Source organism: Schistocerca americana, chromosome 1, assembly GCF_021461395.2.
Source record: "Schistocerca americana isolate TAMUIC-IGC-003095 chromosome 1, iqSchAmer2.1, whole genome shotgun sequence".
NCBI classification, from domain to species: domain Eukaryota; kingdom Metazoa; phylum Arthropoda; class Insecta; order Orthoptera; family Acrididae; genus Schistocerca; species Schistocerca americana.
In genome coordinates, this window is record NC_060119.1 from 760,979,592 (window position 1) to 761,123,770 (window position 144,179).

At 42.7% G+C, this 144,179-nt stretch overlaps 1 long non-coding RNA gene across 1 annotated transcript; it reads right to left on the bottom strand.

The window, feature by feature from the left end:
* Nucleotides 1-7,710: 7,710 nt before the first annotated feature.
* On the bottom strand, nt 7,711-8,196 carry LOC124619914. The gene is made up of 2 exons (XR_006980164.1): nt 8,138-8,196; nt 7,711-8,026 (listed from the first exon to the last, which is right to left on the bottom strand). It is a non-coding gene; the product is annotated as an uncharacterized LOC124619914 (long non-coding RNA).
* Between the last annotated feature and the right edge of the window lie 135,983 nt (nt 8,197-144,179).

Sequence of the window (144,179 nt, forward strand, 5' to 3'; positions counted from 1 at the left end):
TGACATACAAGGACAACACACAGTGCTTGCATGGGTCACTGAGGCAGCCATTCTGCTTCAAACCATTTCGCAGACAGCGAAGTGGTGTCCTCAGCATTGTGGGACCCAGTGACGCAGACTGAGGGGAATACGGCACTGTAGTTGGAAACAGTAAATCACTTGGAAAGCTTGGGCGAGTCTTAATAAGGTGCCTTCTACCTCTTCCCGCTATATTTGGTCATCCTGATACATACTGTGGCAGAAGCTGGCACTACAATATAAATACAACCTGGCATACAGGCATGTTGAGCTTTGTCCTTGATGAGCATTGTCCTTTGCGTACTGTCCCTGTATTAGACGATAGGTTATCGAATATTTCATTTTACGATAGGAACAAGCGTGCCACCCCACTCGTCATCACAAGGATACTTAGTTATGAATAAAGAATGTTGGAAGTGAAAACATGCTGATACTTAGCTATATTTCATTGCAACAATTAATACCGTTGTCCACGAAAAGTACACTGGGCAACATTTATGATGGACAAAAATACTATTAAATTATACAAGGGGGGGGGCAAATAAAAGTACCCCAGATATTTTGAAACGATTTGTGGCAGCATTAACGGAGGAGGAAAAGACCTACAGTTACTTCCAACAGTTAGTTGAAAGTTGGGGCACGTTTAAACAATCTTCACGCCTGACAGAGTTGTTGACAAAGATCAATCCGATGGCGGCCCTTGCTGGCCACCCAGGCCACCTGATCTATCAGTGTGCAATTACTTTCTGTGAGGAGTCCTCAAGTCCAAGGTGTATCGCAACAACCCTCATTGTCTTCAAGAACTGCAGCAGAACATTTCTGATGAGATTACAGCAGTTCCAGCAGTCCAGCTCCGATCCGCCTTCAGCAGCTTCCTTACCAGAACCCAAAAGTGCCAAGAGATGAAAGGTACTCACTTTCAGCATCTCCTGTAGCCAAGTTAGTGCTGTATTTCCTTCCCTCTGCCTTGTACCCTGGAACTCTCTTCTCCGGGCCATTTCTATTTGCCCCATCCTGTATTTAGTTCTTAAAACACACTCTTTTCCAGGATCTGTTACATCTGCCAAACTTATATGATCAGTGTTCCTGACGTTAGATTGTTGCCACCACCCAGAGCGCTGTAACGCATAGACTGTCTCTCTATGATCCACTTTGGGAGCATCAGTGGCTCAAAGCTGTGTTTATCGATCAGAGTGGTAGCAGATGTCTGCGAGTCCCGATCAGGAGAGAAGCAACAGCTTGGGTGTTATCAGTCAGTGGCTTACAGGAATTATTCTGAATATCAAGGTAAGGGAGAGGAGTCATAACCTACAATGATCGTATATGCATAGTGTTGCAAAGTTAGCATTTGTAAGGATACGCTGGTCGACGTATTATATGTGCAGGGTATTATGGTGCTGACTTAAGTAGTTGTTCCTGCAACGTAATGAAGGGCTGCTTCTCCAGATCACAATGCCTTTGTACATAATGAGCACTTATGGACTCTCCTAGTCGGAAATGTTACCGAAAGTGCCCCTTAATGAGCATGTTGCTGTTACTGTGCTACGCAGGTGAAATACTTGTTTTATGAAGCTCTGCATGCTTCAGTATCCATACAAGCCTCTTCATCTCCGCATAACCACTGCAACCTATGTCTTTCAGAAACTGTTTACTATATTTGAGCCTTCGTCTCCCTCTACAGTTTACACCCCTCCTCCCTCTCCCTCCCCACACACAGTAGTAAGGGGACTGTAGGGTTTGAGACTCGCCGATTTTTGATCCTTATGCAAAAAAACACCACCTGTTACTTTCTGGGACACCCCTCACCCCAACCCTCCCCTTTTTCCTCTCTTATCCAGCATTTACATCTGACACTTATAGAAACTAACAGTTAATTTATACTCTCATTCAGTATTTATGTATGCACATATCCTGTTGATGCTAGCTCGTGGTGAAGAAAGAGGTCTTTCCAAACAAATATCTGGATTCGATGAAGAACTCAACAAAACCACTTTGCCAATCACAACCTCAATTTCAAATAATATTATAGGCAATGCGTAAGGCTGTTGCGTGTGAGTATACAGTATTTGTTTGGGAGGAATTCAACATCCCTAATTTAGGGGAGTATCTAAGACTTCTTTTTAAGGACATGGACATACGCTTGCTTGAAGATATTTTCGAGAAATTCCAAACTGTATGCAAGAAAGCATACAAGCTGGATCTTGCCTCCTATTAACAGTGCCTAGGATTTTTTTGGGACGCATTGTTGAAAAGTACGTTTCCACATCGAACTTTGATCGATATCGCCAGGTTCTTTTTGTTTTTCTTTCAGTGTGAGATTCGTAGGTGGCTTTGTCCTTGTGTCCATAGGCACACCGAGGAAATAATCCGCGAATGGCTGATGAGTTCAGTGCATCCAGTGATCTGAATTACATCATGTACACGCATACAAACAACTTATATGAGCAAACTATGCAACTGTCTTCGCCAGTCGGTGGCTTTTAGTGGTTGCCAAGTAATAAAATCGCTATACTCGGTGAAGTCAGATATGTGGCAGCGGATTCTGGTGTTGTATTTGTCGTGAGGTGGACTTGATATATCCTGATAGTTTTCATGAGCAATTATTGATTATCTGATCTTGAGGTAAAAGGCCAGTTTAAAAATTCAGGAAATCAGAGTTAAAAGAGGGACAGACTGAGTAAGTAACAGCTATCTGGTGGAATATAAAATTTATATCTCCTATTTTTTCAGGAGTAGTGTCGAACAGAACAACATGCTAACCAGCCTAAGATCATAAACCATAGCCTCGACAGTTTAAGGTAAGACAGTTCTTCGTTATACTAACAGCGTCTGAGAAACAACTGGCCATAGGTGAAACAGTGAAACAAGTCCTTGGAGAGTATGAAAAGATTAAACGAATTTGGTGCGATGTAGATACAGCAGAGGTGACTGAAAGGAGAAAAGAACCTATTTGACGTTACTAAATGTGAATGACAGTCGAATGAGAGATGAATGTAGGACGCTAAGTAGAGAAGTAAGATGATAAGTTGAAGGACTCTCACTCTGTTTATTGTCGTTATTTTGTGCTGTGCAGTTGCTGTCTCTCGAAGTTCAGCAGAGGTCAGTGAAATCTGCCTGCCACACTGGCGAACTCAAAGCACAGTTAAATTGATCAGCAAATTCACACGTAATAACCTAAATAGTGGAACGTTTGAGACGCTCGGGATTCAGCAGTAATTAGTGCAACCTGCCTGCCACGCATAACAAGACTAATTCGACCAGCAAATTAGTTACCTTCAGAAATTATCACACCACGAATGATACTAAAAAAGCGGAAAAGTCTGTCTGCTTCGTGCAGAAGCAGGAGATTTTCGGTTCATCAATAAGAAAAATTAATAAAAATGTTTATATAAACTGGAAGTGAAGCAATTATATTCCCATAATTAATCAGTAACGTTTCAGGTGGTGGCACCCGTTTAACTCTGGAACGCTGACACAGTGAGCACATTGTTCAGAGAGATCAGACAACTTGATGATACTTGTTGTAAATGAAGGACTGGAAACCTCATCGAAGCAGTTGTAGGACAGCTCAGATGAAAATAATCATTAAAATGAACGTAAATTTATTGACTTAAGTTAATTTAATTCTCAAATGAAGTGTTGGCAAGTACCAGACTTTCCTCAACCAATTAAAATCATGGAGCTGTGATGAATACTAATTCTTCAGGAAAATTAATTAAAAGCTGGCTTAAGAATTAGTAGTTGAAAGCAGAGGGCACCTGAGTGCTGTTTGGAAGGCTGTTAGCTTCTTGACTAAACTACTTATGAAAACCTGGGCAGCTCACACATGCAGCAATGGTGACGAATCTGGGAACACGATGGCAAAATCACCTGCTGCAGAAATCACTCACAAGTTGAGAGCTCCGCAGACTTCAAGGAGTGCAAATGCTATCCACGACACTTACTCATAACAGCAACAAGAAGCGCCAAGCTAGACTGGACACCATTTGTAACCTCTGCAGAAAACACACCGCTCTGCGGTGCCGGACAGGACCGCCCAGCAACCTCCCTACTCCTTGCCTCCTCTCCCACTCACTTTTCTCTGCTCACACAGAAAGAGACACAATTCCTGGAATTTGCACCATGACAAGCATGAATTTCTCTTTCGACACCACTTCACAGGGAAGGCCTGCCTAAATTTGTCAGTTCGCACCTGTTGTATTTCTGTAGACGAACCAGAAGTTTGCAACAGGCGATGCTCTCTTTCCTTATTTTCTGCACATTTACCATCCGAAAAGTAGCTCGTTTTCCATACTGTATGCAAAATAGGGCCGGAGCTTCCCCTCTGCTACGCTTCCAGAAAATGCCTAAATGTATTACGCAAGGTCTTCAGCAGACACTCAAAGAACAACCCAGCACGCAGCAGACAGTTGGCTAGGGATACCTTCGGCCACAGAATAGCTCTCTCGGCGGGCTGTCTCAAGCGGCTTAGTCCGCAGATGCGAAAAATTCTGGGAACATCTGAGACACCGCTATTCGATCACAGGAAGCCTCAAGCGTGCCGGTGGGCACGCGCCTCTCATCCCTCTAGCAGGAAATTTTAGCGAATACCGAGTTTCGGCCGCATCTGTCCTATCCTTATCCCAGAAAGGGGATAAGAAAATAATGCAATTATTAAACGTCGCATACCGACATGTGACAGATCAATATCTTCATAAAGTGTTAAAAAGGAAAAACAAGGCGTGTGAAGAAAGATTTGTATATGTAGAGTGAATGATTGGTGGGGCTCGTAGTGCTGAGGCATGCAGAAGAAGCAAATCAATGTGAGTGTTAACTAGTGACAAGTTACATCTTAACAGTATTTGTAATGGTCAATGAACAACGTACTTGAAGGATTTATTCCAGGAAGATCGGCCTGAATTTTCACGTTGATGTGAGGTGAGGATACAACATGATGAGTAGTGGCGTTTAGATATAAAAGTTCTTCAGCATTCTGTGACGAGCTGTAAGATGAAGAGAAGGCACCAGGATATGGATCAATATCTCAAGAGCTGGTGAAGTTCGTTCCATCGAAAGAGTTGGATATACTATGCGGGTGGTCTGGTAGAGGATTAAATGGAGAAGATGTTCCACCAGAATTGAAAATTTCCTACATAAGACTGGTACATAAAAAGGACCACATAATGACCCATATAATTACAGGGTATTGGCAGTAATCCCTTCCCTTAAAAGATTGTATTCGATGGTATTGAAACAGCTGGTGGAGGAAGAAACATGTCTCAAGCAGCTAGAAGACCCTGCAGGATTCCGATCAGGAACGGCGGTAATGGTCAACATCTTCACATGAAAGTAATATGTGAGAAACGCGCGAAGACTGGATTGGAGACACATATTGCAATAATGTACCGATTAACAAAGTCTGGGAAAAGTTGTAAGAGACAGAGGTAGATCAAAGATTGTTAAAGGCTGTTACGATGTAGTATGAAAATAACACAGCGAGAGTAAGGACTGGAAATAGTTGGACAGAAGACTTCGAGGTGAATGAGGCTCTGTGGCAGCGATGTGAGCTGCCACCGACCTTCTTTAAGCTGTATCTAGAAGCAATCCTGCAGTGGAAAATGTCATGTTATGGAAGTGACAACAGAGGACAGCAAAATATACGGCCTATAATTGCCGATGATCAGATTTTATTAGCAGAAGATGAAGATGATCTGAACTATATGATAAGAAAGCTTAAAGAGGAACACAATAAGGCTAGCCTGACGATAAACAATAAGATAGGTGAATACTTGGCCTTTGTAACAGGTAAAGTAAGTAATTTGGTAGTAGATGGAGAAGTAATTTTAGATGTGGAAAAGGCAAAATATCTTGGAGTATTATTTAGTAAAAAAGTCACAAGAAACTGGGCCCAGTTATGCAATATGGAACCAACTCCATAGTTTTGAGCTACATCATGTTTTGCAAAACATTAAAAATAAAATTATATAAGTACAATATCGACAAAGTGAGAATGTTATTACAGTGTACATTTTACATATCAACGTTTAAGATCAAAAAAGATGTAAAATATGTATTTCCCTAGGTGGAAAGGGCCTAAATGGGAGTTGATTTCTTATTGCTCAACTCAATAAGTTAAAATGGGACTTGGATCTTTTGTGATGTATTTTAAGGAACTGGGTAGTGTGCATCAGGACCGTCGAAAATCTGGCAATAGTGATGTTTGCATATATAATATATTTAACTTCAATTATTTGCCAAACAATATGAAAGTAATACAACGCAATGGCAAGAGAAATAATACATCTTGCACAATGAATCCGATGTTATTCCAAGGTGAAGTCCAGCTTCCCATCAACCCCTTCATTATCATCCACAATACCACAATCTACCGAAAGATTACTGTAAAACGTGATAGCATCACTGGAATGAGATGCATGAAGGATGTGATGTCATCCAACTTTGGCTGTGATATAGGCTTTCCATTAGTCTACAAAGGTAACAGGAGCGATGAGAAGTTTACTGCAGACGTTGGGCAACCAGGTCTTCTTTTCTTGACATCACCTTCAACAAAATTCATAAATACAGGAAAGGGTTTGCTCTTTAAGATCTAATCTGACGGAGTTGTAGCCAGCTTACTTTGTTCTGATGTATGTCTTGTTTCCTTAATAAGTTGTGCGGTTCCTTTAAAATCATATTACTGCAGCCTATGGATCTGCAGGAGATTCTTTTTCCTCGCCCTCTGCATTAGGCGGATATAGTGTTCTGGCGTATAGAATCTATCCTGCATCGTCAGAGCGCGCTCTATATTGCCAAAGTCATTATCGATAGGCGGTGAAAGAATGGCCTGAGATAAAATATTTCAATGTAATTGTCTCCAAAGAACTATACTTTTCTAGAGATGCTTTTAACGTTAAAACTATTTTTGTATTACGGTTTGTCCCCCACGTGAATCCGACTACAAAACCAATTCCTTCACTCCATTACTTACATTGTTCAATATGTGGCGTCGAAGACATGAGCCAACTTCTTGAGCCCCAAGGCCAGCAGTGCCTTCAACCCAGATATAGCAGTCCGCTTTATTATTTTACCAGTATGTGTTCCACAGTGGTACATCTACAATTGTCTTTTGTAAAAGATGATATTTGTCGGTATCGGTGGTAATAGCAATCTTTTTTTTCTAGATCATGAGTGATTTCAATACGATTTTCCTCCTGTGCTATAATCATATCTACTTTCAGCATTTCCTGAGCTTGTTCGGCTCTATATATGTGTTTGGCATGTTGGTCTTGGAGCGTTGCCTTTGCTTATCGTTAAATCAAGTGTAATGTGTTTTGCATCTGACTTGTTTCTACTATAGTGACACACATTTTGGGAATTTACTAATATGGTGCACAATTTCCCGTTTTTGCTGATCTGTAATCTTATTATGACCTCGTCTATATCCCCTTTTATCTAATAATGCATTGTTATCTTTGGATCTGCTCTTCTCCATTGCTGTATTCACCCTCTTAACTGAAAAACATAATGTCTAACTGAAGAAATCCCTGCAAACTGTAATATCATTAATTGTGTAAATCCTACTGTAAGTACGTTTATTATTGGCTCTATTTCCTCTGTGATGGCAGACTTCATTTTGCCTAACCATTCTACCGGACACTGCGGTTTGTATATTATAATCTCCACTTTTCGAAAAATTATTAAAGCACAGTTTCCTCTCCTGTATGCTTATTTTGTCACTACATGTTCTTGAACAGTTACAGATGTAATCTCTAGACATTTTTGGCTCCTCTGATTTCTTTGCAGCGTTAACATATTTTTTGTTACTATTTATTAGGGTCATCCGCTGCTCTGTTGACAAACCTCCAAATTTTCTCTTCCTCCCCTTCTGTTTACTTGCAGCACTGCTTCTGTTGTCACCACTGTAGCTGTCTCCTGCGTCATGTTCTGTAACTGAATTTTCTATGTAAATAGATCCATTAATATCCATGACAGCTTGTCTTAACCAATATATGATATTTCTATCTCCTTCCTGTAATACACAAAAAATAGGCCCTTGTTAGTATGCAGTACCATAAATATATCATCCAGTTCAATATCAATGACAGTCATAAAAATAAGTGAGTTAAAAATTTATACTAACTTCATTTTCTCTTCATTCATTTTGGGTCTGTGAAAATTGTTCTGTAACATTCTCTTCCTGCAACAATAATAGGGAAGGCCTTGTAAGTAATATCATCTACAAAATACTATGTTTCAGATGTGCACAAAGTATGAAAAATATTATTTATTCCACTAACCTGCAAACTCACATCGTCATGTAAACAAAAAGAGACCGGGTATTTTCCTCTATATGACTTGTTCACTGTCATTGGTTTCTTCTAAGAGAGTGTTTTACTATTATATATGTGAATAACATAAACCAAAAACACAGTAGTTTGTTCAGTTTAGTCGCAACGAAAACACTTGCACATAGACGGCTCATGAAGACATGACGTGATTCCGTATTGCAAATCGCTGCACCTTTGATTCTAGTGCTGGCAATTGGTTCTGAGCTATTTATATGGCAGCAAATTACAGAAAGGAGTTCGTTCTATTTGGCATCACATGGTACACACCTTCAAGCATATTTTGCAATATAAATCCAAAAATTCAGAAAATGATGGTTGGACCCTTACTGCATTTCTAGGTCCAATTATGAAATCATTAGTAGAATTAATTGAAGGTGATCTGTAACAAGGGCAATGAACTCTACTCTGTGGAACAAAACGGTACGAGGCACAATGCTGGAGAGAACGTATAAGACTGTGGTTTTGTACGTGGCAGTAGCCTGAGATATTAGCATAAAAAAAGATTTCTTGCTAGTGTAATAGATGACTTAAGGAGAAGCCCAAGTTGCTCTAGACGTAATCCAGCAAAGGATAAAAAGGGATACTGATATTTGTGAGGATATCCAATAAAAACAGCTGATGTAGTAAATGGGTGTCAGAGTGTGTCTGAGTCGATTCCACAATATATGTGTGTGCTGTACGTGTGCCTGAGTAGATTGGACTCCAAGTGTGCGTATTATAATGTATCTACATCTGAATTGGTTGCATGTTGTGTGTGTGCGTGTGTGTGTGTGTGTGTGTGTGTGTGTGCGTGTGTGTGTGTGTGTGTGTGTGTGTGTGTTTTACATGATATTTCCACCTGCTGCTAGCTATCCCAGCCATTGTTAGTGATGTCAAGTGTTTATCAGGGATGTAAAACAAGAGAGTCTCACCAATATTGAAACAGTGGTGTCATAGGAAATGCAAGATTGTAACTGCTGTTATATAAGGAATGAAATGTGTCTGTACAACTCTATACAAAAATGAATGAAAGCGTTAAAGTTTGATAGCGCCACTGTAAATCTGCTGTAGCATTCCAAGAAATAAACTTTTCGAAAAATAATGTTAGATTGTTGTTTCGTGTACATACACACAACAAAACAAGTTTTGCATCACCCCAGTTCCCAGAACTGCTGAAGACAGACGTTGACTGTAGACACTGTATTACAGGCACAGCCCCTTGACTGTTCAGAAATGTTACTAAAGCCGCCCAAAGATGTAAACAACCGCGCATGAGGAGCGCCTATTACAAGGAGAGCGTACAACAGCCGATCGGTTTCAGTCATTCCACCAGGAAGGAGGTAAGCGGCTCGTGTTGTCTGTAGTTCAACCATGCCTAGCCGGTCAATACCGCGGTTCGATCGCGTCCGTATTGTTACTTCGTGCCAGGAAGGGCTCTCAACAAGGGAAGTGTCCAGACATCTCGGAGTGAACCAAAGCGATGCTGTTCGGACATGGAGGAGATACAGAGAGAGAGAAACTGTCAATGACATGCATCGCTCAGGCCGCCCACGGGCCACTACTGCAGTGGATGAATAATGGTTTTCGTGCAGCCACAGGAATTCGTGTTACAACTCAAACTGTGCGCAATAGGCTGCATGATGCGCAACTTAACTCCCGACGTCCATCGCGAGGTCAATCTTAGCAACTATGACACAATGCAGCGCGGTACAGATGGGCCCAACAACATACCGAAGGGACGGCTCAGGATTGGCATCACGCTCTCTTCACCAATGAGTGTCGCACATGCCTAAACCAGACAATGGTTGGAGACGTGTTTGGAGGCAACCCGGTCAGGCTGAATGCCTTAGACACGCTGTCCAGCAAGTGTAGCAAGGTTCCCTGCTGCTTTGGCGTGCAATTATGTGTTGCCGATGTACGCCGCTGGTGGTCATGGAAGGCGCCGAACCGGCTATACGACACGTCAGTGCCATCCTCCGACCGATAGTGCAACCACATCGGCAGCATATTGGTGAAGCATTCGTCTCCATGGACGACATTTCACGCCCCATCGAGCACATCTTGATGACTTTCTTCAGGATAATGACGTCGCTCGACTAGAGTGGCCAGCATGTTCTCCAGACATGAGCCCTATCGAACATGCCTGGCATAGATTCTAAAGGGCTGTTATGGACGACGTGACCCACCAACCACTCTGAGGGATCTACGCCGAATCTCAGTTGAGGAGTGGGACAATCTCGACCAACAGTGCCTTGATTAAATTATGGATAGTATGCCACGACGAATACAGGCATGCATCAATGGAAGAGGATGTGCTAATGGGTATCAGAGGTACTGCTGCGTACAGCAATGTGGACCCTCCATGTCACAAGGGCTCACAGTATAGTGGTACAAAATGCAATGTGTTGTTTTCATGAACAATAAAAGGACGGAAATGATGTTTATATTGGTCTCTATTCCAATTTTCTGTACAGGTTCCGGAAGTCTCGGAGCCGAGGTGGTGCAAAACTTTTTTTGATGTGTGTTTGGTATCTAGTCATTATTGTGGCTCTCAGCACTATGGGACTTAACTTCTGAGGTCATTAGTACCCTATGACTTAGAACTACTTAAACCTAACTAACCTAAGGACACCAGATACATCCATGCCCGAGACAGGATTTGAACCTGCGACCGTAGCGGTCGCGTGGTTCCAGACTGTAGCGCCAAGAATCGCTCGGCCACTCCGGCCGGCAGTCATTATTGACATTAATGTAAAAAATAATCTGTCATTATTACTGTAGCATCTCTGAAAATACTGCATGAAATTTGTTACCAAGGAAAAAATGTTAATAATAAACAAAAACATTTTGTTACCATATTGCATATATCAGTGACAGTCAAATGAACAAACACAATGGGACAAGGAACAGATCCATTGAAAAGTAATTACCACATAAATTACGACATTTATCCCACTGGGAGGTGGGATGATCAATCCCTGTTTCACAGAACTCACTCGGGTGCTGAGGGATCCACAATAGCACCACTCTGGCACTTCCTCATCTGAATGAAACCAACGACCATGGATGTCTTTCTCCAGGCCACAAAAGATGTGAAAATCATACAGTGAAAGATCTTGGCTGTACGGAGGATATTACAATGTTTCTCAACCAAATCACCGAAGTGTAGCATTCATCGCATTAGCAGTATGGGGCAGACATTATCGTCTAACATGATGATTCTGTCCAGAAGTATTCCTCGATGTTGTGACTTTACGTCACATCGCAGTTTCTGAAAAGTGTCTTCACAGTGCTGCTCATTTATTGTGGTTCCACGGTTGAAGAACTCTATGAGCAGAGCATCCTTGCAGTCGAAGAAGAAGGTCATCTTGACCTTACTGGCACTCGTGTGAACAGGCCTGGATTTCTTTGGCAGGGATTATGTGGGATGTTTCCACTGTTGGCTTTGCGATTTGCCCTAGGGCTCCAAATGGTGGAATCACGCTTTGACCTCTGTGAAAAAAAGGGGCAGAGTCGAATGCCCTTCCTCGTGATTCTACAGTAGATGACTCAAGTTTGGCGATATTCTGTCCCTCTTTTGTCGCTCTATCAGGTGCACGCAAGTTTTGTGGTAATGCAAGTGGTCTTCACTGATGGCATGCAAAGAGCTATTGCTAATGCCGATCTAAACACAAATTTCATCCTCTGTGGCTAAGCATTCTCCCCGTATAAGTCCATCAGCCCATCCCATCACGTGAGGTGTAATGGCTCATTGTGCCTGTACTGAGTGGGTATCATCTTGCAGTAATGTTTAGCCTTCCCAGAATCTCCTCTGTCGCCTGTGAATGCACATGAGGGACATGCAGTGTTCACTGTACACAGGTGACAACGAATTTCGCATACACCGGCATCGTCAGCCGCCAGAAAATAAATCACACCTCTCTGCCCTTCTTTGCTCGACCTCATGTCAGTAGTTGGGACAAACACGCCATTCAAGTCTACCAACAACCATAGAAATAACCCAACTGCATGCATCTTTGATGTCACTCTATGCTGTTCTTCTAACACAGTGGTGACAGTATTGAAATACAACAACAGGCAAACTTATCATGGTGACTGTGTTTTATGGTAGGTGTTTGGGTTCCATATGACTGCCCCTTATAACATGAGTAATGAAGAAAATTTGTTATTACCCTACATCCCCCGATTTTTTGCTAAAGAAATTTAATTCTCAAGTTTAATCATATATTCCGAGCTGATACCAGCCCATATGAAAGGAGCAACAGACATGAGTACAGAGAAGAAAAAGAGCAATTTGTAGTTGAGAAGCGTGACTCAGTTCATGAAATAATTACACGAGAGCTTGCTTACAGTGCCACATGTATTCTTGCATTGTTCTACAGTAGCAGGTGACACATGATCGGTGCAAGTTCCATACAGATATAGAACACATGGGTTCAATTACATCCTCAGTAATGGATGAGCACTACAGACAGTGTACTTGAGAAAAAATGCATACTTACTATTCATAAATTTCTTCTTACTGTATATAAATCCTTACCTATGCGTGGAGAAGTTGTAGTAGAGTAGCTTGTTGGTGGACAAACTGGATCTTGCTTACTCAGTACACGAGGGGAAGCAAGAGGAGGATTGGTGATAAAATTGAGACCAGCCAGTCGAGATAACCTCGTAACCCGAAAACTGGTAAACTAAATGAACTTATTCTGTAATTATAAACTATATTGTGCTTTTCATTAGTTATTATGTTGTTCTACCAAGAAGTGATCAAAGAATCAGTGGACTCTGTTCACTGATTTTTCCATTACTCATGGACTATGTTCATGAGGAGCTTGCTCAAACTTGTCAGTAGACGAGTGTGAGAAAGTTTCACGTTGAAACCGACCAGTCCTGAAGGATGTGGTTGTTTAGACCTTGTTTTTTTAATATCATGTACTTGTCACCACAATTAAAGATAATTTTACGTTACTTGCAGCGAACATAACACTATGTTCTTCTTATTCACCATACGTCTACTTGAGCCGCCAGAGAGATGGACAACTGTATGATTCCTGGATCTGAATTGCAGAATGTTTGTGAATATTGTGCATCCACAAAGCCTTCTCACAGTCTTTGACATAACGACAGTATATGTGTGGTCAAAAATTTTAACCAGTGTCAGCATGTCATCATAAGCCATCACAGGCTCGTCCTAGCGTATTCCATTGGAAATTACACATTAACTACAATGCAGTTGTTTGAGCCATGGCACACACCACATTTCTGAACGGTGGAGAATGATGTGATAACGCATATGGCATTTGTGGAAGTAAGGAACGCAATATCATTAAATACTAACTGTTGACATTCATTGTAGAAGCCTAGAATGTCTATAATGGTCTTCACACTTGGATGTGTTGTTCTGAAATGTTTTATATGTTATGAGGCACCTGTTAATTTAACAACTTGCTGCATTTATTCGAGTGAGAGGTGAATACTTAATGACAAGGTCATGTAGTACTGATGTGTACACAGCAGATTCTTTGGGTAAATCTTCTGACTAAAATTCGATACACACATCGCTCTGCTTTAAGAAATCTGTCATGATAATGGGTGATAATTGCTTAAATTTCGTGGGCTGAGTATTCATCACTCTCACAGAGAAATTTTGTATACATGTAAAACAATGGACCATAGACATTACTAGCCTACTGCAGTCCAGCTGTAAATTATCATGCAGGTGAAACTCTTAGTTAAGGTAAACTTTAGAATTGGTTGGTTTACAATTGTCGAATATATTCATATTCTTTTTCAGACTCCCCTTCATGTTGGTTTGTAGTGTCAGTATGATGAATCGAGGCATCTCTAACTGAATAACTGTTGTGATGGCCTACGTGTGCCTGGATGTAGTCGGTAGAAATGGATATTCAGCAGTTCCCTTATATGGAAAGTTTAAGGAAGCTGAAAGTAACTTTACAAATTTCAAATGCTCGTTATCTGTCACATAAATATGAGGCATATTCCATACTAATTTCTCCAGCCTAATTTTATTCTCTTCAGGTTCAGTGTCCCCCTGAATGTATGAGGTATGAGCACATCATATCAAAATTACTTCTTCCTTCACATGCATAATGACATGTCTTCAAAGTATTCCACAAGGATCTTGAGAGGTATAAACACGCAAAAGCAATTGTGTTCAGTTGTCAGTCCATCCACAGACGTCCTGCATTTTCTTAACTGTTCAAGTCAGTAGCTGATATGGAAACATGTTTTGAGATTTGATGCAATTCTAAGTTTTCTTGATCGATGAATCTCAGTGCCACTTCTTGACACATAAAGGCGAACGCATTACGTGTAAGCAGCAACGTCGATCTAGGGTTACCATCATTCTTCATAAATTTTCATCTTGTGTACAGGAAATTGTTGCTCGGAATTGTTAATGTATTCTGGCACTGAATGAGAATCCTAATCTCATTGTTATTATTAAATTACATTGAAGTAAAAGGCTTCTGGGACAAATATTTCGGGTGGATGATTCGTTCATCGTACTGAACTAGACCTCCTATATCAAGCCATGTCATTGTGGGTTTAAAGTCTATTGACCTAAAAAAAATTGTAGGTCTCCCGTGTTATCACATTGTGATGCTGCTGCCAAGTAGCATACCTGTGGCTGTGTGCATCAGTTTTATACCTTACATACACGCTGCTGTTGCTGTTTCAAGTGTTGACATATCAAGATTTCTTCACGTCAGAGGTTGACTACATGCCTGTTCCGATCCACAATATTCAACTGGAGATAGCCTAATTTATGGACAACTGCTGTAAGGTATATAGTGTTGGCAGGTACTTCAGTGTCTTTTTTATATCCCGGGCCAACTGCAGGGAGGAATCTGTAGAATGTATCAATCCTTCACTGAGATACAAATTAGTTGCTGTTACACTCCACATGAATCATGCTAACTCATGGTTTATACATAGGTCATACTGACTCCTAAATTCTCCTCCAATTTTTAACTTCTTGGAAACCGAGCATACCGAAGACAACTGCAGAACCGGAAGGTTTCAGATTGATTATATTATGGTGAAACAGAGATTTCTGTACCAGATTATGAACTATGAGACATTTCCAGGGACAGATGTGAACTGTGACTATAATTTATTGGTTTTGATCTGTGAATTAAAACTGAAAAAATTGTAAAATATAGAACGTTAAAAAGATGGGACTCAGATGAGTTGAAAGACCAAGAGATTTTTTAGAGATCCAAAGGAAGCATTAGGTAACAGTAGGCTGAAATTAGGGAAGATACTTCAGTAGAAGACAAACGCGTAGTTCTGAGAGTTGTTGAAGGTAGGTGAAAGGACAAGGCCTAGTAGAAATCTTTGGATATAAGACGAGGTATTCAATTTAACTGATGAAAGGATAAAATATAAAAAAAAGGAGCAAATGAAGCAGGTGAAAAGGAATATAGAGATTTAAGAGGAGACTGAAAGAAAGTGCCAAAGTGGCTACGCAAGAGTGGCTAGATGACGAATGGAAGCCTGTAGAAGTACATATAATTAGCTGAAAGATTGGTACTGCCTACAAGTAAATTGAAAAGGACTCTGAAGGAAAGAGAAGTATCTGTATGAATATCAAGATCTCAGATGGAAAAACCAGCCCTAAAAAGAAAGTAGATTATATAGAGGGGCTATAGAAGGGAAATGAACTTGGAGACAATATTATAGAAACGGAGGAGAAAAGAGATGAAGATAAGATGGAGACACATTACTGTGAGAAGAATTTGATGGAGCACTGAAAGACCTAAGCCGAAACAAGCCCTTTAGTGAACAACATTCCCTCAGCACTGCTGACGTACTTGAGAATGCCAATCATGACAAAACTATTTCACCTAGTGTGAAATATAGATTAACAAGGGCAAATACCCTTAGACTTCTAGAAGTATGCAGTAATTTCAATTCCAAAGAAAGCAGGTGCTGACATGTGTGAATATTGCCGAACAGTATGTTTGCCAAATATTGACAGGAATTATTAACAGGAGGTAGAAAAAACTGGTAGAAGCAAATCTCGCGTAAGATCAATTTGGATTCCAGTAAATGTAGGAAAACGTAAGGCAATACTGACCCTAAGAGTAATCTTAGAAAATTGATTAAGGAAAGACAAGCCTACATTTATAGCGTTTGTAGATTTGGAGGAAGCTTTGATATTGTCGACTGGAATACAGCCGTGGCAAAATACAAGGAGTGAAAGGTTATTTACAAATTGTACAGAAACCAGACAGAAGTTATAAGAGTCAAAGAGAACAAAAAGGAAGCAATGGTTGAGAAGAGAGCAAGACTGTAACTCTCCCCGATGTTATTCAATCAGTCCTTATACTGAGGGAGCAGTGAAGGAAAGCAAGAAGAAATTTTGAAAAGGAATTAGAGTTGAGGGAGAAGAAGTAAGAATTCTGCGATACGCTGATGTCAGTGTTATTCTGGTGGAGACAGGAAAGGACTTGAGAGTGCAGGTGAGCGGAATGGACAACGTCCTGTAGGAGCTTGTAGGTTAAACATCAAAACAAGGATACTGGAAACTAGTCGAATAAAATCAGATGTTGCTGATGGAATTAGACAACGAGACGAGACTCCAAAGGTAGTAGAAGAGTTTTGCCATTTGGGCAGTAAAGTAACATATAATGGCTGAAGCAGAGCCAATATAAAATGTAGAATGACAACGACAAAAAAATAGTGCCTCAAGAAGAGGAATTTGTTAACATCTAATGTAGAGTTAAGTGTCTGGAAGTCTCTTATGAGGGCATTTATCTGGAACAGAGCTGTACCGGGGCGATCCTGCGCAGTTGCTAGACTACCAAGGGTAGCCAAACCCCCTCCTCCCCCTACGTCAGCCCCGCCCCTCCAACAACACTAAATCAATGATCGGTAACTTTCTCTCCGGTTCTAGAGTATTTCAAACTCTGTAATTTTATAATTAGGTTTAATGAAAACGGAGCATTATTGAAAATTTATTGGCATCAGCTGCCATTCACAACGATCTCGCGTTTTAGTTGTGCTTGAAGAAATTACCCGGCTGCTTCCTGTAAGTCGTTTGAACATTAGATAGAGAAGTAACCTAAGTTTCATACCAAAATTACTGGCTGGCTAGTGAACTACAGACACCCTCTGCCTTTCCTTCTTGCCTGTAACTCCAGTCATCAGTCGGCACAAATGGAAAAATCGGAAGCCTTCCGAAAAATAGCAGACACGCTTCGGCACCTATACGACGACCTTTCAAAATCAAAAATGCCGTAGCGAAGCAGCAGCAAGAACTCCACTGTTGAACCTGAGCGGGATTTGCAGGCGCCATCTGTGTGTACCAGCAGCGCTATTGCCGTTTAAATCGCGTTAGCAATAGACATCTGTTGCTTAGTGGTCATTTCTTGATGCTACTACTTCGGTGAAGTGACATTGTGGAGGTGATAGTACGGTAAAAGCGTGCGGTTTCAGTAAGCAAAAGGTGATAAAAAGATGTAGTCTGACGTATCTCTCCGGTTACCCCTTCCTATATTGGAATTTTTCACTCAGTTTTGAGCTCCGACTTCGCCTGCACCCTTGGTGGGACTCAGTCTCGCCCACTACACTACATCAATACTCCACAAGTCACGTGACGATGTGGGACTGGGGGTACTTAGGGTACCACTAACTGATCACCCCTTCCATCTTCCACTCGCGAATGTCGCGTGGGGACAACGATTGCCGGTAAGCCTCTGTACCAGCTCTAATTTCTCGAATTTTCTCGTTGTGATCATTTCGTGGACATATGTGAAAGAAAGTCATTTGTTGTCCCGCTCTCTCCAGAAAGTACTCTCTCGAAATTTCGGTAGTAAACGTGTCTGTGATGCGCAACGTCTCTCTTTTAGTGCCTACCACTGGAATTTGTTGAGCAACTTGGTAACGCTCTCGTACGGACTAAACGATCCCATGACGAAACGCGCCACTCTTCGTTCGACGTTCTCTGCCTCTTCTAGCAGTCGTAACTGGTAAGGTTCCCAGACTGATAGATGATACTCAAGAATCGCTCGAACAAGCACCTTGTAAGGTACTTCTTTAGTGGATGAACTGCATTTCCTTAAGATGCTTCATAAGAATCTTCGTCTGGGATTTGTTTTTCCTGCTATGCGTTTTATGTGGTCATCTAACTTAAGGTGGCTTCGGATAGATACTCATAGATATTTTACAGTAGTTATTCTTCCAACAAATGTTCAGCAATAGTGTATCTGTAGAGCGATGGATTTCATTTGCTAAGTGTATGCAATATGCTGCGTTTATTGACGTTCAGAGCAACTGCCAGAGCCTGCACCAGCCGTCAATCCTGAGTATGTCCTTCTGCAAATCGTTACTGTCTTCTGGCGTTGCTACCTTCTTATAGACAACAGCATCATCTACTAACAGCCTTAAAGAGCTCCCGACACTATCTACTAGATCATTTATTACAAACAACAACTGTATTAGAATGAAATTTTTACGCTGCAGCTGAGTGTGCGCTGATTTGAAACTTCCTGGCGGATTAAAACTGTGTGCCGGACCGAGACTCGAACTCGGACATTTGACTATCGCGGGCAAGGGCTCGAGTTCTTTCGCAGTCTGGTAGAGCACTTTCCTGTGAACGGCAAAGGTCCCGAGTTCGAGCCTCGGTCCGGCACACAGTTTTAATCTTTCAGGAAGTTTCAACAACTGTACTACCACACTTCCTTGGAGCATCCCCGAAATTACCCTTCCATATGTCGATTTTGTACCGTGTTGAATCCCGTCATAAATCTGGTCCGACACTTGATAATTTACTTATTTATTTATTGTTCCGTGGGACGAAATTAAGGAGAAGTCTCCATGGTCATGGAACGAGTCAATACATGAAATTATAACACGATATTAGAAACAGATAAAATGAAATATAAAAAAAAAATATTCATGCTTCAAGTCGTAAGTTTAAATAAAGAAAATCAAGAATGTAACACTGGAATTTGCTTAATTTTTTAGCTCTTCCAGGAGCTCCTCGACAGAATAGAAGGAGTGAGCCACGAGGAAACTCTTCAGTTTAGAGTTGAAAGAGTTTGGGCTACTGCTAAGATTTTTGAGTTCTTGTGGTAGCTTATTGAAAGTGGATGCAGCAGAATACTGCACTCCTTTCTGCACAAGAGTCAAGGAAGTGCATTCCACATGCAGATTTGATTTCTGCCTAGTATTAACTGAGTGAAAGCTACTAACTCTTGGGAATTAAAGAAAATATATACTGTGAGGGCAATGTCGGAATTCCCAGACTATTGAATAGGGGTCGACAAGAGGTTCTCGAACTTACACCACATATAGCTCGAACAGCCCGTTTTTGAGCCAAAAATACCCTTTTTGAATCAGAAGAATTACCCAAAAAAATAATACCATACGACATAAGCGTGTGAAAATATGCGAAATAGACTACTTTTCGTGTTGAAGTGTCACTTATTTCAGATACTGTTCTAATGGTAAATAAAGCAGCATTTAGTTTCTGAATAAGATCCTGGACATGGGCTTTCCACAACAGCTTACTATCCATCAGAACGCCTAGGAACTTGAACTGTTCCGTCTCGCTAATAATATGCCCATTCTGTCTGATCAAAATATCGGTTCTTGTTGAGTTGTGAGTCAGAAACTGTAAAAACTGAGTCTTACTGTGATTTAGCATCAAATTATTTTCCACAAGCCACGTACTTATTTCATGAACTACATTATTTGACACTGTTTCAATATTACACACAAGATCCTTCACTACCGAGCTGGTGTCATCAGCAAACAGAAATATTTTTTAATCACCTGTAATACTAGAAGGCATATCATTTATATTAATAAGAAACAGCAGTGGCCCCAGCACCGACCCTTGGGGAACGCCCCCCTTAACAGTGCCCCATTGGGACTGAACATCCCTACCACTCTCAGTATTGCGGAGAATTACCTTCTGCTTTCTGTTCTTAAAGTAAGAGGCGAACCAATTGTAAGCTACTCCCCTTACTCCATAATGGTCCAACTTCTGCAGTAATATTTTGTGGTCAACACAGTCAAAAGCCTTCGTTAAATCAAAGAAAACACCTAGCGTTCGCAACCTTTTATTTAATCCGTCCAAAACCTCACAGAGAAAATTGAATATAGCATTTTCAATTGTTAAACCATTTCTAAAACCAAACTGAACATTTGACAGCAAATTATGTGAATTTAAATGCTCCAGTAACCTTGTATATACAACCTTCTCGATAACTTCAGCAAACACCGATGACATAGAAATAGGTCTAAAATTGTCAACATTATCAATGTCTCCCTTTTTATAAAGTGGCTTCACTACCGAGTACTTTAATCGGTCAGCAGACCGACCACTCCTAAAGGAAAAGTTACAGATATGGCTAAGTACTGGGCTAACATACATAGAACAATACTTCAGTATTCTGCTAGATACCCCGTCATATCCATGAGAGTTCTTGGTCTTTAGTGATTTAATTATTAACTCAATCTCCCTCTTGTCAGTATCATGGAGCAGCATTTCAGGTAACAGTCTCGGAACACTTTTTTCTAAGAGCGCTATATGATTCCCTGTTGGGACTAGGTTTCTATTTAGTTCACCTGCTATATTCAGAAAGTGATTATTAAATACTGTACATATATGCGACTTATCAGTAACACGGACATTCCCGCTACGCACTGATTCTATATCCTCAACCTGTCTCTGCAGACCAGCCACTTCATTTACGAGTGACCATATGGTTTTAATTTTATCCTGAGACTTAGCTATTCTATCTGCATACCACTTCATTTACGAGTGAACATCTGGTTTCAATTTTATCCTGAGACTTCTATCTACATACCACATACTTTTTGCCTTCCTAATAACGTTTTCAAGCACCTTACAATACTGTTTGTAATGGGCTGCTGCATTTATATTTTGATTGTTTCTAACGTTTTGATATAACTGCCACTTTGTTCTACAAGATATTCTTATCCCTCTAGTCAGCCACCCAGGCTGCCAGTTTGTGCTAGTACCCTGTTTTGAACGTTCTAACGGAAAGCAACTTTCAAAGAGCACGAGAAAAGTCTTGAGAAAAGCATTTTATTTATCGTCTACTCTATCAGCGCTATAAACATCTTGCCTCTCTTGTTCCTTGATAAGGTTTACAAAGGTCTCTACAGCAACTGGATCAGCTTTCCTAAACAGCTGATGACTATATTTAACACGTGTTGCAGCACAAATATCTTTTAGAGTTAAAATTTGTGCATCATGATCTGAAAGGCCATTCACCTTCTTGCTATCAGAATGCCCTTCTAGTAATGAGGAATGAACAAAAATGTTGTCTATGGTTGTTCTACTGTTCCCTTGCACTCTCGTTGGAAAGAATACGGTTTGCATAAGGTTATATGAATTAAGGGGTCTACCAGCATCCTCTTCCTTGCACAATCAATTATACAATTAATATTGAAGTCACCACATATAACTAACTTTTTGTATTTCCTATAAAGTGAACCAAGAACCTCCTCTAGCTTTAGCAAAAATGTTGTGAAATCGGAGTCTGGGGATCTATAAATAACAACAGTTAGAAGTTTAGCTCCATTAAATTTAACCACACCTGCACAACATTCAAACACCTTTTCAGTGCAGTACTTTGAAACATCAATTGACTCAAATGGGATGCCGTTTTTCACATACATGGCTACTCCCCTACACCGCAAAGAGCTCCTCGAAAAGCTGCCAGCCAACCTGTATCCTGGTATAGGAAGCCCTTGAGTTATCTCCTTATTTAAGAAGTGTTCAGATATACCAATAATTTCAGAGTCAACATCTATAAGCAGTTGACTAACTTTATCTCTAATACCTTGTATATTTTGATGAAATATACTAATTCCCTCATTACTCGGATACCTAAGCTTTGTCAAAAGTGGTTCCTTTGTTAGAGAGACTTCCCTTAAGCAGGAATACATATCAGCTGACTTCAATCTAAAAAAGGTGCAGCTCTAACAGCCACTACTGCAGGAATTTTCCCATGAGTGATCCCACCAACCCCACCTATGCTGTCACCTATAAGCTTTGCCAACCTCCCCTTCCCATACCTGTTGAGATTCAAGCCATGTCTAGTGAAACCCGTCCTGCTGATAGACTCCACCGACACCACTGAAATGTGGCCCATGCTTTCTGTCATCAGCGCACCCCCAAGTCTCATGTTATTACGCCTGACAGCTGTATGAAGATGAGGCCGATCGTGACGCTGAAACAGTTCCACGAAATGCACATTCGTGTTGCCAGTCTGAGTGGCTATCTTTTCCAGGTCACCATCTATGTCATACACCCCATCCCTATCAATACTATTACCAACCCCACCCACAATCACTACCTGATCCTCTTTAGTAAAATCCCTACATAACCCCCCTATGTTAACAGCCACCTGAGCCAACCCTGCATTAGGCTTCACAATGCTGGTGACCTGGTACTCACTCCCCAGCACTTCCTGCAACTGCTGGCCTACACCTCTGCCATGAGAACTACCCAACAGCAGAACCTTCTTCTTCCTCTTCGACTTTGCAACTATTCTAGCCAACGCAACTACTGAGGTCTGCTGCATACTTCCTGCATCTACAGCTACTAGAGATTCATCTCCACTTGACTCTGACAGTTGGTCATATCTATTGTAAACACCAATAGTAAAACTATCTGAAAATCTTCTTCTCCTAGCAGATCTCTTGCCCACAGCCAGCTCTTATTCGCCAACCCCCTTCTACCTCCTCACCCTATCTAGCTCCCCCAGTGCGTTTTTCAACAGCACCTGAAGGGCACAGATCTTACGCTCCTGCTCCTCTATCAACTTACTCTTGCTACACAACCTGCAGTTCCAGGAGATGATCTCACCAGAATGCCCACTGGCTTCCCCACTGCATTCCCCCCAGTGAAAATACTTCGAACAAGTCTCACACCGCAATCCACTACTCACGAACCTACGGCAAAGCCCACACTTCTCACTCTAGGTAAAATTTTACTTTTTCTAAGTTCCGCTACTACAATAAGAATATGTTAAAAACCTGACTACAATAATCACAAATATACTCTACAAGGGAAGTAACTACTATTATTAACAGTATTAATAAACAACAAATGTGAATATAACAAAAGACTAATACAGAAAGAAAATCAAACGTCTAATGACACAGTAACGAAGCTAAAAAAGTTCCCAAAAGTTTCTTCTGAAATTATTTCACCAGTAAACACAAAAAACACCGGTTGAAGACTACTAAACTTCCTAAATAAACCACTATACACAAACAATTAATTAGTACTTAGCCCGCATCTCGTGGTCGTGCGGTAGCGTTCTCGCTTCCCACGCCCGGGTTCCCGGGTTCGATTCCCGGCGGGGTCAGGGATTTTCTCTGCCTCGTGATGGCTGGGTGTTGTGTGCTGTCCTTAGGTTAGTTAGGTTGAAGTAGTTCTGAGTTCTAGGGGACTGATGACCATAGATGTTAAGTCCCATAGTGCTCGGAGCCATTTGAACCATTTTTGAATTAGTACTTAGCTTTCGATGCGCCGCTACATCTGCAACTGGTTAGCGCGGAATGTAAACGCAGGAAAGAGGTTACGTTGCTCGATACGAAACACTCACAAATATCAGGTCACAACACAAGAAAGGCAGGGGTGAATGAAGAAACCACTAATAAGTCATTATATAGTAAATATTATCACAAAAACCGTTAAAATATGTATCTGAAACCTAAAAATATATAAAAACTTAGAGAGCGATCTCACACACAGTCACTCGCTTATCAAATATAAATGTAATATCGTGCTTTTTTAACTAAACGGGAGTGCGGCACGGTATCAAATGCCTTTCCGAAGTCGACGAACATGACATCGACCTGAGAGAAGATGTCTACAATTCTTGGGATCCTATGGAGGAGCAGAGCGAGCTGACATTCGCACAGTCTCTGTTTGGGGAATCCTCGCTGAGTTTTATAGAGTGAGAGGTTCCGCGCCCTCTTTTGCATGTCGCCTCTCATTTTCATCAATTTTATTAATGATTTATGTCATTGCACATTGGTAACAGGCCGAATAAGGTTATTGTAATGAGAGTATTTGTACTGAAAGCTCAAGATACTTTTCACTTGATTCCTACGCATGCTCGGTTACTTCCCTGGGGTCTACGTGAGGCGACCGCCGGAGGACGCAGCACACTGCATTTCCGGTTGGGGACTACACTTCTGTGAATACTGGGAGGGTCATACATCAATTGGCTTAAGCGCCTGGCTGAATGACTGACGTCAGTCGAGTTTCACCTATTGTATGCGGTAAGAAATGACCTGCGAGACGTCTGAGTGTCGCCGCAGTTTATGTGTTCACCGTTTCGGCGCATCGGAAAGAAGACTGCTGGCACCGACTGACTGTATTGTCCTCATGGTTCTGAGAATACTTGTGGACCATGCCCTACTGGGCGCGGCTGTCTGACGCCAGATGGCCGGTGGTACGGGCATGTTATTTTCATAGCCGGTCAAACGGCAGGTTCAGTGCCCTCAGCTGAATAGCAGAGGCATGAATGGTTAACTTAAACTGAGGCTAGCTGACGTCATAAGGCCCTGATCGAAATTGGAGGGAACGGTAGCTAATGGAGCAATTGATGTTCTGAGACAGTGTGGGGGAATTTTGGAATCAGCACTGAATACTGATTCACGGTTTTCGAGCATAGTAGGCAGTTGAGCACTGTTGGCTTCGCTCTTACGATGCGCGGGCGCTGGCATTCGGAATCTGACCTTCGTCGGAGTCGGACGGTCTTGCGACTTAGTCGCACTTTGTCGGCAGAACTTAGAATTCTCGGACAGCCTTCGAGGCCAGGGGTTGAAACAGAGTTGATGCACAGAAGAAGTCGGCGCCTACATCATCAGAACGCTGCCCAGCGACGACCTGCAACATATTTCAGGACTGGTAAAGTGTTTTGCGGCTCCGGCATTGCAGGACCTATCAGTTTTGTACTTAAGTCCTCAACAGCACACGCTCTCGCTTTGCTGCAAGTCCACCTTGACTATTTCTCCCTGTGATCCCATTTGAGCTCTCACTACTAATAGTGATACTGCAATATAGTCGGGAGAGTAATATTTGGTTCATTGGGACCTCCAGTCATTATCGTCAATCTATTGCATCACAGAGAGTAGGAGCCCCTTGTTCTGGAGCCAAGTCTTATTCTCATAATATTTCAGTATACCCTATCCTTTAACTTACTGTTTTTGTCGATAATCATGTGCCTTAGTGTTCTGATGTATAATAAATCTCATTTTAATATTTAATCAGCGTATCATTTCGTAGATATACGCAGAATCCCATTTTCTGTTGTTTATTACGATAAAGGTTTCTTTTTTTTCTCTGAGTGGATTACGATTTTTATTTGTTTATTGTGAATGTGCACACTCCTTATTTTACCAACTAGCAGGGTGCACCATCATTTCCTTTCGTTACCGTTGTGTGCATAATTAATTAAGTGGTAGGTAAGAGTAAGGAGGGGGCCGAGTTCATGTCTCGTTCTCACGCAAAATTCGTCAGAATTAAAGAGTTACAAACTCTTCTCCAGCCCGGCACCTTGCAACAGGAGATTTTCTTTCTCTTCAAATGCCATAATTCACTAGCGTAAAACGTTTTCCACATATGTACAACAGACTGACGTCAACGATATGTATGCATCTGACCTACGACCCTTCTTGAAAACGGGAACGGCATGCGATATTTTCCGGTCGCCTGGTACCCATCGTTTCCGCAGCGACCTACAATAAATTGGTGCTAGAAGAGGAGCGAGTTCTTTCGCAGTCTGTAGAACCTACAAAGCGGTTGAAGTGGTTTTCCTATTCTGCGATCAGTTATCTCAGTATCTGCCATTTCGATGTACGTATGACGATTGGAAGGACATCGGTACGGCTCTGGTCTGGTGTGCAGCCTTGTGCGGAAGCGAAACATGGATAATCAGCGGTTCAGACAAGAAGATAGTAGAAGCTTTCGAAATGCAGTGCTAGAGAAGAATGCTGCAGAATGGATATCGGCTAGCGCTTCACGGTAAAAACACTTTTCCAATACTGGCAGTGTAGTTGCGTATTAACCATATTAAAAAGACATCAAATGTTTCAGCAAAAATTGGAAATTTAACGGGAAGTCTAAATACTGTTGTTGCTAAGGGAATATTACATTTATAAGGAACACTGTATAAAAGATCACCGTTCTTGGACAGCGCTAATAAAATTGTTGGAGTGTCGTAACTGAAGACTGTGGCGAATACTAGTTATGTGGGGACTGCGCTCCTTCAGAAGCGCGTGTTGTATGCAGTTTCGCAAGAAAATCAAGAAGCATTACAAGGGGAGCAGTAATGGGACAAGTTGCCGCATCACCCCCTCCCTCGCGAGCCATCGCGGCGCGCTCGGGCCCCGCCAAGTTGCGCCCCGAGAGCCTAGCGGGCGCCGCGCTATTGTTATTAGTTGGAGCGCAGTTTCTCAGGCATTTACAACCGGCAACACGCGTAGCTAACGGTGCTCCCGCTTGCGACACATTTTACGCCGCACCGGCTGCAGCGAGCGAGCCCTGCTCGGGCCGCAGCCGCCAGACAACACGGGAGGCGAGAGGCGAAGGCGGCGGCGCCAGCTGCTGCGGGAGCGGCCGCTAGAGGCGAATTAATTTGTTGCTGGTGTAGAGCAAAGCGCAATTAGGCAAGAACTTGTATTAAGGCGAGGCGGAGACATAAAACTTGGCGAACAATACCGGGCCAGGCCCCAGCGCCGCCAACTCGGGATTTCAGCGGCTGCGTGTTCCATGGCAGCTGTGGTTTCCGCAGGGCGCCTGCTCCACGCCGCTCTTATGAGTTTTCTTGCAGAGGGACGGGCCTCGCCGGTAATGAGCAGCTCGTCACCGAAGCAAGAGCGCCAGCAGCGCCTCCCAACAGGGCTGAAGAACGCCGCCACGACGAGACGACTGCTTTAAGTACAGAGCTTTGCTGTTTGAACACTGTAGCCTGTCTCGTCTTACATCTACATCTCCTCTCTGTACCACAGTCACATCCCCCCTTTCATGCACCAGTGGCGAATGAAGCGTTAGGTGAACGGCTGTTGGTAAACCTCTGTACAGGCTCGAATCTCTCTAATTTTCTTCCTTTTTTTAATCTTTTGGGAGTTGTCCATTCAGCTAGCTCAACAGTGGAATGTCAGTTATGACGATACGAACGATTAGGACAACATGGTACCTAGTTCCCGAGCGGAGAAAATCTCCGACGCGGTTGGGAATCGAACCCGGATCCCTCACTTGGCAATCCGCTGCACTGATCGCGTAGCTACCGATGCGCACCTAACATATCTTTGTACGTCTACATGTACACGTACACTCTGCAAGCAACTTTATGGAGCTTGTGGAGAGAACTTCGTATACACTACTGGCAATTAAAACTGCTACACAACGAAGATGACGTGCTACAGACGCGAAATTTAACCGACAGGATGAAGATGCTCTGATATACAAACGATTAGCTTTTCAGAGCATTCACACAAGGTTGGCGCCGGTGGTGACATCTACAACGTGGTGACATGAGGAAAGTTTCCAACCGATTTCTCATACACAAACAGCAATTGCCCGGCGTTGCCTGGTGAAACGTTGTTGTGATGCCTAGTGTAAGGAGGAGAAATGTGTACCATCACGTTTCCGACATTGATAAAGGTCGGCTTGTAGCCTATCGCGATTGCGGTTTATCGTATCGCGACATTGCTGCTCGCGTTGGTCGAGATCCAATGACTGTTAGCAGAATATGGAATCAGTGGGTTCAGGAGGGTAATACGGAACACCGTGCTGGATCCCAATGACCTCGTATCACTAGCAGTCGAGATGACAGGCATCTTATCCGCATAGCTGTGTGGATCGTGCAGCCACGTCCCAATCCCTGAGCCGGCCGAAGTGGCCGTGCGGTTAAAGGCACTGCAGTCTGGAACCGCAAGACCGCTACGGTCGCAGGTTCGAATCCTGCCTCGGGCATGGATGTTTGTGATGTCCTTAGGTTAGTTAGGTTTAACTAGTTCTAAGTTCTAGAGGACTAATGACCTCAGCAGTTGAATCCCATGATGCTCAGAGCCAACCCAATCCCTGAGTCAATAGATGGGGACGTTTGAAAGACAACAACCATCTGCACGAACAGTTCGACGACGTTTGCAGCAGCCGGCCGCGGTGTCCGTGCGGTTCTAGGCGCTCCAGTCCGGAGCCGCGCTGCTGCTACGGTCGCAAGTTCGAATCCTGCCTCGGGCATGGGTGTGTGTGATGTCCTTAGGTTAGTTAGGTTTAAGTAGTTCTAAGTTCTAGGGGACTGATGACCACAGCAGTTGAGTCCCTTAGTGGTCAGAGCCATTTGAACCATTTTTTTTGACGATTGCAGCAGCCTGGACTATCAGCTCTGAGACAATGGCTGCGGTTACCCTTGACGCTGCATCACAGACAGGAGCGCCTGCGATGGTGTACTCAACGACGAACCTGGGTGCACGAATCGCAAAACGTCATTTTTTCGGATGGATCCAGGTTCTGTTTACAGCATCATGATGGTCGCATCCGTGTTTGGCGACATCGTGGTGAACGCACATTGGAAGCGTGTATTCGTCATCGCTATTCTGGCGTATCACACGGCGTGATATGGGATGCCATTGGTTACACCTCTCGGTCACCTCTTGTTCGCGTTGACGGCACTTTGAACAGTGGACGTTGCATTTCAGATGTGTTACGACCCGTGGCTCTACCCTGCATTCGATCCCTGCGAGATCCTACATTTCAGCAGGATAATACGCGACCGCATGTTACAGGTCCTGTACGGACCTTTCTGGACACAGAAAATGTTCGACTGCTGCCCTGGCCAGCACATTCTCCAGATCTCTCACCAATTGAAAAGTCTGGTCAATGGTGGCCGAGAAACTGGCTCGTCACAATACGCCAGTCACTACTCTTGACGAACTGTGGTATCGTGTTGAAGCTGCATGGGCAGCTGTACCTGTACACGCCATCCAAGCTCTGTTTGACTCAATGCCCAGACGTATCAAGGCTGTTATTACGGCCAGAGGTGGTTGTTCTGGGTACTGACTTCTCAGGATCTATGCACCCAAACTGCATGAAAGTGTAATCACATGTCAGTTCTAGTATAATATATTTGTCCAATGAATATCCCTTTATAAACTGCATTTCTTCTTGGCGTAGCAATTTTAATGGCCAATAGTGTACTAATGTTCTTCCCCGTTATCTGTTTCGGCCGCAAATGGTCCGGGAACACTGTAGGAGCGCGAATCTCTCTGGTCCTTTAGCGAAATATACAGGTGTTGGACTAGGATAAGGAAACACCGCCCAAAAATGCATGGTTGTACATAAATGCAGATGCTAGCCGAGCCTGAAGGTAGCGCTGTTGCATTTGACCACGTACGGCACCTGTGCTATATCCTCAATACGCAGCAAGTGCCAGTCATGGTCAGTTCAGTGTCTGCGTAGTCGTGAGTGTGTTGTGTCAGAGCCAAGTGAATTAGAACGTCGCCAAATTCATGATGCCCGTATAGTGTGTGCTTCCACTACCAATGTAGCCCAAATATTTCTTGCTTCAAGAGTTACCATATCGAAGATTTATATCGCATTCAGGGAAAATCAGAATGCGGAAGAAAGTGTTGAGTAATCACGGCGGACGGTCAGTGAAGAGGACTGTGACACAAAATCAGAGGACGACAGCTGCAAAAGTCAGTGAAGAACTGAATGTCGCACTCACGAACCTATCAGCACCAAAACAACACGAAGGGAGCTCCAGACGTACATCGAGATGTAATTTCAAAACCCCCCACCAGTGATGCAACTGCTCGTAACAGGATCATGTGGTGCCGCGAACATGGACTATGGAGCAACTGAAGAAAGTAATTTGGTAGGATTAGTCTTCTTTCACACCGTTTCCAAATTCTGGTCGAGTTTATGTATAAAGAACGAAGCATGGCAGGAGGCTCGGAAATGATTTGTCCAGCAATATCGTGGTACTCTATGGGCCCCGTAGTTACTCTGCAAGATCGCAAGGATTATGTGATAATTTTGGCTGATGAAGTCAATCCGATGGCATAATCTTTGTTTGTTTCCTAATGGTAATTCACTGTTCGAAGACGATAGGGACGCTGTTCACACAGCTCGCATCGTCCGGGACTGGTTTTGTAAGCATGAGGATGAATTTTCACATCTCCCTTGGCTGCCAAAATCGCCAGATCTCGATATTACAGAGACTGTGGGAGCTGCTTCGAGCAAAAGGATGCGTGATCATCACTATTCGACCTCTGTCTTTGTTATCTGAATTTGCCAATATTTTGCAGGAAGTATTGTATAAGATTCCCTCGAAAACCATACAGGACCTGTATTTATCCGTCCCGAGATGACTAGAAGATGTTTTGAATGCCAAAGTTTTTCCTATGCCGTATAAGATATGTTAACGTGTTGTGTTTGTGGTGTTTCCGTATTTTTGTATGTAGATTCACTCTTCTATGAACTCATGCAGTTTTAGCAGTGAACTACACCGTAATGCATAACAACTCTCTTAAAGCGTCTGTCACTAGATTTGGATGAGCAACTCCTTGAAGCTTTCGCGATTGCTGAATGATCCTGTGAGAAACGCGCTGCTACTCTTCGAATCTTCTCTGTTTCCTGTATCAATCATATCTGGTACGAATCCTACACTATCGAACATTATCAAGTATTGGTGCAACAAGGGTTTCGTAAGCTACCTTCTTCATTGGTGGGCTACATTTCGTGAGGATTTCAGTCTGGCATCTGGCATCTTCCTTACCTGTCATTAGTTTTATCTGGGCGCTACAACTGAAATCCCGTAGTCCTAGATATTTAATGGGTATGACTGCTACCAGTGGTTGTTCTAAAATCGTGTAGTCTTATTGTAACAGGTCTTTCTGCTTATGTCTGCGCAATACGTTACATTTCATTATACTGACGATCAACTGGCAACCCGCGACCATATGTCCATCCTCCGCAGATATTCGTGCATTTCACTTCAATTTTCTACCTTTCCGACATATCTGTACATAATAGCATCATCCACGAAAAGGATCAAGAAACTTCTGTCGGTATCCATTTCGTCATGAACCAAAATTCGTGAAATCGGACGCCACAGTACGATTCCATGCATACAAGTATCATCTTTCATTGCTGTGTTTCTATGTTTTCGAGTTACTGTAATGGGCAGTAGTTTGTGTTAGAATATCGATCTGGATTCTGGGTCTGTAATGCGTAATATCTCAGCTGGGTTCGTAATTGTTGTACATATATTATAGCAGGTCTTACACAAAACACGAGTGACTATTTACTAATAACATCGGAAATGGGAGTATAGTCATTTCCGTTATTACGCTTCTAAAGACGTATTTAGGCTTTACACAAGACTCTGTTCTCTTTCACGCGCTACCCCTCTCCATGCTTTCTGGTGGATTCTCAATATTTTTTTTCCATTTCATTCAGTTACACCGTTTACCCTAAAGTTAAAGAAAGTAACTCAGTGGCTCTCCTTCCTGGTCTGCCCCCGCGTTTTTGTCCTGGGTTGTTCCCCTGCAACCATGCATATCACATAGCCACGCGGTGTAAATGTATTGTTCCACCCTACTTCTCCCCTTACATTCGAACCCAGTTCTCCATACAACATATGTCATTGCTTACATCGGTTAGTACCAGCTGTCATTCATATCACTTTCATTACATTTCTGTAGGATATTACATCACCAGTAGAGCGAGCAACCCATTCACAGGTAATAACCAAACTTTGTCACTAGCTTTGCTTTCATCGTGATAGAACGACTAGTTACGTCCTACAGATTTCATAATTTTAGTGTTATTGTTATTATTATTACGGTCTGCATAGATTGATACCTGGGAAAATCTCGTTCATTAATCGCTAGGAAAACGGCACAATTGGAACTGTACCCCTTTCGTGAGAGGCAGCGTTGAGTAGAACAATGCAAGACAAAAGCTGTGTTTTTACAAGTCGTGCATCATGCGCACAGCCGACTACTGGTTGACGTCATAGCAGAGAAAGTCGTATGTTGTGGTATCCCTTTTGCGAACTACTAATTATTTATCACCGTTTTGTTTCCGTAAAAGCACTTTCAAATTGTTCTGATATCTCCACATCGTTGACTATCTCACGGAACGCACTGATACGTAAAAGTTCAGTTTAAAAAACTCAAACTTGATCTCCATAGATCCATGAGTAAAACGCCACCAAAAACAACCAATGATAGGATTGATGTGCGTAAGGGACAACGATCCACTTCGGTGAAATAAGTGTTTACTACCACTTTCCCACAGATAAAGAATGTTGGAAGACTGGTAGCTCACTTCCATGCTGCTAGCAACTATGGTTCGATTCGTAAATGTAGGTGTGGGTGGTCGCCTTCAGCACTTGGTCTAATAGTGTATTTAAAATATCACAACCGGCTGCTCTTACTGACTGTTGCAAGTGTGTTTAACTCCTGTTCTTGAAAAGTTTTGTAGTTAGTTCTGTCCTATGACAGTTAATTTCTTCTCCTCAAGAAAATTGGTGACATGTCCAACAACTAATTTTAATATGCAAGGTTAAGAAAGCGTATAGTTTAGGAAACACAGTAAGGTTCAAAATGGTTCAAATGGCTCTGACCACTATGGGACTTAACATCTATGGTCATCAGTCCCCTAGAACTTAGAACTACTTAAACCTAACTAACCTAAGGACAGCACACAACACCCAGCCATCACGAGGCAGAGAAAATCCCTGACCCCGCCGGGAATCGAACCCGGGAACCCGCGCGTGGGAAGCGAGAACGCTACCGCACGACCACGAGATGCAGGCAACACAGTATGCTGTGATATAATTTTGTGATCGATTATTGATTACTGAAGCAAAGTCGATCGCAACGCCTTCCAACACATTTTGACCTTAACATAAATTGATATTACGTAAATTCTGTTTATATACATAGGACATGTTTATAGCATCATTACAACACTGCTGACTGCTTGCTGGTTCAATAGGTTCCACAAAATCCTTCTGAAGTAGTATTTTAAGAGTCACGCTTCGAATGCTGAAATTCATCAACACTTATTTTGCTACTACAAACTGAGGATCTATAAAAGTAAAGATGTCAACAGGATAATAGTATTCATTTGGCTAATTCCAAAACTGTTTCGTGCAGTAACAAAAATTTGTGATGCAAAATTGAAATTCAATTTCACTATCGTTTCCAAAAGTAACGTTCATTCAACTAATACTAGAGGACAAAATATCAAGTTTTACACATGCAACTGTAACCCAAACGCATCAACAGAGCTGATATTAGTAAAATATTAATTATAACCTTGGGGTCTTCATAACTTTGGAAATATTACAGACTGACGAAGTCAAAGGCCAGTTTCGGGATCAGCATAAAAATTAATATACATGAGACATTTTATACATCATGCAAAAGTCGTTTTAAACTGTATAAACATGAGATTTATTTTATTTAGCTTAGGTGGCAGAAGGAATTGTGGAAAGAATGTGTGTTCAAATGTGGCTACTTCCTTAATATACGTGGCGTCTAATGTAATATACGAAGGGAAACTCATTCACTTTAAAACTGCTAAAAATTACATAGTGCTGGCCATCAGCTATCTTAATTCTACTATGAAATACTTTATACTTCGTTTCTGTGATCTGACATTCCTTAAACTAGTGAGAAGAGGCATGTTTATTCAAAGATTTTTGGAAGGTGCTAGAAGACAGTTCATGTGAATTAATGTGGTTGACTGGAGAGACCGACAATGCCTGTATTTTTGTGAGTTGGAGTGCTTTAAAAAATGTAGAATGGCGCCGCTGCAAAATAATGGCCGATGGTTCTTGTTGCAGCAAACTCTGACTGTGAACTGTGTTTATGTAAGAAACGTTGTAGTATGAATATATGGTTCTGACTTACTAACACCGAGCACAAGCGAACTCTGGGACCAAACTCCTGGAATGGAGTGTGTGCCTGTTCGACTCACCATGTTATTACTGAAATCCTTAAGTTTGATTTGTGGCGTCACTTGACTGAGGACCCAGATTTTAATTTTTTATTGGTCACGAGTTTAGGTAATGCCATAATGCTACAGCATTATTGAGAATTATACTACACAAAACATGTAAGTGTTCTTTATTTGTACATGCCACTATAGCTCTGAAGTGCACATCCACAGCTCCATGGAACTTATACGGTATGGCAGCCCTCCATCCCCCATCCATGTGGAAGGTCTCGGTTTCTAAATATAGAGATTAGTTACGAAGGGCGTCGCACCAATGAACTTCTTGTGAGAAGGTTGTGAAGCAGCTGAGACTCGAATGCTAAAGTGACCGAGACTGGCAAGAGTGTTCCGTCTAAAACGCCCGAAAACGTTAGAAAACTTTCGAGAATGCTGTAGAATGTTCCAGATCATGAAAGTTAGAGATTGTTCTAGAACGTTCTATAATTTTCGCGAATAACAGAGATTGTTCTAGAATGTTAGAAAATGCTCTCGAGTATGTCATTTTGTTGTTGTGCTGTGGGTGCGATGGCGAAAAGTATACTAGTATAGTTTTGAAAATCGATTAGTGCAAATCGAGTAAAAGTGAAAGTAATAGAAAGTGAACTAAACGAAAGTGAAAGTGAGTTGATTAAGACAGTGAACAGTGTAGTAAGTGGAATTTAAGCGTGTTACGTAATATTAAAATTTGACGGGATGCTGAAACATAAAAGTGAGAAGATGTTGATAGTGGTGACTTAAAAAGACCCAGGTTGCATGTTTGTCGCCCACCCCGGAGATAAACATATGGCTCGACCCCACCCTCCAAGTAGCTCATTCCAACAGACATGGGATGTAGTAATTGTTTCATCAGGCGTCAGAGCAGCAGTGTTACTTTCGCTAGGAGAAATACAAAGACTGGAGAAACTGAACATAAGGCTGAGGTTTGTAGGCTTCCCTAAAAATGAACGTGGATGATACTCGTATGGGAACACTGGACTCTGGCTTGAACAAGCTGGGCTATGCACACAGCCCACATGCCCTCCAGATACAAGCCATGGTGCCCATCTTCTATCGGCTGTTGACATTAGAGAGGGTGATCGACGCCATCTGCATCACCTTTAAAATATACATTAGGACCTCCACCACTGAAATGGATTTTGACACATATAGGCACCTTGGTTCGGCACCACACCAGCCTTTTGCCAGACAGCTTACGAACTACAGCAATGACACCACTAATGTGGAGGTCCAGTTCAGTGCTCAGATTCGGTATCAGGCAGCATCTCTATCAGCCAGCAACTTAGGTATTAACTCGCTGGGGGTGACTAACATCTTGGGAATTCTATCTCTTTAATGATCTGGGATCGGAAGTCCATGATTCAACGAACCACATCCAACCATTCATCGAGAACTTTTTATCAAGTTTGTCTCAGTTTTTTCCCATTAGTCAACCAGAGTCACTGACTCTCAAGCACACATTTCTTTGCAGCCCTCAGCGATGACTATGTTTTTCCGCTTAGAGAATGTAACTTTGGCATTGTGGAATAAGCTTCACATTGAGCAACAGAGACTGCTAGAGAAAGGAGTTCTGAACCCAGTAGCCAACAGCCAGTGGATATTCCTATATTGGGGACTGATGACCTTAGCTGTTTAGTCCCCCTTAAACATCCCAACAACCACCGCCACCACCATATTCCTATAGTGATAGCTGAAAAACCAAATGGGTCTCTGAGACTTGGAGGGAATTTTAAATATACTGTCAGTGTACGATCTATCATTGACACCTGTCCCATCGCGATGGTTGAGGATATCTCGACAAACTTTCCATTGGCACTTTGTTCGTAAAAATCGATCTTATACACTTCTATCTACAACTACCCTTGGATGAAGCCTACAAACGTATCTTAGATGTTAATACAACCTTTGGCCTTTTTGGATATTATCGTCTCCCCTTTGGCATCGCCATTGCACCAGCCATATTTCAAAGATACTTGGAACACCTAACACAAGAAATTCCAGGCAAGGCTAATAATTTGGACAATATCATCGTCACTAGTAGTCTTATTCAGCGTCCTACAAGCGAATTTGAAGTGTAACAAAGACCAGAATTAATATTGTATTTTCACACCAAGCGCTGAATACCTAGAATGTTTTAAATGCAGCAGATATATGCACCTCTTCGCATCATTTAGAGCTGATATACAATCTGTCAGTCTCCAAGGATATCAAACAACCTAAATCAGTACTGGACCTGCTAAACGACTACCAAAAATTCCTTCCTTCTGCAGTAGCCATCTCCCGACAGCTCCATTAGCTTCTTCGAAAAATTGCTAAATGGCATTGGTACCCCACTTGCCTCATAGCTTACGACCATACAGTTGCTGATTGTTGCGCCAGATGCGTCAGACAAAGCGTGGAGTGCCCAGTTACATTTGTTTCCAAAATCTGTCTCCTGCACAGTGCTATTATAGTCAAATAGAAAAAGTGGTCTTCCTCAATATTTTTGCGGCAAAAGCTTCATGGCTACGTGTGTGAACAGTAATTTAATCTTTTAACACACTATGAGCCCCTTCTAGTACTTTTTAACCCATCCGCTAACATTCCTACCACTACCGCCTGGTGCCTACAACGTTGGGCACTGTTCCTCTTGAGATATCATTGCGACTCCAATTACCGTTCCACAGCACAGGATGCGAATGCAGGCAGGCTGTCCCGTCTCCTTGCAGCACAAGTGCCCCAGTTCCATGCTGCACCTGAGTTCTGCTTCCACACAGAGGCCGAGGAACAGGCCATCTTGACCATTGCCCACAGGTCACCGGAGGATCTGGTCATTGTTGGCGTCATCCATTTGATGCAACACATGTCGCCTTCAGATCACAAACTCAACTAGCACCACAAGATTCAGGCATATGTGCACCATCAGCACGATCTATATTCACTCAGTGGTGTCCTCCTGCTGCACGCAAACAATGGACATGCAAGAGTCATCATCCGAAAACCGCTCCAACTCTGGGTATTGACTTTGCCCCACCAAGGGGCAGTCATCACCAAAAGCTTAGCTGAACAACATATCTGTTGGAAGGTCATCGGCAAAATCACGAAACAGATTGTGATACCAAGCCGGACAAGTCGAAGAAAGCACGCAGCTCTGGCACACCGGTAATTCTCATGAAGGCAGGAAACATCTACTTTATCCCTGAATCATATAGGTTTTTCTTGGCCTTTTCGGGGTTCATTTTTTTATCTTGGTCGATGCAGGAAGCACTATTTCCCTACGTCTCTCAGATACAGTCAACTTCGCCAAAAACATCTTAACGACTTTAACGCTCAATTTTTACGTTGAAGAATTACCAAAAACAACTGCAGCAGAATTTTGTCACTTTTGTGAAAATAGCGGCACCATTTTTTTTTTCATACTGCACCGTTACATCTGGGTTTCAACGGACTTACGGAAAGGTCTCTTCAAACGTTCAAAATCCAGATAGTGAGGTTGCACCAACATCAGAGGTGCTGCCATCATCATCAACATGGTCAAGGTAAGTAGTAGCATGTGTATTTGTAACCACTCGTGGGTTCCTTGAATCTGTGGTCTCTGGATTTGTGTCCATCCTCTTCTTCATGTACTATTTAAATGTCATGATTATGTCAGGAATAGATTTGGATGTGGTTCCTGGGAAGAGTCCAAGGGACGAACTGCTGAAACAGGTTATAAGGACACAGTGTAAACTTACAAGTCATGTGCCTGTATGTACAGAGTGATATGTTGAAAATACCTGAAAATGCCAGTCAGTCTAAGAATACTGCGTGTTTGAGATGTAGCAGACCATGAATATGGAGGAATCTTAGGTGAATAAAAACGGTAGGCGAGGGAAAGCGTAATTTGTTGTACGAGTAAATAGTGTTGATACCTGAGTTACACATTTAAGAGTCCTCCGTCCTGGGATCTACGCTACTGGATATGTGGTTTGCCGTCCACAGAGTAGGCCTACGTGAGTCCTTTCCTTCCTGTTTTTGTGCCGCACTCCTTCTGCTTTTCGTATGACCCTATTGTCTATTGAGGTAGCAGGAAGCCGCAGTACAGACGTAATACACATAAAAAAATAGACCAGTTTCGCACCAGTGTCTTATGGCTCTGGACTTTTCTTCACACGATGTAGCACTGACTCAGAACAGCGGAACAAGGCGCTTAGATATCACGGATGGGAGATACGTCACTGGAAGTGGTGTCATCGCTATACCGCTCTTTGTCCCCCGAAGATAAGAGAGCACTCTCTTCCGCCGACCTCTTCAGTTGGATTGGGTTCTAAGGGTTGCAATAGCTTATCTCGATGATAATATTATGAAATTGGAATAGATAACTCTTACTTAATTTGTTACTACTTACTTTCCAAACAGTAGTTATGACAACGAACATAGTCATCGAATTCAATGAACAGTCTCTAACAGCGGCAGTGAGTATGGGACATAATAATAAAAAAGGCAAATGCAATAGCATTTCTCTGGATGATACTACACACTAGAAGATATATTTGCCATGTCACTATAAAGAGACAGATCTCCTGATTATGCCGGTTCTTCCATTGGTGTGTTAAAATTCACTTCTGTTTTTATAGGACCATTATAATCAATGACTCAGTGCCTATACTCTGACAGATTTAAAAATGCAGCAGTAAACAAAATATAAAAACTGCGATGAGCAAATCATTCCACCTTAAGTACTCATATTACCCCCTACAGATGTTTCAAAAGTTCTTCACAAAGTGAATGCAATATAACATTAAATTACTTTTTTTGGCAGAACTTGCTAGCGTCCTTTAAGTACTGTATTCTCTACAATTGCGAGGATTTGAAAAAAAGTGTTGTTGGTTTATTTACTACATTTTCACTACTTTTTTCTGATATTCCCCATTTTAGTTAATGAAGCAGAAGCGATGAAGCATTTGCTACGCAAAGCGAGCAATAATGTGAGGGACGTTCCGAAAGTAAGTTCGTCATTATTTTTCAAAGAAAATATGGTATATCAGACGAAACAAGTAAACGCTGTATGAATCCACACCAGTTCAACGATGGAAGGGGCGTCAGCTGAGGAATGACGCGTGCGCAGAGCGCCGAACAAGAGAGAATAGCAGTAAACCGACGTGCCCGAGGTTATTCGAGTCCAAATCACAATAGCAGACGGACGTATACTGACAACGTGATCGCCATTGGATGTGGTTTCTGTTATCCGGTATGAATGGGCACGTAGGATGTGTGTCTGTCATCCATGAAGATATGCAGACCATGTATGATGAAGAGGTCATGTTTCGTCAAATGGTTGGTCGCTGGTGTTGCATGTTCAGAGAAGAAGACAGAATATGGAGATGAAGACCGAAGTGGGCGTCCCTTCATATCCACGAACGAAAGCAACATTGCTAGTATAAACATTGTGTTAGCGACCAGATGCGTAACTTGACGTCCACACTGCATAATCATCCTGCTCAGGCCTGTCATGTGTTCCCTAATGTGTTGGGTTACCGAAAAGTGTCTGCAAGATGGATGCCGAGAAACCTGATCTAGAATCACGATAGTGCAAGAATGAGAATCGGTCAGCATTACTTGATGCAGTACACGCGAGAGGGAAATGACTTCCCGATCAAAATCATCACAAGCGATAAAATATGGGTGCACCACTTTACCCCAGAAGCCAAGGCCGCGTCCCAGTTCCCCAGTGGACTCGAAATTTGTGATCTCCTTGATTTCCCGCAGCACAGTACTGCGACACCCTCATCAAACTCAAGTCCGCCATTCGGCGAAAGAGAGCATGATTCTTGAGTGAAAGTATTGTGCTCTTGGAGGACAACGCTGCTGAGATAGGATCAGATCCGTCTCTTCGGTTGCGAGAGATTGGATCACACGTCCTACATCCCCGATCTTATCCCCACAGATATTGCCCTGTTCCCCGCACTGAAAGCCGCAAAGCCGCACTCTCGGAACGTCACTTCCAAATCAACGCTAAGGTCGAGCAGGCTGTGCGGCAGCTCCTCGCATCGCAGGGAACCGAATTTTAGCAGAGTGGTTTCTTCAGACTGACTGCAGGCTACGACAAACGTTCAGTGTCGGCGACTGTTTCTAAAAATAGTGCAAGGTGTATCTTTGACGGTGCCATTGGTGTATTTGTTTCTAGAAATAAAGTTTCCATTCGAAAAAGAATGACAAAATTGGCTTTCTGAGTGTAGTAGATACTTATACGTGTAAAAAAGGCCACTCTGAAGACTTTTTGAATTGTCACACATACCCAGCACGTTTCCATCTTAATGAGAACAGTGAAACTATATTTTAAGCCAACTCAGACTTAGATAATACAAAACAGAACACCCAAAATTTCCGCGTCCATTTTGTTTCCTTGCCTGTGTCTCGTAATGGTGCTTCGCGTTGCTGTGCGCTGGCCCTTTATGAGTTACTGCTCACATAAAACAAGAAACTGGAAATTTCTTTGATAGAAATGAAAAAGAGAACGTCTCTATTCGCAACTTATTTTGCAAGCTATCTGAGTATCCCGATGTAAAACGTACAAACCTTTGCTGTTAGTAAAACAAAGTAAATTGTTCATTATGCACGGAATTTTGTTCTTACAAAACAAAGAAATTATCAGAGCAGTGAATCAAGGCTAAACAGGCAGTAGGAAGTAAATTCGTATGCGTTAATAGTATGTATCAGTACTGCAACAATTTATTATGAGTACATCGTACATCGTCGCTTTCTGATAGTGACTTAACTGTGCCAATTTCTACTTCGACTCTTTGCGCATTCTGAAAGGCTTTGCTTCAAATACACCCGTCACTATGGGTTAGAACAAAATAGAAAAAAGCTAAAATGGTGGTTTCAATACCTCAGGTGTCCTATATGGTCTCTCCCCGTTTGAGTACAGCGTACAGATTGTTCATACAATCTTGTGAAAGTGTCATGAAAGTCCTTCTTTGTGATGTTGTTCATCTAGTACGTCCCTGAATGTCGGTCGTCAGAGAGTTAATCCTTCGTGTGAATTTCGGTATGTTGTCGCGTTCTGGTAGGTTCGCATTGATGACTTCATGTGTTATTACCTGTGGAGCTGCTTCCCACATAAGAACGCGTTTGGCATTTCAAAGTCGCGACAGGCGTCCACGCATCATTATTTTTGTTCGGGAGTCACTATGTAGGAGAACAAAAATTGCACACACTTTTTTCTTCTTCAAATATTGTGGAGATTGTCTTAAGAGAGATGTTGTTCAATTCAGTTTGTAACAAAGCAACGTTGGCACACTGTGAACACACGTCTACTACCTGCTCGCCACTGGCTGATAGAAAGGATATATTGTTTACAGTTATTAGTTTAAGTTGGCCGGCCGTTGTGACCGAGTGGTTCTAGGCGTTTGAGTCTGGAACCGCGCTGCTCCTACGGTCGCAGGTTCGAATCCTGCATCAGGCATGGATGTGTGTGATGTCCTTAGGTTAGTTAGGTTTAAGTAGTTCTAAGTCTAGGGGACTGATGACCTCAGATGCTAAACCCCATAGTGCTCGGAGCCATTTGAACTTTAAGTTGTCACCGTAGTTACTGAGCTTACTTTGTTTATGCGCCAGAAAAGCAAGATCAGTCTCGATACGTTTGGACGGACGGTAAATGAATTGAGGAAATAAGAAAACTGTTTCAGTATATAATTTCTCTTTCGTAGCGTAAAAAATGCTTAAGGTTGGAAGGTAAAGGTGCACGATGTTACCATCTTGCATGCTGTAGTGCGTACGATCGTAATATACTATGCACTGATTTCTGGATTGGCTAAAGTGCCTGACACATTCGTAACTGTCTGGGCTTGGAAAATAGAGCGTCAAGATGAGGACAAGAGCTGACTGTAATATTGCTGAATATCTTATGGCTCTGTGGGCTGATATGCATGCAATATTTACAAAAGTTTCTAAATTACATTGTATCATTTCTCTACTTATTTGGTACCACGTGCCCGTTCGTAATGACATTTTTACAAAAAATCCTTCTCTAATCATCTGTGTGTATGTGTCCCTTTGTAACAGCGGTTTTACATCAAATCATTCGGATTGCTGGTTCAGTGAACTGGAGCTAAAAATAAAACTCCGCTGCACTCTCAAATTCGGATTCAATGGATTTTCAATCGCTGTAAGTCTTCTGTATCTACTTTCAAATGTTATCGAATTCAGGTGAAAGTAGGCGACCACTGAAACAGTGGTACACCACACATTATGTCGTTAACGTTTACATAAGGTATACTTCGAAGGAAACCGAGTTCTTTCCTTCTCAATCTATTGTATTTTGAACGTTACGCTACGCTGAACGTTGTTATTGTTGTTAGTAAGCAGCAAAATAATTCTTAGTGATTTCCTCGATGTACACAAAAAAATTAAGTTTATACTTCCGCTAACAACAAAATATAACAGGTTCTATAAATCTTCGAATAAAGCTGATGTGAATGACATATACTGAAAGGATTTGTCTTCACAATCATTTGTAAGTTTCTTTGCAGTTCCCGGTTGTCGCGTTTAATGTGTAGGTCGGAAGTGCGTTTCCTTCTTATCTTATCTTACATTTTTCATGAGACGTCAACGAAGCAGAACACGACTTCAACGTCTCAAGTCGGTGTCTCATCCATAACCGTTAAACATGTTAATTACATTTTATGAACCTTAATTACAACGTCACATTCAGGTAATATTACGTGTGAAACCAAATTAACTTTTTCGTCGTCGTTTACACACTCACGAAAAGTTCGGGAAGCTACTAATTCGCTTAACTTCTCCCGCATACAATGCAGATTCCTAGAAACAGCTATACTGTCTTCACGTGCAAAAGAAAACAAAGGCGTACAACACAGCGAACTACGGGTATAAACTGTTGCCGCGTTAGCGCACAGCGTGAAATAAAAAATCTTTCCGCTTCTTGGTTTCGCTAAGTGGAATCTGAAATTTACATAAAACAGCTTTCCGTTGTCACCGTGGAGAAATAAATCAGCGCTTAGCAAGTAAGAAATGCAAAAGAACGCTTGCTTAAAAGTACAGTTATAAAATCTGTCTCTTACTTGGCAAACGGTCCTTCGTAAGCAATTCATTATGCTCCAGGTCCAACAACCTGTGTGAAATTAAAATTTTGAATAATGAAAATTTTTACCTTGTACGGGAGAACAAACGTCTTACTTTCTGGAGATCTCTTACTCAGGAGTTGTTTTGTAAGTCGCGGTGTGCGGTGTGGGTATGTGTTTGTGTGTGTGTGTGTGTGTGTGTGTGTGTGTGTGTGGGTGTTTGCGTGTGTCTGTTTGTGTGATTTTATGATTAATTGCCCATATCAGAATAAAATAAGTACTACGAAATTTTATCATAGAAACGAACCTTAAACTGAATTTTTCTCTCAGTTCTTGTAAAGGTCTAGCAATTTTTGTGAAGCATTAAGGCAGTTGGGCACAACCACATAGGCAGATATTGGACTAAGTCATGCATTGTGTCTCAGAAAAATAAGTCACAGTCATACAAACCCACCACCATTTGGTTAATGGTGAACACGATGACCTGGAGTAGCAGTGATGGCTTTTATAAAACTGTAAGCTTACGAAAAGTATGATCGGTGCTTCAAGACGCTTCGAGTGAACAGCAACGGCCAACTGCTCGTTTCTTTTGTTATATTTACTAGACAACCATCCTCTCCAAAACACTGCAAAATATCTGGCAGATCCGATTCATTACTCTACCCTTAAGTTCCTTCACGTTTCATCCGCGAATAGACAATGCGGTATATTTGAAGCATTGATGATGATGATGATGATGTCTGGTTTTGTGGGGCGCTCAACTGCGCGGTCATCAGCACCCGTACAAAGTCACAATTTTTATACAGTCCATTTTCTTTTCACAGTTGAATCTAGTCACTCTCACAAATGATGATGATGTTGGAATGATGAGGACGACACAAACACCCAGTCCCCGGGCAGAGGAAATCCCCAACCCGGCCGGGAATCGAACCCGGGACTCCGTGATCCAGAGTCAGCAATGCTAGCCCCTAGACCACAAGCTGCGGACTTTGAAGCATTGATATAACGGCTTTTCCATAAATCTGAGTGACAGCGATAGTAACAAATATTGGAGATGAAATATGACGATTCCTGATGGTAGGAATGTTACAGGTACTGCAAAGAGTGATTCCCGTGTGACAACAAAGGTTTATATTCGAAAACGGAAACTTTTACATTTGAAATATTTTGGAATAGAGATCTTTCAACGATGATTTACACACAAGTTTTATCAATTTCATGTTATATTTCACAAGAATTCATTTTGACATTCCATTTTCATTTCAAGAAAATTTGTAGCGAAGGTTTGTTAGAGTAAACGTATATGAATACTGTCTTCTATCCACAAAACATTGCTGTAAATCAGTTGTCGCAACATTTTTTAAGCTTCTACGGAGTGTTCAGCGTCAAATAAGCTACATAGCGGCCCTGTCTTGCATTTTATATTGTTTATCTACGATATATGTGCAAAATATTCAGTTTTGTTTGTTTTGTAATAAAGTTTTTCTGAATTTACGTTGCAGTTTTTGTTGTTTATAACACAAAGAGCGTAAAATACAGAGCGAACGTAGTCCATGAGCTATGCTACATATAAATCTGTTACAACTTCTGTTTCATATTTACACGTATTGGTTTCGACCATTCACATCCAGCTTGACACCTTTCAATCTAACCTATACTACAGATCATCCATAATAATCAAGATATCGAGGGGCTATTATCGTATCTGAACACAATGCTGGCTCAAAGAAATGGTATTCAGAAGTGATGTCAATTTATACACTAACAAGAAATCATCAATTGAAAAATAAGATCACTCAAAAAAAAATTTTTTTGTGTGTGAAAGGTTGTGTAGCGCTCACTTTTAAAACTGATTTTATTTTTCTTTCCTTAGAAGAGCTATTATTCTCTGTTGTAAAGGTTGGGCTACATTAAGGTTCTTGAAAAATATCGAGATTTACACTTTGAAGTGAAATATGCTTACTTCCAATATTTTTAGGCCATTTTCAGTCTCTGACATTTGCGATACTGACAGTCCTGTAATGAGGTTTTTATTGTGGTTAAGAGCTCCTGGTGACGACTGCGGATTCAAAAATGTATGCTTTTAGACATTGAGTAGGGACCCATCGATAATAAATGTCTGCTCTCTGTCGAATTACTTCAAAAAAACAGTTTTCAAGTTGGTATGTAAACTTAAGTTTTGAAGAGAATGCGTTTTTTGACGGAGAAAACAATTCAGCAGTGAAATTGTTGTACTAACTGTGACACAGCTTTCTCCTGACGTTTCTGTTATCATACACTTTAAAAAAGACAAGTTCTTGTTTTCTTTAGCATTTTCTAGATCTATGGCTCTCAGAATTGACAGTAATTCTTGTGTGGAAACTAACATGCGGCTGACAATTTTTGATGAAACCGAAAATTGTTTTATTACGAATAATGTAGACTTTCACCGGATACACCATACACTACCGTTTCAAAAGTTTCTGTCACGAGAATTACACTCATTCCGTATTCTTCTTTCAGATGTTCACTGGAACTTTCTAAGATTTGACCTAATTTAATTCATGGCGTTTTTAGCGAGCTGAAAAAAGACGTGGACGTCGGTTTTAGTCCGACGAGGAAATGCAAGAGTGGCCCACCGCGTTTTACGAAACAGAAATTTTTCGTCTCGTCTCCCGGTGGGATAAATGTCTTAAGGTGAGTGGTGATTACTTTTGAATGGAACCATTCCACGGTCCAGTTGTAGCGGCTTCATTTCACTGCCCCTCATACTTCCGTTCTCTCAGAATGAAATCTTTTCCGCTCGTCAGACCAAGCCTTTCTTGTCTTCTCGAGTTTTTCTGCCTGTATATTTTTCTGTCCGGTATATAAAATGCTATTGTGGCTGCTTGCTACAGGTCTTCTGTATCTACTTGTTCCATATTATAGATTCTTTTAGCTTTTTTCTGGGTTTCTTAGAGTTCCACAATCTGTCTAGTTAATATGGTTGGTTCTGTTCTTTTAATAGGACCATAGAATCTTAGTCCACGTTTTCACATATCCGAATTATTTTTGATCCAGCTTTCTGTTTCATTTGTTTATTCTTAGTCTGTATGTTCTTTTTTCAGAATAATTTATACCAAAATTTTTCCTTATTATTTTCCATTCTCTCTTCTTGATTTCTTCAATGTCTCACGATCCGTTTAATACAGTGTTGCAGCTGCATAAAGGCACTCTGGTTTGTTGACCGTGTTTTGAAATCTCGTCCCCAAGTTATTAGGATTTTCGAAATTTTTTCTTCAAAAGACAATTACGCACCTCCAGAAGAAGTTGGGCGGGTAGGCCTTCGAAATATTATGTGTGAAATGGGATAAAAAATTTAGATGAAAGCACAACATTAATAATTCACCCAGAGGAAATTTGAGTTGAATGTTTTTGTGTGATACTGGAGGCATCAAATAGGTACCACGAGACTACGGAAATGACCGTTGATCTATATGAAGCTCTGTTTATCTGAAGAATCCTGATACATTTCTGGGTCAGCAGGAGACTCAAGGTTTGTCTTATCATTGCTTTGCATGTGCTTAAGCCGCTCGACGAGAGACACATTTCTACCAGCACCATGCCCACAGTGATCGCTGAAGCATGGCTGGAGCTTATGGTACTAAAGTAGCGGCAACGTCAACCAGTCTGCAGCTTAGGAAGCCTTTATATGCCAAGCACTTGCCCAGCCACTACTGGTCGACTTCTCTGAAGTTTTACCCAATTAGAATGGTGTATGAGGAACATCTGAATTTTTTCGAAAATACAACTGACTTGGCACGCGTTATACACTCCTGGAAATGGAAAAAAGAACACATTGACACCGCCGTGTCAGACCCACCATACTTGCTCCGGACACTGCGAGAGGGCTGTGCAAGCAATGATCACACGCACGGCACAGCGGACACACCAGGAACCGCTGTGTTGGCCGTCGAATGGCGCTAGCTGCGCAGCATTTGTGCACCGCCGCCGTCAGTGTCAGCCAGTTTGCCGTGGCATACGGAGCTCCATCGCAGTCTTTAACACTGGTAGCATGCCGCGACAGCGTGGACGTGAACCGTATGTGCAGTTGACGGACTTTGAGCGAGGACATATAGTGGGCATGTGGGAGGCCGGGTGGACGTACCGCCGAATTGCCCAACACGTGGGGCGTGAGGTCTCCACAGTACATCGATGTTGTCGCCAGTGGTCGGCGGAAGGTGCACGTGCCCGTCGACCTGGGACCGGACCGCAGCGACGCACGGATGCACGCCAAGACCGTAGGATCCTACGCTGTGCCGTAGGGGACCGCACTGCCACTTCCCAGCAAATTAGGGACGCTGTTGCTCCTGGGGTATCGGCGAGGACCATTCGCAACCGGCCCCATGAAGCTGGGCTACGGTCCCTCACACCGTTAGGCCGTCTTCCGCTCACGCCCCAACATCGTGCAGCCCGCCTCCAGTGGTGTCGCGACAGGCGTGAATGGAGGGACGAATGGAGACGTGTCGTCTTCAGCGATGAGAGTCGCTTCTGCCTTGGTGCCAATGATGGTCGTATGCGTGTTTGGCACCGTGCAGGTGAGCGCCACAATCAGGACTGCATACGACCGAGGCACACAGAGCCAACACCCGGCATCATGGTGTGGGGAGCGATCTGCTACACTGGCCGTACACCACTGGTGATCGTCGAGGGGACACTGAATAGTGCACGGTACATCCAAACCGTCATCGAACCCATCGTTCTACCATTCCTAGACCGGCAAGGGAACTTGCTGTTCCCACAGGACAATGCACGTCCGCATGTATCCCGTGCCACCCAACGTGCTCTAGAAGGTGTAAGTCAACTACCCTGACCAGCAAGATCTCCGGATCTGTCCCCCATTGAGCATGTTTGGGACTGGATGAAGCGTCGTCTCACGCGGTCTGCACGTCCAGCACGAACGCTGGTCCAACTGAGGCGCCAGGTGGAAATGGCATGGCAAGCCGTTCCACAGGACTACATCCAGCATCTCTACGATCGTCTCCATGGGAGAATAGCAGCCTGCATTGCTGCGAAAGGTGGATATACACTGTACTAGTGCCGACATTGTGCATGCTCTGTTGCCTGTGTCTATGTGCCTGTGGCTCTGTCAGTGTGATCATGTGATGTATCTGACCCCAGGACTGTGTCAATAAAGTTTCCCCTTCCTGGGACAATGAATTCACAGTGTTCTTATTTCAATTTTCAGGAGTGTACATCGCCCCATCCCCTCTCCTCACTATCCCATCAATTGCAGGCTTATTATCGTCAATATTCACTTTCCTTAACCACTTTTTTTAGGCATATGGCGATGGCGTGTTGCTGTGTGTGTGTGTGTGTGTGTGTGTGTGTGTGTGTGTGTGTGTGTGTGTGTGTGTGTATGTGTGTGTGTCTGTCGGTGCGGGGGGGGAGGGGGGGGGGCGGCAGTGTAGAGCAACAACCATGGCTATAGTGCCACTGTACGGGGTGTCCCAGGAAGAATGGTCAATATTCAGGGACATGACCGAACGGTGATTCAAAGCGGAAAGTTCTGGTAAACATGGGCCCTAAAATGCATACCTTAAGAGCTACGAGCACTTCTTTATCTTCAGTTCTGTGAAACACACCTCTTCAACTGAACAAGTGCTCATAAAGCTTAAGAGCCCATGTTTACTGAACTTTTGCTTCGAATGATGGTTCCTGTCATGTCCCTGAACACTGACACCCTACATATTATGCAGCTTGCATCAACTTCAGACAATGGCACCAAATTTGTACTAGTTCACAGAAAAATATTGTAGCTACATTTTATTGTACAATTATTCATATGTTTGAACTATCCAGTTGTTGAAATATATAAAAAAATATTATTCTTTTTACGAGGTACCCATGGTCTTTTCTTGTCTGGGGTTTTACAATTACACTTTCATACCTTCCCCGACATCTTCCAGATAGCGCATCTAAGAATAATATGCAGCAGGCAAATTTTTGCATGCCAGTTTAACTGAAAATAAGATTATTTCCGTAAGTAGATGATATAGCACCAGACTCCATAGAGAATGTCTTGTCGATAGTCACCTCACGCTTTTTACAAAAAAACACAACCTGCAGGAATAAAGGCCTAGCCTCACCCATCGCTGTCCGGTACAAGTCTGATTGCTGTTCACAAAAACGTGTAAACGTGTCATTGATGGTTAAGTCAGTGACATCAAGGCATCAAGGAGACGCTGCTGAAGCAGCCGTTTCTTTCTTCCTTTCCTTTTTTTCTTTCTAGCAGTATGGAATTGCTTTGTGGTGTACTTGGTGTCAGATCACGACGTGTTATTTTTGACGGGATTCCATACGTAGAGAAAGCCTCGATATCGGACCACTATCGGCGACCGGGGACGGTTCAGTGGGAAAAGGTAGGACGGATGGGTATGTTGGTATGGGCTCACGACAGCAAGATCTTCAGCTGGACGTTAGAATCCGCCAAAAATTTGAAATTTCTTCAGTAGATTAGCAAGTGTTCACACGTATGAGGACTTCTACTGAAGATGTGGAGCAGTGCGGAGCTTAAGCCTTCTTTGGAAGACGTGATATGTTCGGACACAAAAGATTTTTTGAAGGTGTGGTAGAGTTTGCACAGAGATTTTCATGCGCAGATGTAACCGGCTTGGATTTTGAGTTGTTACAGACGTGGAGCCTTGTGCACCTTTGCATGTCAGCTGCATGAGTGGCAGATAGAGGTCACTGCACCTAGCAGAGGAGCCAGGAGAGGTGTTGCAGCAACAGCGATGCTCCCTCGCCTTCACTCGAAAACCATTCTCGTAACGGCATTGCTCGTCACGGTCCTCGTGGATCATTGCAGTGAATATAAATAAAAGCCCTGGCGTGTTAGGGCATCCTTGTACTCCACTTACATTACTATATGAGACCCTATCTCAGATTCAACCTTGGTGTGTTGAATTTGCCGGTTTTGCAGTTAGTCACCTGGTGTACAGTCACTGTTGTTTGTATAGAAGTCACAAGCTATGCGAGTCACATTTTCATCGATATAACCGTCAGCAGGGCCTAGTTTCTCGTCCAATCGAGTAATACTGCTAATCAGTTAAAGCCATTAATTAAATTTCTCCAATTTGTGTTTGTAAATCATGGCACTTTTTCTCTTAATTCATGGATGTGATTGACGCTTTCGTGAACAAATCAACCTGTTTAAATGACATGTCGTTTATGTACTACATCCTACCCTTAAATTAATTATTCTTTGCTGTCACTTCCCGCTTTAGAATATACGTCTCGGGCCATTAAAATTTGCATTATACATTTAAATTATGCACCTTAAACTCACACCTTAGGTCTTAATAGCCCCCTCCTCACAATATGGGTTAGGATAAGTTTCCACATGTGTGGATTTCGCAACAAGACCGCGAATATCAGGCATTCCTAGTGTTTTAGCATTATTTGAGTTAAAACTAGTAAGAGATTTTGCTGGAAAACAGCTCAAGTGAAGAGTTTTCATAGGATTCACAGTAGCTGGTGTTATTAAATACGTATTTAAAAAAAATGTTCCTGTAATGCCCTAAGTGTGGACTGTCGTTCAACATCTGCCACCAGCTAACTTAGTGAGTTATGTCATCATAATATGGTTAATTACTCGAGGGCATTTCATGCGTTTCAAGATGTTTTACTTTCTGAAATGCGGCAGCAGCTTAAGTTACGTGTTCCAAAAGGTAACAAATAATGGAATTAGGGGAAATATTATGCTTGTTCAAGAAGTGGTAGTTACACATTGCCGATGTCTCTTGAGCCATTTTAGTACTGCTATAACCTTTTTTTAGCAACTTATGAGGCGGTTTCAAGATCCACGTTCATCCCTGTAATGAAGCTGCTACTTAGGAAGATTTCCAAAACTGACAATGAATGACAACTCTCTTTCCACATTCCTCCTCTTGTTATTCTGCTGCTTGTTGTTGCACTTCTGTCGTACGCATTCCCAAGTCGGAGCTACATAGCCAATTTCTCATCTAGTTGGCGCGTTTGGTTTCAGTATTCTCTGAATGTTTTTCATCTCAGATTGGGTCAGTTTGATAACTGACACACCATTTCTACAGGGCGATGTGTAAGCTAGATCGTGAACCTTAGACATCTTGTATGACGGAATGATACAGTATGACTTCGCTTCAGTTGTCCTGCCAGCTTTGTTTCTGGATTACAATATGATCAATCACGTGTACACCACTGGACATATTGTAACGTTTATGCAACCAACAGCTGGCCGATGTGGCCGAGCAGCTCTAGACGTTTCAGTCTGGAACCGCGCGACCGCTACGGTCGCAGGTTCGAATCCTGCCTCGGGCATGGATGTGTGTGATATCCTTAGGTTAGTTAGGTTTAAGTAGTTCTAAGTTCTAGGGGACTGATGTCATCAGATGTTAAGTCCCATAGTGCTCAGAGCCATTTGAACTATATTTTGCAGCCAACATGTGACTTAGCTACAACCAATATTGCCTATATTCGTCTGTGCAAATGGACTTGATAAGCAACCTGAGCTATCAGTGAACGGAATCTAACCTGCATAACACTGTGTGCGTATTGTTTGAGTGTCAGTTTCACTGTCTTTTAAGCCCTCAACAGATCGTTACATGAAAAACTTAAAACTAACATTTTGATAAGTTATCTGATGCGTATTTGAACAAGAATTTACAGGTGATACAGAATCTGACTTGTGCAACGGAATTTATTGGATTAGAGTACATGACATGTTGTGGTGAGTCAGTGTCTCTGTTTTGGTCCTAAGTTTTGCACTCATCTCTTTAAATGTCTTCCTTTTTCTATGTGGTTTACAGCAATTCGCAGCAGCATGCAGCAGCAACGGCTAATGCTTATTGTTACTAAGAATAAATTTAATAAAAAGGTGTTGGCTTGGGTCCTGTTAACTGCTGAATAACTTATGAGAAGGGGTTTATAAAATTAAGTCTATTTAAGTCTTCAGAATCATCATGCCAATGACATAGGTGTCAATAATGCCTGAGTGCCAGATTAACAAATTATTTCAGTTTCAAAGTTAGATTAACATTTAATAACCACAGAATTTATTTATTAATTAGGTGTGGAGAATAATTATTATCATTTGGAGGATAAGGAGGCTTCTTTAACAGACAAGCAAAACATAGGGTTATTGCAATGTGAGACTAGCAATCAAGAGCCTAACCCTACAATTACTTTTGCTCTATGCTTGCGAATTTTACCTTGAATTCTATCTTCAGACGTAGTTAAGCCATCAAAATCTTTCCTCTCTATCTATATAAATGAAGTCAGGTGTTGAGTGTGGTAACATCTGCCGTCACCGACGTGAGGGCAGCGTGACACGTCTTCTGTCTCCGAGCCGGCCGTTGTGGACGAGCGGTTCTAGGCGCTTCAGTCTGGAACCGCGCTACTGCTACGGTCGCAGGTTAGAATTCTGCCTCGGGCATGGATGTGTGTCATGTTCTTATATTAGTTAGGTTTAAGTAGTTAGTTCTAAGTCTACGGGACTGATGACATTAGATGTTAAGTCCCATAGTTCTCAGAGCCATTTGAACCATTTTTTCTGTCTATGAGCTCTTCAACCGGCACTACTGCTTCCATTGTCGCAGACAGACCTCCTCTCCCAAAAATGCTTAGAACCGCGCTCCCATGTTTCGCCCTCAGATTGTTACCATCGATATCTGACTGCTTATTTATTTTCAATTTTACCCAATGCAGAGAATAGCGTTAAGTTGGATATATTGTTTTCGATGTAATGGAGAGTTCTGACACACTCCTTACAATATTGGTATGTTTTGGAGAAAACTGTCCATATTATCTAACTGCATCTTGACCTACATTTACTTATAACGTTCTCTCTTTCCCTCTCCTCCCACTACTTCCCCCCTCCTTTCCACGGAAAAAATTCAGTAATTCAGTTATTCAAGTAATTCAGTTACGTTATGTTAAAACTACCGCCTCTTCCTGGCTTCAAAATATCTCACTTGCCCATCTTCCACCGGAATTGCTCCTAGAATATTTTGGGTTCGATTCCTGACGTTGGCGAATTGTTACAACATTCGCTAGTTATTGATATTTCGGGATTTTTCGATGTTTCAGCTCGCTGCTTCCCAGGTCGTGTGTAGCAATGCTGGTGTTGTTTTTTCGGTTAGACATGCAGTCCAGTTCACGAGTTTGACTTCAAGAAATGGCACTTATTCTCCCTTGTCATCCTCTACATGTGAAAAACTTCTTTCCCACCATGCAATATTGCTCAATATTGCTTACCCCAGTTAACAAAGACCGGAATATGCAAAATAGATAACGGAGGATATTCGGTCCAGTGATACTTGCCACATTAGTGACGTAATTAGGCTAGAGCAACTGGAACATTTCAAGGGTTTCCAAGATTCTAAGGCCCCAGGCGCCGAAAACAAAGAACCATAAAAAACAAGGAATAAATAAAACGTAAAGAAGAAATGAAAGAATTAGAAAAATCAGTCATTCAAGTAAGGTACTTTTGTATATTAAAACTAGCAACCTAGCAGGGCTTCTCATGGAAAGCACTTGTGTCTTAGGCCGAACGACTTGTCAGCAACAGCGGTAATAAATTACATAACGCAAACCCTTCTTCACGAATCAGTCTATTAGTGAAAAACGTATCAGAATCCCTATAGTACAGGGGTTGGACGAAATATGGAAACACCAAAAACACATTACCTTGCCAAATACAGTGTAGGAAACCCGTTGGCATTAAGAAATCTCCTAGTCGTCTCGGAAAGAAAAAATACAGATCCGGTATGGACTACAAGAGCATCTTACATCGTTCTTCCCGTACAATAGTGGCCAGAGATGGAGACGAACAGTAATCACGCCCCTTTCTTTCCAAAGTGGACCACAAAGACTCAATAATACTGACATATGGTGACTGTGGTTCCCAGGGGAGAAGCGACAGTTCATTCTCGTGTTCACAAAACGAGTCCTGGACGAAGCGAGCTGTGTGAACACGGGCCCTGTAGTCTTGGAACTCAGCATCGCCAACTGGGGAACAAACATTATACCACGAGATGCACTTATCAGCCAAAATGATCACATGATCCTTACCAGTAACTCGACCTTGTAGGGTAACCCTGAGGCCCATGGAATACCTCGATATGGCTGCCCAAATCATTACCGAAACCAAGACATGTTTCACTCTTGTAACGAAATTCGGTCAGAATTTGGAAAGAGTGTCAAACGACGATCATCAGTGGAAATGTCTTTGTTCCATTGCTGCACACCCTGTTATCCGGGCTTCGAACCGGCATCACGTTTGTCTGTTTCGAGCATTTGCATCACTGACTAACGGTTTTGTATATCCAGGTCGCCCTGCTCAAATGGTTCAAATGGCTCTAAGCACTATGGGACTTAACATCTGAGGTCATCAGTCCCCTAGACTTAGAACTACTTAAACCTAACTAACCTAAGAACATCACACATACCTATGCCCGAGGCCGGATTGGAACCTGTGACCGTAGCAGCCGCGAGGTTCCGAACTGAAGCGCCTAGAACCGCTCGGCCACAACGCCGGCTAGCTAGCCCTGCAATTCGTTCATTATGGAGGTCCCTTCGTGTTGTTTTGGTGCTGAAAGCGTTTGCGAGTGCCAGTTTCAATTCTGCAGTGGCATTTGCAGCTGCTATCGTCTTATTTTTGCCCAAAATCCTTTTCAATGACCAGCTGAAATGATGAGTCGACACACATATTCGTTTGCATTGTGACTTACCGGATGATGGTCTTCCGCGATCTCTTCATACGGTATAAATCTTCGATACGGTGCCTCTCGAAACACCAAACACTTCTGCTGTCTTGTTTATGGAAGCACCCACCTGACGAACACCAACAATTTGCCCACGTTTGAAGTGATTTAGCTCGTAAATCATGCTCCCGCAACTTCACAGGACACTGTTCTGACCACGAGTGACACTTGCAACGTTTGGAGGAAGTTTCCAGGTGCTCCCTGTGGTGAAATCAACAACGCAACAGGCAGGCTTGTCTAGTATCTGATTATAAGTTCAAGCACGCATTTCTGGTGTTGTTTCCATATTTGTCTCTAATCCCTGTAAACCTATAGATAATCAAAGACGTATATATTCAGAGTGATTTATCTTTTTATTTCAAACAAACGACCATCCCGCATTAGCATTCGAACGTTACTTCTTTAGGTATGTAGAATGAAATGGACTAGACGTGGGCAGACAGTGCGGCAAATGGTATGAAAGAATTGAAAACTTTAACATGTATTTGCGAAGTTAAGATCTATACAACGCATCTGACGTGAATTTTCCTGCAAGTAAATGTAGCAAGAGCAAGTCATTAATGCCTATTTTCCCCTGGGTAGTGGGTCATTTGCTGAATTGTGAACGATTGGTGGCCGAGTGGTTCTAGGCACTGCAGTCTGGAACCGCGCGACCGCTACGGTCGCAGGTTCGAATCCTGCCTCGGGCATGGATGTGTGTGATGTCCTTAGGTTAATTAGGTTTACGTAGTTTTAAGTTCTAGGTGACTGATGACCTCAGAGGTTAAGTCCCAAGTGCTCAGAGCCATTTTGTGGACGCTTGGACCCAGAACGTTTAGTCTATACTGACAGGCGAAGTCCACTTAGTGTCGCAGATACGATTATGGAGAAAACACAAGGCAGTAAATAAATTATACGACATGTTTGCAAAAAGACTGTGAGAAGTAGAGAAAAACATTTAACCCAGTGGGTGAGTACACATTCAGGTACCATTGATTAAAATATCTGCACTTATAACTCTAACACCATGTACAAACGCAACAGACTGATAATCAATATACATCTGATGAAGAGAAATATTTAAAAACAAAAGAATTAATTTACTGTTGTTTAAACAAATATGCATATTTGGAGATGCTATAGCTGACTGCATAACACCAACGTATTATCTGCTCTATTGTTCTGTATCCAGCCATACTGTAAATACTCTAGCGACCCTCTGAATCTGCAAATTTCCACCAACAAGTGACCTGACTCGCAACGATCTTCATACCGGAACATGGAGCTGAAGGACCGCCTGCATGAACCATGGACCTTGCCGTTGGTGGGGAGGCTTGTGTGCCTCAACGATACAGATAGCCGTACCGTAGGTGCAACCACAGCGAAGGGGTATCTGTTGAGAGGCCAGACAAACATGTGGTTCCTGAAGAGGGGCAGCAGCCTTTTCAGTAGTTGCAGGGGAAACAGTCTGGATGATTGACTGATCTGGCCTTGTAACACTAACCAAAACGGCCTTGCTGTGCTGGTACTGCGAACAGTTGAAAGCAAGGCGAAACTACAGCCGTAATTTTTCCCGAGGGCATGCAGCTTTACTGTATGATTAAATAATGATGGCGTCCTCCCGGGTAAAATATTCCGGAGGTAAAATAGTCACCCATTCGGATCACCGGGCGGGGAGTACTCAAGAGGACGTCATTATCAGGAAAAAGAAAACTGGCGTTCTACGTATCGGAGCGTGGAATGCCAGATCCCTTAATCGGGCAGGTAGGTTAGAAAATTTAAAAAGGGAAATGGATAGGTTAAAGTTAGATATAGTGGGAATTAGTGAAGTTCGGTGGCAGGAGGAACAAGACTTTTGGTCAGGTGAATACAGGGTTACAAATACGAAATCAAATAGGGGTAATGCAGGAGTAGGTTTAATAATGAATTAAAAAAAAGGAGTGCGAGTAAGCTACTACAAACAGCATAGGAACGCATTAATGTGGCCAAGATAGACAAGAAGCCCACGCCTACTACAGTAGTACAAGTTTATATGCCAACTAGCTCTGCAGACGACGAAGAGATTGATGAAATGTATGATGAGATAAAAGAAATTATTCAGGTAGTGGAAGGGAGACGAAAATTTAATAGTCATGGGTGACTGGAATTCGATAGTAGGAAAAGAAAGAGACAGAAACGTAGTAGGTGAATATGGATTGGGGGGAAGAAATGAAAGAGGAAGCCGCCTGGTTGAATTTTGCACAGAGTATAGCTTAATTATAGCTAACACTTGGTTCAAGAATCATGAAAGAAGGTTGTATACATGGAAGAACCCTGGAGATACAAGAAGGTTTCAGATAGATACCTTTCCAGGGGCAGATGTGGACTCTGACCACAATCTCTTGGTTATGAACTGTAGATTAAAACTGAAGAAACTGAAAAAAGTTGGGAATTTAAGGAGATGGGACCTGGATAAACTGAGAGAACCAGAGGTTGTACAGACTTTCAGGGAGAGCATAAGGGAACAATTGACAGGAATGGGGGAAAGAAATACGGTAATAGAAAAATGGGTAGCTTTGAGGAATGAAATAGTCAAGGCTGCAGAGAATCAAGTAGGTAAAAAGACGAGGGCTAGTAGAAATCCTTGGGTAACAGAAGAGATACTTAATTTAACTGATGAAACGAGAAAATACAAAAATGCAGTAAGTGAAGCAGGCAAAAAGGAATACAAACGTCTCAAAAATGAGATTGACAGGAAGTGCAAAATGGCTAAGCAGGAATGGCTAGAGGACAAATGTAAGGATGTAGAGGCTTATCTCACTAGGGGTGAGATAGATACTGCCTACAGGAAAATTAAAGAGACCTTTGGAGACAAGAGAACCACTTGTATGAACATCAAGAGCTCAGATGGAAACCCAGTTCTAAGCAAAGAAGGGAAAGCAGAAAGGTGGAAGGAGTATATAGAGGGTCTATACAAGGGCGATGTACTTGAGGCCAATATTATGGAATGGAAGAGGATATAGATGAAGATGAAATGGGAGATACGATACTGCGTGAAGAGTTTGACAGAGCACTGAAAGACCTGAGTCGAAACAAGGCCCCGGGAGTAGACAACATTCCATTGGAACTACTGACGGCCTTGGGAGAGCCCGTCCTGACAAAACTCTACCATCTGGTGAGCACGATGTATGAGACAGGCAAAATTCCCTCAGACTTCAAGAAGAATATAATAATTGCAATCCCAAAGAAAGCAGGTGCTGACAGATGTGAAAATTATCGAACTATCAGTTTAATAAGTCACAGCTGCAAAATACTAAAACGAATTCTTTACAGACGAATTGAAAGGCTGGTAGAAGCCGACCTCGGGGAAGATCAGTTTGGATTCCGTAGAAATGTTGGAACACGAGAGGCAATACTGACGCTACGACTTATCTTAGAAGAAAGATTAAGGAAAGGCAAACCTAAGTTTCTAGCATTTGTAGACTTAGAGAAAGCCTTTGATAATGTTGACTGGAATACTCTCTTTCAAATTCTGAAGGTGGCAGGGGTAAAATATAAGGAGCGAAAGGCTATTTACAATTTGTACAGAAACCAGATGGCAGTTATAAGAGTCGAGGGGCATGAAAGGAAAGCAGTGGTTGGGAAGGGAGTGAGACAGGTTTGTAGCCTCTCCCCGATGCTGTTCAATCTGTATATTGAGCTAGCAGTAAAGGAAACAAATGAAAAGTTCGGGGTAGTTATTAAAATCCATGGAGAAGAAATAAAAACTTTGAGGTTCGCCGATGACATTGTAATTCTGTCAGAGACAGCAAAGGACTTGGAAGAGCAGTTGAACTGAATGGACAGTGTCTTGAAAGGAGGATATAAGATGAACATCAACAAAAGCAAAACGAGGATAATGGAATGTAGTCGAATTAAGACGTGTGATGCTGAAGGAATTAGATTAGGAAATGAGACACTTAAAGTAGTTAAGGAGTTTTGCAATTTGGGGAGCAAATTAAGTGACGATGGTCGAAGTAGAGAGGATATAAAATGTAGACTGGCAATGGCAAGGAAAGCGTTTCTGAAGAAGAGAAATTTGTTAACATCAAGTATTGATTTAACTGTCAGGAAGTCGTTTCTGAAAGTATTTGTATGGAGTGTCGCCATGTATGGAAGTGAAACATGGATGATAAATAGTTTAGACAATAAGAGAATAGAAGCTTTCGAAATGTGGTGCTACAGAAGAATTCTGAAGATTAGATGGGTAGATCACATAACTAATGAGGAGGTATTGAATAGAATTGGGGAGAAGAGGAGTTCGTGGCACAACCTGAGTAGAAGAAGGGATCGGTTGGTAGGACATGTTCTGAGACATCAAGGGATCACCAATTTAGTACTGGAGGGCAGCGTGGAGGGTAAAAAGCGCAGAGGGAGACCAAGAGATGAATACACTAATCAGATTCAGAAGGATGTACTCTGCAGTAGGTACTGGGAGTTGAAGAAACTTGCACAGGATAGAGTAGCGTGGAGAGCTGCATCAAACCAGTCTCTGGACTCAAGACCACAACAACAACAACAACAGAGCTGAAGAAAAGCGATGTTGTGATACACTTTGTAACCAGTAACCGTGAAATGGATTAAATTGATACTGCCCCCTGGGTGCTAAGATCTTGTGCCATTTGCTCTAAGTATTTGCTTACTAGTTCTCTGGTTGAAATCACTTATTAATCTACAGAGTGAAGGTCTTTTTTAACAGAAAGCACTTATACATCTAACACAATTTATATTCAGACATTAGTCACGTGTACTTAATCAATGATTAGTCGCATGTGCGTAACTATGGAGATTAATCTGTTGCACTTATATTCGCGTCGTTCGTATAAAAGGAAATCGATTTCAGTCTTTCACTACCACACCAGTTGCAAATTGTTAACCTTTCAGGGCTAGCGGCATAACACCACTACTAATAAGTTGTTTGACTGACAATGATGAAAGAAACGAAAGAATATTTCAGAATCGGAACAAAAATGAAAATAGGACAATAACGAATAACAAAGCTGGAATAGAATATTTCTCTTTTGGGGAAAATAAATTAGTAAGCCAGAAAAATTGTTGAATGGACTGTAAGGCTAGTAGAGATTTTGTGCCATGGGTACCAAAACACAGGCGAACACTTCTTCACAGGCGTAGTGTAAACGTTGTAAGTAGGCTGTTTAGGTTTTTATGTTGGTAAGGCCACGTAGCGCTCTATAAGAAGATCACTGACTGTGCTATGTGTAGGCTGTGGTTGTTTTGCATTGTTGGAGTATATGCTATTGTAGTATTGGGCAGTTGGCTGTTAACAGTAGAGAAAACGAAAAGCTTTGCTGTCCAGTAAGCAATCATGTACAAGATGGTTTATGCGAGAGAACCATCAGTAGCATGTGGTCATGAACATTGTTAACTTTCAAGAAAAGAGCATATGTTACCAGAGAATTGGGGACCGAGCTGTTAGAACACCGACTTTAACACAACATTGTAAGGAAATGAGGTGGGGACAGTGGAAACATTGAAGATTTCAAGAGTTTCTTGGTGCAGTGCTCGAATGTCGAATGTATACTGAAATTTTAAAGGGCATTCGAGTAAAACGATTGGTAGGATACTTGCACCAAAAGAAGTGACATGATAGTCGAAAATGCGCTAAGACATTGAATATGTTATAATATTTACCAGCATACTCGTTCCTATGTATCGAATTAGGAAAAAAAAATTACAATACGAAAAGAGAGATATTCAAATACATTTGTAAGTATGCTGTTTGTAGAGGGGAAAACACTTGCACAAAACAAGAAAAGCTGATATAATGAAGCCGTCTGAACTTTATGGCTGTTAAACATTAATGAAAGAACAGGCTACGCAGATGTCAGATGGATATATTTGCTTCTGCACTGTGTAAGCCGTAGCAGAACGTATATCGAAATTTACCTCATTACAGAATGCTAATACCAGTTGAACAATAAATATTTTGTACAGAGCCTGAAGGTGTTTGTTAGCCTTAGACGTCATTTGTGAAGGATACGAAAGCTGCGACGTGGGATACATCCAAAATATTTTTCGTTCCATCTTCGGTCTCACTGCTTAGTAATCCCAAATTGCCGAAATGTTATAGCTTGTTCAAATGACAGATTGGAGATTGTGCAGTCAAACGCTGTAGAATCTTTTCGCTGCTTTGTTTGGTTTTGTGTCAGTTGTTACCCTACGCACTGTAGGCCATTCTTTTGCAGGGAAGCGCGGATCCAGGGTTCGTCTCAGGGGGAGGGGGGGCTAAATTTTGTTTACAGGCTTTAATGCCTCCCAGTATAACTCGCTGTCACTCTCACTGTTAACATGTTAAAGATTTTAATTATATAACAACGAAATAGACATAAACTATTTATTTATATCAGTAATTTGTAAATCGTTCCAGCATAAAATCCAAACAAGTACAATACAGAGAAGTAGTTCTATACGATTTGGAAAGCATTCTTGCGAGAAGCTTAAAGCTACAAATCGTACAATTGATTTAAGAAATTTGATCGAACAAACTGCGACAGGTTTGACAACGTCAAAATTTACACAATACAAAATGAAAGGATGGACTCATTATTATTATCAGTGCAAGTAGACCACATCTGCAACACTTGTGTGTTGACTAGGGCTACACAAACGTCTAAGTGGGAATGAAGATCATTTCTCAAGATCGCATCCTCCTGTATTTGGCAAAGTCGGACTTTCTTATTGTTTCAGACTTGTAGGCCTTTCACTTTGTGACATGTCTTAGCATCATGCTTGTGATCCTCCAGAACTATTTGTAAAGTTTCAAACATGGCTACTTGGTTCAGTGACAGTTTCTAAATTAAAATTGAAACAAATGAGCCCTCGGTCACTATTATTTTTAGTTTTATTGACCAGGTTTCAACACTTCTAAGAGTGCCTTCATCAGAATTAAAACATTTAAAATTGTGTATAACATAGTTACAAATTTATAGGAAAAGACATTTTTATGCAAAAAGTGTAAGTACTGACTAACAATAAAAGACAGAGGAGGTACTTACATGTCGCCGGCCATTGTGGCCGAGCGGTTCTAGGCGCTTTAGTCTGGAACCGCGCGACCGCTACGGTCGCAGGTTCTAATCCTGCCTCGGCCATGGGTGTGTGTGATGTCCTTAGGTTAGTTAGGTTTACGTAGTTCTAAGTTCTAGGGGACTGATGACCTCAGATGTTAAGTCCCATAGTGCTCAGAGCCATTTGAACCATCGGTAATTACATGTCACGCATAAAATAATTAACAGGCCAGAAGGGCTTTAGTCACAAAATATATCGCATGGGGGCTTAATTATTTAGAATGCAAATAATTTGATTTTAGTAGTTGTCTGTCCAGTTACGCAGTCTCGTAAGCGGTTGGCCCTGACTGGTATTTGTACGCAATCTGACTGCATAGAACAACAACAAAGAACGAAAGAAAATTTCCGTCAACACAATTAATTAATTAAGTCCCCAGGAACTATGAAAGCTACGAAACAACAAGGCACAAGTGTCGCTGTTCTGTGTGTGGAAGTGTGATTCAACGTACACATCTGGCACGGTTCTTCCTCAATAAGACCAGATATTTTAAACACCATTTATACTGAAGTAATTAAAAAAAACAGAAATACTATAATTGCACATAGAAACCAGAAATACAGTCTAATACAAGAACACGAACCAGATGCTTTGTTGACTGAACCTGTGACCAAGAGGCATTATTGTTTAAGACATTGAAATAATAAAAAAAAGGAATTTTTTACCTTCATATATATTGACGAAAAGCACACTCTGATCATTACAGCATCCCCAATCCAACAGCATCTGGAGTCTAGCCCATCAAAACAATACGACAACATCTGAACAAGCACTCACTACCGCAACTTCTCAACTACGACTCGCTACTGCAACATCTCAACAAGCACTGCCTACTGCTACTTCTCAATAAGCACTCTCCACCAAAGTTCTCGATAAGAACTCTCCACTACCACATCTCAACAAGCACTGCCAGTGGAGGCGGCTGAATAATACTCATGGGGCAATCTCTGGCGCTGTGGCTCAGTGTAGCCACCTTTCATATGCCCCTCCTCCACGGGCTAGTATTTGATGGTATTTTTGCCAGCATTGGTGGTGAAAATACAACAAAATTCTTCCAAAAAATACAGACAAAAATTAAAAATATCAATAAGTAAATATCACATAACTAAATAAATTTTGGCTTTGCACTGACCCTTCAATAACCTAATATATAAAATACAGTAAGGAATACAAATGCTTTCATACATATGATTTTAAATAATAGTTTACACAAGTACCATTCAGTCAATGGCACCAGCAATGTCAAATAGGTGTAGGTAAGAGTCTCATAACATTTCACAAACAGTAAATACACAAAAAAATCAGTTTATAGAAATATTCACATAAAATGCTTTCCATAGTTCAATAAACAAGTAGTTGACAGTTCCAGCAGTAGCACCTAGCAATGGTCAACAGGTGCAGACACCAACGAGTGACATTATTTCAGTAGAAACAGTTCCATCAGTGGCACCCAGCAATGTTAAACAGGTGCAGACAGCAAGAAGTAACATCATTTCAGTAGAAACAGTTCTAACAGTGGCACCCAGTAATGTTGAACAGGTGCAAACACCAACAAGTGACATTATGTCAGTAGAAACAGTTCCATCAGTGGCACCCAGCAATGTTCAGCAGGTGCAGACACCAACAAGAGACATCATTTCAGTAGAATCAGTTCCATCAGTGGCACCCAGCAATGTTGAACAGGTGCAGACACCAACAAGTGACATCATTTTAGTAGAAGCAGTCCATCAGTGGCACCCAGTAATGTTGAGCAGGTGCAGACACCAATAAGTGACATTATTTCAGTAGATGCAGTCCATCAGTGGCACCCAGCAATGTTGAACAGGTGCAGACACCAACAAGTGACATCATTTTAGTAGAAGCAGTCCATCAGTGGCACCCAGTAATGTTGAGCAGGTGCAGACACCAATAAGTGACATTATTTCAATAGATGCAGTCCATCAGTGGCACCCAGCAATGTTGAACAGGTGCAGACACCAACAAGTGACATCATTTTAGTAGAAGCAGTCCATCAGTGGCACCCAGCAATGTTGAGCAGGTGCAGACACCAATAAGTGACATTATTTCAATAGATGCAGTCCATCAGTGGCACCCAGTAATGTTGAGCAGGTGCAGACACCAACAAGTGACATCATTTCAGTAGAAGCAGTTCCATTAGTGACACCCAGTAATGTTGACAGGTGCAGACAGCAACAAGTGACATCTCATCACTGGTTGAGCAGTTCCAACAGTGGCACCCAGCAATGTTGAGCAGGTGAAGACAGCAACAAGTGACATCATTTCAGTAGAAGCAGTCCATCAGTGGCACCCAGCAATGTTGAACAGGTGCAGACACCAACAAGTGACATCATTTCAGTAGAAGCAGTCCATCAGTGGCACCCAGTAATGTTGAACAGGTGCACGTAATAGCCCATAATATTCACTATCACTAATTAGACAGTTCATCAGAGTTTATCAGCAGAAATTAAACATCTCCTAGTGGCACTCTTCATGTTTAACAAGGGTACGTAACAGTCCATAATATTCACTATCACTAATTAGACAGTTCATCAGAGTTTATCAGCAGAAATTAAACATTTCCAGTGGCACCCAGCAATGTTAAATAGGTGCAAGCACGAACAACAGTTTGAAGGCACACACAATTGCTTTTACAAAATTATTATCAATGCTATTACACTGAACATACAAATTATAATAAACACACGAATGATATCAGATAATTGTCATATTAACTATTACAATACACAAATAACAGTAAACCTATAATATTTATGGGTGTCAGTGCAAGCCACAACAAACAAGAAAAATAATATTTAGGAGATAGATCGGTACCAATTATTTAGGATCAGGAAAGGAAAACACCCAAAACACACTCACTCATCTCTCATCCACATATTAAGTACTACTGTGTAATTGAATAGTGTTAACTGTATAAATGCAATTATGTAAAATTTGATGCTCAGTATGTGTATCAAGTAGTAGTGGTACACTGTATAACAGTTAATAATAGTTAGTCAACGTCTTATCATCATGTCAAGACAAATGTTTGCCAAGCCGGATCAAAAAGTACAGTTGCTGAACAACTGTCAGTGTGCCAAGATATGCAAATACTTCCTCTCTCCAAAAACAGTATATACTGCTTATTGATTTAACGAAGTGTGTGTGTAGACAATCTTCTTTCCACTTGAGTGTTCTAGTCTACCATCTTCATCCTCCTTGTTCCATATAAACCTACAAAAAAAATATGCTCCTCACTTACTTTACCTCTTATCCACCAAAATTCCAATAATCATCATCACATAATCTTAATACTTCAATAATACCTCTTACGTCTAAACATATAAACCTTATCATCAATATCATTTACCTTACCTCTTGTCCACCAAAACTCCAATAATCATCAGCATCACATAATCTCAATACCTCAATAATACCTCTTCAATGCGTCGATACATATAAACCTTATTACCAATATCATTTCCCTTCCATAACGACTCTTTCCTCTAGTCAGTCTCCTCGAACAAGTTCAGATAAAATCCTAGTGCAAACTTCAATTCATCATCCCATGCAATCCGAAGACACAATGTCCACACACAACCTCTGTGTAGTCCACCTGAGCCAAATCTTCTACTCATTATGAATTATAAAATACATTTTGGTTACCTTGTCCATCATAAAATAAAAGAAATGAATACATGACCTCTAACAGCCTTCAGTTTGAATAATTTTCAGCAAGTAAGTACGAGTACGGAGTGTGTATGATAATAATTTTTTACAGTATGTACACCACTTCAAGAATCACGGCAAAACAGAAGCAAACATTGGAGTATTTCTTGTGTCAAGTGTCACTTCCTATTTCAATTGCTCACGAAGAATGCAGTGTAATAGCTATCAATGGTCTAAACATAGTGTTGGTGTGTCATGTCGTTAGCTTCCCTCCTAGTAACATAAATTTATACAGCTTCCATAAAACCTCCAGCTCATGTGACTTCTATGACGTTTCTTGTACTAATGTCGTTCGTCGAATTATAGCAGTTCACTTTCTTATCTTAAAAATATAAGGCACTGAGCGTAAGCAAAACATGCAATAGCGAGACAATATACCAGTGGAGAACAGAATGTCAACAAGTGGATGCAGCACAATTCCTACAACGAGGCTCTGCCAAGCGAACAATAATTAATACCATAGTGTAACCTAAACTCTATGTTCGTACACTGTACATCAGCATTGCTATATTCTAAATTGAAGAGTAGTTATGACAACAAAACAGAAATGTGTAAATATGCAATCCATACGCAATGCAGCAAATATATATCTCACATAATAAACAGGTCATTAGCATCATATCAGCATAAGCAAATAAATGTTCATATGTAATCTTAATAAGTAAACATGAAGGCGCAAGCAGATAAATCACAAAGTATAACCTGCACATAACCATATCAGCACAATTAATCAGGTGTCAATTATAATTTTAATAAATAAGCACAGCAGGCACATAATTAAAAAAAAAATGACATCAGTGAAAAAGCATAGCAGCCAAGCGATGCATAATATACACAAGTAACAACCCTGTTCATTAATCAATCATTGTCAAAATCAGTTAACACAAAGTATAAATCACGTAATCCCGAGCAGCAAATTACGTCTAAAGTACGTACCTAAGTGGAAATATGTTACCTGAAAAATAAACTCAATTAATAGTCACCTTTTTAGTTTATTACTTTCTTCTTCGAAATGACATTCTTCCTGAAATTTTCTCGATGGCAAGTCCTCTTAACGTCGGACGCACACAGAATTTACCTGAAGTTCTTAAATATTTTATACAACCGTATTCTGAAAAATACTGAACGTTAATAACATAATTTTTTAAGTCACTATAGCTTTATACTGAATTTAATCGGAGAAATTAAACTGTGTTATTGTTTATGGCTGTCAGTGCATTTGCACTGAGCGCTCGATCAGCTGTAGGTACGCGTGACGTAGGAAGTAATTGTTTGCGGTCAACGACTGCCTTGTGCGCCGCGCAGACTTGACTGTTGCTTTGAGTATGTGCCGCCGCCGGAATACGGCGCGGTATCCTTGTATTCTCTGCATGTTTACGTATAACTGTTGGTTTCTCGAAAGTATGTCATTCCACAAAAATTTTAACGTTGGGTATATGATGTATTCCCTTAGAGCGCCGAGATTTAAGAGTTTCTACTTCGACAGTGTTATCACGAACGATTTTGCGAACCCTATATGGACCGTTATAAAGCAGAATAAATTTGCGACACGAGCCTTTTCCTTTGTGAGACAAACGATGAGACTTAATTAACACCTTCTGACCAACTGACAAAGTTTTTAAACGACCAGGACGTTTAGCTGATTTCTCTGTTCTAGCAGCCGCAGATGCAATATTTTGCAGAGCCAGGTTCACAACTTCAGAATGCCGCAGTTTCCGGGTAGGCGGAAAAGGAACAATTTCAGAAATGCGATTTGTCGGTGCTTTATTTTTTAATACCAATATCGGCGGTAAAGAAGTTGAATCATTAGGGAGTTCATTCAGAATGTTTTGAAAAGTATGAAGATACTGATCCCACGTTCTGTGATTCTGATGGCAATAAAGCCGACACAATTTATTGATTTCCTTCATCCACCTTTCTGAAGCGTTAGATTGAGGGTGAAAAAGTGAAACGAAAATTGGTTTAATCTTACGACGCCGTAGAGTACGAAGCCAAACTTTAGAGCGAAACTGTGATCCATTATCTGATATAACCTTATCAACATGACCCACTTTTTTAAGAAAATGTTTGATGAAAGCATTAGATACTGAACGAGCTGTCGCTTTGCGTAAAGGTGTAAAACACACATATTTTGATGTCAATTCCACTGCTACCAAAATGTACGCAAGACCATTAGTAGAACGAACCACTGGACCGAACAAATCGACTGCAGCCATGTCCTTTAATTTCACTGGAATGATCGGAAACAACGGTGCTCTGTGAGAAATAGTTGGCGGCTTAGCCTTTCGACATAATTTGCATTTGGCAAGAACTGATCGGCAATAGTTTTCTGCACTACAACGCCGTTATCTTCTATCTCTTGAAATAAGTGTGCACCTAGGCCTTTGTATGATGAGTCCGTCGCCAAACAAAAATCTTTAGATAAATCCGGATGTGAAAGAAGTGGAGCAGCAACTAAAGCATCACGAAGTTGTTCAAATTCTGATTGAGCTTCCTCATTCCAACACCAATTAGAATTCTTTCCAGATAGTTCACATAAACGAGGTGTGGCCAAATCGTCCAATTTAACAAAGCATCTAAGAAAATTACAGACACCAAGGAAACTACGAACATCACGTTTTGTGGTAGGAACAGCATAATTACGAATAGCGTCTAGTTTTTCTGGATCAGGAAGAATACCTTCTGTAGAAATAATATGACCAAGAAATTTCACCTGAGAACGACCAAATTCAAATTTTTCTAAGTTCACTGTAATGTCAACTCTTGCAAAAATACGTAATAATGAATCCAAAATTTTGTTGTACTCACTCCAAGAACGTTTAGCAATAAGAATATCGACAACATATGAAGTAATATTGTCACGAAGATAAACAGGTAAACTTTCGTTTAAACTATGAACGAATGCTGCAGAAAATATAGTAAGTCCAAATGGTAATTTGGGTAAAATAGTCATATCCGGTTATTCTTTTACCGACTCTCTGTATGAATTGATAGTTGAAGAGTTGTTTTGATAGATACAAAGAATAGTAAAAGAGTAGGCAGCAGTGCAGAAAACTAAAAGGGAAATAGCACTACTACAGCTCGGGGCCCTGTGCACGCTACGGCACATATTCACTTAGTGTAGCGAATGCCCTGAGGACTTTAATAGCCGCACATAAATTCCAGTTTGTGACTTAATGGCCAATTTGGTGGAAGTGCATACATAAATTGATTTAACCATGAACATGGATGTATGTCATTCTTAGAATTGCGAAAGATCTTAAACTACCGAACAGTTAAGAAGTGTTTATAGTCAAAGTTTTCTCCTCGTGGCGACAAAGACCTACCGCGTCTGTCCCAGTCCGAATGTCGATTATTGTCAAGTTCGCGCCCCTGGCGCTCTCTTGATGCTTCTCGTAAATGAAATAAATTACTTTCTTCAAACCCCTCTGCTATCTGTGATTCTAAATTTCTTCTGCTGTCTTTTCCTACAATTTAGCTTTCAATTTGTTTGACTTGCTTTCCTAATGCCTCAAATTCCCTTTTAACGCGTTCATTAAATTTTCCCTGTTTTTCAACATGTTTATTTATGTTCTGGTACTCTTCGGTTTCTGCAAATGGTAATGGAGCTGTATCATCCGAATCTCTGTCCCCATTTAAACTAAGACTTGTCAATTTATCTGAAATCTCCTCAAGTCTTTCCGATAAGTCACCTAATTGTTCTTTCTGTTTATTTACGTCTTCCGTAAGTGTCGCGACTCGGGATTCAGTATTGACACATTTAGTAGTTAACTGTTCATACTGTTGCGTTAAGTTATTTATCCTGTCATTTGGTACGGATTCCTCGATTCTCTCAAATATTTCTTCCTTATCGTGTGCACGCTGTAAATTTAACTCTGAAAATTTTTGTACTATCACGCGATCTCTTTCTTCCTGTTCTCTATCCTGTTCCTTTTGTCTGATTTCTATTGAAATTAATCTATTATTGTGAGCATTCAAAATCGGTTGTACTTCTTCTCTAATTTCTTTCTTTAATTCATCTTTCATGTTTTTGAAACATGTCCCTATTCGTGAATCTAACCGTGTTCCCATTGTTTCCATCTCTGTTTCTAAACGTGTTGCCACTGTAATTCAGATCCTAATCATGTTTCCATTGTTCCCATATCAGTTTTAATTGTTCCTATCTTTGTTTTAATTGTTCCTATTTGTGATCCTACTGTTTTTAATTCAGATCCCAAATTTAATATTGCACCCATCAACTGCTCCATATTAACTGGTTCAAAATTCTTTTCGCTCCTAACATTTCCCGCAAAACCAACTTCTTTCGGCATAGCCATAAAGCTATTTGTGTTCGATACTGTTCCAGAGTCTTCTGTCGTTAATCTCGTATTCTGAAAATGTTTTGATTGTGAAAAATTTTGAATTGGTTCTGGACTATTTTCCCTGCTTATTAAATTATTTTCTACTTCATTATTCATCATACTGTTCTCCTGTGTTTTCGAGTTCGCCATGTTAACAACTTCGTCATTCTCACTATTCATCATTTTTGCCTTTTTCATCGATCGCGTAATCATTTACAAAACATACAAAACTTTCACTATACGAAAATTACACACAATGACACTTTATCACCAACAATACGATTCACACGAAATGCTTCCCTCAAACACGATTAACGAACAATTGAAATCTTCATAATTGCACAAAATTGTCAAACCCGTATACAAGACAACAAAAATTAAATTCTGCAAAAAATACCATTAGAAAAATGACAGTTACCAAATCTACACATGCAATATTCTATTACTACAAATTACTACAACAATACTACTGTCTGCTACTTTTACAATCAGAAGAATTCCAAGGGACGATCCGAAGCAGCGGTCGCCACGTGCATGGGGGCTTAATTAAATATTAATGCACATATTTTTAAGTTTTTTAGTCGCTGTATGTCCGGCTACGAAGTCTCGTAAACGGTTGGCCCTGACTAGTATTTGTACGCAATCTGACTGCATAGAACAACAACAAAGAATGAAAGGAAATTTCCGTTAACACAATTAATTAATTAAGTCCCCAGCAACTATAAAACCTACGAAAGAACAAAGCACAAGAGTAACTGTTCTGTGTGTGGAAGTGTGATTCAACGTACACATCTGGCACGGTTCTTCCTCAATAAGACAAGATATTTTAAATACCATTTATACTGAAGTAATTAAAAAAATAAACAGAAATACTATAATTGCACATAGAAACCAGAAATACAGTCTAACACAAGAACACGAGCCAGATGCTTTGTTGACTGAACCTGTGACCAAGAAGCATTATTGTTTAAGACATTGAAATAATTAAAAAAAAGGAATTTTTTACCTTCATATATATTGACGAAAAGCACACTCTGATCATTACAGCATCCCCAATCCAACAACATCTGGAGTCTAGCCCATCAAAACAATACGACAACATCTGAACAAGCACTCACTAACGCAACTTCTCAACTACGACTCGCTACTGCAACATCTCAACAAGCACTGCCTACTGCTACTTCTCAATATGCACTCTCCACCACGAGTTCCCGATAAGAACTCTCCACTACCACATCTCAACAAGCACTGCCAGTGGAGGGACTGAATAATACTCTTTGGCGCAATCTCTGGCGCTGTGGCTCAGTGTAGCCACCTTTCAATATATATAAAAGAATGCGTGAAGGCGAGCCACTATGGGCTGCTCGTACCTGTACAGCCACAAGTTGCAACGGACTCCGTTGTTAATTGTTTTAATTCTTATGAAGGCACTCTTAGAAGTGTTGGAACCTGGTCAATAAGACTAAAAATAATAGTGACCAAGGGCTCATTTGTTTCAATTTTATTTTAGAATTATTTGTCACTTTCATGTTAATCTCCAAAAGATGGTTGAAAATTTGTAGATTGTATTATGATGTACGATTATAAACGCTTTGTGTAAACGGTCGCTTCTCCTTTAGCAGAGGAATGTAGCGGGAAAGTGTTGAGGTCTTAAAAAAGCTAGTGCTTAGGTTAGCAGAGTAGGAGTGGAGCAACCTCCGCTAGGCAGTTAGACAGCACCATAGCAGCTGAGGCGTGGCTGGCAGGCGGGTGGAGCGACGCATCGGACATTAGGTGCAGCCTGCGCTGCGGTCAGCTCGGCGCGTGTGTTTATGTACCGTCCCTGCCGCACTGCCTCGCTGCTACTGCCCTGCCGTCCAGAGGCGAGGCCTGGCGGTCGCCAGCCTGCTAGGTGACGGAGCCCGTTGGTTATACACTACTTGGGCAGTGTGCATCTGCCCCTCAGCAACCATGATACGTGTATCAGTCCGGTGGCCTATAAGACTGCCTTTAGGAGAGACCTTTCTCTGGCAAACCTCTACGGCAAACAACAAAAATTTTTGTTCTTACGCTAGTCAGTCCTTGGATTTTTATGTGTCACTTGTTTCACCTTTGGTTACTTTTGTGAATTGACAAATGTCATGGGATACCTATCGGATATCTATCCGACCTTCTTTTTCCCGGTGTAATGCAGCAACTCGATGTGACAAGGACTGAACAAGTCGTTGGAACTCCTCTGCAAAAACGTTGAGCCATGCTGCCTCTACTGCCATCCATAACTGCGAAAATGTTGCAGCTGCAGGATTTTGTGCACAAACTGACCTCTCAGTTATGCCCCACAAATGTTCGAATGGCGGCCACATCATTCTCTTGAATTGTCCAGAATGTCTTCAAACCGACTGCGAACAATTTTGGCTCGGTGACATGGTGCATTGTCACCAACAAAAATTCCATCGTTGTTTGGAAACATGAAGTCCATGAATGGCTGCAAATGGTCTCCATATAGCCAAAGATAACCATCTCAATGATCGTTTCAATTCGATCAGAGGACCCAGTGCATTCCATGTAAACACAGCCCACCCACTATGGATCCACCACCAGTTTGCACAGTGCCTTGTTGACACCTTGCGTCCATGGATTCTTGGTGTCTGTTCCACACTCGAATCCTACCATTAGCTCTTACCAATTGAAATCGGGACTCATCTGACCAGGCTGATAAATAGGAATTTTGGTAGAAAGATTTGGTATCGGGTCACCCCAATGGAGGGACTGGGGTCCGCACATAACTGCTCCAGTGTTCATCATCTTTAATACTCAACTTGCTTTTATCAAAGTCAGACGGGTTTTAAAAATAAGCAGCGTTTAAATTTACTGAGCAGACTTCAGAAAAAATACGTGTAAACACCTGCCACTAACTATGAACCACTACCCTTTAACTATACATCAAAAGTACAGAATTTTAAAAACAATTAACTACAGTTAGTAAAATTGTTTTAACTAAATGATCTTTAAACAGCTGCCATTATTTATGAACCCAATGTTACTCAGTAGACAGAAAAGGTACAAAATTTTAAAAACAATTAAAAATCACTGAATAGTTAGCTACAGTCACCCAGAATTCCCTGATCATATTTTAAGCAAATGATTGCTAAAAGCTGTTGTCATTTATGAATCCACTGTCAGCCTTGTAGACAGAAAAACACGGAATTACTGAAACCAATATCACTCACTGAATAAGCAGCTACCCTTAATCAAAATTGACTAATCAGATTTTAAGCAAATGATCTTTAAACAGTTGCTACTAATCATGATACCATTGACATTCAGTAAACAGCAAAGTACGGAATTTTAAAAACAATTAACAGACCCTAAATAACCAGCTACACTGATCACATTTTACGAAAATGATTTCTGAACAGCTGTTATTAATTATAAACCTACTGTCATTCAGTAGATAACAAAACACACAATTTGAAAAACAATTAACTGTCACTGAATAAGCAGCTACAGCCAGCCAAAATTCACTGATCATATTTTAAGCAAATGACTTACAAACAAATGTTATTAATTAATAGTCTTTTAGTGAAGGCCGTTTGTCACTTCTTTATCCGTGGTTAGAGGTAATGCCTAAAATTTGGTGTTGTCGACAGACCCTTGACACTATGGATCTCGAAATATTGAATTCGCTAACAGTATCGGAAGTGGGATGGCCCATGCGTATAGCTCCAACTACTATTCCGCGTTCAGCATCTGTTAATTGCCATCCTGCGGCCATAATCACGTCGGAAACGTTTCTACAGGAATCACCTGATTATAAATGACGACTCTGTCAATGAATTGCTCTTCAATACCTTGTGTACACGATACTGCCGCCATCTGTATATGTGCATATCACTATCCCATGACTTTTATCACCTTACTGTAAGAATACACAGAAACAACGAAGTGCTGATATAGGGTACACAAAGTACATAATGTATTTCATAACTAGAACATTTATTGCTGAAAACAGAAAGAGTAACTTGACCCGTTATGCTGGCAAACCAGAAACAGTAACATGAGCTACTATGCAGGCCACACCATGCTGAAAGAAGTTTTAGAAATTTTATTAGTGACCTACAATCGATAGGAGACCGTTCTGGTTTCAGGGAAGCAACTTATCGGTACTGTTGAAACATTCCAAAACAGACATGAATGAAAACAATAGGTGGTGATAAGTAAGACGCACGTGCTGCAGAGGTAGCAGGAAATCAACTGCGAATTGCGAATCTACAAAAAATCCAGTTTGGCTGCATCAGAATTTCCCTAGGAGCTATGTGTTCCATTCCAAATAACGCACTGTTAGAGGAAGCCGCACAAATGCCCAACGCCTGAGGATGGAAATTGATGACATACATATTCCTCCCGAAGAGCTTTTCTGCAGAAACTTGAAAATTTGTCTCAAGGAGAAATGAATGGACAGAGAATAAAGAACACCTGAAACTAAGAATTGTATACAAACTTTAGAGATTTAAAATAAATTTTTCGCAGTACAAGGAGAACGCCAACATATATCCAGATTAGCATTGTAACTAAAAGACTTCAGCAGCCCACGTATTCCAATTTTCAATAAAAACATTCGCCGAAGCAGAGTAATTACTAAAAATATAAATTTCTGACCACTTCCCGGAGTATTTAGAGAAAGGTACTGACAGCTGAAAAACCACAGGTAATGGCAGAGCGGGTTGCGCATTCCTCTATGCAATAGAAGGATACAGAAAGCTGATTTCGATTCTCATTTCTCTGCACAAGCAGCGACTGTACCGTACTTGCAGACCCTCACCATTATGATTACAAAAGGTTGTACATGCTTGCTCTAAGATATGCAGAGAGCAGCCCTTCTCAAGAAAACTAATCTACTATAACATACTTTATTACAGCTACGCTGAGCGTATTTTTTTCTTTTTTTAAAAAAGGAAAGGAAAAAAGAAAACTTGTAAACTTATTACCCCATCAAGCCCAAACACTACATTCCACAGAAAAGCACGATGTTAATGGAAAGACGAATTTTAATCACTCATACACACTAAAGGGAAATATTATGGACGCGTTCCAACAGTCTCTCGAAGTCCTGGTACCACACAATTAAGGCAAATGAAAAGTTGTTTTAAGTTCCAGAATTCACGTGATGTTTAATCATAGTTTATACTCCAGCCGTCTTCAACGAATACGCGTTCGAAATAATCCTTACAATGAATGTGATTGAGAAATAGTAGGAGATATCATTCAAATTTTTTTCCAATGTAGACTGTACGCAAAAAAGCAAATTTATTTCATGGAACATAAACAAAAGGACGCTCGTATATCAGCAACGAGGAAACTGATATACCTTTATATTTTCTTACTAGATTATGTTTTTCAAAGGTAATTTGTAATCCATTTCATTAAAGAGTTACTAAAATGATGAGTAGCTACGATCAAACATGAAGCAGCGTGATGTTTGAGGCTGCTGTAGTGTTGTCATGTCGGTCAGAGGACACTTCAATATCAGCCGTCGAAGTGTTTACCCTTACATCTGTACATAGTAAAGTACTACGTAATCAGAATGTTTCATTAATATCACAAAGTCTTAGGATTAGTTTTAAGAGTTTGCAAGAATTTTTAGAAGAACATTGCAACAATTTACGACATTTGGTGGTTTTTAGCAAAAAAAAAAAAAAAAAAAAAAACCACATTGTGTCAAGCAGTACGCAACTTTCTCAATAAGAGGACTGAACCACTGTGATATATTGGTAATCATTTCATTATCGCGCACCAAGATTCGGCGACCTGTTCTTTCTCTGTGCAAGAGGCTATAGGTTACCTATGAGGGCGTGCTGAGGCGTATCACACCCGCATTTTTAGTACGAAAACTCTTAAATCTTCTTAAATAAAACGAGAGTTATTAACACTCTACATCCTCATTCTTCATGTATACACATTTGCAGCCCTGTGCCGTTAGATGGGTCCGAATTGTAGCGCGTAACATGGCGGTGTGTAACGTAACGACGACGGTGCTTGACAACCAGCGTGTTGTAATCGAGTTTCGAATTTCAAGAGTTCGTCCACCCATGGAGCAGTCTCCCCTTCAGCACGACATCCCCAAACCACACACGAGCGCTGCAACATCTGCAACAGTCCGACGCCTTGGTTTCACTGTCATCGTCGTCCTCCATGCAATCCCGACTTGGCCTATCCGTTTCCAAAAATCAAAGAACACCTTCGAGGACCTCACTTTGATAGTGATGAAGCTGTGGAAACAGAGGCGGGTTTGGGACTCCGTCAACGAAGTTATACATTCTACAGTGACAGTATTAACAAACTGGTCTCTTGTTGCGCTCCTCGGCTGGGTGACTGTGTCGAAAGTACATAACTTGACATGGCAACAAAGGTGTAGAATGTTAATAACGTTTGTTTTATTTAAAAACATTAAGAGTATTCAAATACAATAATTCGAAGGCAGTACTTTTCAGCAGGTCCTCGTATATAATCTACGAAGTTAGTGTTGACTCTCCCGCATCTGTTGGGTGACGCGATGGTGGCTACGCGTAAGTAGGTGTGCAGCCACAACTGACGCTCGCTGCAGAACACGTTGCACTAATGACCTGCTTGTAGCGCTAAAGTTACTTGCCGTAAGTTGGAAGGATCGAAAGTAATTCTCACTGAAAGCATAAGGCGATTTTATTTTTGCTGTGGTCGTTACAATAAAAATAGCACTACATTTAGAACAAATGACACCTGCTAACAAGAAATATGCCTATCCATCCTTCAGGCAAAAGGAAATCATCAGTTAGTTAATAGCTATTTAGTCAAATGCTGGATCCATTGTTTATTTGTTTTATTGTTCTATTGAGTCATTGTAAGTGGTAAGTATATATGGTTAGTTTCTGCGTAATGCTACTTTTGGGCCTTTACAGATTAAGAAAATAACATAATTGGTTAAATTAATAAAAATGAACTTACCTGTGCTCATCATTACTCATGTTATAAGCGATGCACAGATGGAACAGGGAAGGAAACATTTTTGTCTACCACACTACACATTGTACTAACGTTTAATTAAACATTCACCTATAAAATAAAACATATGGTTCTGAATTGAACTTTGTGAACTGTCAAAGCAGATCTTCCAAGGGCCGAGAAAGATGGCGCAATGGTTAAGACAATGGATCACGCTTCATATCATCGTCCGGCCATCATCGTTCAATTTATCCGTAATTTCCCTATACAATTTAAAGCCAACGCTGGGGCGTTTACATTGCAAGGGAAAGGCCGATTTAATGTCACATCCTCCCACAGTCCGAGAGTAGGAAGTGGCAACCCTGTCGCCATCAACACTGTGAGATGTCCTCACTCCAAGAAACACAGACGAGGGGTTGCGATTTTACCCAGGACACCGGCACACGATGTGATGATCAGCAGCAAACTGCCTCCATGTTTTTCTGGATATCTGAGGACTGGGACAAAATGCTCTAGCATACAACATCCCGCCTACTGTAACATCTGAAATTTTGTACGTTTTAATCAAGCTGCTAAGCAGATATAGAAGTGCCATGATTATCAGTATCTTTATTTAGATCTTGATTTGTTACTTTCGTGTATGTTACAGTACGACTCTACAGAATAACTGCTTTGTGCTAGTAAAAGTGCGTATTTCAAAAATGACAACTAACGTGACCACTAAACAAAATCAAATTATTTGTCGACAGGGGGTTAAGGAATCGTAAAGACGAAAGGGAATGGAAATGGCAGAACTTACGGCACTTACCAAATTATTGACTCTCCAACAGCGCCAATTTATGGAAGAATAACACAAAGCGACAAAAGTACAATGGGAGTTGTCAGAAGCCGCGCAGGATTAGCCGAGCGGTCTAGGGCGCTACAGTCATGGACTGTGCGGCTGATCCCGGAGGAGGTACGAGTCTTCCCTCGGGCATGGGTGTGTATGTTTGTCCTTAGGATAATTTAGGATAAGTAGTGTGTAAGCTTAGGGACTGATGACCTTAGCAGTTAAGTCCCATAAGATTTCACACACATTTGAACGGTTGTCAGAACCACTGACAAAACAGAGCGCTACGTCACTGGGTCAGCGTTTCCCGCGTTTGAAAGAATAAACGATACATAACTGTGCCGCCTAGATCAACAGTTCGTGGCGCTCCTGATGACAGACGACGGCAAGAAGCGGATTTTTTCCTGACATGGCTCGGCACTGACACGTTCGACCTGCTGACGAAGCTTTTTTAATAAAAGGACGTCAATAAGAGAAAATATTTCGAGGTTCTGAAGCAGCTATCGATCCAGTTTGAAGCAAAAAGCATATGTACTGGCGGCCACTTACTAACTCCTCACCGAGCGAGGTGGCGCAGTGGTTAGACACTGGACTCGCATTCGGGAGGACGACGGTTCAATCCCGCGTCCGGCCATCCTGATTTAGGTTTTCCGTGATTTCCCTAAATCACTCCAGGCAAATTCCGGGACGGTTCCTCTGAAAGGGCACGGCCGACTTCCTTCCCCATCATTCCCTAATCCGATGAGACCGATGACCACGCTGTCTGGTCTCCTTCCCCAAAACAACCAACCAACCAACTAACTCCTCAGCTCAAAAAAAGATGCCTGGGCGGACAGGGTACTTGGAATGGGCGTCTGTTTTACTTGATGTTGCAAGGGACTGCAATTTCATATACGAAAATGATGGTCAGAAGTTTGCTTATACTGACATCGATCGCAGATGTCATTATACCTCCTAGCCTTCTGATACAGTGCGGAATTCTGCCCTAAAGTATAGCATTCCTTCACTGGATGAAGTTTTAAGGATTTATGAAGCATTTGAAGCCACTCAACGATCTGCGAAAACAATAAAGGGTAAAAATTCAGATTTGCCTGAAATTTTTCAAATATGCGGCCGCTATAAATCCACAATGCCACATTCAAGAAGCTCATCAAAAGAAAGGAACTCCAACAAGGAAAAATGTAAATCTTGCGCAGACTGTGGTATGAACCATAGTCAGAATGAATACAAATACAGGAATTCAGTGTGCAATGTTTGCAAGAAGATAAGCCACACACTCCCACCTGCTTGGGGAAAGTAAAAATCCTCCTTTCACTGCCGAGAAGCACCAAAATTTAAACTCATGGACTAGGGAAACACAGATGAAGCGAATGAAGTTGCAGTAACTGAAGAATTCAGTAGTAATAAAATCATTATCAGTGAAAACGCAGGAAAAATCTACATGCCATTGGAAATCAATGGCTGCGCAACTGAATTCCCATTTGACACTCGTGCAAATTTCTCAACAGTGGACCTGTATTCTTACGGATTGCTGGGAGTACTAGAATAAGTGAGTCCAAATCCAACATTGGAAACATGGAGCCGAGGTTGAGCTGAAGGGAAGAATAATCGCAGTGGCCAAAATCAATGGAAGAATCAAAAGATTCTACGAATGGCTGTCAGATCACGAAAAGCAGCCTCTCTCTTTGGTATGAACTGGTTCAATTGCTTTCAATTTAAATATCAACGAAAATAGCTCATGGATTGGAAGTTTGGTGAATCAAAATAACTGTAAAGAAGCTGAGAAGGAAACATGCCAGGATCAAAAATCTGTTTTCCAGCCTGGCTTAGGTACCTACAAAACCTAGAACGCAGTTCTGAAATTAATTTCTCAAACGTTCCACTCTAGGTCATCGTGTGGGAAAACAGAGCACTTAAATCTCTGTCTGCGAGATCCCATTTCCCTTATTTTATCATGATGATCATTTCTCCCTATGGCAGCTGGCACCAAAAGAATATTTTCGCAATAGGAAAGAGAAATCTGGTGATTGAAATTTCACGAGAAGATCCTGTCGGAACGAAAAATTTCTTTGTTTTAATGATTGCCACCCCAATTCACACATCATGCCGGTAGCACTATCTGCCATCTCCCGTCTTTCGCGATAAGACAAATCGAGCTGCTCTTCTCTGAACTCTTTCCACGTCCTCCGTCAGTGTTCTCAGATGCAGATCCCACATTGCACAGTAATACTGCAGAAGATGACGTACAAGCGGGGTGTAAACAGTCTCTTTAGTTAACCTGTTCCACTTTCTAAGTCAATAAGTCGCAGTCTGGTTTCCTTTAGACACAACATTATATACGTTATCTTTCCGATTTCAGTTATTCGTGATTGCAATCCCTAAATACTTGGCTGAATTTACATCCTTTATATTTCTGTGATTTACCGTGTAACCGAAATTTAGCGGATTTCTCTTAGTACGCAAGTGGATGACTTCAAATTTTTCATTATTTAAAGTCAATTACCACTTTTTTCACCATACAGATATCTAAACCATTTTGCAATTGGTTTTGATCATCTCATGACTCTAAAAGCCGGTAAATAACCGCAATATCTGCGAACAATCAAAGAGGTTTAGCTAACTAAGTCATTTTCGAAGACCAGGAACAGCAGAGGATCTATAATGCTTCCTTGTGGAACACCAGATATTACCTCTGTTTTACTCGATGACCTCCCGTTAGGTACTACGAACTGAGACGATTCTGAGAGGAAATCACGAATCGTTTAGCAAAACTGCGGCGATACTCCATTGGTAAGCAATTTGATTAGAAGGCGCTTGTAAGGAACGGTGTCGAAAGATTTCTGGAAATCCAAAACTGTGGAATCAATTTGACATCGCCTGTCGATAGCTCTGATAACTTCGTAAGACTAAAGAGCTAGTGCTGTCTCACAAGAACGATATTTTCTGAATCCGTGCTAACCATTTGTCACTAAATCGTTTTCTTCGACGTAATTCATAGTGTTCGAACACAGTACAGGCTCCAAAATCGTACTGCAAATCGACGTTGTAGATAAGGGTCTGTAATTAGGCGGATTACTCCTATTACCTTTCTTGGGTATTGCTGTGATTTGTTCAACATTCCTGTCTTTGATGAGCGAGCGATTGAGTATGATTTCTAAGTATGGAGCTATTGTATCAGCATACTCTTAAAGGAACGTGGCTGGTGTGCGATCTGGCAAGAGGCCTTGCATTTATTAAGTGATTTAAGCTGCTTTGGCACACCGACGATATCTATTTCGAAGTTACTCATGTTGGCAGTTGTTCTATATTGGACTTCTGGTATATCTACTTCGTCTTCTTTGGTGAAGGAGTTTCTCTCACCCCTTTGTCGGCCAAATACTGGCGAAGAGAATTTGTACCACAATCAGGATTTGAAACGCTGGTGCGACTGCGGTGCGAGGAAAGTGACACGAAATCTTTTGTCCTCCATTTAGAGTCTGTCTTAATAATTTCAGTCAAGTATATTTCTGTGCAAGGATTTACTCAGCTCTCTGCACAACAGTCGTTGTTTCATGGATGTTATGACAGTAAGGAGTGATCCATGGACGCCGAGGCGTGAGAAAGAAAACACAGCCACACAGGCAGGTTGTTACCTTCCGGCAAGGGGCGACTGGTGACTGGCGCTCTCGTACAACCACCGACGGGCGACGCCCTTGGACGGAGGAAAAAAGCGAGCGGGCGACCTTTAGGCCAATTAGCCCGAGTCGGCGACAGTGCCGGGGCAGGGCGTCGTTAGCGACAATGGGGAGCATTGTCTGGCGGGACGCCCCCGCCGGGACAGGTTTATTAAGGGTGCAGATAGCCCACCGCCCTGTCGGGACGCGCTATCGCCGCTCCGGATCGGCGCCACGCCAAAACCCCGGCGCCAGACTCGAACGGCACACCGCGCCGCGCCGGGTGCGGCGATCGCTTCTCCGCGCTGCCGCGGGGGCGAGAAGCTCGTCTCTGGAGCAAAGATGCGGCTGCGGGCTGACGGGTGACGGCTCTTTCGTCTCATAAGGGCCTATCTCGATGTCCTTCAAATATTGTTGGGACTGTAGATATAGACTTAGGAAGGAAATAATGTCCCGTATGTCATGAACCATTCACGAAACGTTGCCAGAAAGAAAAAGAAAAATCATCAAAGTATGAATATTAGCTGTAAGCATTGTAACTTAGGTGGAGGCATACAGTACTAGCCACTTTAGTCAGTCATTTAAGAGGTCAAACGCATTGAAAAATCACTGATTTCACGCTCAGTGACTACCAAGTGGAGGTAGAAAGCTATGCAGTTACGTACCATCTTTAAGCGAACAGGGAGTGTTTGGCAGAGTTCGATAGATCCAGCGACTACCGCCTCGAATGAAGGAGCCTACAGCAGATGCCAAGTGAGAAGTCAGACTCGATTAACTTTTTGCACTAAGAAGGACTTGCAAGGCTTGCCTGTATGTAACTCTAGGCATATGTCACTTACTTTGTGATGAATTCTTGGACCTAAGAGTTTGATTATAACAATAGAATCGGGCATTTTCATGCTTCGTGGTCTGTAGTACTATACATTCCTATGTATATCAGAATCTTAACAAAGCTATAGGCCAGAGTGACTACTTTTTCTGGTAACTGGATATAACTTCTTCCACGTCTTACGCTTACTGATGTTATAAACTAGTAGCCGTGCTCTTCTGAATGTCCCTTCTTAACACGTGAAGATGCGATAGAAAACAGACCAGAAAGGCAACCCAAAGTCTCATTTCCCTTATCACTACCATATCTAGCTATTTAGCCCAACATCTGAGTCACGTAGAACTGTCTCCAACCACAGAGACATGAAAATCTCAGCTTGAACCCTGCTACTATTTCAATACTGTACGCAGCCGAGCGTGTACAAAGAAACGTGTGACGAAAAATCCCACTTCATCTCTGATCTGAAGAGGAGCTTCTAAGGTACGTCGTGACCCAAGTCGATTTACGACAGGTAGTTATGAAGGAAACTTCTGATCCGCATCTTACCCACCTCAGAATTTAAAACCACGAAAATATGCTGCTCATATATTTTGGTTACGAAAGACACTTGCCTACTAGTAGCAGTTTATCGTTGGGCAGTAGAAGAAAGAAGCGTTGCTAGTGATTGAAAAAATTATCTGGTCACTCCTGTTTACAGTCGCGCATTACCACAGGGTGGGCAAAATAGGACTGCGTTGGACTGGTCTGGAAAAGTATTAAAACTGACATGGAACTGACTCTTGTTAATGGACATAAGAACGGCCTACCACAGAAAATACTGCAAATCATGATTTCGATGTACCTATCGGTTGCTGTCGCATGTCTCACGTGCGGATGTTCCACATGGTCTGTCGCGACTACATTCTCTCATTACATTTGAAAGGGTGAGAGAAGTAGACGTTTTAAGTGATCAGTTGAACGCAACACAAAATGGTGCTCACGATAAAATATCGGGCGTTCATTGCGAATGTTACTGGAAGCAGAGTTCGTCGGAATCGTATACAGGACTGTTTACGCAAAAATTCGAGATTGTGTTCGGCAAAACCTACAGGACTATTTGCAACGCAAAATTTTGCGTTAAAATGACGCGGAACCGGAAATGTAGCAAATAAAAATCGTAACTTCTCGGAAACATTTCGAATACTCGGCAACATCGCTAGAGTGAAGGAAAGCCTAGAACAAAGATCGACGAAATCACAATGCCGTCTATCTGTTCAAGTGGAAATTACGAGGCTGTCGTGGCAAGCCATTAACAAACAGATCCTGCAATTGTAACCTTACAAACCTACTGCTGTTTGTGAGTTAAAGCGTCCAAGCGACCTTTCGCCAGCCGAATTCTGACGGTGGCAGAAGGACTTTTCTGTCCTTAGTTTTTCGTCTCTCCGAATGTGCCTTGCTCAGCCTGTGAAGGTATGTGAGTTCATAGAACATGCGCCATTGTGCATCTGAAAATCCCCTCACTACTTTGACGAGCCGTTCCATAATCTTAAGAATAGTGTTCGGTGCGAATTGTCTGGTGTCCGCATCGTAACTCGATTCTTTCATCAAACTGTTAATGCTAATCGGCATGTCCAGAACCTGTTTAATACATGTGTCGATCAAGTCACAGAAGACGAACAACTGCAAAGATAATTTCAGCAAAACAGTTCAACGGCACGCTTTCCCCTAAAAGCTTTGTCAGGAGTGCATGAAGCTTTTAGTTAGGAGAGTACAAATCAGTGGAGGCACTTCGGTCGCCTGATCTCTTTCTCTCTCTCTGTGATTTTTACGTGTGAAGCAAACTGAAGGGTCAAGTGTACTCAAATGATCACCATGCACCGCAAGAGCTTGTAACGTCTCTTAGCAAAAGACATATTATATAATAAAGAAAAAACATTGTGTATCATGTTTTGGTCTTGTATGGAATTATGTACTTTTTTTTATTATTTATTTTAGATAATATCTGTGTCGGCGAGTACTGAAACCGCCACAGACGATAAATATCAAACAAAGATGAGAATATGCAACTAGTATAAATAATGCAGAACGAACATTAATTTCTCTGTCTTCTTCTTGGAGTTACGCGAGTAGGATAGCCTGTGACGTTGTATTGTACGCTAGCGTAGCCTTCTTTTGTCCAGACTGAGAGATGTACGCCATTACGTACTCATTTTAAAGGTGTGTAATAATTAACATATTTAAATGTTTTGAATAGAGTTATTTAATGAAACCTTGCATTATTATTTGTAATAGCTTGCTTGGCATATTATCCCATCCCTTTAAGACATTTTCAGTTATTTAAATATTATCCGTGGTGCAGAGCTGCGCTACGAACGAAAGAGCCGCTGCCGCGGCGCATTCAAACCGCATTAAATGAAATCTATCATACCGCCAAGAAGCGGGAAGGTAATAGTGAAATAAAATTATTCCTTTCAGCTTCCGGACTTGCAGAGCGGATCAGCAGATTTTATGATGTGTTTTGCAGGTTGACGCGGGCTGCTGATAATAGATTACTAACAGAACAAAAAGATAATTTACCTTCGTAACATAATAGGAATCTTGCTGTGCTTAGTTCTGGTCTGGCAAACCTTATAGTAAAAACGTCTTTTTCTCCGATAATAATCTCATGTTCTCGTGCTAGTCGTGGTAATTATTGGTGTTTTACTGTTAACAAAAAATCCACTGCAAAATTTTGTTGTTGAACAATTATTACGAACTGTATCATCAGTATTCATAACAAAGTAATTTTCATTTTCAATAACTATAAAGTAGGGAGGATATGTTGAATTTTATAGTGAGTTACAGTCACGAAAAATGTTCCTTTAATAGAAAGCCAGATACAGAACAATAAGAACACAATATATTCTGTTTTGTTGAAAATTAATGTTTATAAAGAAATTCATGGCACAGCATTACTGAAAGGTATTTCGCGGCTCTTTTCGTATATGTGTTGTTGCGCGAGTAATAATAATAACAAAACAAAATAATAGAAAAGAGAGACAAGATCTCTTTCTCTCTCTCTGTGATTTTTACGTGTGAAGCAAACTGAAGGGTCAAGTGTACTCAAATGATCACCATGCACCGCAAGAGCTACAGCAGAGCAATGGAAACGACATTGCTGCTCTCCTGTAGGCAGAACCGCGTACGCGTGTCGCACAGATTGATAAATCCAGCAGAGCGCTGAATCGACGTCAACGGTGCCGTTTCTGGTATCTTCGGTGTTTTTCACTAACAATGGTCAGTTCCGCGTCAGTATATCGCTGGCGTCAGACTGTTGTAGAATTACGACCTTCCTGGAGACTGAATGTCTCCCACAGAAATCATCTTGGACTGCGAAAACAACGGTCATATGAAACACAGCTTTCACTGTTTGTCCACGAGACCTAGAAAGCAGCACAGACTGACGCCGTGTTTCTTGACTCAAGACAGTTCCGTACTATCGCCTAATTAATAAAATACGAGCGTCCGAAACATGAAACAAGCTTTGTGATTCGACTGAAGACTTACTGCCAGACAAAACGCAAAAGCAATCTTCTGATGCAGGACCGTTATTGTTCACAACAATGCTAATCGGCAAGTCCAAAACCTGTTTAATCCATGCGTCGATCAAGTCACAGAAGACGAACAAGTGCAAAGATATTTTCAGCAAAACGGTTCAACGGCACGCTTTCCCCTAAAAGTGACCCAGTGGACAATGTCAGGAGCCACACGAGGCTCTGAAATAACAGTTCCGTTACGTATAAATGGAAAAGAGTATTATACAGTACGCCTTAGATAGGTAAGCGCAGAGCAAATTTGTGAGGATTGGGGAAGACCTGTCGTCGTTGGACAGCCGCGAATCGTGTTAGAAAGTTGCTCCATAAAGTTAAGAGATTTTCAAAGTAGTACTGGACGTAGACAAACAACGTTATCAGCCTACACTGGATGACTGAGTAGTGGCGTCCAGTAAATGGGGTGGTCCACAGTAAACATGGATTATAAGTTAGTTGTATGATATTCAACTAAGTTTCAATGTGATCTCCCCTTTTTTCTCAAGTTTCATTGACTCATACAAACACACACACACACACACACACACACACACACACACAGACTCACGCATCCACATACACTAATGATGATAAAACATTTGTCACTTTTGCGAAATCGTGCAATAGCCTCCCATTGTGAAGCCTAAGTTAGAAACGTGGGTCAAACGTACCTGCAACCTTCTTCTGTAATATGCGAAGGCGTGGCACCCTGCAACACCGCCCTTAGGCTCGGCGACGCTTCTAACAGCAAGATGTCGAAACGTGCAAAATACAACACAGCTCCAAAGTTCATGTGAGGCGTACGGTGGGTTGAAGATGTCACAATAGCTCCAGATTTCACCTCAGCCCTGCCCAACGCCTTCGTGGTCGTGTCATTCGATTGGAAGATCGTCGCATCTCCTCGTATCCACATTTCACGCCTTCTTTTGGCACCTCTGCGATGGAGGTCAAAACCACGGCGCCCAGCTGTGGAATCAAACAGTTAGCCATTCTTCACAAAGACGCGACACACCACATGATCAATTATCAGTTTCGCCAACTAATGATCACAGTTTATCTCTCTCTCTCTTTCATAACTTTATGATTTATACAGTATAAAATCTAATTGTGCCCGCACAAATATCAAAATTTCTAAACCATTACGACTGCCATTTCAGATCTGTGAACGAGATTGTGAACTAGCGCAATGGGCTTTCTTTCAGTCGTTTCCGCCTGTCAGTCTTTCTGTTTTCTTTTCCGTAGCGTAGTGTGTTCTCTAAATCAGCTTCCAGTGGCTTGCATATTCAATCTGTAGAGTCACAAACCATGTCGGATTTTTTGACGCCTTTATCTGGTTGGAATATTACAGGTCACGCTGCAAGCACATTCATGCGCATAGAATCTCATGAATCAACTTCTGTGTTAAACATAGCTGTTAAAGTATACAGTGAAGTGCCAAAGAAACTGGTATAGGCATGCTTATGCAAGTACAGAGATATGGAAACAGGCAGAAAACGGCGCTGCGGTCAGCAACGTCTATATAAGACAAGTGTCTAGCGCAGTTGTTAGATCGGTTACTGCTGCTACAATGGCAGGTTATCAAGATTTAATTGAGTTTGAATGTGGTTTATAGTCGGCGGTCGAGAGATGCGACACAGCATCTCCCTGTGACCACGAGTGTACCGCATTTATTTAATCGTGTCCAAGCCATAGACAACCCACATATTACATATACACATGAATACAAATACAATACACATATATATAAATAAAACAAACTCAAAATGGGGAGTCACATTACAATATAAAGACAAACATAGTATATATATCATATCACGTCCCGCCAAAATTCAGCGCATTTAAGTGCCACTGCCGTAGCGTTTGACAGATCTTCTTTCCTGCACACTTCCCCCATGTTGCTGCATTCCAGGAGGTGGTCCATTGTTTGGGTCTGTCCGCAATGGCACGTGTCCGTCCCGTCTCGGTATCCCCATTTACACATGTTTACGTAGGCGGTTGAGGATTCTCCATAATGGCCATTTTAGTTCATTTCCAGAGGCCAATTGTTCGTTGGGTGAGATTAGAGGTGCCTGGTCTCCTGTAGGCAGTGTTGCTTGCCATTTTGACAATCTGGCCTTTTGTTTTGAGGTTTCGAGCGGTTGAACTAAGGTGAGGAAACTCCGTCTTGATTTTAGACGTGTGTGTGTGGAGGGTTTTGTCCGAAGAGAGGATGGCGCTGGTCGCGCAGCTGCTTGAGGCGCTCTGCTTCGCTTTCTATAGCTCGTCTGATGTTGGGTGGAGCTATGCTACTAAGCAAATAAAGTTGGCTAACCGGGGTGGGTCTTAGGCATCCCGTGATTACGCGACAGGCATCGTTCAGCAGAGGATCCACTCGTTTAGCATGCGCTGATCTTTCCCAAACTGGGGCAGCGTATTCAGCAACCGAGTAGCAGAGTGCAAGTGCCGACGTACGTAACGTATGTGGGTCGGCGCCCCATTTTGTGGAGGTGAGCTTACTCGAGAGGTTGTTTCTTGGTGATAGTTTGCCCCTGACCTTGTCTACATGATGTCTGTAAGTAAGTGTGGGATCAAGGGTGACGCCTAAATAACAAGGAGTGCTGCTTAACGCGATCCGTTGGTTGTTCCACGTGATGTTTAGGGTATATTTGGCGTCTCGGTTTCGAAGATGGAATAGGCAGGATAATGTTTTTGCTGCGTTCGGGCGTAGGCAGTTGGGTTCGTAGTATGGCGTTAGACCGTTGAGGGCATTCGTAAGGCTAATTTCTATGTCGTTAAAGTTCCGACCCCGCACGGCTATTGCAAGATCGTCCGCGTAAGCAAAGCTCCTAGTCCCTGGTGCAACTGGTTGATCATTCACATATATGTTGAAAAGAGTGGGTGCGAGGACACTGTCTTGGGGTAGTCCATTTTTCTGGATACGCCATTGGCTTCGTTTCCCTCCTAGGTTTACGATTCTCGATTAGCTGGTCGGTAAGTGCATTTGCAAGTTCAAGTGTTTCTTCAGAGAATGGGTTCTCCTCATACTTTTCCTTATATGCATCGTATAGTTGCCGGCTGTCTTTCGTTGGGCCCGGTACAAACTCCGTTCTGCAGCCCCTAGGGATAGACTTTCTTCATACATTCTGGACGATTTCAATGAACGTATCGTAGTTGCTGGGTGTTGGTTCTAGAATTTGCAGCTTTTCGTCGATTCCAATTGCGAAACCTTCCCAGTTTGCCATCTTGAAATGAAATCTTCGTCGAAATGGAATCCGCACTGGCACCACTGCTGAAGTAACTGTGAGTTTGATGGGTCTATGTTGGGAGTGTGAAATAGGACCCAGGTCATCTTTCACGCACTCAGTTACCAAGCTCTGGCTGACGAAGACGAGGTCAGAGTTGTACCCCCTTTGCCACCTGCCGCTGTTAAAAGATGGCGGGGAGTTTGGCATTGTGTATGAGACAGAGTGATTCAGCATCTGCCCATGTCTCCACCTTGAGTCCGTCTTCATTAGATTCATTGTATCCCCAGCGTGTATGGTGACTATTGAAGTGACCCATTACAATACTGCCAGTGGGAAGGGGATTACTGCGCGGCAGGTCATATTCGAATGGCGTATTTGGAGGCGTATATATTGATGTTATTGTCATATGATTAGTCTCAACTCTGAGAAGTTCAATTTTGTTTTTGTCTGAAAGTTGAAACCCGTCGTAGGCTACTCCCTCTCGTATGAAAATTGCACTTCCGTTTTGATCGTCAGGACGTTCGATTGCCAGTTTCATGCCCGCTATTTTAGGTCTATTGCTGTTTGGGCCTCGGTGCGTTTCCTGTAAGCAAAGGACGTGACATTCGTTCGAGCTGCACAAATGAGCCAGTATATCCTGTTTGGCAGGAGATAATCCGTGAATATCAAGAATCCGGTAAAACGTTAAATCTCCGATATCGCTGCGGCCGGAAAAAGATCATGTAAGAACGGGACCAACGATGACTGAAGATAATTGTTCAACGTGACAGGACTGCAGCCCTTCCGTAAATTGCTGCATATTTCGATGTGCGAACCATACAACAAAACGTAATCGATATGGGCTTTCGGAGCCAAAGGCCCAATCGTGTACCCTTGATGACTGCACGACAAAAAAGCATTACGTCTCGCCTGGGCCCGTCAACACCGGCATTGGACTGTTGATGACTGGGAACATGCTGTCTGGTCGGACGAGTTTCGTTTCAAACTGTGTTGAGCAGATGGACGTGTACGGGTATGGAGACAACCTCATGAATCCATAGACCCCGTAAGTCAGCAGGAGACTGTTCAAACTGGTGGAGGCTCTGTAATGGTGTGGGACATGTGGAATTCGAGTAATGTGGGACCCCTGATACGTCTAGATACTACTCAGACAAGTGACACGTACGTAAACATCCTGTTTGATCACGTGCATCCATTCATGTCCATTGTGCATTTCGACGGACTTTGGCAATTCCAGCTGGACAATGCGAGACCCCACACTTCCGTAATTGCTCTAGGGACAGTCTTCCGAGTTTAAACACTTCCGCTGGCCACCAAACTCCCCAGATATGAACGTTATTGGGTATATCTGAAATTCTTTGCAACGTACTGGTCGGAAGACGTCTGCACCTCCTCGAACTCTTACGGATTTATGTACCGCACTACAGGTTTGATGGTGTCAGCCGGCCAGAGTGGCCGTGCGGTTCTAGGCGCTACAGTCTGGGGCCTGGTGACCGCTATGGTCGCAGGTCCGAATCCTGCCTCGGGCATGGATGTGTGTGACGTCCTTAGGTTAGTTAGGTTTAATTAGTTCTAAGTTCTAGGCGACTGATGACCTAAGACGTTAAGTCTCATAGTGCTCAGAGACAATTGAACCATTTTTATGGTGTCAGTTCACTTCAGCACTACTTCAGGCATTAGTCGATTATCAGACAATGAACTCTTGAATTTGGAAAATAATGTACGTGTAATTACTCGCTGAACGGTACACTTCAGGTAAAGATAAGTCTCTTTATTGATTCGTAACAACTTACATCTACCAATAACTGAGAACACTACAATGAGACATTAAATGTACTTTCGTTTATCCAAACAGGTTTGTCATCTGAAAGGGCAATAATCGCTCCGCTTCTTATTTCACTTATCCTGAATCATGCACGGACACTCGGTGACGCTCGCGCCGCGACAGATATTGGTCTCCTGGTGCTGGGAGTACGGTCTTTCTGATGAAGATCGTACGCGATGTTGCCAAGGAACAAATGTCGAGTGACCCACGAGCTGATATAGCTACATGCAAAAAAATACTAATGCTTCTACTAATATTTTTCTAGAAGGTGTGTGTGTCATGACCCACATAAGTCGCCCCCCTCCCACCCCCACCCTCATTCTCTCCTGGAGATCGTTGACACTGTGCCTGACATCCTTGAGTACAAAAATCCATCTATTTTACAGTAGGTAACCCTCGCAGTTAAAGTGCACACAATTTTGTTTCACATATATACGGACCACAAAGTTGTGATTTAGTTGGACCAAAAGCCTGTTGCTGGTAGTTCCCATCAGTTACGAGAAGTGTATAGCGGCCAGCGGAGACAAGTTTAATGGCAAATAAAATATTGTGTTCCTTCCCACTGTTTTCTCTCGGTGAATATTTTCGTCGCACCTCAACCATCGTGGCAAAAGAGTTCTGCTATTTGTGAAGAAAGGGAACTGTGATTGACGAGGTAGAGAGAGTGTCAAATGCAGGCTAACAATAACAAGGAAACAAAAATATGCAAAAGAGAAATTTTTTAACTTCGAATAGAAATTAAAATGTGTATGTGTGGCGTCTGTTCTGACACGTCTGAAATAACAGACACCACACTTACAAATAGAAGCGCCTTGAAGGCAAATAATAGTATTAAGTGCGAATGCATTCTTCGTTCTTCCGCTTGAGGCCTTGAGGCATTGAGGTGAGGCTGAGACCAATGTGGATGATAGACTGGAGACATTGCGTATACAGTGTGCGATATATGGGAATTTCGGTTGGACGGGAAGCGTTTTGGATTGTCGAACTGGTTTGGCATCCCGATCGAAGAGTTGGCTCCCCCTTCCCGATTATCGGCCATTGCAGTGGTGCATAAAACGTCATCACTTTCCCACGTCAAGGTGTTTTTTGTTGACTATAGTAAGACCCACGTCGATTTTCCGTGCACCAGGTCTTCTCCAGCGCGTTATGTTTACCGCCTGGTGATGAGAGGAAAGAAACGGAATGTGATGAAATGACGTCAACCTGCAATAGCTTGTCCCCTGATCTGGCGTACAGTGCAGAACCCCCTCCTCGACTCTAATGCAAGGACAACTTAGTAACTGGTGGTCAACCAAAAACATATGACGTGGTAGCGGCTCTACGCCATTAATGTGGCCGACTTTCCGCTCTGCCAGCAGTGTCCTCTGCATGACATGGATGCACGTCGCCTGGAACACGGATGTTCTACGGGGGTGTGGTTGTTGATGAGGAAAATGGCTGCCCTTCTTGTTCGCACGGCCCTACATGCAGTAGACACACAGTCCCTTTTACCCCCAGATAAAATACTTTTCTGTCACTCTCAGACCAATGCCGTGACATGAATGTAAGGAATGTCGATATGTTATCTCTTCCACGATGGTGACCAGAAATTTCTTGGTTTTTGTTTTTTTATACAGGAACGTTTTACTTGTCTTCTGTAGTGTCCCTTTTGAAATATTAAGGACAATACATATGAAATGACTAAAAAAAGAGACTGTGAATAATATTAAATGGACATGAACGTCAAATTTATTATGAAAATTCATCAAATTAATTTTAAGGGAATATTATATCGATCGTAATGCAAAAAAAAGACATCATATTTAATGGATGAGACCGTAGTGTATAACGTATAGACGCAATCATTATGATCTTTTTTCTTATATATAAACCGAAAAAAGACAATGAATTTTTCTTCTGCTGTTAGTCTGTAAGGTACGATCGCTTTTGTATTGGAAAGATTACTTACAGCGATAGCATTTGTTCTGTTTGTTACCTAGCTTAGCGATTAATTCAAGCGTATCCTGTGGTTGGTGAATATATATATATATATATATATATATATATATATATATATATATATATATATATATACGTGAGTGCATTGTGTCGTTTAAAAACCCATTACAAGCACCTCTTCATGAAGTGTCAATTGAAAAATGTTATTTAGCATTTTTCAGTTGCTGCGAAGCGAGCGGTGGTGATCTTTAACTGGCAACAATTGGCCGCCCTTAAGCGGCATATTTATGCAGATTACTTCAATAGCCAGCGTAATAAAAATCACTCAAAGTCATTAAGTTATTTAAAGAGAGATGCAATTGTTTCTAGGTCAGCGGACTTGGCCGGAATTCCATTACGCTAAGAGCATTTGAAATAATTTTTAGGGTGCCTGGCGCTCAAGAAATCTTAACTTAACATTTATTTTGGCTACCTACAAATCACTTTTGTTATTACGGCCTCTATTGTTTTTTACGTAACAGTCAATCAGTGTGTCAAATAATAAATTACAGTAGAGAGACGTAATACTTCATCATCACCTGCACTATCGACAATTTCACAGGGAGTGTTTTATTGGACCCTCCCCGCAGCTAGTTTGTGCTGAGCATGAGGAGGTAACTTCATAGGGAGTGTCTAATTCTCAGCGCAGAAACAATGGCAGGGACGTACGCCATATTTCTTGGAGACGACGTGCCCGGATCTCGTCTGCAGGACAAGGGGATCAGATTACAATCACTCTCATACAGACGCGGGTATACGGCCTTTTTTTTTTTTGTTACGGAGGGTGGGCTGTCTCTTTTTCTTTTCGATATTGTGCATTGTGATCTTGTTTCCTTCCCACAAGGAACTACCTGTACAAAATAAACATAGATGTGTTTCTCTTTCTAATAAATTACAAAGAAAGCTCAGTAATGGGTGGATCGTTGCAACGAGTCGCGTTCGTCTTTTCTTTTTAATTTACATTTCTTAAAAAAAAATTGTGGTTAACGTAAGCGGTCGTGATAAGCGGGACATGTAGGTTCGAGTCGCGATCTAGCACTAATTTTCACTTGGGGCCACTGCATCTATTTCAATGCCCATCTGCAGTTGATGTCGGAATTTCTCTTCCGTCACAAACTACAGTGTTTGGAAGTGTTTTATGGAGGTACTTGTTTAAAGTGTAGCCTTGATCGGAGGTGAAAGCAGGGCTACAAACTGTTCAGACAAGACGAGAAAGAGGGAAGCAAAGCTCTGCATTCTGGCCCTATGGGGCCATTGGGCAACGACCGTCCACCGAGTCAACCTCTGCATTTGGAGTCAATGGATGCGGTATGTAGAAGCATGGGATCATCAAACCCTGCCGTTGTAGGCTTATTTGACTCTGGAGCCGCTACTTGTCATTAGGTAACTCCTCAGTTGGCATCACGATGCTGAGCCCATCCTGTTCCTGTATTCCCATCAACGAACAGTCCATGGCAGTACTGGCAATCGAATCCTGGTCTTCCGCATAGTGGCAAGACACGCAGACCACTGATCTACGGAGGTGAACAATAAGAGAAATGCATTGCTACAGCACAATGTTGAAGATTAGATGCGGAGATCGAGTAAGTAATGGAGTGATACTGGATCGAATTGGGGAATAAAGAAATTTGTGGCACACCTTAAGTAAAACGCCAACGGCCGCAGTGGTAACACTTGTGGTGTCACAAGGCTTAGGCCTGTCCCACCCCTCATTAAATCGACCAAGGCTTATACGAATAATTGTAAGAACAGTTATTATTATTATGTTCTTTAAGTTTGTTTTTGGGTTTTCAGAAATACTGTGGGAAGAAAGTTTATTTATGTTGCAGATAACGTGGAAGACATTGCCCAACGAACACCACGAAAGTTCGACGTAGCGGCAAGGGGGCAAGGAATAAAACGAATGTTGCAAACTACCGCGAGCCATGGAAGAGCCTGGGTCGCGAGGGCGTCGAGCTTCCTAGGTCGTTGTTGGACAACGTCAAAGGAAGAGATATTCTGCTTTCTCTTTGTAAATACATCGATCGAGTCTTGAAAGGTTCTTGTGAAACGTATAGGCGAGTGACACGTTAGGTGGGACCCATGCCTGTAATACTTCCACAGGTATTAAAAAGTTGTTAAACGGCAAAACCAATAGTTCATCATTTATATTGTAAGTAAGCTGTTTAGGTTCTTATATTGGTAACGCCACCGCCAGGTAGCGCTCTGTATGAAAATCACTGGCTGTGCTGCATGCAGTCTGTGGCTGGTTTGCATTGTTGTTGGCTATTGTAGTGTTGGGCAGTTGGCTGTTAACAACGCGTAGCGTTGCGGAGTTGGAGGTGAGCCGCCAGCAGTGGTGGATGTGGGGAAGTGAGATGGCGGATTTTTGAGACCGGATGATCTGGACGTGTGTCCATCAGAAACAGTACATTTGTAAGAATGGATGTCATGAACTGCTATATATATTATGACTTTTGAACACTATTAAGCTAAATACATTGTTTGTTCTGTATCAAAATCTTTCATTTGCTATGGATCTCATGAACTGCTATATATATATTATGACTTTTGAACACTATTAAGGTAAATACATTGTTTGTTCTGTATCAAAATCGTTCATTTGCTAACTATGCCTATCAGTAGTTAGTGCCTTCAGTAGTTTGAATCTTTTATTTAGCTGGCAGTAGTGGCGTTCCGCCGTGTTGCAGTAGTTCGAGTAACGAAGATTTTTGTGAGGTAAGTGATTTGTGAAAGGTATAGGTTAATGTTAGCCAGGGCCATTCTTTTGTAGGGATTTTTGAAAGTTAGATTGCGTTGCGCTAAAAAATATTGTGGGTCAGTTTAGTGTTGATCAGAATAGGTAAAGAGCGAAATGTCTGAGTAAGTTCAGTTTTGCTCAGCTGTTTTAAAATCAAATAACGTAAGGGATTTACCAGCACATTATTTCACTGATTTTTCTAAGGGGACGTTACAATATAGAAAAGAAGTAGTAAAGATATAGGAAAGGAAGAGTTGAGGCGTCAGAACGAAAAGTGATACATCGCTCAGCAACGAAGAAGGACGTAAACAGCGGGCGTTACGTGGTGAAAACAAATCAACTGATAAAATAGTAAGTTTGTAATTAAGCATGAAGCCACGTAACACTGCACACTAGTTCCCGTCATATCACTGACGGGCTTGGCTAGTACTTCCGAGAGCTGTTGGCAAGCGGGTTATCTGAGAAGCTACTCGATTCAGAAGTAGCGGGTCCAGTCGCGAAAGCTGACAACGGCTGTCCATATGGCCCTTCATCTCCTTCATATCCCTCTGAGGATGACACGGCGTTCGGTCGGTACCGGTGGGCCTTCCGAGGGCTGTTGGGACAGAGAGTTTAAGTCAAAAGAGTGGACTGGTTGGTAGGACACTGATCGTCGCTCGCCTGTAAGCCATCCGGAGTAGTGAGAACCGGGTTGACGGTCGCGGAGTCCGGCCAGCTGCTAACCGGCCGCGCGAGGTAGAGGCCGGAGTGTGACGACTGGTGGGAAGACGGCGCGGCAGAGTGCGCAGTGCGGTGAGCGGGACAGGGACGGACAGGCAGCGCGCTGCTGAGGAGCCGGGGGCGGCGCGGCGGCCGGCTGAATATTTCAGCGCTGTCCGGCGCCGGGGCGTCCATCAAGTGCGGTGGCGGCGACCGCGGCCCGGCCGCACGCCTGACACCTCCGTGCGGCGCGCATAATGCATGAGCCGCCGTGTCAAGGGCCGCGGCGGGCCGGACACGCCAAGAACGCGACTCGCCGCAGGCACCGGCGCCGCACTCGGGGCGCGTGACCTCGCCTCCGCGGGCGCGCGCTGCCGCCGCCGCCGTGTTGACAACCCTCGGCGCTGTCTGTGGACGCGCACTCGGGACGAAGTGTACCTCAACATTCGTCCGATGCTGCGCACGTCTTTGCTTCGTACTTCGCTGAGACACACACCCGACAAGAAAAAAGTCATGTTTCAAAAACGCCAAGACCTGCTTCATATACTACCGGTTTCGATCATCCTCAGGTATCATAAAATTACTTGAAACAGCTTACAAGTCGTATATAGAAAAATGGATAAGAAAAATGTGGATGTGTTAAATGGGCATCAGTTTGGCTTTAGTAAAAGCTAGGACGCTACGCAGGTTGTTCTGATGTTGAACGATGCATGTTTTTTAAGGAAGTACCGTTTTGAAATTAAAAAAAAGACGTGCTAAGATAGCTCTATAATTTTAGTTTTACACGAAAGCCTGTACCTTAATGTACTTTTCTAAATAATTTCCGTCAATACTGAGGCACTTGTTACAACGTTGTACCAGTTTTTGAATACCCTTCTCACAGAAGTCTGCCGCCAGACTTGTTAACCACAGCATCACCACTGTTTTGACTTCGTCATCGTCTTGAAGACGCTGACCGCCCAGGTGTTTCTTCAAGTGCAGGATGTAACGGAACCTATTCAAGGCTTTACTTTACCGAAGTATGCGATACCCTCCAAATTCAACCAGATTAACGAGTATTTATGATTATAGAAAAGTTATTGTGTATGTTAACAATGATTGCATAACGTGTCTCCATAAACAGTCAACCCATTAAATTATACTGAATAACTGACCCACACAAAAGTTAATATCACTTGATCACAGATAAAGCAAATGTCATCATGTAAAAACACTAAGTTCATCTTAAATACGAGGGCAGTTCAATAAGTAATGAAACACATTTTTTTTCTGAAACAGGGGTTGTTTTACTCAGCATTGAAATACACCAGGTTATTCCCCAATCTTTTAGCTACACAACACTATTTTTCAACGTAATCTCCATTCAATGCTACGGCCTTACGCCACCTTGAAATGAGGGCCTGTATGCCTGCACGGTACCATTCCACTGGTCAATGTCGGAGCCGACGTCGTACTGCATCAATAACTTCTTCATCATCCGCGTAGTGCCTCCCACGGATTGCTTCCTTCATTGGGCCAAACATATGGAAATCCGACGGTGCGAGATCGGGGCTGTAGGGTGCATGAGGAAGAACAGTCCACTGAAGTTTTGTGAGCTCCTCTCGGGTGCGAAGACTTGTGTGAGGTCTTGCGTTTTCATGAAGAAGGAGAAGTTCGTTCTGATTTTTGTGCCTACGAACACGCTGAAGTCGTTTCTTCAATTTCTGAAGAGTAGCACAATACACTTCAGAGTTGATCGTTTGTCCATGGGGAAGGACATCGAACAGAATAACCCCTTCAGCGTCCCAGAAGACTGCAACCATGACTTTACCGGCTGAGGGTATGGCTTTAAACCTTTTCTTGGTAGGGGAGTGGGTGCGGCGCCACTCCATTGATTGCCGTTTTGTTTCAGGTTCGAAGTGATGAACCCATGTTTCATCGCCTGTAACAATCTTTGACAAGAAATTGTCACCGTCAGCCACATGACGAGCAAGCAATTCCGCACAGATGGTTCTCCTTTGCTCTTTATGGTGTTCGGTTAGTCAACGAGGGACCCAGCGGGAACAAACCTTTGAATATCCCAACTGGTGAACAATTGTGACAGCACTACCAAGTTGAGCACTGAGTTGTTTGATGGTGATCCGTCGATCATCTCGAACGAGTGTGTTCTCACGCTCCGCCATTGTAGGAGTCACAGCTGTGCACGGCCGGCCCGCACGCGGGAGATCAGACAGTCTTGCTTGACCTTGCGGCGATGATGACACACGCTTTGCCCAACGACTCACCGTGCTTTTGTCCACTGCCAGATCACCGTAGACATTCTGCAAGCGCCTATGAATATCTGAGATGCCCTGGTTTTCCGCTAAAAGAAACTCGATCACTGCCCGTTGTTTGCAACGCACATCCGTTACAGACGCCATTTTAACAGCTCCGTACAGCGCTGCCACCTGTCGGAAGTCAATGAAACTATACGAGACGAAGCGGGAATGTTTGAAAATATTCCACAAGAAATTTCCGGTTTTTTCAACCAAAATTGGCCGAGAAAAAAAAAATGTGTTGCATTACTTATTGAACTGCCCTCGTAATTAATATGAAGTACGAAAAATAGTGGCCTACTTAGGTATTTTGGATCTCCTTAAATAAAAATCACCCAGTGAAACCTATTTGTTCACTAGGACTGTTTTCACTCAGTATTCACGTAAACACTCCTATTTTAGACGAAAACCAATGTAATTCTTAATAAATTATGTTATTTACTTATTTATGCAAATTAAAGAAGTCAATTGACAAACTTCTAAAAAACGGCCTTTTTGTTACAAAGAATTATTCTGTCAAGTCAACAAATCTGTCTGTCATTTTAATAACCTGTTAAAGTATGCCACTCGATATAAATTAATAACTTTTCAGCACAAATTACGATAACAGATGTACATGTGACTTATAAACTACATCTCTTTTTAGTAGCTCTTTGACAAGGTTATAGATACAAGCAGCAAGAAGGGTCGGGAGCGGAGTATGAATGTCACTTTGGTAAAGTGTATGTGTGTTATTGTTCGAGGTGAATAAACATTGCGAAGAACATGTAAAAGAACTGCTACTTTGTGATGTGTCATTGTCTTTGGTGGACAGTGGAATTAAGATGGCCACCAGAGTAATAAATATTTGAAGTTTAAATATTTGTTGGTTTCGCTCATTATTTATCATCAAAAGCACGTCAAAAACACGGGACCTCATCTTTTTACCCCTAGACACCCAGATTTAGAGCCAGCATTAGCATCGAGACACAGCAGCGATCCAGCAAGCAGCAGCGATTACCACAATGCATTTTAATGACGCCAACCTAACATCAAGTGCTAACAAACTCCGTAAATGGGAGTGAAATAGTGCGATTATAGCAATATCTACGACTAGGCGACCATTATAAGGAACAGATGGTAGTCACTGGGTGCAAGATCGAGGCTGTACGGAGGATGATCTAGAGCTTCCCATCGAAAAGATTTGATGAGATCTTAGGTCTGATTCGCCACATGCGGACGGGCATTGTCTTGCAGCAAAACGATGCTCTTGGTCAACTTCCAAAGACTGTTGCTTTGATGCTGGTGTGACGCAGGCCACCCATGATTCACCACCCGTAACAATTTGGCTTAAGAAATCATCACAGTCGTTGTGGTACCGGTCAAGGAAAGTCAATGCACTGTCTAGACGTTTGATTTTGTGCACATCCGTCAACATTTTCGGTACCCAACGTGCGCATAATTTTCAGTAATTCAAGTGCTCGGTCACAATGCCATACAAAACACTACGAGAAACATTAGGAAAGTCACCCCGCAAAGAGGAAATCGTAAAGCGTTTGTTTTCTCTCACATTATTGTCAACTTCCTGCACCAAACGTCAATTAACGACCTAAAGACGCCCACTCCGTTGTTCATCATGCACATCTGTGCGGCTATCTTTAAATGCTCTCACCCACTTTCTTACCATTCCATCACGCATAATGTTTTCTCCGTAAACTGCACAGATCTCACGATGAATATCGATCGCTTTTAGGTCTTTAGCACTAAGAAATCTTATAAGAGCCCGTACTTCACAGTCGGCGGGACTCACGATTATCGGAGGCATCTTAAACACTCAGTGCACAACGTAAACAAGGAAGAATCAAACTGTAATGGCGTCAGTGCGTAGATTTAGGTACAGGCTTTCATGTAAAAATAAAATTATTGAGATGTCTTAGCACGTCTTTTTTTAATTTCAAAACGTTACTTGCTTAAAAAACACGTCTCGTACTTAATAATGGAAACAAGAGTTAAGGAAAATCAGGACTCCTACAATGGAGATTTTGAACTACAAAAAAGCAAATGCTGCAAGGTATTCGAAATTTTTGGGAAATAAGCCATAGGGAAGGCTGGGTAATACACAAAATGTCAACGAAACAATAGGGAAAAAATAAGAATGGAATAAGATGAACGAAATGCTCGTGTTAGAAGGGGTATTGGATAGGGATGTAACCCTTCGCCATTACTGTGCAATCTACACATCGAAGGAGCAATGACGGAAATAAAAGTGCAGGAGTGGGATTAAAATCCAGGACGAAAGAATATAAATGCAAGATTAGTTGATGACGTTGCTATCCGGTGGAAATGAGAATGAATTGCAGGAGCTGATTAAAAACAAAATGTTCAAATGTGTGTGAAATCTTATGGGACTTACTGCTAAGGTCATCAGTCCGTAAGCTAATACACTACTTAACCTAAATTATCCTAAGGACAAACACACACGCCCATGCCCGAGGGAGGACTCGAACCTCCGCCGGGATCAGCCGCATAGTCCATGACTGCAGCGCCATAGACCGCTCGGCTAATCCCGCGCGACCAGGAGCTGATTAATGGAACAAAAAGTCTAATGTGCACACAGTATGGATAGAAAATAAACAGAAGAAAGACGTTAGTAATGAAGAGCAATATAAATGAGATTACCGATGAACTTAACATCAGAACTGTTGACCACGTAGTAAACGAAATGAAGGAATTCTGCTACCTTGCAAAAAATATAATCTGGACGCACGAAGGACATAAAAAGCAAAGTAACGCATTTAAAGAGGGCATCCCTGCCCAAAAGAAGTCTACTAGTATTTAAGCATGGCTCTGGTGAGGAAAAACTTTCTGAAAAGGTTCGTTTGGTGCAGCTGCACAGTGTTCTACGGAAGGGAATCACGTACTGTGGAAAAGACTGGAAAGAAGACAATCGAAGTGTTTGGGATGTGTTGCTGTGGATAGATGTTGAAAATCAGGTGCTCTGGTAAGATAAGAAATGATGAAATTGTCCAAAGAATCAGTGAGGAGAGGAATATGTGGAGAACATTGACAAGAAGAACCAAAACGATGTTCTAACGTGTGTTTAGACATCAAGCAATAACTTACGAGAAGGAACTGTAGAAGATATAAGCTGTAGAGGTGGATACAGAATACAAAATATCCAACAAATGGTTGAGGATGTTGTGTGCAAATGCTAGAAGTTTGCACAATATAGAAATTATCGGTGGGCCGTATCATACCAGCCGGAAGACCCCCACCCCTCCCCTAAAAAGAAGGATATGCCAATGTATTTACAACAGCGTCAAAAGGAAATAAAAGCTATCCTGCATCAGGTTGAGAGTGAAGGTTCAACCAACAGCTCCACGGACACAGAGTTTCAGTACTTGACGATCGAAAATGCGACGATAGCGCCTCTGACGCGAGTCCCTGAAGGGTTATACGGACGGTGGCTATACTGGTATACTGTGCAGTCTTTGATTCATCTCGTTTGTCGTGTAGTAAACGACTGTTGCTGGTCTGCTGCACACGTAAATATATCTTTGCCGTGTCTCTGCAGGCTGAGATAGCTCGTAGTTTAGCCCTCTGCAAAATTTACCATGCGCTTTGCTTATAGCTTGATACGTCGCGAGACTTCCGTCCGCGAAGTGAGGAGATCTCAGCACAGCGCATTTGCAGCACTTGCTGGCGAGGTATTGGAAGAACCGGACGCAGAATGCAGAGTACAGTCAGCCGACGTGCAACTTCACACAAGTAATCCGAGCACTTCTAGCTCAGACAGCGTCGTACTAGCGACTAAATTTAGCACATTCATAATCGAGTGGTAATGAGCATATTAGACTCCGGCACAACCTCATACAATTATATTCAGGAAATCTCGACTAGTGTCGTCACCTGCCATTTCTACATCGTAAGATGGAAGCAGCAAGCAGCAGTTCACTCCAATCACTGAGAAAATCGCATTGTCTGGTTTATGTTCTGGTAGCATCTGGTGATGACCGAAACCGATAATTTCTTACTGAATTTATGTGTGGTTGTGCTAGAAAATACTTTCAAAACAAGCATTTGAACAAGTAATTATTGACGTTACCAATACAACTTGAATGTCATTCTGCCCAAAACGTTTACTAAGTTTACTTTCAAAATAATACCACTACCCAGCGCGGGGGTTCCTTTTGTGTCCGTTTAATAGTGCACATCCCCGATCGAGAATCGAACTCGGGACCTTTGCAGCAGTTAATGACGTGGGCCTCTGTTGGTTATGATCGAGTGTGGCCTGCTTCTTTATTAGTGGTCAGTTGTTCTCGTTCTTCTGTGTTTGTTTAATAATGTGGCTCTTAACAGCAACGTAAAGCCTTTGAAATGTTTGTTTCGTCTTTTGCTGACTGTGTCACTAGTACCTGTTGACTGGTCCTGATGTAGCAACGTGTGATCAGGTACACGGTCGACTTACTGTGTTGATTGTTTCTTTCTGGTCCAAGTTGCATCACCACCTCTGCCTGACGTCGCCTGTAGGTGTGCTAACGCGAAATTAAGATGAACTTAAGAAAAATTTGAATTTCCTCTCCTTTTCTACTCTGCTGCGTGACAATACTATGTAGACATTTGTCCTGTCGTATTAGCATGTAACCGGCTTTTGCCCTTGACCCACATCTTAATGCTGTGAAATTTCTTCACTGTAGATGAGTGGCCTGCAGTACGCATTTTATTGGGCTTGGCACATTATTTGACGAACAAATTGTGATACATAAGAAATTAATAAATTAGGCTTATACCGCAGATTTCTCTAATCAAAAACACAGATAGTGGTGGTCATCTTCAGAATATGGCTACATACCTGCATTTGTTCCTTTCATTGCTCAAAGTGTTTCTGAAGGTCAGGGCTGCTTAGGAGCTCCTATGCTTCTGTCTTCCAGTGTAGCGCTACAAAGACATTCTTAGACCATAGACCGCCCACGACGTCATTATATTGAAACCAATACCAGTTCACTGACGTGGTGGCATCCCTTCGCAGGTGACTGCTGGAATACTGTTCAATAATTTTTTTATCTAAACTTTTGTTGCTTTATTCCAATGGTGAAATCTCGCAGTGAAAGATGTTTGCAGTGTTGTAATATCTCGTTCCACAGGTAACGATGCTCCAAAACAAAAATAAAAATAGGGGCTTCATTTGTTGAGATGAAGGCACTGATTTCCAGAACGAGGTCAAGGAGTGATAACATTACCAAGTTTACGCAGATAGTCTTCTCTTTGAGAGTATATGTTTGTGTCTAACTAACAACAGTTGAATGTAAGCGTCATTATGCACCCATCTTGTAAAAATGCGTGCAGAAATTTATGAAATATTAGCTGTGAAAACCATTTTTCCTGTTTTATGTTCAATTTCATAATTTGTATTTCCTTAACCTCAAAACTTATTATAGTTTTCTCTCTAATAAAGTACGAAGAAATGTTTGGACACTTCTTTTAAAAAGAAACAACTTTAAGCCAAACGTCCACACAAATGTATGCAGCAAACATATACTACGTGATCAAAAGTATCCGGACACCCCCAAAAACAAACGATTTTCGTGTTGGGTGCACTGTGCTGCCACCTACCGACAGGTACGAAACATGAGCAGCCTCAGAAGTCATTATACATAGTGAGAGAGCAGAATGGGGCGCCCCGTGTAACTCACGAGCTTCGAATGTGGTCAGATGATTGGGTGTCACTTGTGTCATACGTCTGTACGCAAGATTTCCACACTCCTAAACGTCCGTAAATCCACTGTTTCCGATGTGATAGGGAAGTGGAAAGGTGAAGGGACACGTACAGCACAAAAGCGTACAGGCCGATCTCGTCTGTTGACTGACACAGACCGCCGACAGTTTAAGACGGTCGTAATGTGTAATAGGCAGACATCTATCCAGACCACCACACAGGAATTCCAGACTGCATCAGGATACAATGCAAATACTACAAAAGTGAGGCGGGAGATGAGAATACTTGGATTTCATGGTCGAGCGGCTGCTCATAAGCCACACATCAAACCGGTAAATGCCAAACGACGCCTCGCTTGGTGTAAGAAGCGTAAACATTAAACGATTGAACATTGTAAAAACGTTATGTGGAGTGACGAATCTCGGTAAACCGTGTGGCGATCCGATGGCATGTTGTGAGTATGGCGAATGCCCGGTGAACGTCATCTGCCAGCGTGTGTAATGCCAACAGTAAAATTCGGAGGCGGTAGTGTCATGGTGTGGTCGTGTTTTCAATGGAGGGGGCTTGCACTTCTTGCTGTTTTGCGTGGCATTATAGCAGCACAGGCCTACATTGAATTTTTAAGCACCTTCTTGCTTCCCACCGTTGAAGAGCAATTCGAGGATTGCGATTGCATCTTTTAACACGATCGGGCACCTGTTTATAATGCGCGGCTTGTGGCGGAGTGGTTACACGACAATAACATCCCTGTAATGGACTGGCCTGCACAGAGTCCTGACCTGAATCCTATAGAACACTTTGGGATGTTTTGGAACGCCGACTTCGTGCCAGGCCTCACCGACCGACATCGATACGTCTCCTCAGTGCAGCACTCCGTAAAGAATGGGCTGCTATTCCCCAAGAAACCTTCCAGCACCTGATTGAAAGTACGCCTGCAAGAGTGGAAGTTTTCATCAAGGCTAAGAGTGTGCCAACACCATATTGAATTCCCATATTACTGATGGAGAGCGCCACGAACTTGTAAGTCATTTTCAGGCAGGTGTCTAGAAACTTTTGATCACAAAGAGTTTTTCAGGTTCCTTGCATAGATATTTACGTGAACTGAAAGTTAGGATGTAGGTCGGTCCTCGGATCAAAAGCCCGGTAAATGACAAAAGTTTCCTTTATAGCAGAGGCTTTCTAATACATAATGCTTCTTACCTTGTTATTGTTTCGATATCTGTACTGGACGAAGTCATAAACGTAAACCATTACTTCGTGCAAAATTCGGAGAGAATGCATAGATAGGATGTCATTTCTTACAGAAAACAATAAAACATTTCAACTCTATTGTTGAAGAATCGTCAAAAACTAAACTCTTCCGGACAAATTAATATTTCGACTTCTTGTTCTGTGGAAACGGTGAACTAAATGAATCACAGTGCACTACAAACAGAAATTCACCGAATAACTGTACTTCTGCTGATTTTTGAAAGCAAGAACTATCAATATATTATTGAAGCCTGTTTATTACCTTTTCACCTTACCGCATGCATAAATGATAACCATCCTATCAATTTTACGATTTTCGGGGGAATCTAGTTAACTTTTTTACTAATTGCTTAATGTTACACTACTGGCCATTAAAACTGCTACACCACGAAGATGACGTGCTGCAGACGCGACATTTAACTGACAGGAAGAAGATGCTGTGATATGCAAATGTTTAGCTTTTCAGAGCATTCACACAAGGTTGGTGCCGTTGGCGACACCTACAACGTGCTGACATGAGGAAAGTTTCCAACCGATTTCTCATACACATCGCGATTGCGGTTATCCGTATCGCGACATTGCTGCTCGCGTTGGTCGAGATCCAATGACTATTAGCAGAATATGGAATCGGTGGGTTCAGGAGGGTAGTACGGAACGCCGTGCTGGATCCCGACGGCTACGTATCACTAGCAGTCGAGGTGAGAGGCATCTTATCCGCATGGCTGAAACGGATCACGCAGCCACGTCTCGATCCCTGAGTCAACAGATGGGGACGTTTGCAAGACAACAACCATCTGCACGAACAGTTCGACGGCGTTTGCAGCAGCATGGACTATCAGCTCGGAGACCATGGCTGCGGTTACCCTTGACGCTGCATCACAGACAGGAGCGCCTGCGATGGAGTATTCAACGACGAACCTGGGTGAACGAATCGCAAAACGTCATTTTTTCGGATGAATCCAGGTTCTGTTTACAGCATCATGATGCTCGCACCCGTGTTTGGCGACATAGTGGTGAACGCACATTGGAAGCGTGTATTCGTCATCGCCATACTGGCGTATCACCCGGCGTGATGGTATGGGGTGCCCTTGGTTACACGTCTCGGTCACGTCTTTTTCACATTGACGGCACTTTGAACAGTGGACGTTACATTTCAGATGTGTTACGACCTGTGGCTCTACCCTCCATTCTATCCCTGCGAAACCCCACATTTAAGCAGGATAATGCACGACCGCATGTTGCAAGTCCTGTACGGGCCTTTCTGGATACAGAAAATGTTCGACTGCTGCCCTGGCCAGCACATTCTCCAGATCTCTCACCAACTGAAAACGTCTGGTCAATGGGGGCCAAGCAACTGGCTCGTCACAATTCGCCAGTCACTACTCTTGATGAACTGTGGCATCGTGTTGAAGCTGCGTGGGCAGCTGTACCTGTATACGCCATCCAAGCTCTGTTTGACCCAATGCCCAGGCGTATCAAGTCCGTTATTACGGCCAGATGTGGTTGTTCTGGGTACTGATTTCTGAGGATCTATGCACCCAAATTGCGTGAAAATGTAATCACATGTCAGTTCTAGTATAATATATTTGTCCAATGAATACCCGTTTATCATCTGCATTTCTTCTTGGTGTAGCAATTTTAATGACCAGTAGTGTAATACAAGAAGTAGTTCGGTTGCGGAAATCCATGTTTCACTTAAAAATAAGAAAGCTATAACCGTCGGCTCAACTTTGCATAATGCTAAATAATAGAAAGTCGGCTTTAATGTAGGTTTAAAACCTTAGCACGGCAGATATATGGTTGTGTGCGGTCTATATGTACACGGTCCAGTCACATCATGTAACCACCACCTATGTTCAACGTCAAAGTGCAAAAACCATTCACAGACGGCAGGTAGAAGCACTAGCAGTGGACAGTATGTATAGAGTGCGGGGGATGGGGCAGAAGCAGAATTCAATGCAGCCGTTATCGTAATGCGGCAACGAAGCGATTTATCTAACGCCAAAAAGGGCACGTCATTGGTTTCTAGGCCAAGGAAGGAAGCATTTCCGAGACGACTAAGCATGTAAACTTTACGTATGTAAACTGTTCGCGTGTCTCCGTGGATAAAGTGCACCGGGGATGGCAAGATGGTGCCATCCAAAACCGGAGCTGAGGCAGTCATGGTGCACCACGGGCCACAGACAACAAGGATGAACGATGGCTGCGGAGATATGCACGGGCGAATATACGTGCGACTATTAAGCAACTGTCCGCCCATTTGAACCAGTGGACTCCAGTGTCTCCTCAACGAAGATTGCTGCGTATGGGTCTCCACAGCAGCCGCTAAGTTCCTCATGGTGAACGCTGTTCATCAGTGACAAAAGGAGGAATTTGCTCGACAGTACCGCAACTAAGTGGCGACAGATGGCCTCTTTAGATGAATCATGCTTTAGGCTCTATAGGACAGATGGCCGTTGACGTGTGCAGCGTGAAACGTTTGGAAGCAAACACCCAGCAACAGTCGTCAAAGAGGCGAGGCAAGAGGGCGTTTCTGGGTGATCTCGTCACTCTGGAAGGCACAATGGATCAACAAGTATGGGTCTATCGTCGGGAACAATGACCTCCCCTACATGCAGTTTGTATTTGCTCGAGACGATGGCGTCTACCAGCAGGACAATGCAACGTGCTACACAGCTCGCAGTGTACGTGTGTGTTTCGAACGGCACAAGGATGAGTTTACCGTTCTCCCCTGGCCACCGAACTCCTTGGATTTAAACTGAATCGAGAATCTGTGGTAACATCTGGATCGGGTGGTTCACATCATGAATCATTAACCGAGAAAACTAGTGCAGCTGGCCACGGCGCTGGAGTCGGCATGGCTCCACATACCTGTCCGTACCTTTCAGAACCTCACTGACTCTCTTGCTGCACTTCTCCCAGTGGTCCACATTGCAAAAGGTGGTTATTCAGGCTTTTGACAGCTGGTCGTATTAATGTGACTGACAGTGTATCTATGATATAAGAAGACATCTATCGTGAACCAGTCATCCAATGGGGCTTTGTTGTTCGACGTCCCCGTAGATGAAAACTAGCAACTCACCCCAGTTTTGCACGGGTAGCACTAAGCATCTACAGTCGGACGACATGTCTGACGTAGAGGTAATGAATTATTAGAGAAACATTCATCATGAATCAGTCTATCTGTTAGCGGAAGCCGTGTCTAAGCCCCTATAGTAATTCCTGAGATTAGCCACCACATACATATGGAAAAACGCGGCGAAGGACTTTAATTTAGTTCAGATGGTTCAAATGGCTCTAAGCACTGTGGGACTTAACATCTGAGGTCATCACTCCCCTGGACTTAGAACTAACCTGCGGACATCACACACATCCATGCTCGACGCAGGATTCGAACCTGCGACCGTAGCAGCAGCGCGGTTCCGGACTGGAGCGCCTAGAACCGCTCGGTCACAACGGATGGCTTTAATTTAGTAATATACACATATTATCATTGCGTGAGTCAAGCCTGACATCAATCTCAGAAGGCATGGTGTGTGTGCTTCACTCGCAGGTAGATATCTGTGTATTAACGACAGGCCAATTATGTGATGTATTGAAATCATTCCTGTTCGAAGAACGCGTAAACAGTTGCAGATTACTGACACGGCGAGCACAAACCCGACTTCTATGGGTCTCAAATTTTCCATTAGCATCATTCTAACGGGAATGGTCGATCGAAGGCTAGCATATCGACAGAAGGACAAAATTCCTTAACAGATGAACACTGCTCGGGAGTTATCGCGACGACAATGTGAGTTTTTCGACCTGAGCGCCCCTCGAGCTTCTTCCGCATGCAGTAGGAACCGAGAGGCGAACTTGGAAGGCTGTCGTGACTGGAAGTAGAGAAATTCTTGAGTGAAACAAACTTATACTGAATACTGTGACTGTTAAAAGTGAGGTAAATGACGATGGAAAGTAAGAAATTGGAGTGTAATAAGAAGTAAGCACAAAGGTGAAATAATTCAGGGGATATATCGTAGTAGTAAGTAACATTCAAGTGGCTCAAGTATTCGTGAGGAATATTACAGACCGACACTAATCAGAGTAAAGATAATTTTCTAAAAATAATGACTAGTTTGAGTGGGACTGAAGTATTATTAGGTTGAAATCATTATCTAATAAAGAATGTCATCAGTTATAATTGGTTAATTGGGAAATATGTCGCAGGCTACTATATTATCCTTTAAATTACACTTGCTTAAAATGTAATTCAAGATCGAAACAGGGATAGGGGATTAGTAACAGGAAAACGGTCACAAATTTTTGCCTTCCCTTGTTCAACTGTACGTAGTTTCTTCACTTCCAACTAAATAATTTTCTATTGCCTTTAAATTAAAATTGCGACCAGCAAATAAAAATTTAAAACATAGTGAGCATAATCTGCTTTTGCTGTATAGGAGTCATACATTGGACAGTAATTCCCACGTCCCGAAAATAGTTGGTACTCAGAACGACTCCAACTTATGGATGCTGATAATTCTGCGATGGCTATCAGCAGAGTTTATCACAACATCGTGGCTGATAGCAAGCTTTGCTACACTGACTACACTGGCTATCAGAGCTTCCCACGTCAATTATTTGATGCTGCAGTCTGTAAATAGTTGAATTTGTACCAGATGTAACGTTGTATCCCGTCGCTGAAAGTGCAAGGAAGTTGTTGCATGACACCCATGCAGACTAAATAGCAAGAAGAATCATCCACGACGTGACACATCAATGAAGATAAATATTTTCTGCTGCCTTTGTTGGCAGGAGGTAATAATAATGGCGTGTGGCTCAATAGTCTGTTCGAAGACTTTCTATTGGGCGCTACTGAGGCGTCTTATGCGTCCTTAAACTACCATCTAATCTTCACATTAATCAAAGGGGAGGGCTAGGTTAAAGACAGACGATCACGTAACCTTTACTGTCAGATAACCAGAGCCTACATGTGTCAGGAGATAAAACGATGGTAAACCCATTGAGCTGAAATATGCTGCGAAACAGCAGTAGAAGCACTGAAGCTCACTCATCCAAGAGAAGTCCTAAATGCAATAGTCTGTTGGAAATTCTTTGACTGCGTTTTTGGATGTTTTAGACTATCTAGAACAGCGGTCATAAAACTTTTTTGCTCGTGAGCCAATACCCACATTGAAATGATAATTAAATCAAGGCCCTACGCTGCCGACAGGCGTTGATGTACATCATTGGGGACAGTTGAAAAGGCGTGCCGCGACTGGAACTCGAACCCAGCATCTCCTACTTACATTGCAGACGCTCTATCCATCTGAGCCATAGAGGGCACAGAGGATAGTGTGACTGCAGGGACTTACCCCTTGCACGCTCCCCGTGAGACCCACAGTCTCAACTTAATGTCCACACACTATATTCGCAGTGCCCCCGCCCATTACACTCATTACTCGCAGCAGACAATCTTACTGACTCCCGTAAGATTTCAGGCAATACGTGTGCATCCGCACAGAAGAAGAAGGTCAATGTCTGATTAGCCTTAACTCTTACGGACTGGGTAAGATTGTCCGCCGCGAGTAATGAGTGTAATGGGCAGGGGCACTGCGAATATAGTGCGTAGACATTTAAGTGGGGACCGTGGGTCTCACGGGGAGCGTGCATGGGATAAGTCCCTGCAGTCGCACTATCCTCTGTGCCTTCGGTGGCTCGGATGGATAGAGCGTCTGCGATGTAGGCAGGAGATTCCGCTTTTGACTCCCGGTCTGGGCACACATTTTCAACTCTCCCCGTTGATGTATATCAACGCCTGTCGGCAGCGTACGGTCTTGATATAATTATCATTTCATTCTAGAGCACTGCATCGTCACTGATAGTATCTGTTCTTTCGGACGTAAATTGGTTCATTATGAGCTTTCATCAGACCACCTACGCTACGGGTCCGATAAGCTGTCTTCGGACCCACAAGCACTGATCGTTAAAAGTCGGCACCTTTCGGGACACATCCTATCGACTGTTCTCTTTCAGACTGCAGCCAGTTTTGGCAACCCCAAAATACTGACACTATATTTGCCTGCCGAAGTATCTATGCGAGTGGATTACTGATAAATAGCAGTAATTGTATTTAAATGCATCATGTAATATGAGACACGACCACAAATGTTTACTGAATGTTTTGAATGTTGTTTCTCTTTTACCGACAGTATTGTATTAGAAAAGCCTTGTACTGTATTGTATTGAACTGGGGACCTATAAACGACGGAGAGGCTTCGTCCCCGCCATAGCCCTCAGTGGTTCACAACCCCACAACAGGCTACAGCAGTCCACTCACCCCACCGCCGCCCCACAACTGAACCCAGGGTTATTGTGCGGTTCGGCCCCCAGCGGACCCCCCGCCGGGAACGTCTCACACCAGACGAGTGTAACCCCAATGATCGCGTGTAGAGTAATTATGGTGTACGTTACGTGGAGAAAGGGTTTGCGCAGCAGTCGCCGACATACTGTAACTGAGGCGGAATAAGGGGAACCAGCCCGCATTCGCCGAGGCAGATGGAAAACCGCCTTAAAAACCATCCGCAGACTGGCCAGCACACCGGACCTCACACTAATCCGCCGGGTGGAGTCCTTGAGACAAATATATACCGCACTTGTAGGTGATAGTCGCTATAACCCATATTCACGAATTTGTAGCATAACAGCTGATCGGTACACGTCGCGCATGCCTGTGAGTTGTCTGCACTAGAGGCAAACTGTAACAGAATTGGGGCGACTAGAATCATGGAATACTTTCTACTACCTAGTCTGATCACCTTTTGCCCGGCGTAGTGCGGCGATTCGACGTGGCATGGACACAAGTTGAAACTTCCTGGCAGATTAAGTTTGGAAGGTAGGAGACGAGATACTGGCAGAAGTAAAGCTGTGAGGACCGGGCGTGAGTCGTGCTTCGGTAGCTCAGATGGTAGAGCACTTGCCCGCGAAAGGCAAAGGTCCCGAGTTCGAGTCTCGGTCGGCCACACAGTTTTAATCTGCCAGGAAGTTTCATATCAGCGCACACTCTGCTGCAGAGTGAAAATCTCGTTCTGGACACAAGTTGTTGGAAGTCTCCTATAAAAATATTCAGCCATGGCGCCGCTCTAGCCGTCCATAATTGCGAAAATGTTGCCTGTGCAGGATTTTATGCACGAATTGACCTCTCGATTAAGTCACATTAAAGTTCGATGAGATTCATATTGGGCAACCTGGATGACCAAATCGTTTGCTCGAATAGCCTTAATGTTCTTCAGACCAATTGCGAACAACTGGGACTTGTCTGACGAGACCACTGTTTTCCATTCGTATAGGATATTCTGGCCAAGAGAAGTCTACTAATATCAAATACCGGCCTTAATTTGAGGAAGAAATTTCTGAGGATGTACGTCTGGAGTACAGCATTGTATGGTAGTGAAACATGGACTGTGGGAAAACCGGAACAGAAGAGAATCGAAGCATTTGAGATGTGGTGCTATAGACGAATGTTGAAAATTAGGTGGACTGATAACGTAACGAATGAGGAGGTTCTACGCAGAATCGGAGAGGAAAGGAATATATGGAAGACACTGATAAAGAGAAGGGACAGGATGATAGGACATCTGCTAAGACATGAGGGAATGACTTCCATGGTACTAGAGGGAGCTGTAGAGGGCAAAAACTGTAGAGGAAGACAGAGATTGGAGTACGTCAAGCAAATAATTGAGGACGTAGGTTGCAAGTGCTACTCTGAGATGTAGAGGTTAGCACAGGAAAGGAATTCGTGGCGGGTCGCATCAAACCAGTCAGTAGACTGATGATAAAAAAAAAAGGGGTTCATCCGATATGGTAACGAGTCCAGGAGAGGCGCTGCAGGCGATGTCGTGCGTTTAGAAAGGCTTTCGTGTCGATCGTCTGCCGCCATAGCCCATTAACACCAAATTTCACCGCACTGTCCTAACGTGTACCTTCGTTGTAAGTCCGATATTGATTTTTGCGGTCATTTCACGTAGTGTTGCTTGTCTGTTGGAACTCACAACTCTACGCAAACGCTCCTGCTCTCAATCGTTGAGCGAAGGCCGTCGGCCACTACGTTGTCCGTGGTGACAGGTAATGCATGAAATTTGGTGTTCTCTAGACACTCTTGACACTGTGGATCTCGTAATACTGAATTCCCGAACAATTTCCGAAAGGTAATGTCCCATGCATCTAGCTGCAAGTACTATTCCGCCTTCAAAGTCTGTTAATTCCCGTCATGGGGCCACGATCACGTCGGAAACCTTTTCACATGAATCACCTGAGTGGAACTGACAGCTCCACTAATGCACTGCCCTTTCATACCATGTGTAATCGATACTAATGCCACCTGTGTATGAGCATGTCACTTTCCCATGGCTTTTATCACCTCAGTGCACATACCTGCTCTCAAACCCTCTAACACCGTAGTGGCATCTCTACTAACCCCTCTCGCCCCTGCCGGCCGCTGCGGTCGAGCGATTCTAGGCGCTATAGTCCGGAACCGCGCGCCTGCTACGGTCGCAGGTTCGAATCCTGCCTCAGGCATGGATGTGTATGGTGTCCTTAGGTTAGTTAGTTTTAAGTAGTTCTAAGTTTAGGGAACTGATAACCTCAGATGTTAATTCCCATAGTGCTTGGAGCCATTTGAACCATTTTTGAACCTCTCATTCTTGAGGTAAGCTGCCAACTTCACTTATCTCACGGCCGAGTTCACCAACGTCAGTTCAACTTGAGCACTTCTTAAAATATTACTGTCTCTTTATTTTTTGTTTGTTACTAAGTAGGAATAAGATTCTTAAGAATCTCTTAATGTTATTTGACGTTTCTGAATTCGGCTGGTACTTGCTGTTCTTCAACACGCCTATTATTTTCCAAATTTAGTGCCAGCAGACTTCTTCTTGTTTCTCCTCCGTAAATTAACCCTGAAAGGTTGGCGCTTCGCAGACGTTAAGCGTGTCTACGGTACTCCCAGCGATTCCACAAGAAGTGTTTGCTGAAAGTTTCCAACTGCTTTAAAACTAATGTTAGGAGCGTGTTGTAGCTAATGGTGATTATTCTGAAGGCCAATAAAGGAGATTTGTTTGAACCTCTCGTTTGCTTTATTTTCTGAGACCATTCAGCGAATTTTTCAGGCACACATTGCAAAATACGGCTGAGAACTATGAGTTACGCAAATAAGAATACTTTTATTGCAGCCGAATAGCCAAAAACAATGATAACAGTGAACGAAATTAGAAATTTTACATATTGTCATTTTCATAGTCACTTATTGACCGGGTCCTTTAGGTACAGAGTTCTATATGGTAACGTTTGTATATTTGCTGACACAGTTTACACTCACACACTGCGTTTGGTTCATGATATGACATGTTGTTGCAAATAAGATGGTGGAAACCACAGACTGCCATTCTGATGGCCACCTGTCTTATTTAGAAGTTTTCCTATGTCCATGTTCGGCCAACCATGATGCCTGTGCTGTAAAATTTCGGGAGTACGTCTTTCCTTTTTTCCTTCAATGTTTTAAGTAGACTTTCCAAAGCGCTGCTGTTGGGAGCATTAGGTTTGTCCGTAGGTCTTCACTGACGAAGGGTTCCCTCGTCAGCAGGTATAAATGTCTGCATCGTTTTGTTAGGTCGCCTTCACTCTTTTTTTTTCATTGTGGGATGTGGTACGATTATTTCTATGCCATACGTCAGTTTTGCTAAGATTTTGGCTCTGAATAGTGCCATTGCTATCTCTAGGCTAAAGGATCTGATGTATTGTATTTCATGGATTGCCATTATTGCTTGCATTGCTTTTTCTGCAACATGTTTTGTGAAACATTTTGCAGTTGCTCCTATAGTGACCCCTAGGTACTTCAAGTCTGCTACGATCTTCAGTTTTCCTTACCGTATAAGGATCTCAGCTGATGCAGGTGCTCTTCCTCCACTTCGGAGTATCATCACTTCTGTTTTTGCCAAATTTATTTCGAAGCCATGTTCTACAAACCAATCTATTCGGGTCGCATGAGGCATTTGGGCCGCGTTTGACGACCACCGATCCAGAAGAAACAACTCATCAAGCTTTGTACAAATGATAGGTTGCCAGACTCAAGAGCATAGGTGAGAATTTTTCTGTCTACTTCCGCTACGAATCGTCGTGAGCTCTTCACTGAATATATCCCCATAGTTGAACCAGACATTCCAGAACAAAAACGTGGTCGTTGTGTTTATAGCGATGTGACGAGCTACGGAGCAGTTCATACAGCGCGGAGGAAGATATTACTGACCGCCCGGCCAGTCTGTACGCATGTGAGTGGCGTGGACCACATGACATCCCCGTAGCTCTGTTTGTGGCCAAAGGGGCGGCTCTCGTATTAGCGAGGTGCACTATCTCTGAATTACTATCGATACCCTCTGTAGGTGGGATACTGAAGAGATTCTGTAACGGAATATAAGTCTTAAACGGATACGAATCACTGTGTCTGTCATTTAACATTTTCAACAGACAACCTTGTAGGTGGGGCAACCACAGCTATGAGTATTCATCATAGGTATTATTAAACGCTTCAGCTGTATTTGGTCCTTCATTACGGTACCACTACCCGTTTCGTGGCGCAAAAAGCCACATCTTCAGGTGAACATATGATTAAAAAATTAGGGCGGAAAAGTTCGGAATCTGAAGATGTGGCTTTTAGCGCCAGGAAAAAGGAACAAATACAGCTGAAGCGGAATTAATACCTAGGATTTTCGACAGAACTCGCAAACGCATTTCGTAGTGACACGATTTCCATTAATGTGGAAAGTACGTGGGTGCCTGTGGACCACTGGCTGAGTAAGTCATAGCTGCAGAGCGCACTTGTAATTCCTCTGGCAGCAGAGAGCCACGTGTCAGCGGACGGGACTGAAGTGAACGACCAGCCCGCGGCTCCTAACATGGCGGGCGTGCGGCGCCGCGCCCACTTCCTCCTTCCGGTGCCTGCGAGTCCGGCTACGGCGCTGTGTAACGGCGCCACAGCAGGATGTTCCCTGCCCTTTATGGCCGAGGCGTACACTCATTGTGCTCGTCGGCGCACATTAAGCGTGTTGCCAGTAGCTGTAAAGCATTGTGGGGAACCGTTAATACGGAACAAACCGTGTCCTGGGAATTGACAGGTGTCGGTAAGCATGCAAGAAGCCGTTACGTAGCCAAACAGCTCCAGTAAATTTCGCAAACACTGTGTTACTTCAGAACATATTGTTAAAAAGTTCAGAAATTTATATTATTGTTTACTTATACATTGTAGAGCCAAAGAAAGTGGTACACTAGCCTAATATCTTGTAGGGCCCCCGCGAGGAAGCAGGAGTGCCGCAACACGACGTGGCATGTACTCGAATAATGTCTGAAGAAGTGCTAGAGGGAATTGACGCAATGAATCCTGCAGGGCAGTCCACAAATCCGTAAGAGTGTGAGGGGGTGGAGATCTCTTCTGAGCAGCACGTTGCAAGACATCTCACATATGCTCAATACTGTTCAAGTCTGCGGAGTTTGGTGGCCAGAAGAGTTGGTAACCAAAAACGCTGAATAAGTAACCTTATTCATGTTCACGGTAGGCCGGCCTTTGTGGCCGAGCACTTCTAGGCGCTTCAGTCCGGAACAGTGCTGCTGCTACGGTTGCAGGTTCGAATCTTGCCTCGGGCATGGACGTGTGTGCTGTCCGTAGGTTAGTCAGGTTTAAGTAGTTCTAAGTCTAGGCGACTGATGACCTTAGATGTTAAGTCCCAAAGTGCTCAGAGCTATTTGCACCATGTTCACGGTAGACCCAAATCACGGTACGAAACATCAAGGAAAACCCTTTGCGGTGAACTGTACACTCCACGCACTGCGCTTTAAACACCACATTAAGTGAATCGCGAGACGTAGCGTGCACTTTTGTTAGTTTACCTCTAGCCCTCACAAAGTTCTCAAGTACCGCGACATGACAGTTCTGTAATACTCCGATGCATCATAACGTACCATTGTCAGTGAAGCATGGAGTTTACTGTTACTTAGCAGTATGAATCTTCGATATTCCCACTGTGCTTGAAGGTAACTGTGGTGAAGATTGGTATGAAGAAAGCGTTGAAGCAGGAAACCACCTTACATTCACCATAAACATTATACCGATCTCAGGACCGCCTCTGTAATGAACACAATAGTCGGAATAAATTCTCGAGAGACGTCAGATGACTTTGAGATGGAGGTCAGTATAGACAATGAGACCTGTTGAAGTAGTTGAGGAAAGATAATAAGAAAAATTTCCATTGCAGACTAGACAAAGGCAGAAAAGCCCCCACAATCGACAACAAATGAAACGTGGGAGGACAATAACAAAGGGAGCACGCAGGAAAAGTTACAGCCAGCTTCTACAGAACGAAAACATTTCAAAACAAATAGGAGACGACAGATATAGACTCTTATGTGCTGTACGTCCAAATATTGGTATACCAACCAATGACCGTGGGTAAATTTATTCAAAAATACCTATTATGTATACTTATATTGTAAATGTGTTCGCTATTGCCAAAAACCGTGCCAGAATGGGGCTTGTAACCCAAATAGTGAATTCTGAGTAAATGAAAGGATGTCTCCAATAAAGTGCCTGAATAAGTCCACCTTTGTACATGAAGTTTTGACACAAGACGTGATTTATAACGCAATCTATCCTTACTCCAAAAACATATTCAAGGGTAGTTAGTGCTTATTTTGTGAAACTGAAAGAATTATGGGCATTAATGAATATATGAGTTAATTTTATGATTACAGTTACTTCTGGAAATTTCGTAATCTGATTCGAAGAGAGTACATATGAACCGTTTTGTGAGTGACGCATGTCCAATGAGCTTGCGTTTCCTAGTCTGATTACCTAACACCTTTCTGTACAAAACCTGAAATAGAGAGCTCCAAAGCGCTCACATCGACATAATATAATCAGCTGCTATCAGTTTCGGGATCTCGACAGCATTTCTTACCATGTAACCTGAAAAGCATGTGAGGAATAGCCGAAGGTTTCTGGTGATTGCCGTTCTAAAATAAAGTTGTGTTGATTGCAATTGTGCCTCGTATTTACTAACTTGTCTGCTGAAGCCAATCGATGGTAGTGTGTTCATATTTGAAGCTAAGTGAAGATCACAAAGTGCAAAGCTGCCAAAACATTAGCAGCGACCTCACTATAGTTTTGCAATGAATGAGAAGGACTATCAGGAAACAACATCAGTTGTCCGTAGCAGAAACATGGAAGCAGTAGCCACAGCCGCTCGTAGAAGATTACACCGGGAACACAGACAGAAGCCGACTAGAATGCTTTCTGCCATTGAATGGGACATATGGCTGAGACCATACGGCTGCACTGGCTTACTATTGTCTCGAACCTCTACTCCCGGTACATAAGGTTTATCTTTACTTCACCAGTCAAAAATTGTGGTACTTTCTGTAATCGATTATTTGATACATAACATATTTGCAATATGCATGTGATACGGAATACATGAAGAAAGGATACTTTTGAAAGCTGACAAAATGATAAGCGACCTTCAAGTTTACGAAAAATGAGGCAGAAAATCACTTGTGCAGGAAAAATTTTTCAAGCAAAATAATAATAAAATTCCGTGTGGCTAGGGCCTCCCGTCAGGTAGACCGTTCGCCTGGTGCTAGTCTTTCGAGCTGACGCCATATCGGCGACATGCGTGTCGTTGGGGATGAAATGATGGTGATAAGGACAACGCAACACTCAGTCCCTGAAAGGAGAAAACCTCCGACCCTGCTGGGAGTCGAACCCGGGCCGTTATGTATGACATTCCGAGGCGCTGACCACTCAGCTACCAGGGGCGGACAAGCAAAGTAATTGGGATTAATGTGTTACATATAAACAAATAAGGTGTAATCAGGGATGTTGAAATCTCAGTAGTTTTCGGAACGAGTTGCCCAGAGCCGATCCCAAATTGTTTGAAAACATCAGACTTTTTTAGTAACATTTGACAAACAAATTTTGCTGGCGTTTGTATACATTCATGTAATGAGGTGTTGTTTGGAACTTTGTATATCTACTGTGAGACAATGCTCCAAATGACTACGCTACACCCATGTTAGCAATCAATCAAAAGGCCAGACAAAATGCGAAAGATGCGGTTGACAAACCACATGTCGCTCTTCGTTCACTGCAAATAGTAGTTTATTGCCAAGAAAACATTTAGCTACAGTCAGAAAATGCCGTAAGCATACCAGAACAAGACAAGTACAAGAAATACGCATAAATGCAACAACATATAACGAGGAAAGGAAGAAATTTTTGACTTTACATTACTGTCGACAGTGCGGTCACTGGAGACGGAGCATAACCTCTGATTGCGAAAGAGGGGAAAGAAAATCAGCTTTATCTACTTTTACTAGAAGAACTTACCTCTTACGCATGAAAATTAAAACTTTAGGACCAAGGTATGACACTATTGAAATTCCACAGACATAGATATTAAGTCCACTACTGTTTAATGTTTTTAAGCAGACATGCCATTCACGTACTTAAATATGCACACGATATATATATACAGGATGGTTCATTGATCGTGACTGGGCCAAATATCTCACGAAATAAGCATCAAACGAAAAAACTAAAAGAACGAAACTCGTCTACCTTGAAGGGGGAAACCAGATGGCGCTATGGTTGGCCTACTAGATGGCACTGCCATAGGTCAAACGGATATCAGTTGCGTTTTTTAAAATAGGAACCCTCATTTTTACTATATATTCGTGTAGTACGTAAAGAAATATGAATGTTTTAGTTGGACCACTTTTTTGGCTTTGTGATAGATGGCGCTGTAATAGTCACAAACGTATAAGCACGTGGTATCACGTAACATTCCGCCAGTACGGACGGTACTTGCTTCGTGATACATTACCCGTGTTAAAATGGACCGTTTACCAATTGCGGATGTTGATGTATGGCTATTGTGATCAAAATGCCCAACGGGCGTGTGCTATGTATGCTGCTCGGTATCCTGGACGACATCATCGAAGTGTCCGGACCGTTCGCCGGATAGTTACGTTATTTAAGGAAACAGGAGGTGTTCAGCTACATGTGAAACGTCAACCACGACCTACAACAAACGATGATACCCAAGTAGGTGTTTTAGCTGCTGTCACGGCTAATCCGCACATCAGTAGCAAACAAATTGCGCTAGAATCGGGAATCTCAAAAACGTCGGCGTTGAGAATGCTACATCAACATCGATTGCACCCTTACCATGTTTCTATGCACCATAAATTGCATGGCGACGACTTTGAATGTCGTGTACAGTTTTGCCACTGGGCACAAGAGAAATTATGGGACGATGACAGATTTTTTGCACGCTTTCTATTTAGCGACGAAGCGTCATTCAGTGGTAACGTAAACCGTCATAATATGCACCACTGGGCAACGGAAAATCCACGATGGCTGCGACAACTGGAACATCAGCAAGCTTGGCGGGTTAATGTATGGTGCCGCATTATGGGAGGAAGGGTAATTGGCCCCCATTTTATCGATGGCAATCTAAATGGTGCAATGTATGCTGATTTCCTACGTAATGTTCTACCGATGTTACTACAAAACGTTTCACTGCATGACAGAATGGCGATGTACTTTCAACATGATGGATGTCCGGCACATAGCTCTCGTGCGGTTGAAGCGGTATTGAATAACATATTTCATGACAGATGGATTGGTCGTCGAAGTCATGGCCCACACGTTCACCGGATCTGACGTCCCCGGGTTTCTTTCTGTGGGGAAAGTTGAAGGATATTTGCTATCGTGATCCACCGACAACGCCCGACAACATGCGTCAGTGCATTGTCAATGCAAAAAAATGGTTCAAATGGCTCTGAGCACTATGGGACTCAACTGCTGAGGTCATTAGTCCCCAAGAACTTAGAACTAGTTAAACCTAACTAACCTAAGGACGTCACAAACATCCATGCCCGAGGCAGGATTCGAACCTGCGACCGTAGCGGTCTTGCGGTTCCAGACTGCAGCGCCTTTAACCGCACGGCCACTTCGGCCGGCCATTGTCAATGCATGTGTGAACATTACGGAAGGGAACTACTCGCTGTTGAGAAGAATGTCGTTACACGAATTGCCAAATGCATTGAGGTTGGGGGACATCATTTTGAGAATTTATTGAATTAATGTGGTATTTACCAGTAATCACGCTGTAACAGCATGCGTTCTCAGAAATGATAAGTTCACAAAGGTACATGTATCACATTAGAACAACCGAAATAAAATGTTCAAATGTACCCAGGTTCTGTATTTTAGTGTAAAAAAGACCTACCTGTTACCAACTGTTCGTCTAAAATTGTGAGCCATATGTTTGTGACTATTACAGCGCCATCTATCACAAAGCGAAAAAAGTGGTCCAACTAAAACATTCATATTTCTTTACGTACTACAGAATATGTAATAAAAAATGGAGGTTCCTATTTAAAAGAACGCAGTTGATATCCGTTTGACCTATGGCAGCGCCATCTAGCGTGCCAACTATAGTGTCATCAATGGACCACCATATATATATATATATATATATATATATATATATATATATATATATATATATATATATATATATATATGCCCTGAAGAAACGAGGAGAGTAACGAGCTCAGGTAGAAACCTGGTTGGCATCTAAAGGCTTACAGCTTTCTAGTCTCAAGACTACTGTTAACTTTCTCAGTCTAAGGAAGCCGCTATTGCATCTCTGCATGAAACGCAGTAATTACAATAACATACGCCTAAGATTGTATTGTAAGTATTTGCGTATCAAAGGGACCCACTAAATCTCTTTCTGTAAAATCCAGGTTTATGGAATATTGTTTCCTTGAGAAGTCGTCATTCACCAGTACTAGATGTCCACACCGCATAGCAGTGGAAATTTCGCTAATACTACCTGTTAGTGAAGCGATTATCTTTGGATTTTATTCACTACGTGTTAGTAAAGGAACAGGAAGCCCGTACGTCTGTGTAAGTGTGGAGCTCTGTATGGCGGTTGAGTGGGTTTTAATTATGTTGTACCATGACATACAATTACGTTAGTCATAAACTCACTCAAAAATGCAACGATCGTGCAGCAAAATTCGACTAACACATCATCCTTCATACATTTTAATAACAAGAGTCGTTATGGACGACATATGGAATCAAGGAAAGGTAATCAAATTAGTTAAACATACCCCACACGCTGTAAATATACAGAGTATGTCAAAAAGAGTCATCCGATTTAAAAAAAATCATAACTATTGTGTTGTTTGAAAGAGAAAACTTTCGAGTTTTACATGGTTCCCATCAGATAGCAGTAGTACCTCAGTTCTAGTAAAATTGGTATCGGGACAACAGAAAGCGTTTTGTGTCCTACGTTTTGCGTAGTGCGGATCAGTAATAACTGTTCAGCGTGACTGTCCTAATAGTTATGAATCCTCCCGCAGCACAGAGCATTAGTCGAAGGCATGAACAATTTCGAGAAACAGGTTGTTTGTGTAAAGGCAAATCGCCAGGCTGTCCCTGAGTGTCTGACACAGACGTCGAGCTCATCTGCCATAGTTTCATAAAGGGTCCGCAGAAATACGTTCGCCGTGCAGCTCGACAGCTCAACATACCCTCGATGTCCGACTGGAGTATGTTGCGTTGACGTTTAAACATGAAACTATACAAAAGTCAGCTACTACAAGCTCTTTGTGAAGGTGGAAAACAACAACATATGGGGTTCTGTAAGTTCATTCTTGGCAAGATGGAGGTTGATAGGTTTCTTCCACGCTTAGCGTTTAGTGACAAGACAACATTCCATTTAAATGAGAAGGTAAACTATCATAGTGTGAGAATATAGGGTACAGAACAACCACATAAAGTTGTACAACATGAGAGGGACTCTCCAAAATTTAATGTGGTTTGTGCAGTTTAACGGGAAAAGGTCTATGGTCCATTTTTCTTTGCCAAGAACACTGTTACAGGAAGCACATATCTCGATATGCTTTGAGAACTTCCTTTTCCCACAGTTGGAGACTGAATCGAACGACTTCATTTACTGGCACTGGAAGTGCGGGATCTCTAAATCAAAGGACTACTGAACGATGGATCGGTCGAACTGGACCGAATGATTCAGCTTTACATTACTGGCCTCCAAGGTTGCTGCACCTGACAGTCTGTGATTATTTCTTGTCTGGGTTCATAAAAGACTCTGTTTATGTGACTCCGTTAGCAACAACAATGAATGAACTGGGACATCGCATAACAGCGGCTGTGGAACCTGTAACTCAAATCACGCTTGCTGCAGTGTGGGGACAATTTGAATACCACATTGACATATGCCGTGCATCTCAAGGGAGCATATTGAACAGCTACGAAAAAGTATGAAAAAACTTCGAGATTTCCGTTCATCAAAAAACGAAATTCATTGAATAACCCCATTAATGTAATGAATGCCCAAAATGATGTTCTTTAACTTCAATGAATTTGGTAATACGCGAAACGAAATTCCTCTCAACAGCGAGTAGATCGCCTGCAGAAACTGTCGCACATACATTGACAATGCGTTGACGCATGTTTTCAGGCGTTGCCAGTGGATCACGATGGCAAATATCTTTCAATTTTCCCTAAAGAAAGAAGTCCGGAGACGTAAGTTCAGGTGAACGTGCAGGCCATGGTATGGTGCTTTGCGACCAGTCCACCTGTCATTAATATTTCATTTAATACCGCTTCCACTGCTCACGTGCTATGTGCCGGACATCCATCATGTTGAAAGTACATCGCCATTCTGTCATGAAGTGAAACATATTGTGGTAGAATCGGTAAAACATTAATTAACAAATCAGCATACAGTGCATCATTTAGATTGCCATCGATAAAATAAGGTCCAGTCAGATATACTCCCATAATTCCACGCCATACATTAACCCGCCAGGGTCGCTGACGTTCCACTTGTCGCAGCCATCGTGGAATTTCCGTTGCCCGTAGTGCGTAATATGCCTGTTTACGTTACTTATGTTAGTGGATGACGCTTCGTCACTAAATAGAACTCTTGAAAAGAAACTTTTATCGTCTCGTAACTTATTTTGTGCCAGTGGAAAAAATTTACACGACGTCCACAATCATTGCCAGGCAATTCCTGGTGCATAGAAATATGGTAAGGGTGAAATGTATGACGATGTAGAATTCTCAAAACCGACGTTTTTGAAATTCCCGATCCCACTCAGTTTCTCTGCTAATGATGTGCGGATTAGCCTGAACTGCAGCTAAAACACTTGTTTGGGCATCTTCATTTGTTACAGTGCTTGGTTGCGTTTTATTCTTTGGCTGAACACTTCCGGTTTCTTTAAATACATTAACTATCCGACGAAAGGTCCGGACACTTGGATGCTGTCTTTCAGGATAACGATCAACATACATAGCACAAGCTTGTTGGGCATTTTGATCTCAATAGCCTAAATAATCACCATATCTACCTTTTCTGCAAGTGTTAAACGTTCCATTTTTACAAGATTATGTATTTTGCGTAATTATTATGACAGGAAAAACGATCTTTGTTCTTTACTGTATGTCAGTGCCTCATATGGCGCAGGCTGGCAGCAGCATAGGCGCCGCTCTTCAGCCGAGAGACAGCACATAACAGGGATACATTTAAAACAACATAAAGGAGAAAATGAGGCGAAACAGACATATGAAAGGGGAAACATAATGGAAGATAGCGTAAAAAGGGACTGACTGTGAATGGTGATAAAACTGTAAGAACTGTATGCAAGGAACCACACACTGCGACAATGAAAAGAAACACAAGACCAAGTATGGCCAGACCATAAAGGTTGTGATGGGTGGCGTAGCACATAACAATCACTGACAGGAACACAATCTACATGTACAGCACGTGATGAAGATCACAACACTTGACGACACGGGAGAACAGCACCAAACACAACACTGATGTAGCACCCTGACGACGATGAACAAACTGAGAAGGTCTGCCAGGGGTACAATGACGAGAGAGAAGGAAAGAAAGAGAAGGGTGGTGCTAGAGGGGGAGAGAGGGGAAGATGGGCAGGGGGCGCGCCGAAGGGGGCTAGGGAGGAAAGGACAGAGGAGGCAAACAGTTGAGGAGGGGGTGCAGAGACTCAGGGGGGAGGAGGAAATTCTGCTCTGAGAGGAGGAAGGGAGAGGAAATGGGGGTGGGGCCTGCGGAGGGGGGAGGGTAGAACAAGGCCAGGCTACAGTTGGTAGGAAGGGGCGATGTCATGGTGTAGTTCATCATCTGGGAGAGGAAGGTGATGGAAATTGCCTTGATGAAAGAGATGGAGGGTGTGGAGGTCGAGAGAGGGAGGGATACAGCGATAGAGTCAAGGCAATGGGCAGGAGATGGAGAGGAAGGAGGACACCAGGGGGTGAAGTGGATCAAGCCTGCGGACAGTGTAAAGGATGTGGATATGTTGGAGGAAAAGGAATTGTATGAGGGAAGGAAGGAGGATACAGAACACAAGGCACAGCATGTAGTGTTCTAGGATTTGAAGGGCCTTATAATGGTGGGGGGGAGGGGGGCAGACCCCCAGGCAACGCTGGCCTACTAGAGGAGAGAATGGATGAGGGGTTTGTAGGTGTGGAGGATGGTGGAAGGATGCAATTCCCATATCTGGCAAGACAGGAGATTCAGGAGGTGGAGTTGGGAATGGGCTTTCTGCTGGATGGGCAGGAGATGAGGGGCCCAGGTGAGGTGACAGTCGAGAGTGATGCCAAGGTATCTCAGAGTGGGGGTGAGCTGGATGGATGACCATAAATGATGAGGTACAAATCATGGAGACAGAAGGAGTGGGTGGTGAAGCCTGTGGTGATTGCCTGGGTTTTGAGGGGTTGATACAAAGGAACCACTGGTCACACCAAGTGGTCACCTGATCAAGGTGGATTTGGTTGGTGTGTGGGACCATTGACTGGTTGGTTAGAGAGACAGGAAGGCACTGTCATCAGCGTATTGGAGGAGGTGGACAGGTGGGTGTGGCTTGGGCATATCTGCAGTGTGCAGGAGATAGAGGAGAGGGGAGAGATAGGAACCCTGGGGGTCCCCAGCAGTGGGATAAAAGATACGGGAGTTGGTATCATGGAGAGTGACATGGAAGGACGGCGTGAGAGGAACGAAGCTACCTCACAGACAAAATTTATAGGCAGGGCGTAAGTTTGGAGTTTAAAGAGGAGACTGGGATGCCATATGTGGTTATAGGCATTTTGTAGGTTGAGGGAAACAAAAATGGTGGAGTGACAGGAGTTAAGCTGGAGAGAGAGAAGGTGGACGAGGTTAAGGAGTTGGTCAGAAGCTACACTGGGTAAGGGGCAGGTGGTGGTGTTGATTAAGGTGGTGTTGGATACGACAGGAGAGGATGGATTCGAAGATCTTATGGAAGATGGAGGTGAGGCAGATGGGACGATAGGAAGAGGTAATGGAAGGGGCTTTGTTGAGTTTGAATAATGAGAGGGAATGGGGAGTCTTCCACAGGTCAGGGTAGAAGCCAGTAGAGAGGATGACATTGTATAAATTGGCAAGGACAGTCATGAAGGAGAAAGGGCATTCTCTGAGGTGGCAATAGGTGACACAGTCATGACCAGGGGCTGTGCTGGGTTTTGACTGGAGGATAAGTTTCATGTCTTGTGCTGTGATGGGAGTATTTATATTGGAGGGGGGCAACCGCCCCAAGCACTGGAGATTGAGAGCAATTGGAGTGACTGAGGTATCAGCGTGTTCCATGACGATGGGAAAAAGAGAATAATCAAAGTGGGGATCATCAGAGGCAGAGAAGACCTCAGAAAGATGGGAAGCGGAGTGGTTTGCCTTACTGAGGTTGTTGGGAAGGGGGCGGTCGTTATGAAGAAGAGGGTAATGGGGTGCAGAATGGGAACTAGTAAGGCGATGGATGGCTGACCAGTAGTTGGAGTTTATAGGGAGGGTGGCATTGAGTTGTGTACAGATCCTGCGCCAGTCCTGGCGTTACTTTGCTGCAATGACGTTCAAGACATGTCACTGCACTTGCCAGTGGTGATGGAGTGTATGCCTCTCATGAGTGAACAGGAAGGAGCGGTGGAGGCGCCAGGATTCGTGAAGGAGTAGGACAGCCCACAGAGAGAGAGTGGGGCAGTAGGGTTCGATTGTTTTAGTAGGAACATGGGTTTCCATGGCGTCAGTAACCACCTTCTGAAGGAAGGATGAGGCATGGATGATGTCGTCAGGATGGTGATAGGTAAGAGGGTGGCTTTTGAGGTGAGTGGTGATAGATTCCCAGTAGGCATCCCAGTTTGGAAAAATGTCTGGTTTTTCTTTTTTATATGTGATATGGTACAATACAGCATCACTGGTATTTTGCAATCTATGGAAAACCTTTATTTTTCTTTCTTGTCATTTCATTCCATTGCACCATATGGGCAGGGGAGAGCTTGCAGTGGCACAGTCCACTGCTCTTCTGACAAACGATTTTACAAAATACATGAAAGGGGAAGATTTACAAAAAAGGGGAGGATAAAAGGGGGACATAAAAACACAGTAGATGGAGATGATGGTAGTTAAAATATTCACTAATACGGGGACATTCACAGGGGTACAGCTAAAAGTCAACAGAAAGTTGAAAGAACGCAGCTGGCAAGTAGTTGCGCACTTAGAATCACTGGAGCCAAACACAAGTTAAAAGTCAGCCATGGTATAGAAGTAACACGAACACACATGGACTATATAAAGGTCGAGCAGACAATTAAAACCATATCACTTGATGACACTGTATAATGGCGCCAAACACAATACTAATTCAGCACACTTGAGAATGAAAAAACTGGGAGGATCTGTCAAGGGTGGGGGACAAGGGAGATGGGAAAAGGAGGTGAGAAGGAGGGAAGAGAAAGGGGGATGAGGTGTTGGCCTCCCAAAGGGTTGGTTGGGGAGGGATGGGATGGGATGGGAGGGGAAAGCAACTGAGGAGGGGGTGCAGGGACTCAGCGTGGGAAGGAGGAAAATCCCTTCGGGGAGAAGGAGGGGAGAAGAAAAGGGAGGCCCTGGGGAGGCATGAAAACAAGGCCAGGTTACAGTTGGACGGAAAGGTAGATGTCACGGTGAAGTTCAATACCTGGAAGGGATGGAAAAACGTTGTCTTACCTTTGTTATATTTCAGTGCCCCATCTGGGGCTGGCTAGCAGCAGCATATGCACTGCTCTTCAGATGACAGGGATAAATTAGACAATAATATAAAGGAGAAAATATGGGGTACATAGAAATAAAAAGGGGGAATATTATGGAAGAGAACAGAAAAAGATGGGATGACAGTAAAATGGAGATAAAAACCGTAAATAAAGTAGCGCACACAAGAAAACACACACTGGGACAATTAAAAGAATTGTAAGATGGCAAGAACTATGCCCCTTACATGAAGTCATTAAAGATCACTGAACTCACGTTGAGTGAACAGTAGGGCTGATCAAAAATGACTGACAAGGCACAGTGCATCTTGCAGAGGGAATAGTATGGACATATTGGAATAATTAATGTTGGGTGATGGTTTTAAAGTAATTCACGTGACTTGAAATCTTTTCGGGAACGCGTCGATTTACTGGAGGCTAGTTTATCCCAAGGAAGTATTCAGAGTTGACCATGGCCAGGATGGGGAGCGGCAAAAGGAAGTGACAATTGGCAGCTTAGGACGGCTCAAACTCCGAGAAAGCAGTAACGGGGCATGGCCTCCAGCTGCCTTAAGATGAGTGACAGTGAGGGGGGGGGGGGTGGTTGACCCCATGCTGATGTACTGGGTGGCAGACAGAGAACTTGCATGCCTGTTGATAAATGTCCGTCGTCCCATTTTCAGTGAAACATGTGAGAAAGCCACGCAAAGCTACGGTGGAGCGGTCAACAGAGGCCAAAATATGCGTGTTCATAGCTATAGCAACTTCACACTGAATTCACGGTCCGCAGAGTCTGAAGTAAATCAGGTGAAGAGCGACAGAATAAAATATGCCGGCCTCCGATGGGAACATAGGACCAAGGAATTTGAAGTACTCTCCTGGGAGTCAGAATTCCGGAAAAATTGGTGTTTTGTGCAGACGCTAACCTTGATGGGTGGCCTGGGAGGAGCTAAATAGCAGAAGTTGAGAGGAAGGGAAATTTTGTGGGAATTTGTTCACTTCCCAGAGTAGGCATTGGTCGGCACTGGGAAGCGATGCATAATTAACGCGACTTGCGCTGCAATTGGCGTAAGTGATTTTGCTGGAGGGGAAACAGAGGTGAAGAGTGGACTGGCAGAAGTCTCCGTAGAAGTCTTCCGTTCCCAGCTTGCCTAGAGTGTGGACGTGGCGTTCTTTAGTCAGCTTTCCTGAGAGAGTGTGAGCATCTCTGCTGTTTAGGACTTAGCAAACGGAACGATTGAGCTTGGAGATAGGAAGTTTTCGTTCAGTTATGTACTGTGCAAGATAGCTAGGAGTGAAGAGACGAGCGCAGCCTGCAGCACCACAAGGTAGACCGACGTCCGCACAACGACGACGCCCTGCCACGCTGAATTCGGTGATATTGCGCCCACTCTGGCTTGAGTTAGGCCACTGATTAATTTGTTGGATCACGTCAGCAAAGTTTCCACGAAGGTTTCATGGGCCGTGTATTGTAGAATTCTTCTCGCACTTTGCATTACGCCGGGGTCAGTCGATAGGAATTACTTTTGATTTATCGCGCTTTACTCCACGCAAACGCAGTTTATTACCACTGCACGTTAGGAGAGTCATGTATTGTGATGATTGAAGTTCGTGAGTTAAAATAAATTCATTCCAATCGACTGCATCTGTTTTCAATCAAGTAGTTGAAATCCCAAGTCACTTTCTTAATTAATTTTATGTTCAACATTTGCATCTGCTGTTCAATAGCTGTATATAACATCAATGTGCACCCCTTTTTAATTAAAAGGGATCAATTCTGAATCAATTAATGTCAACACTGCCACCACAGTTCAATCAGGAGTCACAGGGCCTTGTTACTTTCTTTATGTTATCCAACATTGTGGCAGTTTTGCACTCTCTTTTGATCTGTTAGTCAATTATCTAGGGTGAACACATGCCAAAACGAGATAAGGGATGGGTGGGGTATTACAGAATACATGGCAAAGGATGGCCGGAGTATAAAATCATCGATAGGCAGCGTAGCACGTAACAATCAATGACAGTAACGCCGCCCAATATGAATCCCATCCAACATTTATGCGGCATAATCAAGAGGTCAGATCGTGCACAAAATACTGCACCGGCAACACTTTCGCTATTATGGACGCCTATAAATACAGCATGGCTCAGTATTTCAGCAAGGTACTTTCAACGAATTGTTGAGTACAGGCAATGTCGACATGCTACACTATGTTAGGAAAAAGGTGTTCCGACTCCATGTTAGGAGGTAGCCCATGACATAAAGGGGATTTTGTCCTGTCCGCAACTTGCTGCTCGGCTCATCAGGAATCACGCACTCACTATAAAAGTGCTTGTCCACACTTTTCGAACTTCCAAAAGTGAGCGTTGCCTACCCGTGTTTCTGGTGCTGACAGTGTTTCCTGCTTCAGGAATATCGATACTTTGTTCCAGCAGCTACTGGAAGACTGATGAAATTTAGTGTGGCTAATGTTTGTTGTTGATCGTGCAGGCAACTCAGTCACCTTTCATGCATTCGGAGTGGCACACTGGACTCGCGTTCCAGAGGAAGACAGTTCAAATCCTCGTTCGGCCACCCAGGTTTTAATTTTCCGTGATTTCCCCAAATCGATTAAGGCAAACGTCGATAAGATTCCTCTGAAAGGAGTATGGCCGATTTCTCTCCCCATCCTTTCCTAATCCGAGCAGGACCATGAACTCTAATATTTATTTCTTCCTTCAACTGTCCACGTACCTGCGTATGTCGGAACCTTTGTGGGTTTAGTTTGAAGCAAGAAAGACAATGAATAAATGAGATGATTAAGTTGAAAAACTAAACTTTACTTTAAATAAATACAAAACAATACAGAAAATGGGAGTCCGTTCGAAAGTGCACACCTTCGCTCATCTTTCGAATTCAAATTCTGGTGCAGCGTCGCATTAAATGCCATGCTGCTCCAGCGCGAGTAATGTAACACTCTTGTACCCTCCTCGCTATGCCACCCAAGAGATAATCGAAATGTTTTGCCATCGTCTCTCCCAGTCTTCCGCAGAGGCAGTACTGAGGCCATCCACTGCGGAAGGAAGTCTCCTGTGATGCCGCACTGAAAGTTTTAAATGCTCCCTTTAACGCTTAGTCGGGTTCCTGTGTTCTGTATCTTGGAGAAATAAGTTACGAGTTTGGCAGCGGTGTTGTCCTGCATTACGGTCTTGAAAGACGAAGCCATCTCTAAGGTCTAGAAAGACGAAGCCGTCGGCAAGATGTTGAGTGTAGAATTGGAGACTTCTGTCCTAAAATTGCAAAGCCTGCAAACTATCCTTGAAAGGAATGGGAGACCTCAGAATTCTGTTCTTAATGCTCGCCCAAAACATGACTGACTTAGCCTCTTGCTGAATCCCTACGACCATATGCCTGAGATGCACACTGGTACCTCGTCGCCGCCGCATCCTTCAACAACGATCATCAAACGAATCTTGCACTTTTCAATGAAGAGAATCTGACGTTACTCATAAAGATTCCAATCAAAGTGTTCTCTTGCTCACTCCATTTGCGTGTCACTGTTGTTGAGGATTTGTAGTGTTATTCGCAATGGATGTCGAAAGACGATACTGTTCGTGTGGAGGTGGCTGTGCACTGATATTGCATACCTCGATACATCCCTCCCAGCTACCTTCAGAAAGGCAGCACGTAGTCCTGATACTTTCAGCTAGTGGTTATATACGTAGCGGTCATCACCTAATACTATCAACTGCGAACGCCCACTACTACGAAGTAGATCATGAGTCTATTGTTCTTCTCCTTTTAAATGCTCAAATGATGTCACAGTGGTGCGTGACAATTAAGCGGACGACATTCCATTCTGACAAACGTGGTTCTCGTAAATTCACCATGCATACATTGTCTGAGCTTCAAGTAGACTTTCGAACCGTATTGACGGATTGAAAAGTATACGCAAACCATAGAACCTCGTTCACGATCGGAGGCAGTGCGCAACCCTTAACTGTTCTCAGAACGTAGGTTTACTTTAACCTTCATTACACATGTGGCTCTGCCTTGCAATTTCCTGTGGTCTATAGAAGTAGTTTTCTGAAAGAAACGCCAACTGTGGAAGTGCTAAGGACGACGATAAACAGTTTTGAGTACTTTACAAATTATTGTTCTCAGATACACACATCAAAAAAAAGTTATGCATCACCCCGGTTCCCAGAACTCCTGAAGATGGGCGTTAATTATGGATATTGTATCACAGACACAGTCCGTTTGACTGTTCAGAAATGTCACCAAACCCGCCCAAAGATGTAAACAACCATCCGTGAGTAGCGCGTATTAGACGGAGGGAGTCCGACAGCCGATCAGTTCCAGTCATTCCACCAGGAAGGAGATACACGGCTCGTGTTTGTAGTTCAACCACGACTAGACGGTCAATATCGCGGTTCGATCGCGTCCGCGTTGTTACTTTGTGCCAGGAAGGTCTCTCATCAAGGGAAGTGTCCAGGCTTCTCGGAGTGAACCAAAGCGATGTTGTTCGGACATGGAGGAGACACCGAGAGACAGAAACTGTCGATGACATGCCTCGTTCAGGCCGCCCAAGTTTAGTGGATGACCGCTACCTACGGATTATGGCTCGGAGACCCCTGTAGCAACGCCATCATGTTGAATAATGCTTTTCGTGGCCACAGAACGTAGTGTCACGACTCAAACTGTGCGCAAGAGGCTGGATGATCCGCAACTTCACTCCCGACGTGCATGGCGAGTTCCATCCACCACCACGACACCATGAAGCACATTACAGATGGGCCCATCAACATGCCGAATGGATGGTTCAGGATTGGCATCAAGTTCTCTTCACCAATGAGTGTCGCATATGCCTTCAACCAGACAATCGTCGGAGACGTGTGTGGAGGCAACCCGAACAGGCTGCATGCCTTAGACACACTGTCCAGCGAGTGCAGCAAGATGGAAGTTCCCTGCTGTTGTGGGATAGCATTATGTGGGGCCAACGTACGCCGCTGGTGGTCATGGAATGCACCGTATCAGCTGCGAGATACGTGAATGCCACGCTCCGGCCTATAATGCAAGCATATCGGCAGCACACTGCCGAGGCATTCATCTTCATGGACGACAATTTGCGCCCCCATCGCGCAAATCTTGTGAATGACTTCCTTGAGGATATCGACATCGCTCGACTAGAGTGGCCAGCATGTTCTCGAGACATGAGCCCTATCGAACATGCCTGGGATGGATTGAAAATGGCTGTTTATGGACAACGTGGCCCACCAACCACTCTTAGGGATCTTCGCCGAATCGCCGTTGAGGAGTGGGACAATCTGGACCAACAGTGCCTTGATGAACTTGTGGGTCGTATGCCATGACGAATACATTCACGCATCAATGCAAAAGGACGTGCTACTGGGTATTAGCGGTACCGATGTGTACGGCAGTCTGGACCACCACGTCTGAAGGCCTCGCTGTATGGTGGTACAACATGCAATGTGTGGTTTTCATGAGCAATAAAAAGGCGGAAATGATGTTTATGTTGATCTCTATTCCAATTTTCTGTACAGGTTCCGGAACTCCCGGAACCGAGGCGATGCAAAACGTTTTTCATGTGTGTATATGTTTGGAGAATGAACGTAGAAATAAGCTTTGACGAACATGAAAAGTGTTAAATACTGTGCTTTTTCTGGGTTAAAGAGACGTCAGTTGCATTAAATCATTCATGCAACCGAAGATTCGTTTCTATAGTGAGAAGATATAATGAAACAAAATGAATTTTCATCTGCAGGAGCGAAAGTTAAGAATTGTTAAGAACAGCTAATTCTTTAAGAGTTGGATTACTTTTTAAGAGTTGGATTGTTTCACGATGGCCTACCATTATGATAAAGAGCAAGGTAATGTACTGATTAAGACATCACACTCGAATACGGAAGGACTGAGGTTTAGGGCCATCTCCAACCATCCAGCTTTATTTTATCCATGGGTTCTCTAAATTAGTCAAGAGCGATGCCGGAAACGTTCTTCCGAAGAGTTGTTGCTGTTGTGGTCTCCGACATGAAGACTGGTTTGATGCAGTTCTCCACTCTAGTCTATCCTGTGCAGGTCTTATCTCTGCATAACTACTGCAACCTACATCCATTTGGATCTGTTTTAAATGTCAAGCCGTAATCTCCTTCCAATAATCCATACCTCTCTCCATTACTAAATAAACTACTCCTTGGTACCTCAGAATGTACCCCAACAAGCGATCCCTACTTTTAGTCAAGTTATGCCATGAATTTCTTTTCTCCTCAGTTCGATAAAAATAAAAAAATAAAATGACGGAAAATGGGTTGAAATGGCTCTGAGCACTATGGGACTTAACACATGAAGCCATCAGTACCCTAGAACTTAGAACTACTTAAACCTAACTAACCTAAAGACATCATACACATCCATGCCCGAGGCAGGATTCGAACCTGCGACCGTAGCGGTCGCACGGTTTCAGACTGTAGCGCCTAGAATCGCTCGGCCGCACCGCCCGGCCTCAGTTCGATTTATTAGTCATATAATATACCAAGCCAGCCTCTAGCATTATACTTCAAAAGCTACTATTCGTTTATTGCCTGTACTGTTTGTCATCAATGCTTCATTTCACCATAAGATTCCATTCCACACACCTCCAGAGACGACTTCTAAATACACTCCTGGAAATGGAAAAAAGAACACATTGACACCGGTGTGTCATACCCACCATACTTGCTCCGGACACTGCGGGAGGGCTGTACAAGCAATGATCACACGCACGGCACAGCGGACACACCAGGAACCGCGGTGTTGGCCGTCGAATGGCGCTAGCTGCGCAGCATTTGTGCACCGCGCCGTCAGTGTCAACCAGTTTGCCGTGGCATACGGAGCTCCATCGCAGTCTTTAACACTGGTAGCATGCCGCGACAGCGTGGACGTGAACCGTATGTGCAGTTGACGGACTTTGAGCGAGGGCGTATAGTGGGCATGCGGGAGGCCGGGTGGACGTACCGCCGAATTGCTCAACACGTGGGGCGTGAGGTCTCCACAGTACATCGATGTTGTCGCCAGTGGTCGGCGGAAGGTGCACGTGCCCGTCGACCTGGGACCGGACCGCAGCGACGCACGGATGCACGCCAAGACCGTAGGATCCTACGCAGTGCCGTAGGGGACCGCACCGCCACTTCCCAACAAATTAGGGACACTGTTGCTCGTGGGGTATCGGCGAGGACCATTCGCAACCGTCTCCATGAAGCTGGGCTACGGTCCCGCACACCGTTAGGCCGTCTTCCGCTCACGCCCCAACATCGTGCAGCCCGCCTCCAGTGGTGTCGCGACAGGCGTGAATGGAGGGACGAATGGAGACGTGTCGTCTTCAGCGATGAGAGTCGCTTCTGCCTTGGTGCCAATGATGGTCGTATGCGTGTTTGGCGCCGTGCAGGTGAGCGCCACAATCAGGACTGCATACGACCGAGGCACACAGGGCCAACACCCGGCATCATGGTGTGGGGAGCGATCTCCTACACTGGCCGTACACCACTGGTGATCGTCGAGGGGACACTGAATAGTGCACGATACATCCAAACCGTCATCGAACCCATCGTTCTACCATTCCTAGACCGGCAAGGGAACTTGCTGTTCCAACAGGACAATGCACGTCCGCATGTATCCCGTGCCACCCAACGTGCTCTAGAAGGTGTAAGTCAACTACCCTGGCCAGCAAGATCTCCGGATCTGTCCCCATTGAGCATGTTTGGGACTGGATGAAGTGTCGTCTCACGCGGTCTGCACGTCCAGCACGAACGCTGGACCAACTGAGGCGCCAGGTGGAAATGGCATGGCAAGCCGTTCCACAGGACTACATCCAGCATCTCTACGATCGTCTCCATGGGAGAATAGCAGCCTGCATTGCTGCGAAAGGTGGATATACACTGTACTAGTGCCGACATTGTGCATGCTCTGTTGCCTGTGTCTATGTGCCTGTGGTTCTGTCAGTGTGATCATGTGATGTATCTGACCCCAGGAATGTGTCAATAAAGTTTCCCCTTTCTGGGAAAATGAATTCACGGTGTTCTTATTTCAATTTCCAGGAGTGTATTTAAACTACATTTGATGTTAACATCGTTTTCAATTCCAGAGAAGCTTTTCTTCTTATTGCCAATCTGCATTTTAAATCTTTACAACTGCCACTGACTGTTACTCTGTTGCACAGAAGACAAAACTCCTTAGCTAATTATAGTACCTCATTTCTTAATTGTATATCCTCAGCGTCAGCTATTCAGTTTCACTACACTCCATTACCGTTGTTTTACTTCTGTTACTGTACGCCTTATAAGCTCTTCTCACGCCAGTACCCAAACCAGTCAACTGCACTTCTAAGCCTGCCGGAGTGGCCGTGCGTTTCTAGGCGCTACAGTCTGGAACCGAGCGACCGCTACGGTTGCAGGTTCGAATCCTGCCTCGTTCATGGAAGTGTGTGATGTCCTTAGGTTAGTTAGGTTTAATTAGTTCTAAGTTCTAGGCGACTGATGATCTCAGAAGTTAAGTCGCGTAGTGCTCAGAGCTATTTTGCACTTCTGAAGTTCTTTGCTGTCCGCGGTAACGACAGTGTCATCGGTGAAACTTAAAAGTTTTTATTTCTTCTGTCTAAAGTTTAATTCAGTTTCCAGATTACTAATTAATTTACTTTACTGCTTTCTGAATGTACAAATTGACTAACGTGGCTGATAAACTACAATCATATCTATAAATGGTTCAAATGTCTCTGAGCACTATGGGACTTAACATCTGTGGTCATCAGTCCCCTAGAACGTAGAACTAATTAAACCTAACTAACCTAAGGACATCACACACATCCATGCCCGAGGCAGAATTCGAACCTGCGACCGTAGCGGTCACGCGGTTCCAGACTGAAGCGCCTAGAACCGCACGGCCACAGCGGCCGGCTACAATCATATCTTTCTCTCTTCTAAACTACAGCCTCCGTCGCACGTGCTTCGTTTGTTATAACTGTAGTCACTATCTGTATACGTTTTAGATAACTTCAGAATTTCAAAGTGTGTTTTCCAGTAGCATATTCGAAAATGGCAATTCTGCTGCTGCATTCTTTAAGTCTGAGGGGTTTCGCTTATCTCATCAGGTCACAACTGTTTCGTTATGGATGGTTGTCCCAAATATCTTAATAATTCGAATGTCATCTACCACAGATGCCTTGTTTCGATATCAGTCTTCTGGCGCTCTGTTGAAGTCTTCTCGCGTTAAGACAATCACTCCTCTCATATCCTCATCTTTATTTTTTCTTCCCGTGACAATGTATTTAAGTATATTTCCGCTGTATGGTCCTCCGAAACGAAGATCACCGATTTCCTTTGGTACCCATGTGTACTTCGCACTTGTCTTCAGCGACGGGAATCTAAACCCCAACTTCCCATCCATTCCGCCCAATACGTAGGACGGGAGCCGTCAGCGCAATGCGGGCAGCCGGTGTTGGGCTGCAGGCGCAGCAGGAAGAGAGCCGGCGTGAGTCAGCGGCACACGGCACGGCTTGGCACCGCTACGCGTGGTCACGGGCGGGGCCGGGCGCTGGTGTGTGTCTCTTGGCACGTCCCTCTTACGTCATCGGTCCAGCGAGGCACTGCTGTGGTCACGGATGGTCCTCAAGCCGTGGACCGCGCGCCAAGACGTGTGCTGATTGCTTAACTCAAAACAGTACCCCTCCGTCAACGGTAAACACGTTCCATCTGCTGAGCTACACCAACAGAACACTGTCGTCATGTTCTTCCCTCGTCTGTTTTATCACTCTATGCTTAACTTCAAGATGTCATTAATTGACTGGAAAGATTTGTAAATTATTTTCCCTCTGCGGTTCTGAGCTGGCCTATGAATTTCACTGTTGTGAGGTGAAGACACTTCCGAGCATCGATTACAATTTAGGTTAATTACTCATGATACTTACAACAGCAAGTTTTATTAATTATAATTTCTATGTGTCTCCTACATCCATCGTATGGTGGATAATGAGGCAGTTACTGTTAATGTTTCATTAAGGTGCCCCTACAGATGTCGTTTTATGCAACCTGCAATGTTGTATCTGGTCTTCAAAATTCACGTGGTGTTTTATATTTTCTCGCTTGCTACACACAAACTGCTATTCCTACAGAAAAAATGAACAGGACCTTTTTATAGGAAATTTAGTGTAGTTAAGTTTTGCAGGGGGATATGTTTTCGCTGGATGTACCTCCTCCCCTCACTCGTTCCTCACCAGTCGGGATTTCAAGTACGTTATTCGTAGCACTTCCCCTGCCACTTCACAAAAATATATGACTACACGAACTCTTCTCGATATTCGATCTTTCTTGGTCTCTTTTATTCCACCAACATAGTCGGCTGTATCGTTAACATTATTAATTTAAACATGGTTGAACATTATACATTCAGCTCTCGACCTTCTCTACCAGGATGGGTGATTATATGGTTTTCTGCTGATTTTTGCAGTTACATAAAGTTTTGTTCTGCAACCACAAATTAATATTTCAGTTATAGACTTTGACTTGGTAATTGCTCTCAAGATTTGTGACGCAACAACTGATGTGATTATGCATTGTATGCCATTACAACAACAAAGTTTCTTTTGCATATCTATTACCACGCAACAACGTAGACAAATTTTCTAGAGAACAGCTAAAGTTTGCTTGTGCAGGAATAGATTTTAGCATATTTTCTGCAATTTCGAACACCGATTTGAGACAAGTATTTTTCAGTGTGTAGTGCAACTGAGAGTTTTTTATTTTATGCGTTTGTAATGTTATATTATGCTTACAATAAGTGTTTTGCCATTGATCATTGCCATTCGTAGTGATTTACTACCATTTAAAAGTATTCATGTTTATTGAATCTTGAAGTGTGGTATGGTTAGAAAGACACTGACTTTTTGTGGTGTATGCGACATTGTGTCTTTACTGAAGTGCCTGTCGGCAATTTAAATATTTTTTCTGTCTTCATCAAGTGATTTTTAGTAGTAATGATCTTTCGCGTGCAAGAGTTTTCCCTTTTGTTCGCTGTAGTATTATAATTGCATTAAAATGCCAAAAGCTACCAGAACTAGATCAAATGTCAGAGACCGAGCGAGGTGTCACAGTGGTTAGCACACTGGACTCGCATTCGGGAGGACGACGGTTCAAACCTGTGTCCGGCCGTCCTGATTTGGGTTTTCCGTGATTTCCCTAAATCGCTCCAGGCAAATGCCGGGATGGTTTCTTTCAAAGAGCACTGCCGACTTCCTTCCCCATTCTTCCCTAAACCGATGGGACCGATAACCTCGCTGTTTGGTCCCCTTCCCCCTGATCACCCAACCAGGATTGCCTAATCCTCTCTCTGAAACCGTCATCAACCTCTGGTTAACTGTCATCAAATGCCAGAACTGCAGCTGATGTAACCTCTGGTAATCCTGTAGACAGAGAAAGGACAGTTCAACAGGTTTCCTCTCACGTTACTGATTTAACTGAAACATATAGAACAATACCTGATAAGACTGATCAGAGTAATTTTTCGGCATCAAACATGGAACAAGAAAGTGCAGCTGTGGATTCTGCTTTGGAAACTGAGTCTGTAGGAAGTAATTTGTCGCATCAATGAGATTATGTAGCTACAGGTTCCCGCAGCTGTGGACGCCTTCCGGTAGTAGTGCCAAAGATAAGGACAACGATCTTTTGCAGATAATATTATCAGAGACTAAAACCGTTAAGGAAGAAAATTGTAAGCTATTGTCAGAGCGTAGTAGAGGACAGGTTAGAAGATTAGAAGAACGTGACAGAAACTAGCCGGCAGTCTGAAACTGAACTATAAAATGTTTAGAGAGGAACTTTTGTCCGATTTAAATAACGAAACTAAATAGGTTAAGCAAGATGTAATGAACCTAAAGTCAAGAGTCGAACAGATTGAAACGGCCGAAATTTCGTAGTTAAAACAGCAAGATAGTCAGTCTGAAACCCACACGCAAAGTCTTGAGGAGCAATGTTGATCGCTTAAGGCTAAAGGGACAGTTAAACACAGTTACCAAACAAGTAGACGAATTGTCTGTAACCGCGACCCAACTGTCTAGCAACGCGGATAAAAATTCAGATATCACACAGCCTGTTCCCTTTGCAGAATAGGAAGAATATCTTTCTCTTCATCGTTTTAAATAGGGACAACTGACCGTTAATCAACAGCACAGGTCTGATGTAAAGAAACTTGATTACATATAACCGCGCGTTGAACAAATTGCCTGATGTACACTACGTGCCTTAATACTTCTGACAAACTTCCCGATTTGTGCCTCGTAGGTTAACTGATACGCAAACGCAGTGCGTTATGCAGACAAGATAGCGCTGATGCCTCGATCACTAAGAAAAATGATTTTCTCTCTCAACAGAATGATTCATTCGATTACAAACGTTTTCTTCGAAAGTTTAAAGGTTTTCGAAATTCTCCTAACGACATCCACCCCAGATAGTGGCTCCAACAATTCTAGTATTGTCTACCACCTTCATGGTCAATTGGTCACTGTGGCTATTTAGAATCTGAACCAATCACAAGTATGAGAGCAATCACACAAGAATGCCAAAAGGAAGATGAATTCTATCACACGTTCTTGTCGCCATACTGGTCTGAAGCAACAAAAGACAGAGTAATAAACAGTACCATTATGGTAAAGAATTTTGATGACTCAGATTTATCCAGCGCGGCAGACTGTTTTCAGCACATGATACGTAAGAATCGCTTTTTATCAAATCCCTACAGTCCCTCTGAATTAACAAGAATTTGTTTGACTAAATTACCGACACGGTTGTGACACATTGTTTTGGCAGGACGCTGTAAAGATGACATTGAAGGTTTTAAAAATTTACTTCAAGAACTTGAAGTTGACAGTGAGGAATTTTACTCGCGAAGTAAATGCAGAGACAACGACAGGCAAAACTTCGCGTCTCAGCAAAGCAGATCAGATAATGGGTATTCTGCAAATCGTAACAGAGCTATAAACGGAGTAATCAGTTCTCTAACAGCTTACTATTGGCATTCGAGAGAACGGTCTAGCAGTTGCGTCAGTTTCAAAGGTAGGAACAGAGTTCGTGGTTTTAGCAACCAAAGAAGCTACGGCAATAATGGTGATACCAACAGACATCAGTATAAAGAAAGAAATAACAGTAATTGGCGTGAAAGACGAAACTTCAATCAAAATCGAGAACACTGATTTCAGATCACATGACTATCATTGCAACGAAAACCGAGATAGTTAGTGTGATTGTAATAGTTATTATGAAACAAATCATCTGGAGAGCCGCTATCGCGGAATTTTAGTCCTGAACGATGTGCTGAAGGAACTGAGATTAGACCACCTAACCCTCATGATAAAGTGAACGTGACAGGCCATCTCATGGATGACCGACACCACATGCGGCAAACGACTCGTTTGTCTATACAAAGAATTCCTCCATTCATACGATAAAAATCATGCATTGGGAACCCATTAATAAACAAAATGAACAGCGTGAAGAACAGATACTAGGTGAAACCGATCATAATCCTGTTAATACAGAGACTGTTGAGGACCAAGCACTAAACTTAAGGCAAATCGGTGATTTTACTGGGTAAATAATTACGTGCCATGGTCAGATGACGATAGTGAATTTGAAAAATATGTGCATCTACAAGCAGTATCAAACATATCTGATGGTATGGTAATGGATTTTGGTGACACTTTCTTAGGAAAACCATTTAATGACATTGATTCAGAGGAGAAACGAACAAATTTTGTCCAGTTTGATGATATTAGAGTTAACTTGTCTGAAGAGAAAGTAGACAATCAGAGCATCTTAATCCATCCTATGTATCAGTTTATGTTGGGCAGGTCTCTTTATCCGCCGTATTAGACTCAGGTAGTCCCACCTCAGCTATCATTGAGGCAGCTTTCACTTTATGTCAGGAATCAACTATTTGTCCAACATTTCCATTACAACGAACCAAAATAAGGGGGGTGATTACGGGAACAATTGTTGGAGTTGGAAAACTGACACGTTTAGATTTCAATTGCTAAGGTCATCAGTCCCCATCCAACTTCTTATTTGTGCCCCTTCTTACTACAGAAATGATACTAGATGTTGATTTCTTGACTCAATACAAGGCTATTCTAAACTTTAAAGATGCTAAGGCGAAATCTGAAGTCGGTGGCAAGTTAGGCTGTTTGCAATTTTTATCTTCGTCAAAATCATAACCTTCTACTGAACTTATCAGCCATAAATGAAATAGTTCTTAGGAGATGCAAAAGTCTTTCGATATCTCTGAAATAGTACGTGAGATAGTAGACAGTGTAGAGCAAGTTTCCAAAGTAAGAGGGCGAGAGTTATTCAATGTCTTATAGCCACATACTGAAGTCTTTGTCAACAAACCTGACACCACACGAAATTTTCTGTATGAATTTAAAGTCAAGAAGTATACTAAGTTTTTTGTTCCACCTTATGTTAGTCCATTGGCATATAGGGAAGGAGGAAAGGATAAGATCAAAAGTTGATAGAGGATCCACATCTCTATGACGGGTACATCAACTGCCTGCTCGTGCTGAATGCTACTATTCCTTCTTTTAATTTATGGTACACTCGACTTCTTTTACTGTTCCGTTTAGATAATATATGTAAATAACTCTCTCTTCTTATCCTAGTGTAAGTATAGTGAAGAAAGTTTTGAGCCTAGTTGACCTTCCGCTACAAGGAATTATTTCCCTAATTGATGATGAATGTCATTTGCTATGAACTTTCAGTAATTTGTGACTCATGTTTGAGAAGTCTACTGTATTGATGGCATTTTGAGATATTTGAGAGTACCTTTGTGAAGCTAAAAACAGTCCTCAGCTATTGACTACTGTTTATACGCAGATATTAATTGACAATTCCAGCTGAATATATATATTGTTCAAATGTGTTTGAATTCCTAAGGGACAAAACTGCTGAGGTCATTGGTCCCTAGACTGACACACTACTTAAACTAACTTAAACTAACTGATGCTAAGAACAACACGCACACCCATGCCCTAGGGAGGACTCGAACCTCCTGCAGGAGGGCCCGCACAATCCGTGACATGGCGCCTCAAGACGCACGGCCACTCCACGCGACATGTATATTGTGAGAAACTGGACACAGTGTAAAGAATGATAAAGAAAGGGTAAAATATC